Here is a 144,179-nt window from a genome sequence, read left to right as displayed (position 1 = left end):
CTGATACACATGGCAGACCTGAGCGTTGGAACTATACGTGGTGCTACAGACATCCTCTGGTAAGGCTGGTCTCTCGTTTGGAAGGACCATTTCCATTTGCAAAGTGTCCTGATTTGGAAATGAGCATTAGGATCTGAGGAGTCTCCAGAGCCCCAGGCTTGTGCCTGAAAGCAGACAGCTTGTGCCAGGCACTTTATTCTCTGATTGGTACAGAAATAGTGTGTGCTGTAAGCTCAAGTGCAGGCTGCTGTCTTTGGTAAAATGAATCCTTCTGCCTGTGTTTGCCAGAGAGCTACAAATATGTCTCTGATTTATCCCGAAAGGCTGCTAGAAAAGTACACCCACCAATGTCTGTAAAGTGATATGAAATTAAAGTGGCTGTGTTATTGCTAGAGTTTATATTGAACAGAAATACTCCTATTAAACTTGCTGATGTTTTCAGAAGATATATCTGAATTCTTAGTGTTTTCCCTATGTGACATATAGCCTACTGATTAGCCTTTTTCTCCTGTCTTCAAAGCATTCAACAGCCTGTCATGGCCTGTGTATGAAGTGCTGCAGCATCTGACACGCTACTGCAGTGCCACACTGGTGGCGAATGCTGAACCAAACTGTACACAGATAGAAATAGTGCTGGCTGCTAAATAGGAATTGCTAGATTTATTCCCATCATTCGGTCTCCTAAAGTTTAGACAGTTTGATCATACTAAAGAACACAAAAGTGACAGACGTATCGGTTCACTAATATTGGGTTACCAATCTTTGCCTTAAACCCCTATTAATGCTTCTTCCTTTGCCTGCTAATGCTAGGATAACAGATAGCAGCCAGACTTTCTGGCTCTACCCATGTGCAAAACTTCTAAACATTGGGCCATTTTTGTCTCCCACTGCACTTCACTATAAAACCACAAGGTTAACACGACCTTCTGGCCCATTCCATTTTGTGTCTTGTTTTGAGTCAAGCTTTGTTAGGGACAAAAATCTATGTTATATTCCATCTGATCAAAGTACTTCAGATGAAGAGATGCCATCTGTATTCATTTAGCGATATCTAAGACTATAGAGCATTACAGTGGTATTTTGTACATGGTATTGATTGGCTTCATTTGTAGCTATTATAGACACCGGACACTGTTCACTTTTAAACCTGAGCGTCAGATTTCCCATCTGCAGTCTCCAGGCGCTCTCTTCCCACCCCCCTGCTTCCACAGTAGTTTTCAAAGGCTCTGTTTGAGCAAGCTTCCTTTAAGATTATCAAAATAGTGTTGCATGTTATACATTGCAGTTATCTTCTCACAATTTCATGTATCGTTATATTGGTTAAGTGTCCCAACTCCCCCAGTGGACGAAAGGTGTTTAAATCTATAATTTTATTCACATCTCCCCTATGAGTCTGTTTGCACTTGGCTGCTATTATTAGTGGTAGCTGTACATTTCACATCCCTGTAGTTTTGTTATGGAGCAGATCTCAGTTAAGCACTGTATTTTCTGCTCTTGTTCATTTCCTGCTTGGGCAGCATGGTCACAGACCTGTCTACTAGCATCTTGGTATGAGTAGGTTCTCAAAGTCAGCCTGACAAACATTTAGATGAGTTTTGGCCATAGAAATATATGTCAAAGGTAAAGGGAAAGATAATAACTCCACACTTTACAGATGAACAGACTTGATACATGGGATATTTTCAACAGACATGGATTTTGCACTTGAGCATATCAGCTAAAAATGTAAACTGTTTTTCTGGTTAAGCCTGCAAAGATTAAGCCAAAAGGTTTTGGTAGGAATTGTTCAAAAGAAAAGGGTTATAAAATTAATTAAAAGTTAGCAATAGATTTTATTATTGCTGCTTCTTACCTTATAGCAGAACTTTCTGCAAGTGTTAATCAGAACCTGGTCCAGAGAAGTATCTAAGCACAAACTCAGGTTTAGATACATTAATTTCTCTTCCAAAAAACAGGCTGTCACCCACACCTAGAAAAAACAAGTGTTAGGTTTGTTAGGTCTTATTTAAATTTACAAAACATCAAAATAAGAAATTGAGCAGGAAGAATGGGAATGGGAGTGTCCATGTAATCACAGGCAGGATTTCTGTGACTGATGTTGGGAGTGAACAGGCAAAGGCTTGGAAGCTGCCACTGTGAGAGGTGTTTTACAAAATCAGGGGAAAACATAAACAATTCCCAATAGTAAAAGGAACAAGTGGATGTCCTCAAAGCACTTCAGAGCATTTAACAACCCTTCTCTTCCAAATCAGTGAAAAGCATAGCGGTTTCCACCCTGCTTTCTCTAGCTTTACTTTGGGGTAGCAGCTTCACCTTCCTCTTGTCATGCTCATGTGTCTGCACGCACATCACAGGGCTCTACAGCTGGGGTGTGGAGGCAGGGAATAAGGCAGGAAAGAGAGAGCAGTTCAGAAAACTCTGATAACAGTGCACTCACGTACTGATACGTGCAATAGTTTGGGGTTTTTTGAAGCAGCTGGAGTAAATGAAAACTTGCTGTGTGATGACAGCAGAAATGGAAGGTGTCAGTTCTCTTGGTGTCTTTGGCAAAAGCGAGAGGACAACCATGCTTATAAATCTGCTGCCTCTGAGGTGCTTACAGGCAGTCACTTCTGGAGCATCTATAGAAGACTCCATCCACAAATGAACAGTGGATGTTGTGCAGAAAGTCTGCTTCTAGCACTGGCTCCTTGTTGCCATTCATGGCTGTTTAAAAATCTGCTGGAGTATGAAGAAGAAATGGCCAGTTCCCCATTTTTATGGCTTGAGTGAACTTCAGGTTGAAACAGCTTAATTTTCAGTAAAAGATGAAAAATCAACTGAAAGATTTAGTGAAGATTTGATTTATTAATTATTAGGCATCTGGCCTGTAAAATGAAATTTAGTGAGGGCAGCAACCAGATGCTTCAACTGGGTGAGCTGTTTGGGTAAAAGCCGTATCTCCATAACAGAGAGCAGATTTTTGTTCTCACTGCTACTCTTTAAAGGCAGATGGATGGTAGGAGAGTGACTTTACAGTAATAAGTCATTGCTACCAGTATGAATTTGAATAACCTTTAACACAGTAACAAAAAAAAAACAAGCAACAGATCTCCAAATACCAATGAAAAGATTGATTTTTCCCATAGGTGAGCTGCATCATTCTGTAAAGAGCAAAAATACATAGGAGAGACTGGCAAGAGACTATTCTCTGCAAAAACACAAAATTTATTAACAAATGCCCAATGACCATCAAGCAACTATTTTGATACCAGTAATTTAAACAAGGCTCAAGTTTTTACAGTAATGTAAAGGTCTTCCTGGACAGATGAGACTCTGGACTTGAGCTTCAACTAAAAACAGCACTCAGCATGTTGCCTGACAGTAAAAGAATAAATCAGGTTACATACGATTTATTGAGGGGATTCAGTAGTGATATTTTGCAGGCAAATGTCTTTTGCATTCATACAAGCCACAGGCAACTGTGAAGCTAGCCTTTATTTCCACTTTCAGGTTTTTTTTCCTCTTTTGTCTTGAATAGAGAAGTCTACATTTCTATGCAATGATGTTTTGCACAAGGAGTAAAACTTCTAGCAAAAATTCTGGAGAAGCTGACAGTAAATTCTTAGGAGAAAAAATCCTTACATAACTATGAGCTTGCAAATGAGAGGCCATATTGGCAAATCAAGAACACAGAGAAAAGAACTTGTCCATCAGCTTAGGTATTTGTACCAAAGACCAGTTTCAGTTCAAAACACGTCATGTCTAGCATTTGGCTGTGAGAATTTTGTTTTCTGTCCATACAAAATCTGGCATGACAATTCCCATATGTAGGGGAGCACTGAAATAATGATATGATTACACACTACTTGGACTCATACTTCCTCTCTGTTGACCACCAGGAAAATAACACTCAAAAAAACATTAAGGAGAAATGGCTGGTTCATTCAGCAAAATGGAGGAACTGAACATGTTTGGGAAGTTATCTTTAAATAAAAATATAGACTCTAAGCGATCTCATAAATACCACTTGTTTGCTGAACTTTGCCTTATGGCAGTAGAAGTGCTCAATGTTATCATGAGAAAGATACCCTGGTTGACTCATCTATGATAAGCAAGACCTGGACACTAATATGGAGGAAGCGTAGGAACTAATACCTCAGTTCTGTAGGTGATACGGAAAAACAAAGTGTGTCAGCTCATCTATCAACTTCCAGAGTCTCAGGCTGTGTGTTAAAGGACTTTGTTACTTCGGACAGATGTGAAAGATAACATTATGACTTTTTTTTTTTTTTTTTTTTTTTTTTTAAACATGGAACTGTGAAGATGCAAATTAGGAAATAACTTGTGAACAGCTTTAAGTAAAAATAGTACAGGCATTATACGGGAAAGCTATCTGTGGAATGAGTTCCATGCACTCCTGAGTGGTGAGTACTCTGTGATAGCACAGAGTGCAATCTGTGGTTGGGAGCGATGCAATATTGCACTGTGCCAGTGAATTTTGGAGGACAAATGCGTTTGTTGGTCTCCAGTCTAAGGAGCAGATTTGCTCAGTACTTTACATTCCTTAAACCTCATATCTAAAGAAATGGTTAAGATCAAGAGTTTCTCATCAAGAAACTTTCCAGAGGCCTTTTAAAGTTATATCCATGACCTGTATGCTTCCATTGCAGTATCAGACTAGTTCAAATGTCAAGAAAGGGATGTTTGAAATGTGGAGTCATGTTCAAGACATCTCCAGACATGGATGGAATTAGTATTTGCAAGGCTTCAAACACTGGGAACTGGCCTTGGGAGTGTTTTCATTAGTGTATACAAAATGATTGACAAAATATCAAATAAATCATATGTAAATATGAATTAAGAAGATATATTGCATATTATGTGATTGTAATATAAAAGCACATGAAATAATTAGAACTGAAGAAAAAATTTCTGGAAATTATGTAGTTATGTTAAAATCTGGACAGCTAGTTAATATTCCATAATTCTGTCAATACCAGCTGAGGGTCTTGGCCCTGGAGTCAGACCCAAGTCTCCTGGTCTTCAGTGACAAAAAGTAATAGTCTTGTTTATAATGGATTTTACATGGGTCTTATGAGAGATGGAATTGGGTGGTAAGTGCTTCATCTATTGTGGCAGATATATTGTTATAGTAAGACATGATATTTCTGTTTCTGTGATGTGCGATATTATAATATGTGAGAGTAGATATTAAAGTGGCAGACAAATAGCAAGTCTTTGTCTCCCATAGTTCCTATGTGTTTCTATAAAACATTTGTGCACAGTGTGAGGAACAACACAGCACAGACTCTGAATATTTAAGAGCTTATCATCTCTTGGAACAGCAAAACCAACTGGGGAGGGTAGTTTTTGGCTTGAAGTACCTTGATTCTGAGTCTGATTCTCATCTTTGTCTAGTTCCCACAGTGAAGCTTCAGTGCTGTGATTATAATCACTCTATATTCAAATTAATCCCGAATTAGAGAGGAATTCTTTGTGGTGTGCCCAGAACTGAACAGCATGATTACATGCTTCATCATCCAGCCTGCAGGACAGTGGTGGATATTTAAAAATATGGGCAGTTAAAAAATGGAAATGCTCATATTTAACTCTGGGAAGACAATGGAGGTGAAGACTAAAAGTAGCCTCTCTGTTAAACAAGTTAGTTCAATGTTGTTGACCTACATGAAAATATGGTTGCACCTAGCAGTAGAAAAAAACCCCACAAAAAACAACCAACAAACAACCAAAAAAAAAAAGGCAGAAAGTCAACAGCATTCATCCACCATTTAATACCGTTTAGATAATGGAAAGAGGTCATCTGCTTTCACTTCATTGTTAGTTCTATGTCATCACTGAGGGATCTTTAAGAATTCAGCTGAGAGCCAGTTTTCCAACAAAATGAGAAATGAGAACAATTAAAAATGGAAGCAGATGATTGCTTAGATGTTAAATATCAAAAGGAAATTGAGAATCTCGCCTTTGATTAATAACAAATATTTTGGCCAGGAGCATGGTATTTAGACAGAAAGCCACTTCATCAATATTAGCTCAGTGCAACACTTTGGCAGAGACCTAATGAGTTATCAATTGTTATCCTCTGCAGACCTGGGGGAAAGGAAAAATTCCTCTCAGGATACAAGTTCATTTCTACATTGCCATGATATATGTCCTCTATTTCTGATCTGTTTTCCATCTTTTCATCTATTGACTGGTTAGAAATTGAGATGTGTGTAATAGGGTAAAACACAGCATTGAACTTCAGGCCTTTTCACCAGTTGCTTCAACAATTTGCATTCTGAGCCTGGTTCTTAAATACACTTTTTTGTAGTGACACATGTATATAAATGACCCTTAGCACTGGAGGGAAGGGGGTTACAAACAGCGCTCTTCAAAAATCTGGCCACATACTCATTATATTCACTGTACTTGGCATCATGTCACTTGTGATCTAGTGGGCTCCATTCAACTTCCATCCTAAGGCCTCTGCATAAAGAGTCACTATGATTGTTTTTAATGCTGTGGCAGGAACAGATGGCAAACATATTTTAAAGTGCTAAAAATATGTAAGGGCAGTAGAAATCTACATGGCAGACATCTATTAAGCTCCCGCAGCTGTGACCAATTATTTTTAAATAATACATAGATTATATGGAAGCCCAGTCCCTAGAAGGAAAGTCTCCTCTGAAATCAGTTGGTGTTTTGAATTTGCCTGGGCTACAGCAAAGGACAGGATAAACTTCCACTTGTAGTTTCCAGTTTGTCTCACTCATACTAATATAAAGAAACAAGCAAGTGTGGAGAGGGACAGCTGAACCCCGGCTCACTACGACATAGCAGTATGTAAAGGGCAGCCCCTGTAGATCACTGTCTGACGGACACTGTGTTTCATCATTCTGAATGGGCTCCTAACATGGGATTTTTATAGCCTTCGCAGATGTTTCAAGTTTCTGTCCATCTATCATGCTCTGTGAGTATGATTTATTTCAGAAGATGCCCTGTGGCTCAAGCAGCAATCTGTACGCGTAGCTGTCAGGCTGAAAAGGCTAACGCCCATCCGCTCTGTCACATGCTGTAATCTTACAAGTGCCAAGACAAGAACCTACAAAAAAAATACAGTATATTTCTTAATGAGTTGCTTGTCATGGGCTAATGACAAAGCCCAAGGAGGAGCCTGAAGGCCACAGTATGTTCCTTAGCTTTTGCTGAAGAGTTTTTTACTAGAAGCCTAATATATCTGGGAAGAGTAGCATCTTGCCAGTGAGAGAGAGGTTATTCTCCATGAAGAGGTGGTGTAGGGATGCTGCTCCTATTCACCCCAATGCAAATGATGGGTGGCTGGTGACTCATTTCTGAGTGGTGCTGGCACACAAATGAGCCTGACTGTCTCCCCATGCCTTTGGACCTCGGGGGTGCTGGCTCTTCTGCCCTTGTCATGGCATTGCTACCAGGGCAGCCATGTTGGTGAAAAACGCAGCCTGGAGCATGGGGCAGGTTGATCTACACACAGGACTATGGTGTAGGCAAGGTGCTTCCCATAGGGGCAGGCACTGTCTCTGAACACGAGCCCACAGTGTGTTCTGGCAGCCAAGAGGGCCAGCCGTGTCCGGGGTGCATCCAGCACAGCATTGCCAAGTGCTCGAAGGAGGTGATTGTCCCACTCTACTCTGCACTGGTGTGGCCTTGCCTGGAGCACTGTGTGCAGGTCTGGGCACCACGGTATAAAAAGGATATAAAGCTACTGGAGAGTGTCCAGAAGAGGGTTATGAAGTTGGTGAAGGGTTTGGAGGGGAAGCTGTATGAGGAGCAGCTAAAGTCACTTGGTTTGTTCAGCCTGAAGAACAGGAGACTGAGGAGAGACCTCATCACGGTTACAGCTTCCTCACAAGGGGAGGAGAGGTGGGCGCTGATCTCTTCTCTCTGGTGATCCATGTCAGAACCCGAGGGAATGGCAAGAAGATGTGCCAGGGAAGGTTTAGGTTGGGCATTAGGAAAAGATTCTTCACCCAGAGGGTGGTGGAGCACTGGAACAGGCTCCCCAGGGAGGTGTCATGGCCCCAAGCCTGACAGTGTTCAAGAAGAGAACAGACAATGCCCTCAGATACATGGTGTGAACTGTGGGGTTGTCCAATTCAGGGACAGGAGTTGGACTCAATGATCCTTGTGGGTCCCTTCCAACTCAGGACATTCTACGATTCTATGATTCTTTCATATATTAAACCTAATGAGCCAGGAGTACTCACTGCTCTGCTTACACAACCCAAAAAAGCCCTCCCAAAGCTGCATCACCATGACAGCACTGGCTCTTGGCTGTGCAGCTGGCAACACTGAGAGGAGCTCCTCTGGCTACGGCTTCCTACTGGCAGATCTGGGCACTCAGGTTGTTTAAGACCCTGAGTAGTGGCCTTACACAACTTGTCTGCTTCCAAAGCAGGATGGAGGGGTAACTGTCCTGACAGGTGGTGTACATCCCACTGGGAAACCTTGGTGAAGAAGATACACATCCATAAGTTTTCAGGGGCTAATTCTTGCATGTTGTGTTTGCTGCAGCCCACTCTGTGCTCTCAGAAAATCTGTGCTGGCAAAGGTTTTGCAAACGATTCCACAGGTGCCTTTGCTGGGATGTGTACAGCCACATGGGTCAGCCCCACGCTGCCTGAAGGCAATGACTTTCTCACAGCCAGGGATGCTGCTCAAAGCTCCTTGACCTGCTACACTGGTACCTTGCTTGGGGAAGTGGTGAAGGACATAGACTCCAGCTGTGACCCCCAGTTGTACTCAGGACACCGCTGCAGAGCACACAGTACCCTCTCCAGATGTGCTTTGGGGAGCTGAGTATGGAGTGTTCCAATGCAACCCCTTCCGTTTTTACGGGGCAAGATTGGATGTGTCTGTGTTAGTACTCTTAAAACCTGGGGTATCAAGAATCCTTTGGAATTCTGGCCTTTTTGGTCTTCAACCTCACATTCAGAGTTTCCTTCATGTTAGACACACTCAAGGGGAACCAACAGCCACTTTTAATTAATTTCCCCTGTAGGAAATTGAGTCAGGAAGAGGTTTTTTTTTCATGCAAGAAAGAAGACAGGATACAAAGAGAAGTCAGACTTCAAGGGGGAAATGATCTGAAAAGGGTGTGCCAGACTGGAGCTTCAAACTGCTGCTGCCTGTTGCTCACAGACACACACGCACATGTCGCAAGCTTGATTTAGTTTGGCTCAGCCTGTAGATCCCAACATGTACTTCAGGAACCCTCCCCAAACAAAAACATGCTTCTATCAAAGAGGAAAGCAGAACGCCTAGCCCAGGAAAAACTTTACAGCTATTAACATGTTATTTATAAGCAGCCTGAGCTAACAGCTAACATGTGGGCTTTGGCTCAGAGATGCTTGCTTGTCTCAGGGAAATAATAGTATGAGTTAGACCTCATCATTCTCCAATATCAGTGGGTAGGAGGCTTGCTGCACCTGGTGACACACTGGGTGATGATAGGCAGGACAGACAGACTGCTGGTGTACTGTGTGTGATGGCTGGAAGGTCAATGGTAGCTGAAGGGCTGTGACTTCTAGCAGGGAAACCTAGGCCATACTCAGAACCGCAGATCAGTGTAATAATATGATTAATAGGTATGCTGTACTAAGTCTTCAGTGGCTTGATCTAAAGATGAAAAAATAATGATAATAGAGATGCGCTTCTCTAGCTAAAGGCAAAATATAAAGAATTTATGTCACAGCTATTTCTAGCATAAGCTTTTCTTTTACCTTTAGGCTCTGTTCAGCAAACACTTGACATTAGTATTTAATTTTGCATAGATATATGGTTCCACTGAATTTGGAGAGGTATTTAAAATGAGCACATGAGTAAGACTTTGACTACATTAAAAATAATTTGCTCTACAGGTACACAAAATCACTGGACAGGCAGAGCTCCTTTTCTGCACATGCAGCTGTGGCTGAACAAACCATTTAGCCTAGAAATGCTAGTAGAGTGAAAACACCCCTAAGAGTCACACAAGCTCAACCACAAAAGTAATTGTTGCTGGCTGAAGTTTATCTAAGCTATGGGAAAAAATTTAGAGAGATATTCTGGTTCCTGTTGCCTACTAGTTGTCTCCTTTTGTTTGCAGGCTCAAAGGCAGCAAGACGGGGACATTATTCACTTGTGTTGCCTCCTCACTATGACCCTGGATATGGTGCTTCAGGGACACAGCACTGCCCCTTGCAGCTGTGACCCATAGAGCAAAGCAGTCTGACATCTACAGAAGTCTTGGCTATGGCTTTGCATACATAGAGCATAGCCCCTTCATTTCACTACAGAAAGAAAATAAGGTGTATGGACAATATTAACTATAAGGTCTTTACTGAAACTTCAGATAGGTACTTTCTGGGTTCAGGGTGTCTTTATCCCAGATTTTTAGAGTGGAAATTTCTGGGTCTGATTCTGATCTATGCAGTTCACAGAGTGAATTAGCTTTGTAGTTTTCTGCTATGTGCAGACACACTATGAGCAGACACACTATGAACCCATGTGGCTCCTTACATTTAGGGAGCTATCAAACCCTCATGTAGCATCTAAACACAAGCTGACAATGCTTTCAGTGCTGATAGGTTGTGTGCCATTTATTGATTAATTTAACCTAATGAAATGGTTTTTGCATCTTAGAAATTTCATAACTGAAGACAGATTGTGATATTGTGCCTTTTGCAGCTGCAACATTTAGCATTTATGTAGGGTTTTTTTGTTTGGTTGGTTTTGTTTTGTTTTGTTTTTTGCCAGTGAACCCATTGGGAACAGCATGTGGGTAGCATAGCCAAGACAGTGCTCAGAAACTTTAAACATGGCTGAAATCCAGACCCTGTTGAAGAAATGGCAGCACTCCCATTGACTTCAGCAGGATCGGGATTTCATGGTTGTTGTGTGAAAAAGTTTTCCCAACACCCAGTATCTGCAGATTTATTTTATGATACAGCTTGAAAACTGCATTAAAATACTAGGATCCTGTGATGCTTGGCTCAGATAAGGTGTTTAAAAATAGCTTTAAACTTAATTGAAGACAAGATGAATCTCTCTTGTCTCTTCATTCAGGGTCAAAAGGCATGAATTTCATTCACTAAATTATCAACACTTAAAATTTTTCCGCATGATTACACTATTACTAAGAGTCAGGACAGCAGAGATCCTCCCACTGCATTGACCTGTGAACTTTGTTAAATCTTTTGACAGGGGTCATTGTCTATAGCATGATAGTGAATGACTTTCCAAAACTGAGCCATTCTTTCAGTTGTAACATGAAGCTGGTGCTCTTTTCTAATGGCTTGAAAACGTTAATTTACATTGATGACATTTCTTGTCAATTTATGCACCAGTTGAATTTGCTGATTAGTCACAAATGTTGATGTGTTTCTTATGGACTGTTATTATTGTATCTTCACAAAAAACTTCAGATACTTCGAATACTTTCAGAATTAGAAATCACTTGTCTTCCATGTGTGAGTCTTTCATCACAAACTAATACTTAAAAGGAAGTGTTTACCAAGTGAATCCTCTGCAGGGTATTAAGTGGGAGGTTATCTAGGAAGAGCATGTTTATACCATTCCTCAGAACAGGTACACCACATTTCTAAATATTTTGTTATAGATTAGATCTGTTGTATATTATTTTTATGGAAATGTAATTAATTCTTTCAGGATTCCCACTGTTATGGTCTCCAAAGTTTTTAGTCTGAGCTGGTTAATTGTAATAAATGTTCTCATCTCCAAACTGTTTCCCCAGTCGCAGTTTCCTTCCTTTTGTGACATATATTTCAAATTTCCTGAATGCATTTTGCAACTCTGATGGCAAAGGACGTGACTACAAACATCAGGGAAACTGAATCTCTTTTGGACTCCAGAGTCTTTCTGTAAAATATGTGCCCGGCTACTGTCATCCATATCCACCTTCCTTAAAACAATTTTCAGTGATATGTACAGGTATAACACTGGTATTGATTAGGTGGCTGATATGCTGGGGCTGTTTCTTCCCACGATATTTCATAATAGTCTCGGTGGTCCCTTTAGTCAGTTGTATTTTGACTTGTACTCTGAAGATACCTGTGTACTTCAGCCACAAATATAAAACCAGTGTGACCTTAGCTTGCAACTTAGCCCTCCAATGATTTAAGTGTGTCTGCTTTTAGAGGCTGAGACTCCAAGGCAATCCTAGCAAACCAGATTTTAATTTCATATATATGGCTGAGAAACTGAGAAACTTTCTAGTTTTCCCAAGGTATGAAGGCTGTTCTAGAGTACAAACCACCCTCCTCAAACAAAATGATGGGTTACAGGCAGCCATGCTTTTGGGATACTTCAGCAGATGTTCATGCTGGTTACTTACCAAAGGATTCCTTGTGCATTTGTACCAAATCACTATGGTATCTTCCTTTGTCAATTCAGCTGTATAGGGCACTTAGCAGTATTGCTTTGTAGATGGCCTTATTGAAGTGGTAGATGATTGATATGTGTTATTGAAGACTTGTCTGTCTTACATTGTTATTGCTGACAGAAGTGATAACTGACAATTTTGCCAATAAATCACATCAGGGCAAACAGGTTGTGGCTCAAACTGCATGTGACATGCAAACAGTTTGCAACAACTTCTGTGTCAGAATATATTATGTGACTCAGACAAAATCAGCTTGGGAGGCCACCAACTTTTCTTCTGCCCTCCAGGTCTCCACATCATTGTGGAAAATTTTCTGCATGAGGGCTGAGGAGGTTGAAATTTTATTCCTGCTGGTGCATACAGAGGCCCAACATGACCAGTGGGTAGTGCTAGCAAGATGTTGCCAGATAACTAGTCTCACTGATGAGACTGCCATGGGACACAGCAGAGCCTCAGCTCAGCTGCATCGTGTGGTGGCAATGGGTGTCTCCTCCTGGCTCTCTGAAGTACAGGGCATGTGTTTCATGGCCCTCAAACATATGTGAATAGTTTTGATGATAGGGGAATTATTATTATTATTATTATTATTATTATTATTATTATTATTATTTTACCCTTAGGGGATTTAGAAACTAAGGAATTAAAGTTTCTGTTATAACAAGATAAACAAGAGGGCAAAACGTTGCTCAGATAACCTGTCACAGTAGATCGTGCATGTAAAGTATTCTGTAGATCCTAACCTTAGTAAATCTATAAATTAAAAGGTAGTGGTCCTATGTTCGCTGTATTTAGCAAATGCCAATAAATTTAAGCATGCACTGGGGTGGACATCTGGGCACCAGTATACAAATTCAGGTCAGTAAGTTTTTAAAATGGTCCATTCCACAGCTTGGGTACGTGCTCTCAGTTTCAGTGTATTTGCACATGAATAAACAATATTTTAATCAGAATGAGTTTACGGTCTGGTTTCTCTGGCTTTCAATCCTGACTACAGATAGACACCTAAGTGTAGGGGAGAGGCTCAAGTCTTTCATCAGCATTTGCTATACCCATTTGCGACTGCTGATCCTCCTGCAGATCCAGCTCAAGGTCCTTCAGCTGTGACTCAGAGTAGTGGAAAGGGATTGTTTTCTTTCCATAGAGACTTGTGCAAAAACACTGGAGAGCTCACAATGAAGAGTAATATAAGAGTCACTGGTGATACCAGCAGTTAGCTTACAGTGCAGTGTTAAGGGTGGTACAAGAAACTGCACCTGTACCATTCGCAAAGTGAAGGGAATGGTCAATTCATCATTATCTGGAGAACCAACAAGACTGTGGCTTAAGCATTTTGGTCCAAGACCAGGACTGGTGATTGAGCAATCAGAGATGAAGAGGATCTTGGCTGAAGGTGATGGAAATTACACCTACTAAGGAACAGATGCTCCACCAATCTGGGTTGAAAAATGTTTTCAAATGTTGATGGTTTTGGATGTGGGTAGTAAACATAAGGCCAAAATCAAAACTGATGACATCCAGACCAACCTGATGCTAGTTCTCTTTCTTTTCAACTTCCTCTGTTGTTTCTCAAGCTCTGTTTTGGACTTTTGGACTCACATAAATCTCCCAAATATGGTTTTCAGTTGAAAGTCTCTAGTTTCACTTGGAAAGCTCTGAAAAACTAAACATTTTTACATGGCTTCAGTGTGCAATAATAAGCCAGATCGACTTCTTTCAGAATTGAACATATTCTTTTCCAAATTTTCTTACAGACATCAATAACTTTTTTGCCAAGTTTCTTCTGAGAAGTAGATTAATATCCTTTCTCAGATTTAAATAAAGATAATGCTGACCACAAGGGAGAGGTTAATGGACAACTAGAATGGAGGAAGAGATGTGGAAATTCTTTTATTTGAGATTAGAAAAAGTCAGTGAATAGAACCATGTAGAAGGAGAATAATCTCTGTTTCTGAATATAGAAGGGACTGGAATATTCAATTACAGGTCCACTAAGAAGGACAGTAACTGAATATATTAAATGAGATAAATAGAAATGCACAAACATAAGTAAAAAAGGTCAATTTTTGTGTGATGTCAACAGTGTACAGACTTTGGAATGCATTTTAAAGAACTGCAGAAATGGGAAGCCAAATGGAAGGCGATTTAAATACAACATGAGTTTACAGGGAGATTAGTTGCCTAGATTACCTAGCAATTTCATTTTTAGACAAGATTAATGCAGTAGGTCTTATTTAGTTAGACTAATACAATGTTTATGCACAAAACTATGCAAATTGGAGGCAGCTGGCACTAGAACAAAAAAAAGTAAGTTGAGAAAACCTTGCTAGAGCTAAGCTGATTACTGACAGCCTTATTTAGGCCATAACCTTCCTCAAAGCATGATCTTAAAATGGTTGTCTAGATTTTTAATTAATTAAAACAGCCTAATTAACTTTGCTGATACTAAATTAAAGTTGCTTGTAACAAAACATTGTGAGTTCTTATCAAAACTGAAGGATGAGTGGAATAGCAATAAGAACTGTAGAAATAAAAATGAGATTAAATATAATAGTAAATATTATGTAGTCTTAGGGGTTTATGAAGCTGATTTCTCTACCAGACAGGTACTTACCCACTGAAAATAGAAGACAAGGAAGAAGATTTTTCTCCATTAGCTGATTAGAGAGTCACCTAAAAACAAGTGATATGATGGGCTAAGGAAAGGACAAATGTGACCTCAGGAAAGGTGTTTCTAAGCAGAAACAAGGAAGTTTTACAACATGTCTACAGAGTTGTTTTCATCTGGCTTATTGTGCACAGTTACTCCTGTTGCTCTGGATCATGTTCACAGAGGGGGTCATAATGGGAGAGGCATTTGGCTTATTTCCCATCATGAAACAAAGGTTGAAAGAGGACATGCCTCTTCTGAGCAAACACAGCCAAAGAGGGGCAGAGGAACAGCTGAAAAACAGCTTCAGTACAAGAAAAAATGGGTAAAAAACGACTGCCAGTAACTTCAACGTCAAAAAGGAGAACGTTTTTCAGGCCTGGAGGGGCGATGTCTTAGGGGCACCCTCCAATAGATGAGCTGCAGCCAAGAGTCTGATTCATTTCAGTGTAGAATTTCTTGCATCTATGATCTGTGTTATGGAATTTCCTTTAGCAGCAGGGATGAAACATTTTGATGCAGAATGTTTTTGTTTAGCATTCTCTTTCCACTAAAAGTATATGAATGACTGTCATTAGAGCATTATTTAGTTTTAATTGTTTAAAATCTTCTCATAATAACATGAACAAATTCTGATATTTTGAAAAAAAGAACTTCAGTACATACACAGCCATGTTCCATATCTCATTATAGTGCTCCAAAACAGGTGTTAGACCTCTCAAAGAAAAGGTCACACAAATTTATCAAAGAAGGACAGATGCTCATTTTGCTGATATGTATTTTCTCTTAGCCTCCTTCTCAGAGATATCTGAACTGCTTTGGTTCATTATTTTCCTTAAAATTTTCAGGCCTCTGATGACATCTGACACGGAAAATCTTGGCTTTAGGCACTGAAACCTGTTCAAGCTGTAAGGAAATAAAGTCTTGGAATAAGTGACATTAACCATAAGTGGTATCCCCAGCTCCTGCCTTCAATAAACTTATCTACATATTTGGATATAACTAATTATATAACATTTTTATAGACAAATACTTTATATAAAAAACCAATAATCCTTGCACAGTTTTCAAAGAAAGAGAAATACTCTGAATACATGAATATGTGTAGTGTTACTTATTTCTGACTTGAAAAGTTTTCTCATAATTTTAAACACTATAGCTCCTGAGAAGACTTTACAAAGGACTGAGAGTTTGCTGGATGATAGACAGTTAAAGGGCTTTTTTTTCTTTAGAAATAGCTATAGTTAAATAAGAAAACATAATTAGGTTTTACTTCTAAAAGAACAACTTAAAAAAAAAAGAAAAAGATGAGCGTTTTGGCTTGCTCAGGTATTTTTTTTCCAGATCAATTTATTAATTGATAATGTTTGGACTGTGACCAGGTATTTATGATAATGTTGCCAAATCATGGCATTTTATAAACTTTAGCATTCGTTGAGTCCTCATAAACAAGCAGAGAACATGTGAGAAAACCTGCTCTCAATTTCCCAGTAACTAAACTGGGAAAGTGAACTGGGAAAACTGAAATATAGAAAACAATCTTCCTCTAAAGTGTACAAATAGTGAAATCTTAATTTGAGAATATGCAGTTCTTAATGCATTATCTTCCTGTTCTAAAATTTATTCATGAAGCAGCAATGATACATGCCTCCTGGACAATTCTAGCTATGAATACTGGAATATATGGGTTAAGTTAACAGTCCAAAGGACAAAAAAGTAGGGCAGCGGTATCAGACCTTTACTCCTAATCATAATATTTTCAGGGTTCAGATTTTGCACTGAAATTCTTTATCTTAGAAGATATTTTGGACAATGCTCTAATGCTCACAATGAGCATTGTTCACGCTGAACTATTTGATCAGCTCTGTTGTTAAAATATGCAGTTTGACTTCAGAAATCCCAACATCACCACTCTGCCCTCTGTTTGGATGTCAATACTGATTTGTGTGAACTGTTTCCCTGGCGCTGTGCTGATCTATCCCACTGGAGGATTCATAATACAGTATTTCATCTCACAAAGTTGCCTCCACAGATAATGCAGCTTTGTTTTATATATATTTGAAAGGGAAGAGTGTTAGACATGATTGTTTTTTGGCTTGTGGATTGGGGATAGGTTTTTGTACACAGCCTATCACAGACACACATGTCCAGATTGTTAAGTGACCTCATTAATAATAATGATAATGCAAAAATAATCAGCTTTTGTAGTGATATATGCAGCTCATTTTGATGCCATGCAATAAGCAAAATGATTATCATAAACTCTTCCTCAATATAGGAAAAGACATTAGTGATTTTTTTCTATTCTTTATACATATTTAAATAATAATAATGAAAAAGGCTTCACACTATATTTAGCTGCTTCTTGTTATATGTTATTCTTTCAGCTGCAGATAGGCTTGAGCCGGGAGCAGGTTCTCATCCAAACAGATCAGCAGGGGCCAATTTGTGGCTCTTGAAGAGTGGTGCTCTCATGAAGAAGTTTTGCCTGGAACATGAGCAGTATAAAGTAATATTTCAAATAAATGCATTCAGGTTGTTGAAAGAGAGGAATCAAATGATTCTGAGGCTTGCTGCCATCCCAAGATCCTTAGCTGTGAACCCAGACCAGCTCCATACAACTTCTGAGGAACCATATTTGTTAGTTAAAAAATACAAGTCAGTATAACAGGAACTATCTCTCCTGATTTAGATTTTCTTTCTTTTGGGGTGGTGGGAGGAGGAGGTCAGATAGAAGAGAATTAAAATGCTATAATTGTCTGTTGTTTTAAAAACAAAATCACTGTAAATTTAGCTTTTGAAATTTCAGTTTATACAAAAAAGGTGAAATAAAAATTAAATGTTTATAAATTGTGCAGGAAACAGTTCAACTGAAATATTCTGAATTTTTGTGTAGATTATTGGTTAATTAAAAAATTTTGATTCAAAACAACAGAATTGCAAGTAAGAAAAGTTTAGGTCATCATGAATTATATAATTTACTATTTTTTGTAGCTTAGGTAGACTATAAGCATGTATCTAGCCATGAAATAGCACTGCCTGTGCTATAATGTTTTCTCCTCCCTCTGTTCCTCCTGGAATTTGTTTAGAGTAGCAATAATTATTCATTTTCCTTCCTGTTGAGAGGTGGAAATTAATGTGACAGAGCACAGTGGTGTTACTTGCAAAATAATTGTGTGCATGCAAATGAACAGAGGCTGCATTTTTTTTTTTTTTTAATCAGAAGCTTTATTTCAGCTTCCTGGACGCTCTGCTTAAAACAGTATCAATGAGATAATTTTATATAAAAGACACTGTGATCAAACCAGAACATCTGTTCACCTTATACCAGGCTGATTAAAAAGTTTTTGTTTTTTGTTTTTTGTTTTTTTTTTTCCTTAATGTCTTTTACAAACCAAACAATGAAAGAAAAACAAATTAGTCTGCAGCCAAGATGATGTTCATCTTGTCTCCAAACACCAGTTTATCTGCTTTGGAACCAATGACATTTTAAGGGCCATCTCCAAGAAGGTCTTGAAATAACAGAACCAAATTAAGTAAAATACACAAACTACTCTACAACATAGAAGAAAACTGTTAATGTTATGTGAGTATGGGGTCTGGGACATGCTGCCTAGATTTCAGATATACCAAAGTATTTAAACAAAGGTTGGTACACAATTCCTTTACTCCTTTATGTGTATATGTGCTCTTAATTAATGAAGCCAGATGAAGAAATAAATTAGCTAATAAGTTAAACAGGGAATTCTGTGGTGCTTCATTCAGTCTGCAACATTAAAAAAATATCTCTTTTTCTTGTCATGACTGTAATTAGAATCTTGGTTATGTACTTGCAAGGCATCTAGGAGGTTATTAGAGAGATCTTGTTTCTGCTAGTTCAAACATGGCAATGGTTAAGTCTTTTTACAAATGAAACAGAAGATTTATCAGCACAGCTGATGTGACAACAGTGGCAAGATTTTGTCACATGAGGTGACTGGCAACTGGGGAGAATCAGCTCACATCCCAATTTACAGCTTTTGTGTATGACTCTGAACAAATAATTTAATCCGTTTTGGTTCCCCCACTTGTGCTAGGAGTCAGTAAAACCTCTCATCACATTGTGTCTGTCCATCAGATCTACTGAGAATGTAGGTCCCTGTGTAGGAAGGGGATGAAGAGAACTGTCATGTCTGAGCCTCCAAATGAAGCCCCAATGCATGAGATTAGTGGGAGATTAATTTTTAAGGTCTCTATAAGAACAATCTGACAAATTCAGGTGAGCAATCATCACACATACAAACACTTTGCTGAAAATAGAGGGCTTGCATAGATTTACTTACTTTTATAGCTCAGTTGTCTATCTTCAAGCAGCTCAGGTGAGCAAGAATTTTTCATATAGATAAGCATCTGCCTCCCAGTCCCTCGTTTATCCCCTTACTGCACTAGTGCTACAAAGACAACATTTCCAACACATGTGAATGCCTCCTGTCAAATGAATCTTAAATACAATAATGATGCCCCTTATCTTAAAATGAAAGCTAATAATAAACAGCAGCAAGTATTTCAGGAGTGCATATTCCACATCACAACTTCATTTAAATGAAATCTTTAGGAGAAAGCACCACCAATCACACACACAAAAATGTACAGATTAAATTTATCTTTACTTGTGTCAAAAATAACAACTTAAAAGTTAACTAGGAAAAAGTATTCAGCTTTATTTGTTAAAAACAAAATAATTCTTAAGCATGATTAGAACATCAGTTCCTAACTTTCAGTAGAAATATCTCAAAGCAGCTATTTTATGAAAAGTTAATCAATTCCAAACTTTCATATGTGGCCTATCAAAATGTGTGTATAAACATCTTTATTCCAGAAATGAAGCTTCTATTTCCTATTATTATATCTGACAAGTTTTGGAAACACAGATCATGCATTCTCTCACATTTAATGTAAAACAATCACTGCTCTATTCTTCTGTCAGATTAATTTTTTCACTCCTAATAGTTCATGCACTTATGGGCTCTTCTGACAGCTATTTTTTGCAGCAGAGCTCCGGTCTCCTCTGACTGCTGACATTTATTAATCAATTGATCAATAAGTCATTTGAAACCCCCTTGGGAATGTTGAAATAGCCATTGTCCCTCCCAGATTGCAGAACTAAATGATTGTGTTGTTGTTTGCGTTGTAATGGGGAGTGTTATGGAGCTCTTGTTACAAACGGAGTACGAAATCTAAAGCACACTGGAGGGCTATCAGTCGCTTTCCTACTGATGCAGAAAAGATTATTTGTTCTTAAGAAACTGCATTTTCTTGCAAATACATCTCTATGATCTTAATTTATGCATATCAATAGCTCAAGAGACCTCAAAGGGTGTGAAACCTACATGTGAAAATCTAGGCACATATAGAAGTGTTTTTAAGACAAGTCCCAGAACAGTGTTATCTATTTATTCTATTTCTTCCTGTCCAACCTTTATATTACTTGCAAAAACCCACAAAAGGGCTGCTCAAGGAAAAGCAAGTTGGGCTTCTTTTTGCTTTGGATTTTTGGCAGGAGTTGTTAGTGAATATTAATTGTTTTAGCTCCACTGAGGTTGCTCATTCACCCCACAGTGAATATCTGGTCTTTATACTTTCTGAAGTACAATAAAAGTTCATTTTCCATTTAAGTAAAAACTCTATTCCCCCTACAGAGAAGACTTAGTTACTATTTTATTACAAGAAGCGGCAGATGCCAGATAAATCCATACTGTAAGGTTTGTAACATAGACAAGAGGGATATGTTTGTGATAGAAATTCCAAGAAAGACAGAAACATCACAGATTGCTGATCCAAAATGAAATTTAAGTGCTATTTGGAGTGGTGCTGTGTTATCACAGTATCACAGTATGTTTGGGATTGGAAGGGACCTCAAAAGATCATCTAGTCCAATCCCCCTGCTGGAGCAGGAATGCCTAGGTGAGGTCGCACAGGAACATGTCCAGGCGGGTTTTGAATGTCTCCAGAGAAGGAGACTCCACAACCCCCCTGGGCAGCCTGTTCCAGTGTTCTGTCACCCTCACTGAGAAGAAGTTTTTTCTCAAATTTAAGTGGAACCTCTTGTGTTCCAGCTTGATCCCATTACTCCTTGTCCTATCATTGTTTGTCACCGAGAAGAGCCTGGCTCCGTCCTCGTGGCACTCACCCTTTATATATTTATAAACATGAATAAGGTCACCCCTCAGTCTCCTCCAAACTAAAGAGACCCAGCTCCCTCAGCCTTTCTTCATAAGGGAGATGCTCCACTCCCTTAATCATCTTTGTTGCCCTACACTGGACCCTCTCCAGCAGTTCCCTGTCCTTCTGGAACTGAGGGACCCAGAACTGGACACAATATTCCAGATGTGGTCTCACTAGGGTGGAGTAGAGGGGGAGGAGAACCTCTCTCGATCTACTAACCACCCCCCTTGTAATACACCCCAGGATGCCATTGGCCTTCCTGGCCACAAGGGCACAGTGCTGGCTCATGGTCATCCTGTTGTCCATCAAGACCCCCAGGTCCCTTTCCCCTACGCTGCTCTCTAATATGTAATTTCCCAACCTATACTGGAACCTGGGGTTGTTCCTGCCCAGATGCAGGACTCTACACTTTCCCTTGTTAAATTTCATTAGGTTATTCCCCTCCCAACTCTCCAGCTTGTTACTCATGTTTCAAGACATAGTAGCGAAATGAAAATTATTTCTTCTTTTTTCTAACAACAAATGATGAGCTCTGCAACCAGACACAGAGCGGGAGCACAGCTCTATCTGGTTTGCTTCTCCTGAAGTCTGGTGTGGATCATTTATGAATGGAGCAGAAGCTCATTTGAGAGTCTCTGTCTTGTTCCTGGGGCGCCTCAGAAACTCATCATCTAAGTGGCATTGTGCCACTAAGTGCCACTCCAGACTCCATTGTCATAATGAGCAGGACACTTTAAATATGGCAGTAGCTGGAATATTGACAGATCAGAGAAGACTGATCTTCTGCTCAGTGGTAGCTTTTTGCTGTGTTTTTTTTTTTTTTTCTTTTTTTCTTCTCTCTTTTTTTTTTTTTTTTTTTTTTTAATGGGAATAGCGATAGAACTGCAGGAAATCAAAAGAAATATTATTTCTTTGCGTGATGTGTAGATGAAACTGGACCATGGCAAAAATGTGGTTAGGTAGACTGGAAGACTGGGCAGTGTGAATAGTCACATGTCCTTGGATGGCTAATCCCCAGGCAAGTCCCTCACATCTGTAAATAACATGTGCCACTGCTAGTAACTGAGGAATTGTGTGTCCTGGTGCAGCACAAACAGAAACTCTAAAACAAGGAGGAAATGAGCACTGAAAAAAAAACTAGGAAGAAAAACTAGTAGTAGGCACTCCTTAGGAGAGTTCTCTGGAGTTTCCCAATAGCAAAGTCTGCCTCAGGTGACACCACAAAAGATGTAACACCAAAAAAGATGTAAAACCACAAACTCCCTTTCAGTGGCAGAGAGGTCTCTAGAACCTGAGATATTAAATATTAGAGAAATTTCCTCTCTCTCATTCCTAAGATTTTAGACAGAAAGGTTGTGTACCAGGAACACTAGAGTTTTTTACCAAAAGGGTAAAAAAGCAGAAAGATCAGGGTGAAAGTTTCTTAACAGCCATAGACTCTGGCTGGGAAACATCCTTCCCAGGAACAGTGCAACTACAGAACTCAGTATTTCAGTCAAATATAAAATCAACCCCTACTGCCTGGATTCTCTTTAATTAAAAAAGAAAAAAAATGGGAGAGGTCATCTCAGTCAGGTAAAATCCCCCTTTTTTGTTGTTGGAGCTATTTGAAATGCTTTAAACATAAAGCACATGCAGGTCTGTAAGGGCTAAGACTCAGACTGCTGCTTTGCTTCCACTTGTTTCTATGTACTAATTAACAGTTGCCTCCTTCCAATAAAGTGCAGACAGCTGAGATGTCTGGCAATCACAATAGGAGAATCTCAGCCTGAAGAAGGATATTTCTGGGATTGCGCTGCCTCTGTTTACACTTGTCTTGTAAAAAACCCCAACAAATGAGCCCTTAAAAAATCAGATTGCAAGGACGCTCAGTGATTCTTCAGTTGGGTTAAGTACTACTTCCACTTGCATTAAAAGAATCTTGGCCAGAAAGAAAGATAATAAAAACAATTGAGAAGCCTAACGTCTGGACTTGTAGCAGAAATCATGTTAGTGTCCTCTGCTGACCTCTGCAAATCCATGTGTGCAAATTGACTGTATGTATTCTTTAAAATCAATAGCACTAGCTGATAATACAGAAATGTGAGACTAATGGATAAAGAATTAAAATGGCAAATCAAAGGGTTAAAATTCATATTAATATGGACAGCTAAGGCCAAGTCATCCTGCAGAAATGAGGGCAGCGGGTCACTTTGACAGTTTGTCCATAGTTAATGGAATTTTATTGACCCAACTGTGTGAAACCACAGTGAATATTGCATATCACTTTGTCATATGGAAAAGCCTGATTTATGGATTTCTGTTTCATCAGTTGAGTGAAAAATCTTTTTTTAATCCTCTTCTTTTTATTTTTTTACAGTTAAATGTGGCCTCTTCATAAATTCCTACCGCAAGCACTTCAGTGTATCTTCTGGTCTTAGAGACTTGGAGATCTTTCCAATTTTGAAGACACCCAGATCACAAGACTACCTCCATAGAACTTCACATAAATCAGTCCAGCAAGGAGCTGAGCCTGTGCAATACAAAATGTATCTCCAAACAATACAAATGTATCTCCATTGCTTCCATCCCACCCCACCAAGGTACTATTTGATTGCATTCAGTGATTTTTTTACACTTCAATCTGTTATTTTTCATGTATTAACACCCTTGTGCTTCACGATACACAAAAGACCAACCGTTTGTCTCTGCTGGTGAAATTTCGTTGTAAAAAGTAAGCAGGAACAGGTGATATATAGTAATTTTAATATAAATATCACAATAAATTTCCATAGTTAGGACATGGTGTTCCTAGTTTCACATGTTGCACAAATGTAACATAAGAGGAAAATCCTTTGGTGAAAGAACAGTAACAATAATAATTCAATACAGACTTTTTGACTTTCTACATAACTGGGATAAAGATTAACTTGTATTCTATATTTTTACAGATCAGTCTGAAGTGTAGGAACTCACAGTTTAACTCTACCAACTTGTGTGCAGATTCACTGAAAACAGTTGGAAATCTGGAATTTCTGATGTGATTTTCTTTTAAAATTTTCAGCTTTTAAACCAGCCAAACTGAGAAAATTGCATATCCATAATAATCTGTTGAACACCAACAGAACAAGTGAAGTCACTGAAATGTTCCATTTAAAGTTTATAGCCTATGAATTTAGTTTTAATTATTTTAAAACTCGTATTTTATGTTATTAATTTTGATATATTGTAATAGTGAAAGACAATTAAATGCTTCCACTTTTCCCCACTGAAAATTGCACTACATTCCTGAAAATAAGGTTAAATTAAAACAATTGTTTTTTGTAAAGACCTCTTCTGCTGAACAGTTTTGCCTCTCTTTATTTGGAAGTATTTATAAAATCTTCCAAATTCCCAGGTTTGGTCTACAAAGGCTAAATAAGTGTGTGGGTGCATGGAACAGAAGCAGTTTTTAATTTAGGAGAATTGGCCTCAGTAGGACAAGGCTCTGCTCACTTTGACAGCTGCAAACACTGGCAAACATTGGGGTAAACACGTTTAAATTACATAATTTCCAGACCACTGATTTTTTTGCAACTAACTCCAGGGCAGTTCCCTTGAAAGAAAAACTCAAGGACAGATTTGTGATGCAACATTATTATATCTATTAAAATATGCCAGAAACATTCTGCTCTGGCTCTGTATTAAACCTATTGTCCTAATATATGATTTGTGCAAGTCTTCTGCAACCTCCAATTGGACTGAATGGTAGCAGGCAGTAATAGCCTGGAGTAACAATAGATGCATTTTCTTTGAATATCACATGTTTGTTTATGGCTTTTTTCCTACCAGAAATTATCTGATTTTTTGGGGGGTGGTTTATTTCTCTTTCATTTTCTGGCCTGACACTGAGAACAAAACCAGTGACTCAGTGCAGAAGCCATTAATCTGCAGTACTGACAAGCTCATGAAGTGGCAAAGGAAGTTAAAGATTGTTATCAACCAAAGCATAAAGACAAATCCTGACATTTCTGCCTATTTTTTAAAACCTATGGTCAACACACATGCTCTCCTTGCTTCTTTCCCAATCTATGTCTCTTCAAAATGGAGGAAGCATCTGATTAGCAAAAGGGGATTATCTCAGGGCCAGCTTCTGGCAGTCTCACTTCTTTTGGAGGACATCTTCCTTTTGGGTAGTCCTACAAAAATAAGTCATGTTGATTGAAGAGGAAGCAATATCCTAATTGGGTAAAGGTGTTGTGCTGGTCAGGTATTTGTGAGGAATGCTTCTCAGCTAATTGTTTAGAATGGTCAATGTAGAAGAAATGTTGGTGGTCAGTGAAGTGGAAAATAGGATAGGAAAGGACAAAGGATTTTTAAGTTCAAAATTTAGGCAGCATAGAAAGATACATCCATGGATTGACAGCTGGCATTAATATTATTATTATTGCAATTGTACCATAAGATTATTCAAATTAAAAAAAGAAATATAACATAGAAACTTCTTCCAACACCACTGTGATCCTTACCCCATAAGGTGTTTGTAGACAAAATGTGAACTGTGAATATATTTGTCTTTGATTATCTGAACTTAACATCTCTTGAATTACAAGTGATATCTCTACTTGGAGAAGACATACGTGTTGACATGCAAATAAGGTAAATGAGCTTAAAGGGAGAAAACATTTTACATTTCCTAAAGTGGTTGAAACTACTCACTGTTTGAAATATGGAAAGAAAAAAAGGATTTTAGTTCACCAGTGGCATTCTCAGAACATGTAACTCTGCTTCCATGGTATCAGTTTGCCATGGAATTACTTGGCTTTTAAAAGCATGAATCAGCTGCATTCTCCTGATTGTAAAGAGGAGTAACTCGGAGGCTAATGCTGGTACTAGGCTTATCAACGAGCTTCCAGAAATGAGAAGGGATGTGGACCTCTTCATTCCTGTGCTGGACCAGTGAGTAATCTCCTCCTGGAAGAGACATATTAGGAGGCAGCAAGGCAGGAGCAAGAATCCAGGTCTCTGCTTGTCCTCTGTAGCTTCATATTCTGTGAGTGGAGTCAACATTAGCTCAAGCTGATGTAATATTAAGAGGTTTTACAAAGCAATTAATTCCCTAATATGTAGAGAAAACATCATTTTGTGACTCACCAGTACTTCTGTAAGTAGTGCTTGGCTATTGCAGAAACACTCATGAAATAACAAAAAAGAATTGTAAGAATTGCACCTCTTGCTTTCTAATAACTTGCTGTTAGACTGCTGGATGATTCTGTACTTCAGAGAGAGTGTAGCATGATGAACTTACATTGAGTGAGAAAACATTATGGGATTCCTTCAAGAAAGTAAGTTTTAGTCTCATGCTTCTGGTATTTTATGAAGTATTAGCTTAAACAGAGAAAGATTCAGCAGAAAATCAAGATGCATGATGCAGGGTCACAGAAGATATGTGTGCTAGTAGAAGAATACTGGAGTACTGAATTAAATGACACACTAATTTAAGTACTATATTCTTTTCTATCATCTCTGTTACTGGTGAAGATGAAAATACCAATGGCAATAGTGAGACAAGAGCTGCCCTTGTGGAGTCTTATGTTGTCTAATGTTTCTTGCCAAGAGGACATTTCCAGCCCCATTTTCAGATGGTAGAGCTTGTCAAAACTATCTGAATAATTCCCAAAGATGCATCATTTTCCTGTAAGTGTCATGACAGCTTTGTGATATATGCCTTCATTTTTGTACAATAGTCAAAAAGTGAAAAGTATTTTTTATTTCTTCTCAATGAGCAGGAGATTTTCAAAAGTCTTTGGTGTCTTAAAATTGCTCCAGTTAAATTCAAGAGGTTTTCTGGCTAGCTTAAATGGAAGAAAGAAGTTAGGGCCACATAGAGCACTTTGGAAAATCCTACACTTCTTTTTCATGCATTATTCAATCCCTTTATGTGCTTATGCAAGCTCAAAGGGTGCAGTACAAAATGCTCATATACACACCCTTGTCAAAGAGCACTTAACAGCTAACAACCCTCTGCCAAAAAAATCTGAACTATTGCTTAATTTAAGAACCATTCAATTTTGTCATATTTCCTTATGGTAATTTTTTACAAAAGTAAATCACTACTGACAAACACCCCGTTAACAATAGTATATTAATTGAATTAAGATGGAGAATAAAGGAGACATTACAGGCAGTTAAGTGTGAGAAAGCATGTTTGACACTGAATAATTAATTTTCATTCCAAGATAAAAATGTTGCCCATCGATTTACAACCCCTTCTGGCTATAAAGCCTTTTGGTGGAAACCTGATTCTTAATTATTGTCACAGGAATGCTAAGCTTGTCAAAAAGCTATTTCCATCCTGCTGATCAGCCTTAACTGCTTGGAGCAATTTTTGTGCCATACTTAACAGCTGCTTCATCGTTCGTTATCTTTTCAATTAAGTACTCTATTCTGGTATGGCTCGTCATCTCTAGTGAGGAAAGAAACACGCATGCAAACACACACGTGCTTACATACAAGCACACGCTCTCCTCAGCGTAAAATCTCAACAGCTGCCTGTCTCTGTTTTTCTTTATTATGAATCAAAGAAGGCTTCAAAGCACTACATCAGCATTTTCAGTTTTTATAGTTCTCTCTATGTCCCAATATATTTCTGTCTGCTAAATTCCTTCTGCTCCTTTCAGTGACAGAACTGAAAATAGACTGATTAGGCCATTAAAAAGAGTGAGCAGAAACATGCTTCTCCCCAAAACCATTCGACTGTTACATTTACTTTTCTCAGACTAAACATTTGTAAATTGTCCTTTCCCTAGTATAGATTTTGTTTTTCCTGTGTACCTATTTTATTTGGCAATTTTGTGAGACTGAGTGTTTTTTACCTGGATGAATTTAGTAGAAATTAAGGAGAGATGTCAGCTGTCACTTTCTCCTACAAAATGATAAGGGAAAACTAATGAGGAAATTGGTCTTCCTCATCTGATGGCCTTAATTGCCAGGATGACACTATCTCCTGTATTTTAGTTCTGCACATGGAAACGCACACAAGAAAATTTGCTGGTTCATTGGTTTACGGTGTAAATCAATTCAAACTTAATTTGAGATACTTCATTTAGACTTCTTGTTTGAACCAGTGATCTGCAGCAAATCTTGTTTGTGCAAAAGCAGAAACAGAAGTTAATAGATATAGAGTGCCAAATTATGTTGCCAGGCCAACCACTTAAACAAATTTTTTTACCTATGGATTTGAGTAGTAATCAAGGACATTTGTAGAGAGGTATCTTGACAAGGTATTTCAATATTATTTGCTGTCAAGTGAAAACATAATGTACCTTTGTGAATTTCCTAATTTGAGAGTTGGGTGCATGTGTGAAATAACTCTGCTATCCAAGTGCAGTTTGGAAGATTTTCAGGGGATACTTATTTATTGACAACAGAAACTGACATTCATGATGAGATATAAACAACTGTTCTTCATTGGAAACCTGATCTATCAATGAAGCAAATGCTTAGCTCTATTTGTGGAACTATTTGTTGGACTGGAATTTAAAATAATTTTTATGAAGAATTTCATACTGTACATGTACCTTCTGAGATTGCAATAGTGTCATCAGGTTTATTTGGGCAAGGCATGATGGTGGAATGAGACAGGAAAATTCAAGTGCTTTTAGTATATATAGTATGTATGACAGTCCTTCTTTACAGTTATAATGATGGTAGGCTAACCACAAAAGCGTTTGTGTTGTATTTTTAGGTTTTAAGATCTCCAGATAGAGAAAAGCATCCTTTTGAACCAGGCAGTTTAAAAACACATAGCTCCACAAGAACCTGAATGGTACTTCTAACAAAGTATGAACTCTTATTAATATTTACTTTAACGTCATCAGCCTGTATGCAGAAAGAAACACATTTCCTACAGCCCTTCTGGTGATTCACTGTACAGGGATAACAGCTGTTTCTAACGGTCCATAGTTTATCCACTACAAATCCAAACCAGACATATCTACATTATTTTCCTTCAGCTTATTTAACCTAAATAACTTAATTATAAATGTATTTGAAGAATCTGAATATACTTGAACATTAAAATGTCTATTACTGAATACTGAAAGGATAAAGAACTGAAATAAAATCAGTATATTTTTGATCACCTTTTTGCATCCATCACTGAGACAGAACATGTCTAAGACTAGCTGGTAGGATTCACTAGTGGAAAACTGGCATCAGAAGAAGACCACAGCTGTTTTGGATTGGCCTAGAGGTTCAGTGAGCCTAAAGCATTTGCAAGACTTCTTCAAGGTTATTTCGCAATCTGCACCAAGTCACGGGTCGAAGTGAGAGCTGCCGTGTGTGCTCAGCTGCCTTTGCACTGGATAGCAGCAGGAGGTCCCACTTCAAGCAGCTGGACAAGAGATGAACCTGGGCAGGTCTCAGCCCTGCCAGCAACTGCTGTTTCAGAGGAAAGAGATCACTCGCAGTGGTGGAGTGGAAAAAAAACACAAAAGCAACAGGCAGACGTACAAGATAAAAAGACCTAGAAGTGGAGAAGATACTCCATGCAGCCATTGTTTTGTTTTGTTTCATTTTGTTTTGTTTTTTTCATGGGCCATGATCTAAGATTTGGTTTGCTTTCGTTTGGCACTGGGGCCAGGCAAGTAATATGAGACTGTGGGAGCACCTCAGGGCTCTGCTTCATGATGCAGATTCAGATGGTGTCTTCTGTAGTTACAGACTAGATGAATTGAGCTGTGCTTGCCTCTTCTGCTTTTCCTGCCAAGGAGTTATTTTACAGGGACAAGCTTCACTGGGTGCTGGCCACCATGCTTGTAAGGAGTGAAATGGTCCAGGGACCACTCTCTGACCCTGGGACAAGCTAACTGGGTTCTGCTCTCTAACTCTGGGCATATTCTCTGTCCCACCTTGCCAGTTTGTTACTCCTCAGACACCTTTTTCCTTTTGCTAAATAGAAAACCTTTCTCCACTCTTTAGGATAACTGGCAAGAGGACTAAGCTCTTAGTTCTCTAGCCAGAAAAACCTTTTCCATTATGACTACTTTTTAAAATGATTTTAAATTAATCCCCAGTTCTGAAACTCATTGTTATGATCACCTATAGCACTGAGATCAACTTTCGGTTGGTCCATGACTACTTATTTTGGATTAGATTACAAGATGCACCACTTCTTTAAAGGCTTTAATGTTATTATCCTGCAAAAGATAATAAGTGGTATGTAAAGTTTTTACAGAACTTGAATATGTGGCTAAAAACATTCCTATTGATTTGGTCAAAGCTGAGTCTATTCCTATATTTGAGCCACAGAGGACTCTATCATCTAATGTATTTCTACACAACATGGGCTGCTATAAGAAAAAAAATAAAAAAGCAAAGAAGAAGAAAAAAGTTTTGTTTAGAGGGCTCATCTGACCTAAAGCATTTCTGTCATGCTTTGAAATGCTGAACCTGAGGCTCGTGTGCAGAGTCCAGCTGAGGATCTGGCCCAGCTTTTGGCAAGAGAGGGACATGGTAGAAAAAGCAGTGAATGAGAGTCTCCAGTTCTTGAGTGCCTCTGGTCAGACACTGCTGTCAGCTATTACAGATGTAATGTACTGAAATGCATGGATTTACTTGCTAGCCCCAGAGAAGGATAGGATAGATGCATTCAAACGTTGCTGTATATGGGCAAAATGCACAGTCCATACTATTAGTTGTGTGTGTAACCGCATAAATGTTTTCTGGGTATTTCTCCACAATGCACAGGAAAGTGCTATTATTCAGTAGTACTTTTCACTTAATATGAAAACAAAATACATTAAAAAAAATCTAGACTACAAATAATTTTGATTAAATGGAATAGGAAATAGCTCAAAATAAATTTCTTCTTGAGCAATGTCTCCTGACATATTACTTCACATCCACTAAAAAGTGAGATTAAGGCACGAAAAATATTTAGAGCATCAAGAAGTCAAGAAATTCAAAGATGAAGTCCTGCTGTATTGAAATAAGAGATAAGTTGCAATAATCTGTATGTTTGTAGTACATTAAGGGATTTATCTTTTCCTGAAATATTAGACAGGGAAATATGGAAGAAGGTGTTTCCTTGTACATCTCTTTCTCTCAACACATACACGTAAAAGATTTTGGAGCCAATGTATATATAGGGATAAAAGTAGAAGTGAGGAAGGTGTGGCTTGCCTTTATCAGGATTTACAAAAAGATAACAAATGAGAAGATCAGGTGACTCTTTGGAAAGTATCTATCAGAGTCATGCCAAATACGGGAGTTGCTAGGAAGAAGGGATTTTAACTGTGTAGGCATCTGCCAAGAGATTAATGTGTCAGGATGAACTGAATGTCTGCCAGGTTCTTGGAAAGCTTTTTGTCAATATTTTGATAAAGCAACCAGAGATGCATATCTAGGTTTGGAAGCAATGGCTAAAAGATTGCTGAGAAGGGAGAAACTATAAAATTATAAAGACTGTAAGTTGTGGTAAAGGAGTATAAAATAACAGCAAGAAACGAAAAAATATTTCTGAAAGGAAATGTCAATATTGCAGAGAATTGGAAGGCTGGTCTAAAGGAAAGAGTTATCAAAAACTGAAAAAGGTTTTCAGAAAAAAAATGCAAATTATCTCCTTGTGGAAGAGAGGTAGTGAATTTAGTGAGAGGATGCATGCATTAACGTGTTGATTATGAGATAAAAGTTGTGGGCAACATGGAGGGACATCCCTAAGAAAAACCTCTCATATGTGGGAGGAATAACAAAGCTGAAGGACAGTAACTTCTGAGACTTTTCCAGTAGATCTGTGAGAACACTTCTATCTGTAACCCTAAGTTTCTTTTCTTGCAGTGTTCTTTGTTTAGGGTCTGATCCTGCAAAAAAACCTTTGAAATAAAATCTTAAATTGTATAATAAGAAAATTTTTATCTGAAGATTGTGGCTTTTCCTCATAGGACTTCTTCATTTGACTGACCCAGGGCTGATATTGCCCTTGGGTCACATCACTTTCAGATCTGTCCTCAGGCCACTGTCTTTAGCTGACTTTCTCTAACACAAATACAGAACCACTTGGGTCTTTCCAAGCATTTGCTCCTTTTCTGCCTTTTAGAGTCCCAGCTGGGAAGATATTTTACAAGTTCAGCTCAGGCTGGGGTGCTGGAAATCTCTGTCAACAGCCATCCCGCTGCATCCTGCATCACCACCATTCAGGCAGCCTGGGTCAGAAAGGGTTGGAATTGCCATGGCAATTCTAGAGACTGAGACCTGCAGCACCCACACAGAGTTTTCTCAATGCATGGGACAACCAGGCACCACCACCAAGTCATTCCTTTCTTTCTGCTGGGAATATGAGGCAGTATATCTATAAAGTTTGCTAAAACTGAACATTAAAGTGTATGTGTGTCTTCCTCGAGGAGAGAATGTGGATGAGGCTGAAGCACTCATGAAGGGTTTTGTTCACATTATCTAATATGCTCCTGGAAGGTGCTTATCAACCGCAGTAAAGAAGAAAGTAGAATTGTTATTTCTTAGGATTTTATTATTTCCTTATTTTAACTTGTTATCAGAGCTCAGTTTGTCTCCAAATTTTTGCCTTGTCTCTCCCCTTCTGTTCTAATTGCTAAAACCTTTATGCTGCTGAGATCTTTCTTTAAAGAGCCGTTGTTTGATGTAATGTAACCTGAGGGCTCAGCCACTATGTTCAGTTATAAAGAATTTTTTTCAGCAAAGGTGCCAAGCCGTTGCTTCTTTTGGATTTCTCTCTTCCTTTATTTAATTGTAGGGCGAAGTACCATACTTGCAGAAATGGAAATAAAAGACCCTCAGTTGTAAGAGGCTTGATTATGTGTCTTTGTCTGCACTAGACAATGTGTCATCTACTAATACAAAGGCTGAATTTGCCTCAGTAAAAGGAATGTAATTTCTGGGATCTCAACTCAATTTACTGCTGTCTTTTGGCTCCCATCCAGGGAAGCATTAAGGAGTATGCTTAACTGTAAGTATGTGAACAAATGAGAAGTCCTATTGATTTGCTTATGGTTTGGGTTGTGCCTAAGTGCTGTGTTTGGTCAGTGCTTCACTACTTTTAAAAAGGGCAGTTTCTCCTTTCTGCTAGGCGTTAAACACAGCAGAGAAAATCCTCAGTACAAAGCAAATGTTCTCTGGCCAAGACAGCCTCATGGAGAGTTGGCAGCTGCTGAATTGGGCTGTCAGAAAGAACTACAGAGACAGAAAGGAGAAAATGATGAAAAAATATAATGAGGAGTGACGGGACATGAGGGAGAAAGTGAGGAGGGAGATGGAATCATGAACAGTCACCTACTACCTGACTCTGCTAATATACTCTGGCAGGTCTCGTCGCAGGGAGATTACGTAGCAGTGGTCACATAAATTCTGCGAGTCTCCTGTATGCAAGAGCAATAGAACGGCAGTATCATCCTTCGGAAGGGAATCAGCTGTTTATAAGGTCCACCTTACCTGAGAGCTGCCACAGGGCTGCAATTTGCTCTGCCAGACTTGCCTTAAGTACCTGGTGTTGGACAATTTACTTGTTTCCATTACAACTTTTGAAAAACCTGATAACAGGAGAGCTGGGGCAAAAGGCCCACAATAAGCTTAATTTAATAACTTGCACATATTTTGGGGGCCCTATAGGGAGCCTCCCATACCTGAAGGAGGTAAATGAGGCCTCTATACATGCAGTGAGGAACCATGCATACTGTCATCTACACAGGTCCTACGCACTCCAGCTCAGCTACACGGCCTCAGTGGCATGTACCACAAAGGGATATTAGCAGTTTCAAGAAGCTAAACTCAGACCACCCAAAACTGATGCAGAATATTTGTCAGTACTACAGACTAATTTAGATTGTCCCTCATGCATCCGAATTAGCTAAAGACTGGGTATATGGTGTTATTAAGAACTGTATGGAATAAGCTTTGGCTGTGATTGCCTTGAGCCTTTAGATAAATGAAATAGTGTGCAAAGCTGATAATCAAGATGCTAGTTCTGTTAAACCAGAATAAATAGAGTATAATAACTAAAAGGAGTAATTTTCATGGGCAAACCTCACAAGAAATTTCTTCTGAATGTCCTACTTCCCCCTCATTTTATAATCCAAACCCAAACAACTACTGCATTTTTCCATGAAAATGAAAATCTTGCTTTCTTCCCAGGCATTTATTTTAATATTATCCTTATATAAGATTATTAGTCCTTGACTCTAAAGTCTCTTCAAACATAATAAGCAGTTTAATTGTACACTCCCATTCTCTGCCTAGGTGACAATAATTTTTAGTATTTGAGAAGTGTATGGAAGTGCTAAATAACATGAGCACCCATGTTTCTGAGGGATACACAAACACATCTAGATGCAGATTCATTGTTTTTTAGTGATGGCACACACAAAAAAAACATGGGAGAAGAAACAGGGACATAAAAATATAAACTCAAAACACAAATAAATGTATTACTTTGCACAACTGCAAGTGGATAGAAGAGACAGGAATGGATTCTCTTAGTAATTTTGACTGAAAGGGTTTTGAAGATTTGGCTGAAGAAACTCAGTTGTAGGCATTCATTTGTAATGAATCTCAGAATATTGTTGAAATTTCAGAAAATGTGAAAAATGTTAATTTTGAGCCAATATTTTAAAAAGGTAAGTGGGAAATCTTGATCACTGATGGATATTTAGCTCAGCGTTAGTCTCAGGGAAAACAGTGAAAATGCTGATGTAAAATACAATCAATGAATGAAGGAAAGGAGTGTAATCAATGTTAGTCAACCCTGTTTTGTGGAAATAGGTCTTGAGAGATGTACTGTTTTGTCAAGTTTAAATGTGTTATGTGTGATCAACCTCTGTTAAGATTGGTATACTCTGACTTTTAAAGGCATTTCATTTAGTAAAACATGATGGTCTGATTAAAGACCGAATAGCCTATAGATATGATAACGTACAAACTGAATGGACTATGAACTAACAGGTCACAAAAAGTGTCACTTGAAAAAGAAGAATGACTAGATTGAATCTCTAAAGCTGGAAGAAAATTTTATTTGGTTTAACATTTTGTCAGGGTAAATATAGATATAGAATGATTGTTGAAAACATTTGTGGATTATGCAAAGTCTGACAAAATGGAAAATAAATTAACTAGGACAGAGAAATGTAGCCTGGTGGCTTACTCTGCATCACTTGATAAAATGACCCTTACAAAAGACCTTTAAACAAAATCAAAATAAAAACTAGGAACTGGAATGCAAGATACAGGACAGGAGATTGTGTCCTAGCAAGGCATGAATATTGAGATTAGAGGGTAAAGTTAATCTGAATCAAGAGGTAATATCCAAAGATGGTGAACAGGAGATGGGAGATGGCTTCCCTGTATGGTTTCAGTGAGACTAGTTCTGGTGGAATACCACATCTTGCTCCAAAATCTTCACTTTAAGCAAGATATATAAAAAAGGTGTGGGTTTTTTTTCTCTCTCTCTCTTTTTTTTTTTTTTTTTTTTTTAAAGTACCATAAAAATTATTCTAGGGGTGAAAAGTTTATGTCACAACAAAAAGCTTGGAAGATATTGTCAAAAATAAAATTCAGAAGTGATCTAATTGCAATTTCTGAGAAACTACATGAATTGATATTGTTGCTAAGTGACTTTCTTATTTGTTAACAAAAACAGAAGAGGAGAAATCTATAGAACTAAGGAATATTTTTAACAGCAAATTAAAATAAACCATGAAGCAAACTTATAACAGAAAGCAATGAACATGGCAAAAAGATGGAATCCCCAGCTCTGAGTAATCAGATTGAGGTCTGCCCTAAAATCCCAGTTCTTTAAATACATGCAACTCATTGGGTAACTAATTGCAAACTGGGTAACCAAATGAGAGCAATTGCATGGAATCAAGTGGCATGCAACATATGGTTCAAAATGTGTCCTTTTATTGGCTTTGACCTCTCCCATAAGTGTTAGTGTAATGGTACTATTGTACTTGAATATGACAGTAGATCTGTTTTTTTGTTTTTTTGTTTGTTTGTTTGTTTTTTTAATTTAGAAACATAATAAATATAGAATATAATTTAGAAATACATTAATTTCCATTTTCAGTGAAATTTTAAACATTCTGGGAATATTTGTGGAGAACCCTATTTCATTGTTTATGCTTAATATCAAATTTCTAACCTCTTCTGTAGGTTGATATTGATAATGTTGTTTATATTCATGTTATTTCATCTATAATTGGGAACTGAAGGTTATGTGTCTAAATTCTTTCAGGCTATACAGTTTCATGGTGAAATATTTTTTTTCAAACAACAGCTTCCTTTCAACAGTGTAATCTCTTAACCAAGGAGACAGACTCCTCTTAAATTAGGGCATCTGATTTTCAGGGTGAAGCTCCTGTTGTCTATAGAAGATATGGCAAGTGATCAGTACCTCTATAACTGGCCTGAAGATAGAGCTAATACGATCATTTGCCTTTCTTTGGTCTTTTAAATGGTATCTAAATGTGAGCACAGGCACCACAAACACAACCTCTGGGCTTGCAAATACTAGCAGTGTTTTAATGGCCAGATATTTTTCATTCTGAACAGCTATCTAACTTTAGTCTGAGGTCTGTTTGCCCAGCTGAAGATTGTGCTTTTTTATCAGAAGGATAAATCTTGTGTCAGTGTAATGGACTGTGTCAAATGTAGTCTGACACACACTAAGTAAGGAATAATACTCTCCAGGGCATGCCTCCAGCACCTGAGAAATAGGATATATTGTAGGAAACATGCCCTGAAGTATAGGATTTTAATCAAAGACAAAAGATAAATTTTCTGGACAAAATCAAAGGTGAATGAAATGGTTCAATGTTTTAAAAATCCTACTTTGGAATAAATGAAAACATCTTTCAGCCTTTTCAGTTCAGAGGGTTATTTGGTTGAGAATCAAGGTAACTTCACTTAAATCAGCAAGACTATGCCAGTTTTCATCAGATGATAATCTTGATTGTCTTTTTAATTGACTGAATTTGGTTTCACCTGTGAAAGGAGCCAAACTGGTAACTGAAAATTCATCTCCCTTTGGTCTTGATTTTTACATTACACTACATTAAGATAAAAAAATCTTCAATTAGTTCTAAAGCTCAACTCAATAATTCCGTTCTGCACGTCTCAGTCTAAGAGTTAGATTGCCCAAGGTTGGTTGCTCAAGATGACCAAAACCTGTGAGTTTTGAGAGAAGTGTAGCAAACTCTTCTCCACAGGACTAAGACACCTTGCCTTAACAACCTTCTCTTTCCTACTTGTTGGGTACCCGTATCTTAATTTTACTGAATGCCTTTGAAAAGTGTTGTCCCATGGATATTTCTCGAAAGGATTTAAATACCCACTTCTTAACTTTTTTTTTTTTTTCCCCCTATTTTTTTTACCTTTCTAAAATCAAAATAAAAATGTACAGTTCAACAGTTAGGGGTTGAGAATAAGTATTTAGGGCACAAAGTGTTAACTATACTTTAAGACTTAGGTGGGCACCTAATTCTGGAAGACTTTCATGAGATTTGGCACCTTACTCATCTAGGCTTCAATAAAAATCTTCAACCTAGGAAAAAAAAATAATGGTATGTTCAATTAGGAACCCACCAGCTAAAGGATGGGCTGAAATCACAGCTCATCTCACCTGTAGTTCTTCAAGATGCTGAAGGAATACCAGTTAAAGCTTTCAATGGCATTTGTTGCTAAATAACCTTTTTTCTACTATCCTGACATGCTGCCTTTGGTTAGTAATTTTGACTATAACCTTCTTCATAACATATAAACATCCTTTATTTCTGTAGAATCTTCTAAATAAAAATACTTATTTTACTGTATCAAATTCTTGCTTCATACATTGTAGCCATTTAAATTAAATCTACCAATAACTTTATTATACTTTCATTGGTGTTAATTTACGTGAGGGGTAGCTAGCTATAGCTATACAGCTATTAGAACAAATGAGCATCATGTGTCACAGGCTGTCCTCGGAGATGCTTTTGACAGTTCTGGGAATTGCAGTAGTAGGTGTGAAGCAGAATTCCCTCTCGGAGATACTGATTTGTTTGCTGTGAGGCCTTTAATATTGCTAAATGCAAAGTTCTCATAGCCACAAATAAACCTAATTTTCTACCTGTTGATATAGCAATACCTGTCCCTATGAAAATCATATTGTACAGGCCACCTCAGTCAGCCTTGCCCCATTCCTTTCACTTAAACTCCTCCATACAGTAGAGTGTAACCTCTCTTTGATGCTTTTTCAACACATTATCCTTCTTTCAGAGTAGTTTGTGGCCAAGATGTGTGTGTGTGAAGGGTTACTTTTAAGCATCTACCCTGAAAAACAACAGGCTGATTGTTGACATTCACAACTCTGAATGTTTGTGTCTGGCAGTGCCCTTATGTGTTGGTGATTTGACCAGTCAGTCTGGCTCTGAACTGACCCTAGGTTCAGAGCTTCTGCTTCCTGTTGGTCTGTTCTGGACAGAGGGTATCAACATACTCCTATGGAGGAGGAATGGGCTCATGTTTCCAGCCCAGGACCATGGACTAGGCCATAAGAGGGAGACCTGGAGACTTCAGGGCTGCTCCAGGCTGCCCACTGAGTTCCTGTCCCCATGCTACCACCATGGCACTGGGCACTTCTGGCTTGGTGGGAATCTGCGTAGTTCCAGTACCACACTGGTACAGTGGATGACGGAGACTAAAGGAGTGAGTATAAAAGCATCCTAAATCTTCTTCTTCTTTCTCCCCCCACAGATTTCTTTGCTTACCTTGAAACTGATTTACAAGTTTTATAGATCAGTAATTACCTGTATGAATCTAATAAGCTGCATCTTATTTCTCAGTGACCAATGCATACCTTACTTTAACATTTATTTTCAGTCCTCAAGGTGTGTCTAACAACATCAAAAAAATCTTTTATTTCTTTCCAGGTATTCTGTTTTACTAAATGAGGTGCAGAAACATCTATATTAGGTATATTGCCAGAACAAGAAAAATCAGGTATGAACATAATGAGGCCCTTTCCATGTAAGTCTTTCCTTGGATGATGTCACAGACTTTCCACGCTAAAGCTGCCTGATGTATTTAAAAAATTGTTACCCTAAATGACATCATGAAGAATTCAAAATGAGCTGTACGTATCATCTGCATTCAGGAAAATCTTTAGTGAAAATGGCCTACAGCTTTCTCTCTCTTCGAGCAGCACACTAACATGATCCAAAAGGAGTGTCTTAATTATGGTAATTATAGGATTTAAAATTAATTAAATAAAATATTGAGGCTATTCAAACTCAGATTTTTGAAGGATTATAGTGTTTGACAACACTATGAAAGGTTTAAGTGCATAGTTTAACTGCCAGAATTGGTTTGTGTTTTGCCCTCATTACTCAGCATGAAAAACATGTTTTAAGTGGAATCTGCAGCCCACTTTCAACTGTCAGTCCAAATATGTCTATTCGCAAGCTGAGAAATTAGCACAGCACATGATGATCTGGTGACACCCATCAAGTAAGAATAACTCGTTGATTTTAGCATAACTATTTTTACTCCATCTCATATCCAATTCATGGATTTCTGTAGTTAGCTTATAAAAACAAACAAACAAACAAACCAGAAAGGACCCCTGCTCTGAAGGGTGGACAGTGGATTAAAATGACTAAATCAGAGTAAAAGATAATACCTGGCTTTCAGACTCTGCCTTTCTGGCCATTGACCATGTTACAGTGGGCAGGAGGCCAGTATTTGCATTTCCTCACCTGTACCTCCAGGCAGCCTCCAGCCAGTATTATGGCATTGTATTTTCAGAGTTTCTGGTGTTTGCTAGGCAAAATCAGGGAAAAGAGAGAAAAGCAAAACTCTGTTTGTACTTGAGTAATTTCCCAGAACAGCTTCTTGTTCATGCAGAAAATAAGCCTCAGAGGTGGGTCATGTGCACCCAGAACTGAGGACAGGTTTATCTTTAATGTCACAGGTGTGCACTGGGCAGTCCAGGGAAATGTTCTCTCCTGATATTCCTATAAGGCAAAGCAGCTCTGTTCATGGCCTCATACAAACTGCGTTCTTCTGTCCTTCATGTTTCAGCCTCTCCCCTCTGCTCAGTCCTGCTCTTTCATGCCTGAGCTCTGACTCACTGTAAAATATGCACGTTCAGCTTGCAAAGGGAAAGTTTGACCTTGGTGGCACTGGTATCCCAATGCCTAAGGAGCTTTTCAATTATTCCTGCTACTCTGTGCTTTATTTCATTGAAGTGTATATGATGCCCAGATACGTCAGGAAACCAGTGATGAAGTCCATTGAGGTAAAAGGAACCTCACTGATACAAAACCCATGAATGTAAGACCAGAATTAAGACCTTAACTGTCAACAAATAGAACATTAGAATTATGTTTATCATAGATATCTTTGTGGTGAAGGAAGTTTTATTTCTTTGCAGTCTGTCACAATAGCCACACACAGAGAGAGGCTAGATCTGATGTATGATGACTACGTTTAAGGTTAGCCCATCTTTCCCAAGCAGAGTGCAAGAGGTTAATTTTTAGTGCCTACCTTCAGGTTACTTTGCAACAGAAATCTAAGTCTGTAAGGACAGCTCAGATTCAGAAGGGTGCCTTAAAATGCCTTGTGTCCACCCATCAAAGTCTCTTCTTTCAAGGTTTGAGTACTACAGCTTGGGTCCTGATGCTCCAGAAGTTCTAGACCTGCACTCAAGACCAGAGCGCTGTTGGATGCTGCATGGATACAAAAAGCAACATTTTAAATCCTCAGTAAAGCCTCTGATAACAATAATGTCCACATGAAAACCACTCCTGGGAACAAAATATATGTTAGCAGTGCGTGGCACTAGTTGCATAGGTGTGGCACATTGTGTACATACAAACTAAACACGCTTGGAAAAATGCAGATTATCATGAGAACAGTATGACATGACAACACAGAGAGACCCAAAGCATGGCATGGGCTAGAAAATAAGGAATGGAAGGAATCCTTGAAAGTTTTTACAGATTTTTAGCCAAGCATACCATCAAACCTTTTGAAAAATAAATAACTTCTAGAACAATTCAAGAGAATTATGAATTTCAGTAAGTTCTTCAAACTGAACACTCCATTAACACTTTTTTGTAGGTTGATGAACATTCTTGAAATCATTTGCCATGCTTATAATGCTGTGTTTATTTCCAGGAACGGAAGTGGCTCGTTAAGATATTATCTCAGCACTTTCCCAAAGAGAATTACACATGAGAAGAAAGAAAATAGAGGTTCTATCTATAACGGTCTTTGTCTGTAGTGTTCCCATAAGGCACCTGTGAGCATGAGCTAAAGTTTTTAGCACTATGTGTCTTGGTCCAACTGTGTCCACGCACTCTCTTGGTGGCATTTGTGTTCCCTTCCCTGCTCCTGAGGTTCTTAGGGTCACAGACTCTTGCTCTGATCCAGGGGCTGGTCAACATGGAGGTGATGTGAAGGATCAGGGAGCGTGATCATGGTGTGAGCTCACCCTTGGAGCTGCCACAAGTATCAGCAGGCATGGAAAAAATGGGAAATAATTTTCTCCAACCAGGAAAGGGCAGAAACTTCATTGTGCAGTAGTATGAAGTCATATGAGCATAGCTGCAGGTGAAACTCATGCCTCATGTCCTGAAACCCTTAACATTTACTACGTATATAAATAATAGAGGACCCTTTTTCTGGTAATCCTCATGCTCAATTGAATACTTTCCTGAAAGACTGCAACCAGGGATCCATTCTCCTGCTCTTTATTTTCACATCTATTCCATGCCAGGTACCATTTATAATCCGTCTGCTTCTCACCAGATCAGTAATTTTGTTTTCTTTTCTGGCAGACAAGCCCTCAGAAGCCTTGCCAAAAATATCCTAAGTCCCAAGTTATTTTTAAAAGGCAAAAAAGTGGAGAAAAATCAAAGTGAATCCAAGGTAAGTAGTTTGCATTCCTTTCTAATCTCAAATTCTGTAATAGCTCAATAGTAGGGTAAAAATCTTCAAAGCTAATGAGAGTTCAGAGCAGACATTTTCTATTTGAAAAGAAATAAAGGAAAGAAATTGTTTGAAATTTCTTCATTTCAGGGAAGACCAGAAGGCCAAGCTTCTTTACAAAATATCAAGGACAGTCCTTCATTGTATTGGCATCTGAAGGACAAAAGAGTGTATGAGCTTTTGTAACTGGTTTTGAAATACTAGTTTAGTTTATAAGTGGCCATGCTGAACTCAACCCCAACTGAATTGCTGCTAATGGGTGAAATGACAGTCTCTTCAGTTTGCAGTAGAGAGATGTCAACACTGCAGCTGGAACTAATCAAAAATTGTCATCATGACTGGAAGGAACTGAAACTTTTCTTGAACGTAGATAGCTAGGATGGAACGGACATGAAAACTAATTCATCCTCTCACACTTAATATCTCATTTCTCCAAGCAAATGAGAAGGAGGGCAGGAGTTCCATTTCACAGGACATTGGGCAATTTTGACATTTGTCTTCAAGTGGATTACAAACAGAACTTGAAAATGTCAACATTTTCAGTGTAAACAAAATAAATCATTTGTTCTCAATTGAAATGTTTCATTTTGACAAAATCTAAACATTCAAATTCTTTTTCACTCCTTTTCATTTATACAAGAAAATATTGGGATACAGTATCATTCATATGTTTCACCCCTATGATGAAAACCAGAACTATTTCCTTCCAAAGATATTGAAAAATGAACTTCCTCCCTCTTCCTGCCTTCAAATAAACCTCTGCTGAAGTTAATGACTTCAAGGGGTGTTTTAACTTAACCAAGTAGAATTCTCTGGTTAGAAAATGCCTCTATCAATATTTTCCAGACTGAAAATCACCTTTGAGTAACTTCAGCAGTGTTCCACAGGCAGGTATGTAAGAATGCCATTTATAGCACCATTTATGCTACTTTGAGACCTGTGGGTAGGTTGCCCCTTTGGTTTCCAGTTCTTATCAATGAATGGACAACTCAAAAACATTAAAGAATCCTTCCCCAAAGTCCAGTTGCAGTTCTGAGTCATAGATTTCTGAACCCACTCAAATAATTAATGTGGTTATTTATTTTAAATTTGATTTATCTTTAACATCCTTGGAATACTTTGGATAGGTTGCGTAGTCCTTAGATGCCACCTGCTTACCTTATACAAGCATAGATTATGTTACTGCCTTTTGGTGTTTCTTGTACTTGCTTTTAAAGATTTCTCCTTGGAAAAAATGAAACCTTTGGGAAATAATTAAAGCTGTTTTGCCCACACTGGAAAATAAAATAATTTTTATGAGTATTGAAAACATCCAATATTCAAATAAAAAAGGCAGACTATCTAAAACAAATTTATATGGGAAGAAATTTCAAAGGTACTCAGACTAACTAGGTTAGAAACCTGATTAAGCAGTGTGAAGTGGGCAGAAGGATTCTCCTATGAGTACCTGCTTAGTGTTTGCAAAATCAACATGATCACATTATTTCAGTGGTGTATCTGTTAGGGTTCATGTTGGGTTGTGTTGTGTTCTATCCGTGATGGTCTAAGGATATAATTAAGATAAGTTAGTTAAGGAAAAATCACACTCTCATTAGTCTAAGTGCTACTGTTGGGAAAAGGATGCTTGTTGAAACTGAAGATGAACCTTTGGGATTTGAAGGAGAAACAGTATATTTTTGACTTGTTTGGGTTTGATTTTTTTTTGTATTTGGTAAAGGAAAACAAGTCTCTCTTCCTACCCACCTACCTTACCAACATCTTTCATATGACTTTAAGTAAAACATGCATTTTTAAGATCTAAGTCTAACTGGTCGCATTTGCAGCTGTTACTCAGATGAAAATGAGAGCACATTTTGATTTAAGGAATAATTTGTGGTGGTGATCATTGTGAACTTTATATCACCATTGGTAACAAAAAATACAACCTCTGTTTGAAAGTCTATTTCAGAATAAAAAGTACATGAGGATTAATTTTTTTGTCTTCTGTCTAGTTCCTGTTCTGTGTTGTAGCTTGGGGACCACTGCAGAAAAATCACAAATGAAAGTTTGATTTTATCAGGAGAGTGGGAGATTTGCAATGTACCACCCTGAGGATAAAACTCCATCTCACTTAAAAGGGAATTAGATTTTTTCCTGAGACTTTTAAAAACTATTATTGCCTACTCAAACTTCCATTCAGGCAACAGTAAAAGAAAGTTAAATATTTTCTAGAGTCTTCAAATCTAAGTACTCCAGTGTCCCTTCTCTCAAGCTGCCTTTCAATGAATGGCATTTCTACCACTTTGTCAAGCACACCAATGCAGAGAGGGTCTGCAGACATGTAAAAATATTGTGCACTTGCCAGATGGCTCAATTTTGTTATTCTTAGGGACATAGTCCCTCTGTTTAAACTCTGGGGAGCCACTGACATGGAATAACACAGTTCATTTTGGTAACAACGTCAGAATTTGGTCTGGAATCTGCTCAGGGACTACACATGCAAATATCTTGGTAAGTCTGTGGGTTTTTTCTTTCAGTCTCACACCAGTTTTTTGTATCTCTTGCAACAACAAGCAAAAAGACAGAAATGTCAAAGAGCTCTCCATGAGTGGCTTGATGTGACTTTCATGGCCCCAAAGTCTCTTCTCCCTCCATGTGTAACTCATTAAATAAGACATTCAAAAGGAAAAGGAAAAGGAGCACTTACAAATGCCCTGAGCCTCAGTCTAGTTTTTCTCCTCTCTCTCATCTGCCTTTTCCAGAATGATTCCTGAGGGGAAAAAAGCACTTAAAATACACTCTTGGTCCTGACCCAAGTCCCGGTGCTTCCTCCTTCCTTCGATGATCAAGACAAAAAGCACTTAAATGGGCTCTTTGGGATGATTCATACATATCCTTTTTCTCATCTACCTTTATGCTCCAGGAGGTAAAGGTGCTTGAAAGGAACGGTTTTGTTGATACTCAGCTCAGTTTCCCCTCTTTCTGCCCTGCTCATGTTTTCATCTGATTGGGTTTTTCAAGTCTCCTCCTCCCTGACAAAATAAATCTCACAGCATATGATATCATGCTAAAGATCTTGAACTGAATGTTACCTTATGGCTTCCATTGCTCTAACGATTGCTGCATGGGGGAGATCCAGATTTTGCAATGACCCGGTAAAGTAGCTGGCATGTCATTTTTGTTTCCTCTTTATAGCAAAGATATATCAAGATAGTAAAAATGTTTAGACTTTTTGCTATGCACTGGACCGTTGGCCAGGAGAAAATTCAAATTTGAGAATAATATGAAGGCCAAGATTTTTTAAGTGCTCTGCTGTAGCAATGATGAAAGGTGAGGCAAACAGCACAACACAGAGACTGGTCACAGGACTCCGCAGCTCCCTTCAGTTGCTGAAGCAAAGGCATCTGCTGCTGCTGAAGTGCCTTCAGGTATTTTTCATCCCCTTCAGCTGCCCGTCCAACAGAGTCCAGGACTCCAGGCTGGCATCCCATCTGCTGGAACATCCCAGATACTCTTGGGGCATTTAGGGCCGTAAGACGTTTGGGCAACCTTACTGAGCTCTGAGCTGCTTCCAGCTGGCTGCGGAGCATCAAAGTCTTCATTGCAAAAGAGATCTTAGATAAATATGGCTGAGAAGGAAGAAGTAAGAAGAAGTCTTACTTTCTCTTGCTTATGGTTACATAAGAAAAAAAGGAAGAGGAAATTAGGAATACCCTGAGAAATAAAGATTTACAGTAAAATTGGATTGTCAGCTGTTGATGGTAGAATGAGGAAGAAAAGGTAGTATTTTCAGTCAGTTTTGTCCTTGTCATCATAGTATTTTTAAGCAAAACAATTTTTAAAAAATAATCTAACTCAATTTAATCAATAAATAGAAATGTTCCACATCACATTCACAGTCTTGTAAATCCCTGGTTTATTAGAGTTTTCACTGAAAACAGTGTTTTAGAACCAGCTGTAGCAAGGAGACAATGTCTGTGCCCATCAGCCTCACTGGAAGGACTGAGATCTGAAGGAAACTGTGTGTGAGAGAAACATATCCATGGAAGAAGGAGACTAGGCAACAGGGAAACGTGCTGTGGGAGTGAGACTTTAACAGCCATGAGCCCTTTCTCTCAGAGATGCGCAAAGCAGCACTGTCAGCAACACAGGACCAGGGTGGTTCAACGCCAAACTGTCCTTCCTTATGGCTTCGATTAAGGAATTAACATTGCTAGCTGGTTGGAAGGGTAGATTTTTATTTTCAGTATAGAGCAGCTCTAACAGAAGAACACAAGACAGCTTGCTAGAGCTCCAAGGAAAACTGCCGCCACAGTCACGTACTCCTGTTTTGTATGGGTCCCCAGAGCAATCTTTGGGACATATGTCCAGGTAAGATATGTGCACTGCTCTGCTTAACACAGCCACTGCATCCCAGATTTCTGTTACTACAACAGGCTGAACAAAACAGCTCCCATTGATTTTCATGGAGCCAGTTGGTGTCCTAAAGAGTATATCTAGCACAGCAGCTCTGGCTCTGTACCAGCGATGTGAATGTTAAGAATTATGCATATGTGAAGGAGGGTAGTTTGTCATATATTTCTGGAAAGTAGTTTAAAAACTTGGCTTTAATAATGGGCATGTTGACAGCAACTGGGCTTTGCTGGCCAAGTCCCTCAGATATCAACCACTCTAGCATCAGAACTATTTTGACGTCAAAACAAAACAGGCTATTTACTTTTTGAAGTTAAATTAAATCCAGAGAGTACGATGCTGTTAGAGAGCTGGAGTCCTAGGCCATTTCATCCAAATGAGCTGAGGAAGGTATAAGTTATGAACAACCCCATAAAATCCAGGGGCCAGGCTTTCATTCCTGTGGAAATCAAGAGAAATATCAGATAAAAAAATAGTGTATCAGGTCAGTGATGTTAGAGAAGAGCAGCACTAGAGAATTTACAGTGCAGAATATGTTTCAAACTCATTTCCTTTCCACTCCTCATCATTTCAAATGTTGGCAAATGAATTGTTGGCAAATAATTATTTCCTCAGATACTGGTGTAATAAAATATGATTATTTACAGTGATTTGAATCAGTTAAATAAGGCTGCTCCAAGTTTAGGTGGGGGGATTCTTCTGCCCTGTGTTGGGCTCAGAAAATTTCCATGCAGATTGCCAACAGATCCTGGGAAAAGAAAATACCCTGGAGAGGAAGAGCCATGGCAGAAGTTTTGCTGCTTCTGTTCCCTTTACCAGGCCATCTTCCTCCTCCTCACCTGATGTAGATATCATCCCTCCTGTTCCTATGTTGTTTGCTTGTTCCCAACCAAGCACTTTCCCCACTTGCTATGGTGACACTGTCCTAGGTCCCTTGCAATCTCCCGTATCGCAAAGGGTTGCCATGTTCCCTGACACGTGGACTTCTGCTGGACTGCCTGCCAGGGCCCTTGGCTTCTCTGGGGTCTGTTCTTACTGGAGAAACACGCTGGTTTTATACAAGGTGATTGCTGGGTAGCCTGATGATCTCACTTGGCCTGATCCTGGCATAAAGACAGTGAGTGTGCAGTGGCCAACCACATCAGCTGAGCATCACCCATTCCAGGGGCTCATGCAGAGGGAACCAGAGAGGCTCTGCACCCCAGATGGATCCAGGAATGTGCCATTTGTGCCATTGCTGCTCTACCCAGGCAGCGCAATGCCCCTCAGACACCTCTGGGGATCTACCTGTCATCCTTTCCACATGCAGAAATGTCTTCTCTGAACCTGCTCCCTTCTTGAGATAGGCAAAACTTCATCAGGAAGCTTTGAGACCCCATCTTGAACCAGCTCTGGAGGCCTTTCTCCTTGGCGGAGACTGAAGAGGGACCTCCACCTGCCAGCAAATGCCCTGGCCTTTCCTCACAAGTGGGCAGATACAACCAATGGAGATTTGTTATCCTGGGATTTGGAACTACCCTGAATTCTTCTATCTCTATTAGACCTTTCTCTAATACAGATAATTTGTGAAGTAGTGTATGCTAAGTACATATCAACTTAGACAATAGAAGCTGACTATTTCCTTAAAGGCTTAAATTTAAGAAAAAGAATTGTAATCTTTATGCCCTTCAGAAAGGATGAAATAAGCAATTTAACAATTAGTGTAAAAGAATCTTCTTGTCTCTTCTCTGAGCTCTACAGGGAGTCATAACTCCCAGTGTTAGGTTCATTTATGCAGAGCATGCTTGTGTTAGCTGGTACACAAAATAAAGGAGAAAAGTAGCTCAATTAGCAGGCAGACCAAACCCAGCTAGCCTGCTCTGTGCCACCCAAAATTCACATTGTAACAGCTGTTGGAAAAACCTTCTTCCACCTACAGCTGTCTAGGAGACATTACAGTCCCTTCTGCAAACTGCAGACCAGAACACAGTAATTTATGCTTTTTTGATCTCATGCTTGGCTTCTGTAGCACAAGCAAAGAGCTTTGGGGAAAGTACTGCTCAGCCAGACTAGGAAATTCCCTTGCTAGGTGGTTAACACACAAGAATTCATGACTTCAAGACTCTCTCCAGGCCAAAATATTGTCTCCATAGCAGTGTGCATAGGCACAGTGCGGGACATAACAGAACAGTTTCTTTCTCTCCTGCCTAAAATAAAGAAAGCTAATCAGCCTTGAAACCAAAAATACTTGCATACTTGGCCAAATGTATTGTAAAAGAGTCTTCCCAAAATCAAAAACAAACAAAAAAACCAACAAACAAAACACAAACAAACAAACGAAACCTCCCCCAAAATCCCAAACCTAGTATTAACCTTCTTTAATAGGTGTTTTTGGAAAGAAACACAAAGAACAAATGTGGGAAACTAAAGAAAATGCACTTACTCCACAGAAATGTTATAGGCTGCTTATGTACTATTTAGTGCCCAGTGTGAGAACCAAGTTTATTTATTTCATATAGTATCTGTATTGTTGTAATGGCCATTGTGGAGTCACTGAAAAATTACAGGTAAATGACGCGTTGCATGTTTTGAATTTGTGATAAAAGCCACCAGACTGAGGACTCAAAAGATGGGAACTCCACACCAGGGTTGCTACCAATGACCTCTAGCAGGGCTACTACTCTTCTCCTGTCTGCCCCATGTTGTCTCTGCAAAATGGGAAATCTTAGACTTGCTTTATGTTTCTGTCCTGGAGTGACCAGTCTTCCTTAGAATGACTAAATACTAATGGTATATGAAAACTTACAACTGAGTTATAGAACCCTGATTTTTTAAAAACACACACATGGCTGCTTGCAAGCACAGAAGATCTGGTGTAACCAGTTGTGGGTATAAAGGCTCTTGGATGATAAGTGATGCAAGAATAGGTCCTGTAGCTCTTTCATTAGTCCTTTCTTGTATTCTGTAAGGCTTCCAACAACCTTTACAGGTTGCATTTTTAAACTTTCACAGGGTTTCAACTTAAGGAAACCCAGTCTCATAGTCTTGTGATAAATAAATGCTTATTCTCTGTGTAAGTACAACAGAAAAATGCACATGCTAGTATTTTATAAACATGTCTTGAAAAGCTGTTTTGTAGGTTAGAGCAGAGAAGTTAAATTTTGCAGTTTTCAGTCCCAATTGCAAAATAACAAAAGATGATAGTCAAAGAAAACTCCTATTGTTTCACTGGGAAGCAATTATATTGGTGATGGCAGGTCTCAAGTGAGAGTGTAGTTCCTCAGTGAGCTATAATTACCTGCTATTTGCCAAAATTGCCATTAGAATAAGAACACTGTCATGATTGAAAACCCTATTACCTTGGATTTGGAGATTTGTAGAAACTGTTGTGTTTTTAAAGGGCTAACTCCACTATCAATACAGGTTTTAAACTGAAGGTAGATTGAAGCATCCCACAAGTTTTATATGATGTTGTACTATGATTACTTAAGATTTTGAATTGTTGGATTTTTTCATAAAGTCTTACTCATAATGGAATAATTTTTCTGACTGAATTGGACCCATATTGCACTGTTTTCTTTCTCTTCCAAGGGCCACATGCTTTCACACCGAGAACAAATTTCTCCCTTTACACGGGACAGATAATGAATAAAAATGAAGTGCTGGAGAAAGAAAAAGAAATGTGGCTATGGTTATACCATGTTTATGTTCACAGTGGACAGATGAAAGCAATAACACAAGGCTGTTATCTTAGTAATTATAAAACTAGAATTTGTACTGATTTAAAGGCTAATTTAATAAGAAATATAAGGGCAATGTGCTCTGGATAAGGTTTCAATGGAAGGATCAAAACCTGAGATTAACATTCAATTTATTGAAATTGCTTGAGAGGAGGCTTTTATTTTGCTAAATTTAGAAAAACTGTGGTTGATCTGAATACTTAAGCCACACTTATACCTGTGGTTCCTGAACACTCAGTTTGTGATTTGAATTCAGTTACCTGTGTGGCCATGGGTGAGGGAATTAATTTGTTATTTATACACTTAGAGGTGGAGAATGGTCATAGACTACACTAAATGGTCCTGAATATAAAATAAATATCATGTCCATAACCTGTTAGATTGTAGTGCAATGGCAACACAGGCAGTTAGGCAGGCAAGATAAAAATAGGTCTGAAGAGGTGAATGGTATTTTTCAAAAAGTACTAAAAACTTTTAGCAGCTGTTTAGCAGGTTTAGTAGAATGAAACAGGTAAACTGTATAAGAGAAGAAACATTTTTCCTCTTATGTGACTTCTAAGAAGACTTTTTTTTTTTTTTTTTTAAACTCAGGAAGCTATATAAAGTGATGAAAATGTAGCTTTCTGAGATGACCTTCTTATTTCTTAACTTACCAATCATGACAGAAAATTAACGCAGCAATCCTTGTTGTAAGAGTTGCCCTGGGGATGTCTAAAGGTTTGAAATTTAATGACAAGGCTGAGTATACACAAGACATGGAAAGTTGGGAAATGAGGGAGACGAGAGAAAAAGCCGCTGCAGAAATGATGATAATGTTGTGGATGGATTTGTGAAGGCTGATGCAGAGAGAACGAGAGGAGGAGGAGGCTGACACCATTGGAAAGAATACTTACGTACTGGGATCTCAGTGGATTCATACTGCTGCAATTCATTTAGAAAATAAACAATGCTTTTTGAAGTGTGGAAGGGGGGGCTTTTATAGTTACTGGCACAATTTTATGGGAATCATAGTGAAGTCTTCACTAGCAGAGATTTCCAAATCAAAACTAAATGCCTTTTTTAAAAATGCGGCATTTGTTCACTGAGGAGCTCCTGAGCACAGTGCATGGGTCAGTAGATGGGAGATGCCATGGTTTGTGTCATGGGAAAGACTGAACTGGATTATCACAGACTTTGCTTCTGGCCTTACATTTCCACTGGTGAATGTGAGAATCCTGCCAGATCCAGAATCTCAAGTTCTTTATTTGTGTATTCTTAGACCAAGCTAGTAAAAAGTGTTTGAAATAAATGAAAATATAAACTGAAAAGCTGAAAAATAAATCTTGAGAAGTCAAAATAAAATTCTTCTAGACTTTTGACTTTGGACTCCCTTCACAGTCATACTGGGGGAATAACATATGGACTACTATAAATCTCATCTTCTGTTAAAGTATATTAACACTGTCATCACCACTACCAGACAGTACTTTTGTCTCTAAAAATGCACATTAGCTGCAAGAAAGTACGTAATCAGTTGTGTACTGTGGATTTATATCTGTGTCACTGTGAAAACACAGTTTTGACCATATTTAGTTTTAAAACTACTGGACATAACAAGTGGAAGATCAAAACTCTGCCTTAATAATCTGCACTAAACCACTTCCTCAGCTCATCAGCTTCACCTCCTAATTATAGTAATTAATTGTTCATTAATAACACATTATGACTATATTAACTTTTTATGGTATTGCTTAGTATTCATATAATTAAAAATTGATAGCCTTATTCCTTATTTTATTAATTTAAGTTTAATTATATATTTGTTTTTTAATCATTTCTCAGTGCAGATATGAATAATGTTTCTTTAGGCTGTGGGCTCAGAAGGATTGAACTTTTTCCTGGGGTCCAGTAACCAAAATATTCCACTTTTTTCTGTTACAGGGACAAATAGCTTTTCTACAGCAGTTAGGTGAGATTATACTGTGGAATTTTTTTAGGGTATCATTGGACACATGGTAGGGTACTGATGTCTACAACAATGGGTCTTTTGTGAGTAGCACTGAGGGAACACAAAGAGTTTGAGTATTTCTTGCTTGAAACATTCACAGGGAAAGATTTTGAAAATTGGACTATTTTTATGCCAGTCTAGCAGAAGGCACAGAGGAAAAACAAAAGAAGTACTGAGCAGAAGACTCATATTTCCCTCCTGTAAAAAATAAAGCCTTGCTGTATAAGAAAGATCAGCAGTGAACATAATATTTTTAAGATGGTGTAGACCTGAAAAGGAAATTTGGTAATAGACTCGTGAACAAATGTTTGTGGGCATCCATATAGCACAAGTGAGATCCAAGAGAATGATACTATACAAAATAAGAACAGCACAGGTCATTTAGTTTCAAGATAGTAAGGATAATAAATAAAAGAATGTTTAGTTTTCATATGGGAAAACAGAAAAAAAGGGCCATTATTTTGTAAAAACATTGTAGTTTTCTCCTGCACGTTCGCTTTTGCACGCAGCCTGAGCTGTCACCTGCCAGATTCTGCCAGCTTGGCCCTATGAACCCACTGCGGTCTGTAAGAAAGACAGATGAATGCAGCATAACTCCAAAACATGTTTTATAGGAAAAAAAGACCTCCAAACCCCAAGCAAGTAACTTGCAAGGAAACTTGGTATATGTTGTCTCAACTGTCACTGGATGATACCTTTTCTGAACTGCATGCTGCCACTGGTGGCCACTATCAAGACCATCAACGACATGTTTTAGGGAGGCTCATAAAGGTCCAACAGAGGTGTGCCTCACTGTCCCCAAGGTAAAAGCTATTCTGGGAAGGACAAATTTCTATGCTTCTTTAGCTGTCAGTAAAACAGACTCCTACCTGAATACCTAGTTGGACAGTGAAGGAAACATCAAAAAAATATGGAGTAAAACAGTGGATGACAGTCCAAACAAAGGCTGCAAATGCAGACAAAAAGTATGTGTTAGGTGCACATAGCACATCTTAGGCATGTCTCCAAAGGGTGCTTTCATAGCTGTGGGGGCTGGAAAGCTTTGCAATGCTAAAAATCCAATGACCCAGAGAGCATCATCCCCAAAGTCCCACCCAGCAACTGTGATGTTGAAACAGAACTCTTGGCTTCAGCTGAGCTGGGCTGGGGAATTTTTCAGAAAGATACATACTCTGAATTTTAAGAACATCATAGGAGTAGCCATGATCAGAAAAAAGCTTTTATTTTAGACAAAAATGTTATTACAGTGAAGCCATGAATGTACTCTTTTCTTGTCTTTTTGCTTTTCTGTAAGATAATATCTTCCATATACCAAATACTGCCATAGAGATGAAATTAAATAGAATCATGAGGAAAAAGAATGAGGGATTTCCTGAACTAAGCAGAAACAGGTTAAAAGAATGCCAAATGTGTTTTTTCAGGAATTTTTCACTATGTTATACTGAGCACTGTCTACAAGTAATATCAAGTGAGCTATGTTCCTGGCAAATAATATACTGGACTCCAACCATGAGTTTGATAATTGCTGTACCTCTTGATGCTGAAACATCTTGGCTTTCCTTGAAAAGGAATATGGCTTTGTGCTGTGTAGAGAGAGACAGAGGTTTCTGAACTTGGAATATTAAAAGCTTGTCTGAGAGCCTCAGTCACTCCTGATTGTGTCCGTCTCCCACTTCTGCCCGGGGGAGAGTGGCAGATGGGAGAGACCAGGGAACAAACTGCCGGAAAATATCTTACCAGTGCCAGTGATGTAGAAAAGATGGGGGAACTGACTGATCACTGTAGTCGAAAGGGGCCAAGCAGAGTTCCTACAAGGTGGTGTAACTGTGGCATTATGCAACTGACATTTAATCTAGCAGTCCCAGGAGGACTGTATTCCTGTGGCTCATGGTGGATGGTTTGCTGTTTGAAGTGGTGAAGTGTTGCAAGGTGGTACTTGGGCAATACCAATATTTGGAAAACAAACAAACACCCCACCTTTGTTAGTTTAAAAAATAAGAGCTAAATTCCGTTGTCACTCTCTTAGGAAAAAATACTTGAAAGTAGTCAAATTTGAGTGGTATGAACAGGGCTAACCATAGAAATAAAACTGCAAACCAGCTTTTCAGAAGTCAGTAAAATTTTCAGAGTAAGTCTCCATTCAATGACTCTGTACATTATGTGTGGTGCAGCAGCATGGTGAGAGTCTATTAACCAGTGCTTAACTAATGCTAAATAACGATGACATTCCTAGGACTACATCATGAATTTATTATGATATGGGCTATTACAGAGAATACAAAATGAAACTGTAGTGAAGGGACATCTAAGCCTTTATTCTAATTTTTTTACATGCCTAAATATTTTTTTTTTCTGGAGATCAGCTTCTGCATGGCAGAACAATGTGTTGGCTGGCTGGAACTTTCTTAAAAGGACCCTTGAAAAACAGATGACAAGCAATTGTCCTCCAAGTGGGGATCTGCAGTGCACACACTTAGGTTTGAGTTTTAGAAACAAGCTGAGGGATTTTTTTTAGCTTCTGCTCAGAAATGACAGCTGCATGAAGAACAGCCCAGGCATTATGATGAGTTTATATAATATCTTGGAAATGCATGATCTCTATGATTGAATCATACAGGGAAATTTGCTTGTTTCCATTTTACAAACTAAAAAAACCTCACATCAGCTTAACGTAGGGCGTGATCCACATCCTGCAGAAGTCATTGTGCATCCTTTCTTTCTCTACAAGGAACTTTAGATTAGGCCAGTTGTACAGATGTGAGAGATGAGATCCAAGGGGCTAGCTTTGGGATTACAATGCCTGGAAGTAGGTGTCCAACTTTAGTTAGATTGTTAGGCAAGTAGGTTCCTTGAAGAGCAGGGCCTGGCCTGGGACCTTTTCACAGACTGGACTGACATGGCAGGTGCCAGCTCTGGGTATAAGCAGAAGATGTGTGTTTTCTGTTGTGACTTACTCTGGCATCACACAAAGGGAAGCCATGGGTAAGAAAGGACAAGAGAAGCAGCTGTTCTAAATTATGGGAGATTTCACAGCTTTGCTTCAATCAGAATCCAGAGTTGGGCCAGTCACGTAGAAGAAAAACTTGCATTTCACATTCCTTTGGAGTCCTCAGGTTCAGGCGTTTGTTCCATCACCAGCTCCTCACCAAGACAAGACTTGACCTTAGATTGGTTGTTCTTGGTGCTTTTGCTGGCACAGGAAGGAGAGCAAGACATGCAGCCCAGATGGAAACAGCAGCATGATCTGGGAATGGAAAGTGATGGCACAAGAGCCACCAGACAGGGCTGCAGACAGAATCATCACAGAATGCAAGAAATAGAAGAAATTTCTGAATCTGGATACATTCTTCTCCACTCTGTTCTGAGGAGTTCCCGAGTTGGTATGAGACTACCTGAGATTTCTTATGTAATCAATATTTTTTATTTAAGACAGAAACAGTCTCTTAGTATATTCAGCTTACCAGTTGTTTAAAAACCAAACAAAATTCCCAAACCAAAATCCAAACATTAGAGTCACAGTAAATTGAATGAACTGTCTTTTAGTCCATTTGTCTTCTCAGGTAATCAAAAGGACAAAAGTAGGAGAAATAGATAAGCTTAAAGACATCATGGTGTTTTCTTTGCTTTGCCCAAATTACAACTGTATAACAGCAACTGACAGAAAGAGATGAAAAGTCCCTGAAAGCAGAAGGAGCAAAACACTCTCCAGGATAATGCCACAGGTTGCTAACTGGAGAGGAGGAAAATATCAGTGCAACCAAACTTTAGATCTGCTGTAGGTGATACTTAAAAAGACAAAGGAAATCATTAAAATAAGAAACATATTTAATAACTAAAAAACAGATGTGGTCATTATCTTCAAAGACCATAATATTATTGGAAAAAGAGAAGAGGGAAGAATTTGAATTCAGAATTAATGTGTAAAAGACGATAGGTATGTTATTTGGGATGGACGAAGGAACGAAAGCAGTGAGTGGAGGGATGGAAATAAAAACAACATGAGTATCTATAAATATTTTTTTCTCAGTTCATCCATCATGGCTGTCAGTGATCAGCCAGCCTTGACAGCCAACAGAGTAGGCTCTGCTACAGGAAGAAGAGAAGCAAATCCTTTAGTTAAATACTGTTCTTGCTGCCGCTATAGCTACAGTCCCATTCATTTTAACTTGGAAATCATTAAGTCTTCTAGACAAGAATGAAAATATACTCCTGTGATCCAATTACTATGAATTTTCAGGTAATCAGCCTCATAAGAATATAAGTGGGAGCAGACCATAAAGCTGTCAAATGGTCTTTGAATTAGGTGCTATGAAACAAATGCACAACCGCCTTATTTGCCCTTTGAAGTTTGCTCTCTGAATACAGTCCTCCTTGGAGGAAAATGCACTAAATCCAGACTTGGAGTAATAGAAACACACAGGGATGTCACCAAGCAGTCTTTCATAGGAGAACACAGCAACTTCTTGTGTCCAAATAGCTGGGGAAAAAAGGTTCCTCGTTCATTGGACATCAGGTGCAGCTGCATTTCCTGCAAGAGCCTCACATTGGAAATGTGTGCAACAAATGGGAGAAGGACAATATGCAGTTGATAAGCAGATTCAGGTGCCTAGAACTTCTGAGTTAAACCTTTGGAAAATGCCAGTCTTGTCTAGCACCAGTAAACAGTATACGTTCATATCCTACTTGGTGATGTGTGTGTTATTCTACTGAATGGATCTGACTGGATGGGAAAATTACATTAATTTGCTTTTCATCAATACACAACACAGTCACGGAAACTATTTTTTTTCCAGCCCCTTAAAACATGAATTGGTGGTTGCTTAGGTAAATACAATGGCAGGAAGGGAAAGCTTGCAAAGTGCTGTGACATTTCCTGACTGTTTTATTAATACCAAGTTAAGCACGCTCTTAAGTGCTTCACAGAAGTGGGGTCAATGGCACTGACAATTTGCAACACTGAACCTTGTGGCAGTGATGCAGAAATGTTGAGGCACAAGGTTTTTTTTTCTCCCTTAAGCTGTGGACTGCTGCAGTGCTCTCCTCATGGCAGTCCTTCCTCCATCAGTGCTTCTGCTTGGTGGTAAGGATCACTGTTATGTAGGATGTGTTGTTTTCTGGATTACTTGCAAAACAGAGGTCGTGACCATGTCTGGTCATTAAGAATCCCCAGGCACTCTTTGCTAGCAGAGTGACGACTTTAATACCCTGGCCAAAGTCCAAGAAAAGATATAAATTCTACCGAGTCTACCTTAAAACCCCTTAGCGTTTCAGTTAGACTCTTTAGTCCTTGCTCCTTAGCCTCAGAATGAGATTTAAGATTGCTGCTACAAAATAGCTACACCAAAAATGTCTCCTCCATGACTTCAGCATTTGCAGAGCTTTCTGCATTAACAAACTGTATGTCTTGAAGGCATCATGGAATTAATTGATTAATTGGCTTATTACTGTATATTCATATTCTTCACCCTTCACACTTTCTGGAAGATGTTGAGTGATTTCCCCTTTCATTTCCAAGGGATTTATTAAAATACATTCAAGAATACACCACCAAGGAGAGGGAAGGAGGGAGGGAGGGAGAAGATCCTCCCCAGCTATAAGCTATTCTGACTGGTACCAATGTAGCATATAATTGAATGTTATTTCCATACATTCCAGCCAAATGTAGCCATCTATAAGAAATAAGACCATGTCTTAAGACTTTAGATTGTACTTGAATGTGAAAGAATTTATTTCTCATATATAGTTTTCAAACTGGGAGGAATATTATTGCTAAATTATATTTTAATAGCTAGTTTGTTGTTTCTGTTTCTGAAGCCATCATAAAGCATCCATAAAGTGGTATTTCTCTTGCATTTTACATGACTCCAGGGCTTGCTGTTCTCGCCTGTCAGGTCTTTTCAAATCACTTAACGTTTACTGGAACAATTCTACACTGCAAGATTTGCTGCTCATCCAGCGTGGTGTTTGTATCACAGCTGCTACACCATTGCCATCTCAATAAAAGGAAGCATTTCTCACCACTTCGTTAGTATATAGCAGCATGAAAATAATAATTTCCTTTGAAAATAAAATCCACAAACCTTTCAACTGGAAAAAATCAAGCAGGGAGTACTCTTGGTTTTATTTGGAAATGTTTGTGGTCATTAAGGTAAACTTACAACCCACAGTTAATTGAATAAAAATGTGACACAATTATCCTGGACTGTGATATTTTTGTACTTTTTTTTTTTTTTTTTTTTTTTTTTTCCTTCAAGAGCAGATTAGAATATTCAGACATATTGAATAATGAAAGAGTTGAGTATTAAGGACATATAATGGAAAGCTTTCAGTGTCATGCCTGGCAGGGCATTATTCAACTCATTATAAATAGTGAAGAATATATATAGAGAGAGTTCTTTACTGCCATTCAATCATAAAAGTAATTCTGGCTTATTGACATATTACTTGTTTGTTGTTCATAGTCCACAGACAATTTGCAGACACCAGAATATATGCACAAACAAGAGGAAAGACAATGTTTCACTCATGTCTTACAAAAGAATAGTTTTCAGGACAGTCACATTTTCAGGCTTTGTAGTAGAATGTGGTATTTTATTCATTAGCTTTTTCATTGGAGGATAATATATGTATAAACCTCATAAGCTGACGATTTCTTCTCACAGAGGGTAACATTTCTCTCCCAGATCCATTTCCCTTAATTTGTTGAAGCAGATTAAGACTCTTTTCTTCTTCCCTTAATTCTAATAATGAATAACTTGCTTTAGTATCATGGATTAGGGAGAAGATATAGTGCCTATATCCTAAATATTATGGCATTGAATTCTTTGCGATGTGTTTTTTACGGGATTTGCAGAATTCCATTTACTTGCCTAGAGATCTATTGAGGGAAACCACTTAAAACCATCATCCTGGAAGCACTTGAAAGCCATATTCCTCCCTAATACTTTCCACTGCAGCTCCTGGGATGTAACATAGTAAGGAAGGTGTTCAGTAAAATGTGTGCTAATGTCACAACTCAGAAGTAAAATGTATGCAAGGAACCTCTGGCTGAGTTTCCCTTCTCAATCTAGTTATGTTCACCTCACTGTATATTTAATTTGAAGTGTAGATCTAATTAAAAGTTAATACATCATTAAAATGATTTGTAGTAAGTATATTCAACTCCATGTGAGCATGATCTGCTCATTATCAAGTCTAGACTATAACTAGGATCCTTCACAATGAAGAAAATCATTACTCATAACAACTATCTTTCTGGTGACATTCATTCCATACATAAATGTGATCTAAATGTTTGACCTTTTCAACAATTTTAACATTTATGGGGACTTGCTGCTGAATAATTTTTTTCTTGGATGGTATCTGTTGTTAAGAGGAGTATTCCTTTAAATGGGTTCGACTGTGTTTTTTCAAGAGAAGAAAATAAGCCTTCTACAGAATTAATGAAGCTGGCTTTTTAGCCTAGGGTAAAAAGCTGGCTAATGAAGTCATTCATAGTGACAGCCCATGATCTGAATTGTATGAATTATTGCTTATTAATGGGATTAATTGCTTCTCATGCTATAATACAAAATTTATGCACTTGTCCAAAATCTAGGTCTACAATCTGAAACAGAAAAAGGAAAGAAAGGCTGTATTAATTATATGTCATGTCCACATCTCTGACTGTACACACTATAATACAGAATGAATGTAGGTAATTCTATTAGGAAATGACATGAATTGAAAACTACAAAACATGAATAAAAAAGGTAATGTTAAGTTCCACTCGGCTGAGGCAGTATATCAGATCATATTGCTTTGCTAAGGGCTTCAACTATCTTTATACTCTCTTTCAATATGTAATAAAAAGACAACTTATTTCTCTACACATAACATAATTCTATACTAAGAATATACAGTGCATCTCAGGAGTAGTTAGAAAAACATAGTATTCAAGACCACAGAAAAACAAAATAAAATTAAAATAATACTCAATTTAGACATTTTAATTTCTTAAACCTGTTTTCTTTGTATTATTGTTATTATTTGCTATTTGTATCGCACATGTGCAACGAAGACTTTATCCAGAACTAGAAGCCTGACTGCACTGTGCTTTGACCAGACATAGCAGGAAAATGGGCTCTTATGCCCAGAATTTCTTATGTGATGAAATGAGAAGGAAGAATGAGGAAGAGATCAGAGTTTTGATCATTTAGATATGTCATGTCAGCTGCATCTGTTCTACCTGATTCAGTGTGTATCAAAGATATTTATATTCACATGACCCTACTTGCCATGCCATCTGGGAGCCAGGTTTAATATATTTGAGGACCTAATACTAAATCAGATCAAACCTATCTCTCCTAGTGATCAGGAAAGTCACAATCAGCTACAATAGCTAAGCACTTTGAAAACTGGGAAATCTTTTCAAACTCAATCAAACTTAGCTCTCTCATGTCCTGGCTTGGTGCTGATTTTGTTTTATGCAGAACACCCCTACAAACCAAGGCACTGCTGCCAAAAAAGAATATCTATTCTTTTGCTAAAGGGAACCTTACAGTAGCAGCTGTGTTGAGATCCTGATTGCACATAGGAATATCTAGCTTGTCGAGATCTTCCTTCTATTTTTGCATGGCTGCTGGAACCATTTACATTACTTAGTAGTTTGTGTATTCTTTAATTCCACTCTTATGGTATGCTATTTCAAGAGCACACCAGTAGTGTCTATGGTAATGATATTTTTCTAGATATGGTCCTGAGGTCTTCTTAATTAAAATTACTTTTGGGCTTGCACCACTACAACCCAGCTTCAAAAGTAATCCCACAGAGATCATAACTTTCTTACCTTTTTTTTACTGCTTCTTTCCATCACTGTCTCAGAAGGCAGTAGGTGGTCCTGGTCACAGAGATCCCAAAGAAAGCAGACAACAGTGGCCATCACCTTACAGCCTCCCCAATACACATCTTAGGTCAGAATAGATCAGTTGTGACATTATTGTTTATGAGAGTTTTTCTTCGGTTGATTGGTTTTGTTTTTTAATTACCAATATTGAAGGTTCATTTTGTTTGGTACTGTACAAATAAAGCAAATGAGACACCTTAATTTTCAATGTGTTTTCTGCATAACTACAAAAGACACACAAAATCAGATCAAGAACCATGACATACAAGAGTGATGGTCTACATGCATCATAGCAGTATTACACTTGTGTTTAAAGGGGGAATTTTTTCTTACTCTTCATTTTATATTTGCTATTTATAGTGTATGTCCCAAGAAAGATGGCAAACAGGAAGAATAGATATGACTATTTAACAGCATAGGCAAAAAATAAAGTGCTTGAAGGCAAAAGTGGTGTGCAGTTCAGAGATCAATTAACATAGAAAGAGGGCATCTGAGTAAGACTGAAGAGCAGAAACAATAAATGTAGGTACAAATAACAGCAATAGAAAAATAGTAGATTCCCTTCTTGGATGGGTGTTGATCTGTGCAGATAAAAAAACTACCTTTTTTTTTTTTTTTTTTTTACATATGGTACTGTCTTCTTGTTTAGGAAGACTCTATTAGTTTCTTGGAAATATTCCTGCAGCACATGTTGGGAGCCAATGAGGGGAACAACCTTTGTGTAGCACAGGAGCCACAGCCCTTCTCAATAGCAATGGACATGCAGGATTATGCCTTCATCACTCAGTTTTTCAGATTAAAATACATCAGTAGAGTTCTGGAAGTAACTTCTTTCCCCTTAAAATTTTGGAAATACTATATACAGGGTAAAGAAGGTTTTTATAATGTTGAATTTATGGAAGAACTTTGATTTTGTTTTCTGGTGCATCAAAGACCTATCTTTTTCTTCCTTTTTCATTCTTAAAGTAGTTAGGTAACTGAGAAAGCAACTGAAATGTAGGGCTATATTTTTTAATATATATAAAGTTATGTGTATCTGACATTTATACGTATGGAGCTCTATCTATTAGATATCTAGATATATCTGTTAGATGTATCTATCTTATATATATCTATCTAATAGAAATATTAGATATTTCTTAGTAGTATCTGCTGTTTCTGTTCAGGTTCTTGTGCCTGTTTCCAAACATTCATTTCCCTGTGTCGCTAATGAGACTGGCTGAAGTCCATGAAAGGGCACCCCTGAACCCCTTATTTAAGTTCATTTCTGTTAGCTACTTCTCCCTTTTTTATATTCTTGCTGCTGTTCTGGTTGTGTGGGGGACTATGAGACACACCACCGAAGCCAATGCATTTCCTCAACAGCCAGCAGTTGTCACTGAGAGAGGATTGTGCTAACTGGGGTGCCTCACTGAAGCACAGAGCATGGCTCTAGAGCATTGTAGCTTTGCTCTATAGCTTACAGGTGAATAAATATTTATGGCAAATACCTTATAAGGGTGGTAAAGAAATCATTAGAGAAGAGGGAGAGGTAAAAAAGTGTCATAGTCATTGATTGTAATTAATAATATAATTGATTCTGCACCAAAGATATTTAGTTCATTTTTCACACTCTATTTGCAACTCCTGCTTCTCCTGCTTCTCTTGTTGCTGGGTATCAAGCACTAGGAAAAAAATACACTCTAGGGATTAGGTATGTTTTATATATCAGAATATACATGCCTTTTAAATCATACAATTTGACATAATAAAAGGCTTCATACAGTTAATAAATACATTTCAGTTTTATTAGTCAAAAAGAATTCGTTTCAAAGGTTGGGCCACTGTGAAAATACTGGTTGGCTGCAGCTGCCACTATTTCTATTAATTTTTTTTTTTTTTTTTTTTGATAACACAGAGTTTTCTTTGTCTGGACAGATGTGGCTGCATAAAACACCACTGTGACACAGCCTGGTGCTGCAGGCTGTTTGGGTATGAAAGATGAAGTAAATGCAGGTAAACCTAAAAAACAGATGTCTTCCAACAAACTGGCTTAGACTCTTATCAAAAGAGTAATTTTGATCAACTTTCTTGGCTGTAAAAACTGCACCCCAAAAAGCTTCACCTTGCAACCGGCCAGCCAGGTACAACACACAAGCAAACTGTGCTGAGGGAAAATGTTTGGAATGGCTCACTGGCAAGAGTAGAAAAGTGCTTTTGTGTAGTGTCCGTTAGGAATCAGAATTGAGCTAGGCCTGAAACTGCCAGAACTAGCCACGGACGTTGCCACAGCCTTGTGCATCCTCATGGGAGGTCTTGGCTGCCCATCATCTCAATGCCAGTGCAGCCCCTTTTCCACGTGTGACACAGAATCTGCCTTCATGCCAGATATTTTCTAGCCACTTTGAACTTAAATTTAGATATTCAAGACTTTCTCTTTGAAGAGCAATTGTAAAGAAAAAGAAATTCAGAATATTCACATATTCTCATCATTCTGGCTTGGGTACCTAAGAGACTTCTCAAAACAGTCTTCCAATTATCCTTTGATTAAGGAGTCAAATCCCTCAATCAGCAAAATGAGAGGAACTCCCAGCATAAGGTATTAATGCTGTGCTCATTCCCACCAGCTGAAGATCCAACCACCCTCATGTGAGCATCAGGTAGGTGCCAGACATCCAGCTCGCATCTGCCACTTTTGCACGTGCTAGTGATTGCACGTGGAAAAGTTTCCACTTTTTTATGGCAAGCTTCTGGGGGTTTGTGCTTAAAGTTTAATTCACTTTGAAAAGAAGCTAGAAAACGTAACTCCAATACAGCTTCCTTTAAGACATCAGGCTGAGTTACTTAGTTTGGTAGAACAATCTGTAACAATGCCATTATTAAAGTTTCATAAAAATGTGTTCCTTTAAACACAGGCTTATATTTGGCTTCCAGAGAGCAATTATAGTAACTATAATGTGACTCTTGTGGTAAAAAGTGACATGCACAATGCAGTGAGGCTTTTGAATTTTTAAATCAGTAAGAGCAGCCACTGAGAATATACTTCAAATTTCACTATCAAGGCATACAGAGACATGTGCTGAGAACAAGTTACACTCTAGTTCGTGTTTCACTTGGAGGTTTGAATTTTGTACTGACTCCTAAGCTTTAGTCTGCAAAGAGGCTGCCTCTGGCTTCAAATATGGCAACAGTTCACAGGCTGTGCCATTTTCTTTAACTTTCTTTATGTCACTGCAGAAAAAGTTAGCACATGGTAAAATACAGTCCTTCCTTAAACAGGAATCTAATATAATTTACTTTTTAAGATGTTGATTAAACAACAAGGAGAAAAAAATTCTGTAAATAAAATGTTAACTGAATTTGCTTTACCCAATACATTTTCCATGTTTTGCTAAAATTAATGCTAAACTCATATGATAATGAGAGTAAATAATATTAAAGAATGAAGACTGAAAACAGAAACAAATTTCTCTATTCATTTTTTTCCAGTCTATTAGGAAACATAAAAAAAAAAATTACTCTTTCCAACAATTCAACAACACAGCTGAAATTTCAGGTATGAGATAAATGAAAGTTGAAAAAAAGCTTTGTGAACTAAGTCCAAGGACCAAATTAATACATGGAAAAAGCCCCATGATATTCAACAAAATTATCCAAATAGTTAAAGAAGCAACTTTTGTCACATACTTCCATTATTATAAATTATTCACTCAGCAGTATATTTTCAAAGAATTCTGGAAACAAATACAGTAGCTTTGAAAACCTATTTATCTTGATTGTGGGCCAGTGGATAGCTTCATAACTTTGGGTTTTGCCAGGATATTTAGAATGGCCTCCAAAATTTTAATTTGCTTTTTCTGAGGGGTGGGTCTAGGGATTCAAGGAAAACTATTGTATTAATGGAAAAAATCCAGTTATAAAGATATTATGCCCAAAACTATAAATACAACCATAGGAAGTAGGGTATTTATTCCTTAGGAGAACTGGGTTCAATTTCTGACTCTGTGGCAATTAACAAGATGGAATTAGTTAAGGCATGTAGGGTGACTTTCAAGAATATGAGAAATAGGTTGTCCAGATCTCACTGGTCGCCAACATTCAGATATGTAGGAATTACAGCTCCTGTCACATTTATGCAAGTTGGGAAAGTCAATGGCGAACTCTCAAGCCTAAGCTACAGCTAGAAGTCAGAAAATATGGTTGGGTCTTGGACACCATGCCTGGCTTTGCCTTCAGAGCTCTCCCTGGCAGCTTCCCAAGTCTTGGCACCAGCACCTTGTTTTGGGAGTCTGGGCTACCTGAAAATGCATGTGGTGTCTGTGGTATCAGAGTGTTTTGCTGTAAATCAAAATAGTCTGGGCAGGTGGGTCAATTTTACTATGTCTTTTGTGGCTATTTTGTGATGGGACACTGTTTGAGGTCTTACTCTTCCATTTTGGCTCCATTCAGGCTTCTCCAGCCTGCAAGACCATCTGGAAACAAAACTGCTCCGGGCCAGCAGCTCAAGTACTCTGGAGAAGCAAAGACTGGGCTGGCTGGTGTCATAAATCATAGGAAATGGCAGCACCTCTTTCAGCTCTGGCCAGCTCTTGAGAAGCTGCCTGATCAGCCAGCTCTGTGGTTCACAGCATCTCTGAGCTCACCCAGCAACCCAGAAAAACTCTTTGAAGTTTTCAATACGATTTAGAGTAGGAAACTTAAAAATGGAAATACTTTATTCACAAGAAAAGCTCCCCTCTAATCATTACTGAGCATAAGGAGGTCTTTTAGAAGCCCTTCTGCTTCTTATGGTGCAAAACAATTGAATTGTCTTAGAAAAACTCTATCTTCCATCAATTAAAAAATATGAATAATGACCCTTCAGAAAATGTTATTCTTCATTTCTCTCTCAAAACTTTATCCGTAAGTATTGTACTTTCTCGCCTTTCTAGTGAGGCAAATTCTCTTTTTTCTCTTTTTTTTTTTTTTTTTTTCTCCTAAATGTATTAAAAATAATTAAATAGTGGAGTCTTTGAGACCAAAATAAGTGTCTTCTATGCTTCAATGGGAACTATGTTGCTCTAATTATTTATTTAAAAGTAATAGCATTATTTATGACAAAGTGATTTTTAACCAGATCCTTGTGGTACAAAGACAAATCTTAGCAGTTCTGACCAGCAATCAAGCAGACTGTCAGCTTCCAGCAAATACGTATCTGCACATCACCTGCCTCATATTTTGTCCATGCTTACAGACACATGACCAAAACAAAAAAAACAACAAAACAAACAAAGAAACAAACATGAAAACAACAACAAAACCAACCCACAAAACAACACCAAAAAAACTACAAAAGAACATCATCTTAGTCTACAGTTCTTATTTAAGAATTTGATTTCAACTAATCTGGTTGCAGGCCACCTGGCAGGTATCAACCTGGGCTCATTCATTCCAGACCCCTTAAGCCTTCTTTTCAGCAGGAGCCTTTCGAAGCTGCAAATTGGCTTGAATTAATTTGGGCAGGAAGCTTGTGCTGAGGAAGAGCTGCTCCTCCCTGGGTTCTTTAGAATAAGTTGTCTCTGTCATCTAATAAAGCAAAGTTGTTTAGAGCTCATGAAATGAATAATAACCACCAGAAAGTTCTTCCCTTTCTCCCCGTCCCCTGCCAAGACAGAGAATCAATACAAATGCAGTTGATAGGGTAGCATTATGTGTTTTTTCAAATAAATTAAATCTGTCTTGAAGCTCATGATCTACCATCAACATTTTTGTATTTGTAACTTCCAACAAAATAGGCCAATAGAAACAAATTTATTTGAATCAGAGAATATATATTTGGTTAAATTATTCAATGTCCTACTTATACTGGGGTTTTATGGAGAGTGAATGAAGCATAAGGTGATTTTTGCATCTAGGCACATCCTTTGTCTTATATCACTGCATATCATGCTCAAGGATTTTTACAATTTTTGTCATAATCAGTACCCTGTGCTGTTTTTTTTAGATACCCATTTATGAAGAGGTACCATTCTTTCCACACTTAAATCTTCATTCAACTCTGATTAAAAATGTCATAAACACTTGGGCTGGAAGACTGACAATTATTTTTAAAGCTAGAGGGAAAAGAGTCTGCTTCCGTACAAGTGAGGAATATATGCCAAATGTTTTCCTAAGGTACAATAATTTCCCTGGCTTTGTTTGTCTGTCTGATGTATTTTTGGTTTTGCCAGCCTCTTATTTAGATAAATCAGCTCCAGAACATACATGGTACCAGGGCTGCATGCAGCTGGGTTGTGGATAAGGAAAAAGTATGACCCATTCCTCCTCAGTTGGGTATCTGATAAATCTTTCCTGCTGTGCAAGTAAGAAGTGATCTGGATGATTTTTCTTGGAAATTGTTTTGACCTCAGTTCTTTTTCCGAACACTAATTCCCATGGAAAATGTATGTGTGGTTCTACTTACACTGAAGCTTGTGAGATGAAGGATAACATCAGCAGAATTTTCAAGATGGTCCATAGCTCAGACCATATTGAAACCCTCACGTGCCTGTTTTGAGTTTTGTTGGGGAAAAAACACAGCAGTAATATCAAATTTTAGACTAGGTTTCCAAAGAACATGACATGGGACACCAGGAGAAATCACCTGAGAATGTCCTTCCTCGGCAACTCTCTCATTCTTGTTTCCTGATAACTCTGAGCAGTCCCTAGTGGAGCCCCTAGAGCTGTGAGCATGAGGACTGCTACTTCCTTCATGTCATAAGTGGCCAGTGTCCTGATGCTCCATTGGTTGGTCCTGATTTGCAGTCCTCTTCTTGATTGTAAGATTTCTTATTACTAATCAGAAGAGGAAAATGTCTGTTGTGAGAACCCTGGGACTCTGCAGTTTATATAATTTGTTCTGAACAAGGAATGCCCTGCTGCCTGCACCAAATAATTTTGAGTGGTTGTGCCAGAACATCTTTCTGTAGCAGATATACTGCTGATGGGGCAAATTTAGACCAGTTATTACATATCAGACCATCAATATTGATTGACTTGTTAATGAAACAGTTTCACATTCTATTTTCGGGAATGTGATTTTCAAATACAGATTTATTTAGTATGTCTCATGACTGTTTTCTATTAAGTATAACTAAGTTATTTTATAGTTTAAAAACATTTGATGCATGAGTCAATCTAAACAGAATATAGCTACTATACCTTAATATTTCTGTGGTACATATTTCTGTGCAAATTGTAGCAGACTCTCGAGATAAAGTTTGCCTATCTGGTGCATCAAGCAAACTCAGTCTCAGGTTAGAATGTAGATCCTCCAGAGACGCACATCAGTTTATCTTCACTGAAATCAAAGGGACTTGCAAATTTATACTTAGACAGGAAGAAGACCCAGGAAATCTTAATGAAAATTAGGCCAGTTTATTCTCAATTTTTGCATAGTGCTTGGAGATTTATATGTCCCCTAAACTCCTCTTTACCTGATTTCATTTTAAAGGAGCAAGAAATAAAATCACTGCTGGAATAAACCTGTCTATTCATCCTTGCATGATTAGACTTGCTTTTGACAATACCCTCCATGTGTCCCCAAGATAAAGACCTATTAAGCTAGATACAGAGGGGAGACAGGCAGTGCTTCATGGTAAAGAGGAGAGGAGAAAAAACAGGAACATAGATATGATTTACACAGAATCACACAGGAGGTTACCAACAAAAATGAGTTCAGAAATCCATCTTGTAGCTGCCAGCTCGATACCTAGGTCAAGGTCCTTCTAAGTCGGTAATGACTTAAAATATCATCAAGTTAAAGAAGAATCTCACAAATATTACAGGAGCTTCTCATAAGAAGTATATTAAATTATAACAAGGAAGGCATTAGCCTTCAGGTGACTGTGTGAAGTGGCACTTCATTGATTCTGTGTTTTGAAACTGGTGCTACCTTGAGACTCTTTCTGAGACTTGTGCTGATGCAAAAGAGGGTTATAAAGAGTAGGATGGATGGATGCACATACTGTGAAGCACCCAATTGACTTTCCCTTTCCCGCAGCAATTGTCAGTTTTAGACTTCTCAGTTTTTCTGCTGTCCTAACACTGCAATAGAGAAAATGCGTAGACATTCAGGCTATAGTGTTATCTAATGAGAACTATAGAGAGACTAAGTAGATTCACACTGAACTTTTGGGATATCACTGATGATTGCTTCGATGGGGTGTATCAGTCACACTGTGGGCAAAGAAGCATTAAAATAGCTCTTCACGATTAAACAAATAATTTTCTGTCACTTCAGTGTGTTTTTAGTCAACACACAGATTTAGATGGGTTGTTCGCTTCTTGAATTTTCCCATTAGCATTCTCCCCAAACACTTGGTTCTCGCTCAGTCAACACTGCCACTGACAGCAGTGCCAGGTAGGGCTGCAGGGCAAGGACCAATAGCTAAGATCTTAGTACAAGACAAATTCATTAGACAAAATAAATAATTTAGGCACATTTGAAAAGCAAATGAATGTAGAGGTGTTCCCTTATGATTATTGCTCACATAGATTTTTCTTTAAGAGGAAAAACATAAATTAATAAAGGCCAGAATGTCTTTAATGACAATATTAGCGGCTGCCCTGTGGCTATTAAGACATGCACTCATTGTAAACTGTATTGATTTTTCCATTGGATAAAATTCTCTGGTTAATTTGTTATTTGCAGCTATAATCCAGACTGGCTGTGTTGGTCATTATTGTTATAAAATGTGGTCAGAAAGTTTTTCAAAGAAGCTCTGACCACATATTTTCAAAAAGATCCCTAATGTCAGAGGGAGTCAGATGCAATCTACTCATGCAACAGTCACTGCTTTTGTGAAGGTGATGATACTATTGATTAATGGAATGAGTTACAGGCTCTATAAAAGAGTATACAAATTCTGTGAATCATACTACATGTATTCACCAGAAAATTAATGGCCTAACTTTTCAAAACTTATTGTGTCTTTGGATGCCACCATTACCACCACTTTCTGTAGAAAGACTCTAAATGGTAACTTAAAGATTGCTTATTGAGAAAATTCCAAACCTTAACAGTTTAGAATACTTTTATGATGGGCATGGCACATGAATTTATGGGATTTTCAGAGCACTGAGAGACCATTTCAGAGATTGGTAGCAGCTGCTGAATTCCTATCAAAGATCTGTGTGAACCAAACTTCTATAGATTTGTGACTTTCAGTCAGTGGCTTTCCTCTATGTTTCATTAATAAGAAGTAAACCAAAAATTACTTTTTACACGTCCCACAATCATACTTTTCAGCTAGCTAAATCTGCTTTGTTGTGTACTGAATCTTATTTGAAAGCTCTGTCTTCATATAAGGCATATAAGGCATATAACAACAGCCTGGGAATCTTGACATTTCCCTGGTCATCCTCAGGCTTCCCTCTCTTTTGCAAGATGAGGAATGTGATTGTGACATTCCTATAAAAGAGGCTTCTCCCTGAACTAGTTCTCTTAGAACTACTAGTTTTTTGCCTCATGGACTGTGAGAATTTACTGCATTTACAAATGAAATGTCTGACCCAGTGAACATTCACATGAGTAGTTTCACAGAGTTCAGCCAAAATCCTCATACATGAAAATAAGGGGTTTGACCTTCCATAAGAGGAGAGCTTCGGTCTTGGCAGTTTGCTGCTTGATTCAGGAGGAAATGGTCAGTTAAGATTGACGAGGTTTGTTCTGTCTATTTGTGGTCTTGTTTTTTATTTCAAAGAGCCTATGAAGGAAGATATATTTTTAAAAATTTAGAGGTCATATGTGGATGACTAGAAAAACTGTTCTAGGATATGAAAAAATTAAGAGAAGCTAATAAATGTGGATGTAAAAAGCCTTTTCTGTTTTCTCCATAGCCAGCAGATACTGTACAGGAACACGTTTTCTTATCCTTTTTTGAGTTAGAACATTACAATTTATAATGATTGCTCTAAAATGACCCTAAAATATTGTGTTCAACACCTTTGCCTTTTGTGTGTCACCATCTGCTACCTACCATAAAGAATCTGACATGTAGTTTCTGTTTCACCCATCCCATTTCAAGGACAGACTAGATCACATCTAAAGCTTTCTGCCAGTTTGATATTCTCAGATTATCTGAGGTCTTCAACCCCTTTTCTTCATTGTTGAAGCAGGAAAGAAGTCAAAGTCCAGAGCCATGGGAAAGAATTTGCCCCTAAGTGGACTCTGTGCATGTGCAATAACCTGTTTCTTGAAACAATATTTTTCCAATGAGTATTTCACTGCATACCTAATCTTAAAACACAGTGGAAGTATGTTGTACCCTTTGGGCACCAAGTAGTGTCCTATGGGACCCGAGACACATGTCACAATGCAGTGACTTATTCTCTCACACAGAAATGCCAAAGATGACTGAGATACCATTAAATGCATTACACTACAGTAAAATATAGAGCTTTCAGCAACCATTCAGTAATGGAGGTGGCATGTTCTGTTTACAAGAGTTATGTTTTCATATGAATTATGTAAGGGAGGGCAGAACACATCGTCATGTCTTCAGAGAAATTCAAAGATGCTTCACTAGGAATATGGGATTCCTGTTGATCTCTGCAACTTAATAATGCTTTTCTTACTCCCCTTTTTGGTCCTTGAAATGCTGAGAACCCCCAAGGCAGGATCGAGCATTTCAGCTTTTCTGGGGGCAAGCTCCCAGCAGTTTCTGTCTCCAGCCATACCTTTCAAGAATATAGCCTGGCATTGCCTAATTCTAGCTATTCCTGCTTAGGAGAAAAGCAATGGTGGGTGGCTTGGCCTGGGGCCAGGGCATCAAGTGAAACAGTGACTAGTGTCTTTGCACAAGCTATTCTCTGCAACCATGCTCCAACAAACCCTGCCCAAAAGACACTAGTGAAGACCAAGTGTAGTGGCAGAAGGATACTGCCTTGTGGCTCCAGTACCTGCTTTCTTACTGCCTTCTTGGATCACTCGGTCACGTGGTTAGATTTTTACATGTATTTAAATATCTTCTATTTTAGATGCCCTACTGTTTTTGAAAATTTAACCATTAAATCAAGATTCCTTAATCTAAGAGTTGTTGGAAGTGTAGATACATGATGTTTTGGTAGGCATGCAAATTCTACATCAAGAGAGTTTTACATGTACAAAAGAGGAAGAGGTGCAGTGTCTTTTGATGGCAGATCTTGCCTACCAGAGGAAAAAATTAGAATGAATGTTTAAAGGTAGTCAGGAAAGGATGCTTAAGAGTTTGCTGAACAGAGATGTCTTTTTTGATAAATTCTTCATGTCGAACGCCAACCAGCTTAAAAAAGGAAAGAGTGCTGTAATTGTGATATCCTGTTCAGGTTACACTACCCTCAGGGAAACTGCTACTAATGACTGAATTAAGTAACGAGAAATTGTTTTACGTGTTACAGAATTTAAATCAGCCCCCTGCCCCAATTTCCTTGTCTGCTTATTTTTGCACCAGTGTGAACAAAGAAGCCATTTGCCAATGCTTTGTTAACCTGTTACTCTCACTAAGCATTTACGTGTAATGCTGTGGAAGGCAGAGTTGTATTTATTACAGCTGGGAGCAATGTCTCCTTGTATCAGATACTCTGCAATCATTGTGTAGAAAAGTGTAAAACAAGTGCCTTCAGAACCTATGATAGCAGTTTTAGGCATTATAACCACTTCTTCCTAAGCTTGTCTACAAGATTTGTGCCGTGGCACTGTGGGAACAGATATGAAGAGATAAATTCAGTGATGCAGCTTCTTATTTAACTTCATACTTTTAGAACACCTTGAAAATGTGATCAGTGGTGCATACTTTATATCACAGGTTTTTTGTTGTTTCCCTTAAGTATCTTCTGGGTACATCTCTTGAGCAGATGAATGACATGGGGGCAAGTTTTTCCTTTGGGGAAAATATTATTTTGGGATTATATGATTATCCTTTAATGTTAAAGTTGTTTTATCTTCATGACTGTTTATAAGTGTATGATGCTATTACCTAAACTATAAAAACAGACTGTGCAAAAATACTAGCTCTTTTATGTGTAAGATACTGCAGTTTTGTTGGAAAGGGCTTGAGCTGAATTAGCATCCCTATTTTTAACAGGATTATGTGACAGATAGGGTAGATATAGATAAAGCTACACAATGCTTCTTCAGTCTCTCTTTAACAAACAGAAAGACAGATCCTTTTCAGCTCATAATTGCAGGCACATTTCATTCTATTTTGAAAGAATGCAAGAAATAATTTCTTGATTTTTATCTGCTTTTAATTAAGCTTCTTCAACAAAGAAAGCATTTGTTACATTTTTCAAATCAAACAACAAAAAATGCTCTTCATTCAGATACAGACTTGCCTCAATTGGGAACATCAAAACTAAAGTGATTTTTAGTCATCTCTGCCTCTGATAATGGTAACAGAGTATTTACTGTTATGAGTTTGGCAAATTTTGTTTGGCAATTTTATAGGCAAAGTGATATATATTAGTGTTCTTCCTCAAAGCTATTACACGTATATGGAAATATATGGAAATATTGCCTCTGTGTGAGTATACAGATGGATGTGTGTAGATGTGCTCCTATGCATTCATCATGGCTCTGAATTTATTATTTGGCCCACATACAAGGAAAAATCCCTAATGGTACTCTACTTGCTACCCCCTCACCTATCTAAAGGCTTATTTGGAAATGAGAAGCTCTAACTGCTCATTTACTCTTCAGCCATCACAACTTCTTCTGCAATTCCCTGCTCAGAGGTGTACTTGAATCCTTCTGTGGACTCAGGGACACCAGTCTCATCATCTACTCTGTGTCTTCATGACACAGAAAAATATCAACATCCCACAGAGAAAAATACCAAAAATGCCACATTATCTATTAGAAATTGGAAAACGGAGAAAGTGTTAAAATAAAATCTTGGCCCCCATTGAAATCAACTGTGAGTTCCATGTTGGCTTCCCATTGGCTAGAATTTCAGCCAGGGTTTGCATAGTTTCATTTCTTTCAAAAGCAGAACATCAGAATGAAATATATTTAAAGAAATTATACTTCAATAAGATATTTCCCCATGCCTATGAATGTAGGCATTTCTTTTACCAGAAGATGAAGGATGCAAGCTCATAAATTGCTACACAGGTAATTTTCTCAGCACACCCAAAAACTGAAATCTAGTACTTTGAGAGAATTTAGTGTTCATTTTACTGAAAGACTCCTTCTGGGAAAGACAAAACTTCATACATAAAATCCCCTCTTTGTTCTTACAGATTGGTTGGATTTTCCTTCCAAATCTAGAATTTTGGGGAGCTTGGTAGACTTGAATGTTTCTCTGCCTAGACTGCTTGATGGTATCATTTTCATGGAAAAAAATATGTTTTTTGAAGAAGAGACATTTCACTTCTAGACTAATGTGTGAAAACACATTTTTGAAGCTACAGGAGTATTGTAAATTATTATTTGTATATTGGTTATATGTACAGTTTATTCGTATTATTCTCATGTAAACAAAACAGTTTTAAAAGGTACATCTTATGTACTTAGTCTAGAAAGAGAGATGTGTTGTTCCAATGCAAATCTGAATTTCAAATAGTGAGGTTTAAATCATTACAAAAATCTAGGTGGACTATGAGGCACCAGCTTTGCAACTGAATGATGACACTGTGCATCAGCTGAGCCCATGTGAAAATCTGTGTACATGCGTACAGCAAGTGCAAGACAAAGGACATTGCCCTTTATCTACTTTTAGTGGTTTAAAAAATTGTTGCTCTTCTGCTACTAATTTCTGTCCTTCAGCTGGAGATTACTGTCCCTCAGCTGTGATTTGGTATTTCAATGTAAAGTAAAACTAGTTATGTTATACCATCAAGTTTGGCTTATTTAAATTTAAACATTCTACTAAAAGAAGACTCTGTTTTTTTCTGGTACTGATTTAATGAGAGCAGTCTAAGGCTGAGGCTAAAAGGGGACTAAATTATTGCAGAGTATTGCCCTTAGGCTTCTGAACACTCTGTGATCTGGACTAAAACTCACTTATTCTGGATTAGAGCATCTACACATGCACACCAGAGAGCTTTCTTGGGACAATCTATTCCACTTGAGTTACTCCAGTTAATTACTTTCTACTGATGAGTCTTGAAAGTGAGTTCTGCCTTCAGCATTGAAACATTCTCAGAAATATGATGAATTTTCTTGAAACAACATTACAAGGAATTGCACTTTAGAAGAAACAGTCGGGATTGTGAAGCATTACTTTGTGTTTTGAAAACCTTCCTTCTCTTGGCTGTTGGCATAATAACCAACACTAGAATTATGCTTATTTGCAGCAGAGAAGGATTTGATCCCATGCTTGCTGTTACAGATGTTTGTCTGAAAAAAGAACCATGCTGCTCACAGTGACGTACGTGCTTTTTTCCCATAAGAAATGCTATTGAACTCATGAGGACTTGCCTGAGTAAAATGCACATGCAAATTGTTTGCTGATTTGGGGCCAAAGCATGCAAATGCTAATTGAGTATTGCCCTGTGCACAATTTACTCCGTTCGAAGATGCAAAGGTATGTATGTTCTGGTGACGTAATGGACCATATGCTTCATCCCTCTCTGAGCCTTCGCCTCATCACTGGGGAGTCTCATTAAGTTAGTACAGGGCAGCAATGACATTAGCAAAACAACAGCTTGATCCAATCTGAGTATGTTTCTTTGCTCATATGGCTTCTGGCTGTGAACCTCAAGAGTTAATGAAAATTGGCAAAAATGAATGTGTCCCACTAAAGGCAGCTCATGGCACTAAACAATTATGCAAGAATTTTTCATTGGAAGCGATGAAGGATGATGACATTGCTCTTAATATTTGACCTTCCCAGTTTCAACTGCTCAATACCTCTTACTGTACACAGAAATTGCCAAAATCCCACCTAATGAACTGAAAAATGATACATGACAGATCTGATGGCTAACTGCCGCTAGAAGAAGAAAGACTGCTGCAGAACAAAAAATTCCTGATCTCGCTCCTATTTTTCTATTTTTTTTTCCACTTATACTGAGTGTTTAAATATACATAATATGAAGGCACAGATAATTAAATACTTCATTTAAAGCAAGCTGAGGTCAGGCAAAGTTCTGTTGTTTTTTGTTTTTTGTTTTTTTTCTTTTTGGCTCAAATCTGCAGTACGTTCACAAAGCTATCGGGTACTCATAGGATTCCTTTTTTTTTTTTTCATTCTGGGAAAGCTGTTTTGGTCTTGTTCCAAGAGGCACTGTTTCATTTCCCTTTATTCATGGGAGATTTACACCCAACTAACTCTTTTGACTTCAAGGAAAGGGAATAGTTCCTGAATTAAACTGGAATAAGAATATTCCTAAAAATAACATGACCATGACAGCAGACCACTGTACCATTGAGTCAATGTGTAATAATCACAGTGTTCATAAATCATGTGATGGGCTCTTTTCTCTCCTGTATTATTTAAGTTTCATCTTAAAAGGGCACAACTTAAACAGCTCTAATTGCTCTAGGAGTGGCAAATCATTTTCATCAGCTCCAGTCGCGTTTCAGTCAGACAAAACTCATGTCTCACCTTTGATAAGAAACAGTGAAGGTGAACAAATGAAACTTTAAACTTGAATTTCCTATGCATCTCCACAGCCTCACGTTGCAGAGACCTTGAAATCTCTCCCTTCAAATACTGTCAATCTGAAAGAATATGTTGCCAAAGGAATGAAATTGAAGAGTACTATGAAGTTGTTTCTGTAATATAACCCTCCTGTCGTAACCAGTGTGATGAAGTAGGAACTTGACTTAAACTCGGCGAAATTTGTGCCTTCTCTAAGGGACCTGCATAAGTAGCATCAGGTTAGGTTCAGCAAATAAATTATATGTACATAGCCCTGGGAAGGAGCCTTAGTTTCTCTGTTCTTCATCACTTGTGTTTTTAAACAGATTTATTATGACTTTTTCCCTCCTCTACTTTCCTACTTCCTTGCCATATGACATTTTGGAGAGGGTTTTTGTCACATTTTTTATTGAAAAAAATACAGATATTATACCTTCTCCTACCACTATATGGTAAATCTTGATTAGCTTAATGGAATTTATATAAGGGAGTGAAAATACTGTGTGTTTCTTTGGGGTAAGGGTAGTCATATATTTTATTCTACAGCAGCTGAAGTTGAAGACTTGAGCAACTAGGACCACAGAGTATGTCATATTCAGCAGTCTAAGTATGGTATGCCATCAAAAGTGTACATCCACCCCTTTTCCCCATCAGGTTGGCAATTTTGGGGGCACCTGGTTAAATTTCTTCATTCTCTCCTGAGAAAGAAGAAGAAATAGCAAAGAAAGTAATGATTTTAAGAGATTATAGATAAGCAAAAAAATTTGGTCTCAACCCTGACTTGAATAGGCAAATTTTCAGGTATACAGAACAAAAAAACACAGCTTCACAAGACTGACTTTTTTTAGTGTTGTTAAGCTGCATCCATATAGCCTTTGGATTCCTACACAAGAAAAGAAAATGTTTTCAAGTTACATACTGGTTGAGTAAAATTAAGACATGAGATTAACTCTCTTCATGACTTTACAATCTTTTAGGTTTTCTTTAAGAATGTATGTGATTGAGGCTTAAGATGTTTGAACTGCTATAACGTATGTAGGGAGGACCTGAGAAGGTTTCAAAGGCCGAAATTAAGTAGGTTACTTCAAATTTCTGTAGATAAAAGATCAGGAGGGCTTAAAGTTCAGGCACTGACATACAGCTAAAGGCAATCATGTGGTATTTGTGGACTTGAATTTGGGCAAAATGAGTTGAAATCCATAAACAAAACAATATTTAGTCAAATCTTTAAAAGTTTATAGCTCAGTATATGCATTATAACTCAAAAGTCTTAGTTATTTGTGGGCCAGTCTATGCTGAGTGAGCACAGCAGGTGAGCGTCACACAAACTTTTTTAGTAGATTTTTCAGTTTCTGTGGTTCTAATTTTACTGTGATTAAATCATAAGACAGCCACTTTGAAAATACCTGGATGTTTCATGTGGGGTTTTCAGAGTGAAGCTGATGGTTCTACCAGCAAACAGCACAAAAAAGCACCATGAAGAAAAAAAAAAACAACACCAATGCAGACAAAAAAGGGCTTTAAAGTCTAGAGATGTGTCTTGTGCAGCATGCACACATGCGCACACACACACATGCTTGCACTAAATTTTGGCTGGTTTGAGAGGGAAATCTGCTTTCAAATTGATTAAGAGGGCATGCCTAATTAGAAACATTTATCACATATACACTCACAATTGCTCTTTTGTTTTCGCTCTGCATTTGAAATTGTATAAATCACAGGAAAATAAGTATCTCATATCCAAAATGTCCATCTCTTTGTTCTTTTTTATTTGATTGCAGTCAGATGAAAAGCACTGCTTTGAAATAGAGGCAATGGCCAGAGGCCCACTGATTGCCTGTAAACAGAAACAAAAAAGGGGCACTGGTAACATTTAGAATGGTTTATCAGTGATCAAAGCACAGGAGGTGCTGTCTAGACAGCCTAGGTGTGGACTAGCAAATGGCTTTCATTAAGGTTCCTCTACTCTGGTGCCATTGTTTCAGCTCTGCTCTTCTTCAGACCAATCTGTGATTGATTTCCAGAGAGGTGCCCAAGTGCCTGTGGCAATAGGATAAAGCTTACAGGACTTTGCTTGTTCTGACAAGGCAGGGTAGCTGCCTATCACATTAGCGCAAAATGACACTTTCATTTACTTCCACAGTGCTTTGAAAGAAATACTTTCAGCTATAACAATTGCTCTTTGCAGTTTGAGCTCTGGAGTCAACTTCTTGTATTCCAGAGAGTAAAAGCTTGTGAAATAATTTTCGAAGTATCCTATAGCTAAAAAAGGTCATATTCTGACCTTTCTGACAGCACTGTACATTTCTTGCATAGTCATGGCTTTTTCTTTAAGGTCGTATTTTATTTATAATATTGCTGAAGTTGTTTTTTAGGATTGGGAAGAAGAGCTTCTCTTTTTACCCATTTGAATTTGCATTACCCATTGAATTATGCATCACATGTGTGCTGTGCCTGTCTGTAAGGATGCTTGGCACTTGGGAACTCGTGTACTAAATCATGGGACTCAGATTATTCAAACAGTCTCACTACAACCCCTAATGTGAAAATGTAGGACTAAGTTAACTTAGAAAACGACCTCATGTTCAGCTGGTGCAAATTACCAAATGACTATAAACTACCAAATTACCAATGTGCAAGAGCTGCAGATGTGGTCCATGTTTTCTTAGTCACTCCACTTAGTGCTTGCTTTGTTTTGTAGGTGACCCGATTCCACTGCTCAGCTGTAGGTGCCCTTAGATAAATTCATAGCAAGGACAGCAGAGAGATGTGGGAGTCCTGACTGTGTTGATGTTTCCCATCCTATGTCTTCAGGGTGATTTTTCTGTCTTGCAAATCCACAAGTTCCACCCGTGCCGTGGACCTCTCAAGAGTGACAATATAAGACAGGTTAATAGAAGCTAATAGAAGAAATATATGAACCTCTAAGGCTCAAATCAGTGCTCCATCCCCAGTACTGAGATGCCAGGAGACCTTAAGACCTCTACACCAGAATGAGGGCCAGTGAGTCGGTGTGCTTGGGCAGGGAGCTCTGAGCAGGATCACTCCCTCTGAGGCTTCCATGGGCTCCTCACATTACTTTGAAGAAGTCAGAAAGTGTTGAGCAGCAGAAATCCAAAATGCAGGAGCAGGTGGTGCAATCATCCTGATTTTTTAAGGCTTCTTGAGGGGGATATTGGAAAACACAATTTGGAGAAACCAGCCAGGTGGTAGCAGGGGTCAGAGGACATTGAAGAGAAATGGACTATAGCTTGAGTAAGATACAAAAGGGCTTCACCAGGTCCAGATGTTGGCTCAACCAAGCCAGGGTGAAATAAAAAAGAACTGCTTTCAACATGGTGATTTTGCTAAGAGATCTGTATCTACGCAATATTAAGGGAAGAGCAACACAGTGTTAAAGGCAAAAACAAAGTCTGTGTGCCATGTGTGTGCCTGTCATAGCTCCTAAAAAGCTAAGCTATAAACCAAAGGACTCATACCATGGGCCCTGGGAACAGTGTATTTTAAGTTCTAGGCTCATAACTAACCCAGGCGGGATGTAGAGCTGGTGTCCAGGTGTCAGACAGTGGTCTGACAGCAAGCTCAGGGAGGCTGTGCTCTCCTTGGATCCTAGAGACTTCAAGGACTCATTGGATTCAGTAGATGTAGTCACTGATACTATTTCGGTCAATAATAAGTGCAGTTCAATTGAAGGATATTGCCTAATGACTTCTTCCCCTATCATTTCAACCTATTTTTAATTTATATTTTTTCCTACAAAAGATAAGCACAGGGTTGAAAAGGAAAATATTTTGCAAATATCTGGGTTCTGCTTGCCATTTTCATGATTGCTTGTGTTTACTCATACTGAATGTGTGGGTCATTTGCACTTAGGCTATAAATATGTGCACCCAAACATAATGTTTACAAACCTCAAGCCATTGCCAAGTTTTGCAGAGGCCTACGTTACTGAAATTTCAGAATATATTATTGCTATTATGTCTCTGGTAAATGTTTGATATTATGATTGGCATTGTTGAAGGTTGAGGTTAAATAAAAGGTTAAGCCAAAAATTTTGCAATCCTAACAAAATAGCACAAACTGAGAAGACTGTTAAAGTTTCTAAAATTGTGTTGCTCTCTTCACTCCCACTCATTCTATTCATTTCCAATTTGGAACCATCAAAAGAAATTTTTTAGGTGATAGTTGAAAAAGCAAGTGCTGAAGACTGTGGGGTGTAGAAAAGTTAATAACATTTTTTTACAAGTCTGTGTCCAGGTCAATGATACAGAGGAAGGAAAACTTATACTGAAGAAAATCTCCACATTATTTTCTTGTAAATTTAGTTATCAGAAATGGTAATTTCTTCGGTCTGCCTTACTGGTTTCCTCAGCAATTCAGTGGTGAAGTGAGTGTAAGCTGAGCTGGGAAACTCTTCCAACCAAATGAAATATTCAGAATTTACACATTCACAAATTAGTAGCTTCATGCATCATTTCCTCACCATCATGAATGAAATGAGGGTGCTACCACAAAAGCAGTCAGTGAGTTAATTCGTAAAAGGTTTTCACTGTCCCAGTGAAAAGTGTAGAGATAACTTTCTTAGAAAAGATGTTTCTAACTTTCTTAGAACAGAGGTTTCTAACATTCTTAGAAGTTATTTCTACACTCTAGTTTTTGGAAAAAAAAAAAAGTGTATGTAAATAGTGCTTTGTATTGAGAGAAGAAAGTGTTTTTCCAATGAATTACACTTTTGAATGATAAAATTGTATGAATACTCCTCAAAAGACATATTTTAACATTTTGGTTGCAGTTACCATTCCCTATCACCAGTATTGTGCCTTGTTTAGATTTAGACTGTTTATATGTTTCTAAGTGTTCCTGTGCTCAAGTCAACTTTACCATGATTTAGAGAGATCTCATTGAAGCCATAGCTTTGTACTTACTACAGTAGATCGTGCCTGCCTATAGTGACCTTTTCAAACATTTCAGACACAGTTTTTTAACAAACACATCCTAATGAGATGCCATAGATCTTATCCAGTCAGCTTCTCTGAGACCACAGTTAGCCAGGCATTTGCTCGGAAATGTCCAACGATGTTTTGCAACAGCAGATTACGTGCCTAAAGCTGAGATTTGTCCCATGATGTAAGTTCTGAGTGAAGAGCTCTTCATGCTGTCGCCAAGATCTGGCTTTGCAGCATATCTGGTGTGGGTTACCACTGACTTTTGGACAGGTCTTTGACAGCATTCAACTGTCCCCTTCCTACTTCTGTGAGCAGCATGGTGGTTACCACTTTAGCAGACCTGGCCCATTTCTGAGCTGTAGTCTTATTCAGATCAATCTCTGCCTCTCTTCTCTTCTCTTCTCTTCTCTTCTCTTCTCTTCTCTTCTCTTCTCTTCTCTTCTCTTCTCTTCTCTTCTCTTCTCTTCTCTTCTCTTCTCTTCTCTTCTCTTCTCTTCTTCTCTTCTCTTCTCTTCTCTTCTTCTCTCTCTTCTCTTCTCTTCTCTTCTCTTCTCTTCTCTTCTCTTCTCTTCTCTTCTCTTCTCTTCTCTTCTCTTCTCTTCTCTTCTCTTCTCTTCTCTTCTCTTCTCTTCTCTTCTCTTCTCTTCTCTTCTCTTCTCTTCTCTTCTCTTCTCTTCTCTTCTCTCTCTCCTCTCCTCTCCTCTCCTCTCCTCTCCTCTCCTCTCCTCTCCTCTCCTCTCCTCTCCTCTCCTCTCCTCTCCTCTCCTCTCCTCTCCTCTCCTCTCCTCTCCTCTCCTCTCCTCTCCTCTCCTCTCCTCTCCTTTTCTTCGCTTCGCTTCGCTTCGCCTTGCCCTCTTCTTTCTCCGCTTCGCTTCGCCTCGCCTCGCCTCGCCTCTCCTTCCTTTCTCTTCTCTTTCTGTCTCTTGTCCTTTGCTTCTTAAGGCCAGAATAAAATACTAAGATACTCCACCACTCACCATTCTCCAGATTACTTAAGGTACACTCCCCTCCTTCCCTCTGTCTGGCTTGTTACCCTTCAGGCTGAACTGCCTCATACTGTGTGTGGACCCTAAGCAAATTTAAAACTTAAATAACCTTATTAATCTCAACCCTTGCTCTAGCATCTGGGTGTTTTATAAGACCTGTAATGAGCTGTGCAGGGTCTCAGCCACTGTGAGACTCCTTTTGCTGTTTGCAGCTCTCCCAGTCAGCTGGGAAAGGATGATTTAATCATTTAAGAAATGCTAAGTGAAAAGGTGTGCCATTTTTTCACTTCTGTGCTCACTTCTCAGTGTCACAATTGAAAGGGCAGTTCCTCGCCCAAAGGCAATACTTATTTTTTTAATACAAAGTAGCACTTCCAAGTGTATGTTTTTCCTGAGTATCCCCTCTGCTTTCTGACTGTCGGGAATTTTTCTTTTAGAAAAACAATGTCACATTGAATCAGAAAGGTCCATTTGAATGTAGTCTCCAGCCTCACCCAGTTCCTCTTTCTCTTGGCTTCTTTCTCAGAAAATAAGTCTTTCCATCTTATGTGAGATTTATTTCTCTATTACTCTGTGGAGTGAAACTTTCCTTTACAGTTTTAACAAAACAATGTCACTCTCATTCTTTGCATTCCAGAACTTTGGATTAGTTGATTTAACAGTGATTAATTGTGTTAAATGCTACCAAGTACTGATCTTCACATAAAAAAAGCCAAATGCTGTATGATGTGAACAAGTGAAAAAGGTATAATTTCACAAATCTTATTAAACAAACTCAGATATGTTTAGGGTTATTAATAAAAATAACACACTACATATTTTATAATACCGGTTATTCACTGCTTGTTGACTGCTATTAATATAGTAAAGCTTTATTCCAACCACCTTTTTCTGTAAAATAAGTGTCAGCGATTGTGAAACAAATACTCTTATTCTGATATAAGTCAGATCCTTCAGTGATATAAAGGAGACAATTAACATTAGCAAAGGATCTGACTCTTCTTAATTAGGATTCACTTAAAATTCACCTGGAAAACTCTTTAATAATCCCCTTCTTCCTAACAAAGCTGCATGTTGTGGAATTTTAATGGCTCCATTATGTTAACAGAACACAATGTGATTATAGCGATGATGGGAATTTGGCTGTACTGCACAAAGAACATCTGGTTTAAAAAAAATATGCAAATTTCTTCATATATGTGTTAATCTGTCAAGTCCAAAGGATGCCAGAGTTTAGTGAGACCAAACACTGAAGTGCAGCAATCAAATAAAAGTGATTTGCAGCAACTTAGGTTTACATTATATGGATTTATTCATTAATGTTTACCTTGAATGTTGTTGAAAAAGACACTGTAGGCTATATGCTATATGCTAATGATATATACAAGCACCTCAGTAATGGAGACCTTGATGTTCATTCTGATGTTACTTACACTGGGCTAATCCTTATGTCATGTAATAGGTGAAAGTCAGTGCAATGTAATCAGAATCAATGCAGCTATACTGATTTAATCTTGTCTCACACACAAATTGATTGATTTCAATGGTGTTGAACCTCTTCATCAAAACAAGGAGTTTGAAGTCAACCTCCATATTACTGATTCCTTTATTAGGGGAACCATTCTTTTCATATGTCATTATAGTTCTTTCCACTCTCCAAAACTTCCTGAAACATCAGTCATACTATTTTTATGTGGCTCTAAATCAGGAAAGAGTTATTTGTCACAAATTTGGTGGACTTCTTCTACAGCTCCCTAAAATGCAGGCTAAAGCCCCATTTTTGGTATGGATTTATAAAGTGAAGTGTCTTCTCACAAAATGCTGAGCTATCAGTGGTGACTATTATGGCCACTGTCTGTCTTCTTTCTTACCACCTCTTATTTTGTGATGGGCATATTAGTTTACAGAGAGTGTTGGAAAGTAACTTCCTTTCAAAAAGGACATTTTGATGGGAAATGATGTCGTAGCTGCCAGAAAACCAAGTAACATCTTTCTGAGCTTTTTTAGTCCTGAAGTAGGTGGGCCACTTCTTATTTTCTTTGTGGGAAGTCTTGCCTATTGGGACCCTGCAGGTGATATCCTTGGTTTGTGTAATTTGCAGAAAAGGACAAGAGCCAAAACTATATCAAGACGTTCTGGGGCAGAGAACGGCATTATTTAATTGTTTGAGGTTATCACTAGGAATTGAGAAACATCTCAGGTCCCAAGTTTCCTGTTTGGTCATACATGTATCAACATTTCTAGTTTGAGTGTCTCAAATTAGGTGTCTTCATGAGGTACCTGTTTTTTCAGTAGCTGTTGAATATCTAGTTTTTCTCTAGGTTACGTTATATTGAAAGATGCTGCTTGCTTTTAAAGACTGTGAGGTAAGGCTGGTTCTGAAAAAAAAAAAAAAACAAAAAACAACTCAGTAGAAAATATTAATTTCCACAGCTAATTCAGAAAAAAAATTATTGTGCCAGGCCTGAACTATATTTCAAATGGATTTCTCAGATCCCCTAAGAGAACAGAAAGAGGTCAGCCTTCTTTACACTGTCCATGCTAACATGTAAGCATGTGGTTATATTACATCCTATGAAGAGTCATTAGATCTTTCAGAAAACCCTGTGAGTCAGTCAAAATATCTCCAGATGGGAAGTGCAGCTCTGTCTAGCCTACAGCACCATGCTGTGATTTAAAACCATGATGAAGCCCCTTGTGAGTGGGAGCCTATACACTTAGTTTAGCCTACGTACTTAATTTTCAGGATGTTTGCAGTCCCAATGAAATTAAGTTTTCAAAGTCTGAGCTTGTCTTCATTTTTATTTAATGGTTATCAGCTGGCTTCTTTAGGCACTTGACATGATTTACATTATCAGGACTTAGTTCAATAAAATATTTCCGAAAGTTTTCTGTAAACAGAGTTTATTAAAAGAACTAAAATTTGTTCTACTGACAGATGCACATAAGGTTGAAAGATTAGCACAAGGTTGCTTCAGAAGTGTAAATTGGCATGAAACCATTCATATAATGTGTGCATTGTTTGTATAGTGGTCTAGAATGTTTTTAGCAGTTCTCCTTAGTGAGGTTGAACTGGCTCTTTTTTTTCAAAGGTGCAAAAGTGCTGTCTTTGGTGGATTTATGCCAGGAAAGAGAAACAGTCAACAAAGTCTGTAATGCTAACTTTAGTAACAATTTAAACTGTACATTTTTCTGATAATAACCATGAATTTGTTGTCTTTAAATGTAGACAAATGTTAAGTATTAAAGCATCTTCTGATATGGGAAAATGAGTACGTTATGATTTATGTTTCCTTCATTCCTATCACCTTAAATAAGAAAAATGTTAGATCTCAATTGCCAAATAGCTGTATCTGGTATTTGTTAGATTATGATTAACAATAACCATTGACAGCTAGCACCTCAGAGCAAGCCAGCTCTTCTCATTATACAGCTGATAATCCAGACAAGATTTAATCAAACAATGAAAATATACAAAGTTTATCTTAGCTACTGTGCAGGTCTTCACAGACTGAGGCTTGTTTCTACAGATGCGCAATCAAACATAAGAAACGTTTCAGGTGACCTGCAAAAAACAGGTGCAAACCTGGCTTTAATGGGCATCTGTACTTTGGCTGGAAATAGCCTCATAAAGGGCTCCTTTGTCTGTTCATGTTTTTTTTATTCTTTTCTGCCAAGGGTGGGAATAATTTGTGCAGATGGAAAGGGCGATGGAAGTATTGTTTCTAAGGCTATGTTTCTTAGTGGGATCTCTTTCTGAGCCACTTGTAGAGTGGTTTCTGCAACCCCCACTAAGAGCACCCTGCCAGCACCCCCTTACTCTTCTCCTTATCCTTTGGTATTTTGGCTGACACCTGCAATGTATTAATCAGTCAGAGTCTGGCCTGCAACATAATGTGCAAGAAAGCAACTTACATTCTATTGAGTGATCATAATGTCTCACTGCACTAAATACGCTCATTAAAAACAGGCAAACCCATTAAGCTGATGTAAAGTAAGAGCTGTTCCAAATACTTAAAACTAGAATTGCAGCCAAAATTCCCTCAAAATTGAAAATGTTTAAGCTATATTCTGTATTTAGTGCACACGAACACATGTATGAATGCGAATATTTTCATACACAAGGAAATATGTATGTAGTTTGGAAACACAGCTTGTGCTTCCAAGTTGCAAAGGCCTCGGAGGTGTTGTTATCACAGGGTAAACTGTTCTGTGATATTTCTGGTCCTATAGGAGCACCGACCTAAGAAATTAGTATTTTTACATGTTGGCTTTGTGACAGCAGAAGTAGGACCACTACTAGTGGAGTGAGTCTTTGAATTAGTCTTAGGAGTAGTTGCTAAAGGACATAAATATCTATGAAAAGAGCAAATGCCCTGGGCAAATATTCCACTGCCCACAATAGACTTACAACGATGGAAAAGAGCAAATTATAACCCCATTTTATGATCTCTGAGTGTAGATACATTTCTGCTGGTTTTACTCCAAATTCCAGAGTGCTCCTTCATTGAGCTTCTCATCATGACAGCTGGGTCCTCCTGCAGCAAGAGAAGCTGCACAGGAAAGGTCTTATCCAAAGCCTGATCAAAGCATCTAAGGGAATCACTGTGAAAAATTCTTACTTTAATGGTCAGTAGGAGGCAACACTAATCTATAGAAGCGTCACAGGAGATCTGCATTTAAATATAGAGCCACACCTCATAAATGCTAACAGCTTATATATTCACTTAATATAACATTTCTGAACAACTCCTGAGGAAACTTCTGTGACCCTTGTTAAGAGACATAGCAGTCCCCAGCTGAAGAATTACAGAAATATGTTCCTATGGACATATATAATCAGAAATAGTCTGTAAAATAAATTGCAAAGAGATTTGAGGACCAAGGACATGCAATAGTAAATCACCTGTGAATATATAGAAGTATTAGTGACATGCAAGTTGAAAATCCCCAAGCAGCTCTAGAGTATTGTCATTAAGTGCACACAGGCTTAGCCAGGGTTATTACTGGGCAACAAACCTTATTTGTGCACTGCAATTGCAAATAGGATGTCCCACGGGAACTTGTGCACCAAACTGGGGGGGGGATAATGCTGGTTAACTCTCTCGAAGTTCAAGATTTCAAGTTTTAGAGATGCTTAGGAGCATCCAGCCTTGGCAAGAGGAGTAGAGGGCTTGTTTGTCCTCCAGCTTTAGTGCTTACTTACTCTTTCTTTGGCTGTATCATAGAGTTCAGCTCTGAGTGAGCTTTCTGTCTGCCACCAGCTCTGCCCAATAAAACAGCAGTGGGGATTTTAAAGGGATAATTAATAGGAAAAAGTCATTCTGATTAAAGCAATATCAGTCTTTACCATTTTACAAAGAAAACAACAACTCATCAGTTATGGCTTTATTAGAAATATGGGTTAAAGTTATATTTTGTTTTCCAAAAAAGAGCTACCTACTGTTGTTAGGCTGAGGAAAAAACAGGCAAGAAGGCTAAATGGGTAACTGGTGACTGTAGTATGATGAGGCCAGAACTTTCTCTGACTTATAAATAGCCCAGCCAAAGTCTGGGATGAAGTGTGCTGGGGTCACACAAAGTATTCATGACATATGTCAGAATTGCACAATCTCATAATTATAATCCTTACTTTCACTCTTTCATTTATTAACTGCAGTATTTCTTGTGCCAAGTCGGTAGTCAAACTGCACATTCTCTGGGAAGAAAATGTGCTGTCTTTGTATTCAACAAGGTGCCTGTAACACTTTTGGGAAACACAGTTTTTACAGTATAGTTCTATACATGGCCGTAGTATTCATCTCCCAAAGAGCTTTTCTGACACATCAGTTACACTCTATGTTATTCTTCTCACTCTCCTCTCCTCTCCTCTCCTCTCCTCTCCTCTCCTCTCCTCTCCTCTCCTCTCCTCTCCTCTCCTCTCCTCTCCTCTCCTCTCCTCTCCTCTCCTCTCCTCTCCTCTCCTCTCCTCTCCTCTCCTCTCCTCTCCTCTCCTCTCCTCTCCTCTCCTCTCTTCCCTTCCCCTCCCTTCCCCTCCCCTCTCCTCCCTTATCCTCTCCTCCCCCTCTCCCTCTCCCCTCGCTCTCCTCTCCCTCTGCTCTCCATTTGTTTGTTTTTCCTATGCAAAAAGAGAAGAGCATAATACCAGATGTATCAAACTGCTGGGTTTACAATCTGCTTAGCAACACAAGCAGCCTCCCTGACAATGATCCCAGTGAGAGGAAACATTTCACAATAAAGTCATTAGCCACGATTGGTCTGAAGTTCCAGATGCATGTCTCTAAAAGTTGACCTCTTCTTTTTGCCTACCTGATTTTACATGAACACTCTTGAGATTTCTGTGCTGCTAAATACACATGTACCATTTCTATTGGCACATGTATATTTGGAATTATATTCCTATCATTGGTGCTTGCAAAAGCATTCCTGAACCCTTTGGAGAACATGTGGAGCTCATTTCCATTTCTTAAAGCTGGAGGAAAAGTATCTATTTTTTGAAAACAGACATGTCCTTGTGAAACTTTTTGGTTTCCCTCATAGTGTTTTAGAGAGAAAAAAAACCCAACCATACAGCCTTTCCCACTTCCCAACTCTATCAACTTTACATATCTGGCAGAAGACATGTTCCTCAAAATGTCTTCCATATGATGCATTTGAGCTAATCTCATTCTGAATATCCAATTAATCTGAATCATATCTACTGAAATCTTTAAGGACCTGATTACATTAGAGAAATGTGTAGCTATCTAATATTACATCACTGATCTGATGATACCAAAAGTTGATCCATGTCGGTAAGTAGCTGTGAATTAGAGGCATATGCACAACAAAATATTTAATTTACAGACTATGCATTTATGTCCACACAGCTAATGTATGTATACTATGAAGGTGCCATAACTTAAATATTCTGTCTCCTTGAATCTGTGAATATTGTAGTATGTGATTTTAGGGAAATATGACTGAAAAAAACTTGTAAGCCATTAAAGCAATACAGCAGATGCCCATTTTAGTAGGGTCACAGTGTGTTTCCATCACTTCCAAATAAAATTGAGATTTACAGTAGAAGACCTAAATGTATAAGTGATACTGTGCTTCAGGAAGAGAGCAGTAGAGATAAAGGACCATGTCCAAATCTTGGGACACAGAAACAGCAAGAAACTATATTATTTAAGGATGCCAATGTGATGAGAATTATGCAGAATTAGCTCTCCTCGGCATGAATAAGTCATGGTGAATTTTTCAATAAGCAATGGCTTTTTAGAAAACAAAATCCCAGGAGGACTGCATCTCACTTTCTTCCCCCAACAGCCCAAGAAAATATAACATAAAATGAGACCAGACTATAAGTGTTCTTTGAGATTTTGTTGAAAGATAAGAGGAGAAGTAACTAATTTTAAATCTTTCAAAACTAATGACAAGCATGAATCCATTTTAGGAATGAGATAGTTTTAATATAATAAGCATTTTAGCTATATTTAGAATTTATGACAGTTTTCTAAACAAAGCTGCCAAGTAAGAATAAAATTTTACTTGGCAAATTTGAGCTATGTTTTGTTTCAAAACATGTGGTGTAGAAATTTTGGAAACTCATTTCATGATGCTTGAATTCTCCCCTTAACTTTCCTTTACCATTGTGTCAGCTTAGAGGTACACAGTATATTTTGCCTGAATCTACCAGCTCTTTGCCACAAACCCATACACCCAACATTCTGCTTCTTGTCAGATTTGCTGTGCCATTCTTGTCTCCCGCCTTTGTAAAAAAATCTTTAGTTGGTAAGAAGTACCATAAATCTCTTTCTGCCTTTTGTCTTTCATTTGGCTTCTTTGTTACCTTTCTTTCTGTATTGTTTTATGTCTATTTTTCCCTAACCTGCTGCAATTTGCCATTATCTAACCTTTTCTGCCTCCCACCTTGGATTCCCAAAATCTGATTCCCCTAACAGATGGCTTGTTAGAAAAGTGACAGAAGAAATGTCATTACTTTCTTTAAAGAAACTAGGCCAAATATCAAAGTGGAATGACTTCAAACTCTAATATATTTATAGTTTTACTTCATTTAGAGTGAAATTCTTTCCTCTGGAAAAATCCTGAAGAAACTCCTATGTACTCTCATGTAATTCCTTTAAATTCAATGATGCATAGAGTTACCAATGTCTTTAAGGAGATCAGGGAATATTTTCTTAATGGGGAAGAAATGTACCCCAATTTAGTCTTTATATTATATCTTGCAGTACTCAGGGGATGGCTACTAGTTATTTACATTTTCTAACATCACTGCCTACTGTTAATACTAGTTTTATTTTCATGCTTCAAATCAACATATAGTCGAGATCTTTGTGCTTTATGTTGTAATATGCTGTAAACTAATTTTGCCACATTCTATAAACATCCACTTTACAGAGGTCAGAAAAACTAAACTGCTAGAAATCTCCTTTTATTTTCTACCATCTGTGAAACTATGACATATGTGGATTATCAGAAGTAATACATATTGAAATATTCTTTATAAATCTGAGTCAGTTTTTCGGGTTTTCTTCTATACACAGTATGTTAAAAAGATTGAGTTAAAATTATTTTATCTGAGAAAGAGATGTTAGCTCTGGTCCTGGTATTAGAAATATGGACTTTTTTAATAAGTAAGATTTCATTGTTGTTGAGTTTTATCTAATTGGCATCTAAGTGGCTTGGCAACCACTAGACTCCATCTCTGGTGGTATCCTGATATGATGTGGAGCCTTCACAGAAGGTCCTTTGTGACCTCTAAGTACCAGTGGTTGGTGATGGTGTCCAGAGAACACCAAGTTAAGTTTTAGGAGTAACCATTTACAGTCCAGATATCTTTAGTTGCCAGATGGTTTGTTGGGAAGTTGTTTTGAAAAACAGAACTGCTGCTTAACCATCTTTTATTTTTGTTATAATTGCTTATAAAATATTATAAAATAACTCTGTGACTTTTTCTCTCAAGTGCTTAAATCTAGTTTTGCTCCCTTAGAAATTAACCTAAAGGTCAACTTCTTCTGGCCTCCCACAAATTATAGGGGTTTTTTTTTGTGCAGGGTACAGTGTCCTGATCTGGCAACGCATCACTGCATTGCCCTGCTGTTTGTCATGCCCAGGTGTTGGTTGTCTCTTGTCTTTCACTTCAATTGCAAATTATTCTGGGCAAGGACCAGATGCTTGTTCTTAGCTCACTGCCCAATACAGTGCAGTGGCAGAAGACTGGTAAAAGCAATTCTGATGTGTGTTTATGTGCAAATATCCAGTTTGGACAGTTTTTGTTCTTGATAAACATGTTTCTGGAGTTATTATTTATCCTTGTGTTTGTACATGCTTTGTAGAGCTGGAACATGACACTGATGACATGGCTAAGCTTGCTATAAACATCTACAATGTTACAGTGAGGAAAAGGAACTGTTTGGTTAAAATGAACATCTTCATTACAAATTTAATTGAAAATATATATATAAATATGTCATTTATCAATCTATAAGCTATTCAGAGAAGGGAAATGTACTTAACATTTTTAGTCACTTTTAAAGAACAGATTTGTATAATCATGAAATCCTTGTACCATACTGAATTTGGCCGCAAAGTTCTCAATTTCAGTGATATAATCATTTCACTATATGTTTTTGTCCTTCTTACTGTAATGAAATAATTTTTTAATTGTTAAATAATGAAAGCACAAAACAAAAGAAACTAAACTGTATATTATATTTCTGCAAAGAAAAGCAACCAGAGCTGTTTAACCAAACTGGCCTTTACGTTATATTGGGAAAATAATGAAGTCCAAAGTGAAGGCCTCCATTAGAAATACTTGTGTGTGTGTGTGTGTGTGTGTGTGTAAGCATTTGCAGCCGCATCCAAAGACAAAGCCTCATCTGATTCTGCAGAGGCTGCGGGGTTTTTCTCTATTTAAAGGTGAAGCTCCCAGCAAAGAAAGCTTAAGGGTTGAAGCTGCACATTTGAGGTTCCTCGTTGTTGTATGGGAACATACCAAAGCATAAACACCAATTATTCCTTGATGGTCCTGATTTAGCCTTTTCTATTTATGCATTTTGTTTTGCTTTTGCTTAGCAAAGTCCCTGGCTTTTCAATTTTCTCCATGTGAGAAGCAAGGGAGATTTTACATAGCTAGTGTTTATTAGCGAGCTAATTGACTAGTTCCCCTCCCCAATCCTTAAGTGTTCTCACATTGTAGACAATCACTCTGTGTCTATTTTGTCCACTTTGTAAATCACTTTCCCAACTTTCGCTGATGAAGTCAATAGGTTGTAAGACCACCATGACTGCCTCTGCCGAGAGCTCGGCATTAGGAGAGCGCTGCGTGTTTCAGCCTCGATAGCCTGGAGTAACTATTAGTTCTAATTGTTGAATGGTTGAACGCTTTGAAGGACAAACGTATGTCCTCAGGCTGTGGCCCTGATGAATGCAAGGGTTTCTTTCACTTGTCATTAGTAATTGAGGGTAAATTAATATTTACTAAGCAGAGTTTCACAGAAGAGGGAATGCATGAGAAATCTAAGGAAAAAAATGCCAAAGGAGAAAATGTTGGTTCCTTTAACACTTTGAACTCAGTTGACAGCAATTAAAAAACAGCTAGTGGAAACATGGGATAAGCTTAATCATTTTATTATTTTTTCTCCCTTTTCATACTGATCATTTTCTCTCTCTTGGTTTATAAGGATTATGAATGTTCCAGATGCATAGCGTACTTAATTAATGGGTGGTATCCTGCTAGCTGGAACTGTAGGATTGCTGATTTCTACAAAATAGATTTTATTCGCAACATGTAAAAATCCATCATGTCTGTATGTTTGTTTACAGAGGAGCTACATAGACACCTACTCCTACATAGCATTCTGTTTATTTAATAAATCTGAAAATGATACACACATATGGCTTGTTGGACCAAACTGTGGCCATTAAACATGAGAAGTTCTTGTCATATGATATGTATAGCCATACACATTCATACTTTTGTTTGATGTTCCCTTAAAGCATCATTAAAGCCCTGAAGTGATCCATATGTAGACCGAATATTTAATGTTGATTAAATTAAATATGGAGTAGGTACTACTCAGTGCAAGTCTTCCTAGTCAGCTCCGTAAGAGGATTTGTTTTTCAGTGTTCAGCTATCCAGTAACTTCAAATGGATATACAGAACTAAAACTGGCAGAGTGTCTAACCCAACAGACATAAAGCAGCGTGTAAAACAGCAAAGTGGTGTCTTTGAATGGGATCAAATCCTAGATTATTCAGTTGACTTGAACTCTTGACTCTACTACCAAGCCTCTGCTGTTCAGCTTTGCTGACTGAGCTGGAACAGTCACCCATTGAGGGAGCACATGTGTTTGCAGGAACAGTCTTCTGCTGGTGGAATGACCTCTCCTCTAGCCAGACACCAGCTTGGACACTTTCTTTTGCTAGGGCTGGCTGCATCACACCAGGAGCTGGACTGAAAAGTGGTAACAGTGGATTTTCCGTGTTCAGACACAGCTCTTTCAGAAAAGTTTCACAGCACAGACCTGGTGTAAAGCAAGGTGGGCTACACTCATTAAGAGAGGAAAGGAAACTTTGTGTAACCAGTACTTTTCCCCAGTCCTTGCAATCTGAGGAGCCAATATGCCCCTGTGCTGGGGGCTATACACTCCTTTATCCTAACTGAAGTGTCAAAGACAGGGAGACAGTCTGGCACCTGCCAATCCATGCATTTAAACGTCTTTATGGTTGCATCTTAATATCCCTGGACAAACCATAGATTCATAGAATCACTTCAGTTGGAAGAGACCCTCAGGATCAGGAGAAGAAGTTAGGATTGCAGCTTTATAGAAGTGAAAGATGCTTTTGGATGAAAGAAATATAACCTGACCAGTTAAACCAGATTTAAGGCTGTTATTGCTGAGAAAGCCACATGAAACATCCTTACTGGAACTTAAAAGCCCCAAATCAGATGTCATTATACAGCACATACATTTTATTAGTCTCTCTAAAGTTCCTTGGAAGAAAGTAATACTACTTTTTTTGGCATATATATATTTGAGAAGAAAACTCTTGTACAAAGCTGGCATGGCATTGACTTTTCAATGTGGAAACAGCAAAACCCACTGGTAAGACTGTGTGAAATCTCAGCTTAATCTTCATTAGTCATACAAATCTGTTCCTCATTTCTAGACATTTCTGCTTTTAAGTAAAATGCTTTCACAGGTAGCCCTGCTAGAACTCCACTTCCAAACCTGTGCAATCATGAAATATTTGTCTTTGTTCCTGAAATATATGACTCCTTGTGGAAGATAATCCCTAGGTTTCTCTAGACTAGAAAGAAAAATACAAAACTACCCTCTAAAGTCCCAATGGAAACTCATTAGACACCAATATGTCCTGCTTTTTAACAAAAAAATGTTATATGGGAAGCAGTGAAATTTGCACCTGGGCTGCTGCCTGCTCCCATTTTGCCCTGCCCACAGTGCTCCAAGCTGCCTTCTCCACCCATCACAAGGTCACATCTGATTCCCAGTATGGTATATGTCTTTCTGTTCACAACAACTGATCTGTTTTCTATCTTCTGATGTTGTAAATCTTTTTCTTTAAAAGGGGAAATATTTCCAAGGGCTTAATTAATTTAGTACAACAAGAAATTTGTCCAAAACAAGGGGGGAGTGGGGGGAAAACCCAAACCAACAAAAACCCTTCACGATAACTCCTGACACTGTGCTATACAATTTCAAAGAAAGCATGTCTTACTAGGGGCTTTAAGAGCTCAACTTCCCATTAACACCACTAATAAAAATGTAATTAGAAATGTAGTTTCATTTTCTCCCTCCAGCAGAGCATTACTGCATTCCTCCATTCCTCCCCTGCCCAGGCTCAGCATTTTGAAGGTTGTAGTTAACAGCCAGCAAGATGTGTCCTTTTGGCGGAACTTACCACTTTATGAAAGATGTGGTCAAGATCCCGAGGAACTGTATTGATACCAGATGTAGTCTTGTCACTAAGTCTTAAATGAAGACTCTCATGAATCTTAAGTTTCCATTTTCTTTCTCTGCTCTGTTAGAAGGAAAAGAATCTAAGTGAATTACTGTTGATGTCTCTAGCTGAAGCAGTTTTTATTTGAAAATAGACGTCATAATGGGAAAATGTTATACAAGAAACTATGTTGAAACACATTTTTACTAAATTAGGCAGCTGAAGTTGTCACGTCTTAATTAAATGAATGCTTGCATAAATATGTTTGTATCTGTAGTCAGAATTGGTAGTCCTCAAAGTCAACGCTGTGTTGCCAGTTTGGTTTCTAGACAATAAAGGCAATGGCTTTTTAACATTAGTGCTGTACGTGTTGCAAAACAAAACAGAAACAATTCTCATTGGTGAAGGATTTCAATAAACTTTAATAATATCCACATGTACAATAAATATTTCTGGGCCCCCAAGCACTTATATTTCCTTTTGAACTTGTGAACAAAAATTGATTCAAGGTGACAAATTTGTAATCCATTATGATGGATGGAGCTGCCTTTTAAAAAAAGATAATGGTGTATCATTTATATTTTCTCTATGAGTAGATGTGGAAAAAAAATATCTAAAAGGAAGCCAGCTCTATTGAAATAAAGTAAATAGAGTCAACTGTAATATTAGTTTTTATTGAAGCCAGTACCACTTAATTAGGAGTTCAAAAAAGGCAAATGATACAAATATTAGTTTGGTTACCACAACTGTCCTTGTAGCCACTTGGACTAAACCAATATATTAATTACATATCTAACTTTAATTAAGTAAATGATGGTATTTGAATTAAATTTTCAAGCTGGAAAAACAAGTGTTGTGAGATTAAACAGAAACATGTGTGAATATTTCCAAACGTATTTGCAAAGTACAGCTTTGTTATTAAAAGCTCAGATGCTATAGTTTTGCAATACATAACATAAAACAACTGTTACACGCGTGGTACAACAGCAAAAGTCAATTTCTTAATGGTATTTAATGTATTTAGATATTTATTCCCCATCGCCTTGTAGTTTTATTGGACTCTCTTCCATTAAAATTCAAAACATCATATTAACAGATTCTGAAGGCAGAGAAGGTTGTACTCAGAGCTCATGGTCAGGGTGCACATAACATGATGCTGAAAGCCTTGCAAGGGAAAACAAGACATACTGAAGATATCCACAGGGTGACAGGGGAATAATAACTTTCAGGCTACTTTTCCTTTTTATCCTGCAATGACAATGAGCGTGTGCCATGTTGGAGTAAAGAGAGGCAGAGTCTGGCCACAGGTTTGAGAGAAGGCAGGTTCTGCCGCATACTTATTTGTTTATAAATGAATAATAGCGAATCTGTGCTAAGGTGACTAGAATGGATGCTTGTCAACACAGCATACTTTTGCTCAAAGAAGAGAGGAGGCTTTATGGGAAAAGTCACATGAATTAAAAGGTGTCTGCCAGGTAAATGCCACTGGCTTTCCACACTGATTTGCTCTATGTGAAGAGCAGACACAACAGAGAGGGCTTTTCCTTTATCTGCGTTCCATAATGTAATATCCAAAATAAAAAGATCAAATAACTGTAGACTGTGTTTTTAACTAAATTATGAGAGGTGCCACACAGTGGTGATCTGCAGGAAATGTCTACTTTCTCCATTCTGCAAGGCGTTTACAGGCCTTTTGTGAAATACAAGAGAAAGATGTAAAACCAGCGATTATGTATAGCTAATAAGAGCTAAGAAAAGCATAGCAAAAGTATGCAATAAGTAGTCAGTGATATAAACCATTACAATGAGCCCTTCTTATATATTTGAAGCCAGATGCTGTTCCAAATTACATCACTGTAAATCCAGAATAGTTCCACTGAAGCCAATGAATCTACTCCAGATGAGAGAAGAATTTTGTCTGCAATCTATTCACTTCAGATCAGTTCATATCCATATGTCCACAGTTTACTGTAGCATTTTTTTAAATAAAGAAAATACCTGAAATGATCCAGTGATCTCCAGCAAAATGTTTGACCAAAAAAGCAAGCTTCTCTAACAGGTGAGTTTCTGCCTGCCATGTTATTATGAGTTTATTGACTAAAATCAACAGACTAAGTTCATGTTGAAGGGGGAAGAATAGTAAACCATCTCTTACTTCTAATTTCACATATGTAGTGGCTTGAAACCAGAATCCAGAATGAGCTACTTAAAAGGCTTGTCGAAGTACAGCAGAAATTAGAGAAGTTTTTGGCATGTCACAGTCCTCTGCCTTGCATGTGCAGTGTGTTCAGATCTACAAAGCAAGTACAACTGTAGCAGATATCCTCTTTAAGTGCATGTACATGAATGATGGGGAATGGAAGGACTTTGTAGATGCTAGGGCTCCCTTCCACATCACTTCTGTGGCACAGCAGAAATTAATCATAACAGAAGAATGCAGACTTTATTTCCTCTGAAGAAAATAGTAAGAAATAGGGTACAGATTACAGAAGATAGATTATTTTTCAACTATATCTGCAGCATAATGGATGGTGAGGAGTGTCAGGTTCTGTGTACGTTAACAAAATTAATTTCCCCCTGATTTGCTCATAGATAGACACCACAATACAGACAGTAACTTGCTTTGCATTGACCCAGCAGATGAGACAGTTTAGCAGGAGCAGAGAGGGATTTAGTATTTAGATTAGGCACCTTTTTCTCCTGCATGATAGATTAATAGTCAGATGTCTCCAAAGGGCTATGGAGTTGCCAACAGAAAGCAAAAATTGTGAGGGTGTTTCCCATCTCTTCCTTGAGGAGGTCAGACTTCTGATTCAAGACTGTAATCATCTAGCTTTTATCCACTCAAAACATCAGCTAACTTTGTGAATATAGCTAACTGAGCAAGAATCACCATTTCTAAGACCCACTCAGTTCAGTAAAAAGTTGCTTTTTGCCTAAAAATGCAGGTATTTGAATGCAGGTGTTTGAATATCTGCCTGGGAAATGTAAAACTTGGGTAAGATTTCTTATGTCTCCAGAGGTAATTTGAATTCACAGGGGCAACCAGCCATGCCAACCCTGTTCAGCCTCCCACCCCTGTTTAACCATTGGGCTTGAAGACCTCTACCACTTTCATGGTTGGTGTTTTTCCTCCTTGCTCTTGAAGGTACACCACCCTGTAGCCAAGGATCGGCCCTCACCAAACCAGGAGAAGAGCAAGTGGAAAGGAGTCTGTTTCTGCAATACAATGACAGTGACCTAATGTGGATGAGGAATACCAGATCTTTTGTCCTGTATGCCCTTGGTCTTTAGTTGGTTGATGTTTTCTCAGCTGCTCTGCAATTCTGGCTACATTTTAGAGCTGCACAACGTGAATGGGAATATTCCTGGGAGCAGAGCCCAATTCCATCTTTCCAGCTGAGCACCAAAACCATGAGGCTGTGCAGTCCAATTCCCTTTAGTTTGCCCTCCTGCTGATGCTTTGACTTTTAGACACCAGAGGAAACAATGGTTTGACTTCAGCAGGAGGGCTAACAGTCCGTATTCTGCTGCCCAACCCAGCTGAGAGCCTGAGAGTTTGCCTCTTTCTGTCAAAAAGTGGGCTTGGATTTCCTCAGGGTGAGAAGGTTCTTGATCCTTAATTAGTCATTCCATGGATTAGAGCTCTTTGGCAAAGGTGAACTTTTCTAGAGAGGTTTCTGAGGGAATGTGTCCATAGTTGCTGCCTTTGGTGTTGATCTGAGTACTGACGGTGTGTGAACTTGCTCAGAATATGCCAAACCTTGGATCCTTTCCAGGACATAGGTTCTTATACAACAAGGTCTTATGCCATAAGTTCTAGGCCATGAAATTCTAAGCAACTCCCTGTCTCAGGTCTCCAGGGACCTGCCTACACAGACTGAAACGTGTTTTCACACAAGTTCCCAGGCCTGAGCAGCTGAGGTACTTGCCAGTCTAATATGGAAGTGCTCAGCAAAGGGAAGCATTTGTAGGACTTAAGGACTATTAAAGACTCTGAGTTCAGTTGACCTCTGAGGACATGCATGGCACAGAAATGGTGCTGTAGTAGTCTCCAGGCTGTGCATTTAGGTGCACTCCTGACTTGCAAGGTGCAGGTGCAGACCCCAAGTACTTTTGGCTGACATATCACCTAAGCAACCACCAACCCCCTCCTGCTCCCTGGTTTCCATGGGGAGAAAACCAATAACTACAGACCAGATGGAAGTGTTGGTGCACTTGCATAGTTAAATGTCAAAGAAGACATACTCCAATTCCAGCTGACTTCTGAGCATCTAAACAGGAGTTAAAGAGACTTACTGTGTCCACTTCCCTAGTGGTATTAAGTAGAGATTGTTCCTCTGATCTCCTTGATGATTGTCTAAGATGAATTTTCTATGAGAGATTCATCTTTATTATAGTACACTAATACTAGATGGAATTAATAGAACATTATGCACAACTGCAAATATTATCTTAATCATGGGCTATTACTTTCCATTGTTTTGCAGTTCGAAGGGCTCACAGTCAGCTTATCTCCCTGTGGAGCGGAGAGAATTCCCTTTGGTTTGAGGGGAGTTGCATGTAACATATGCAGGACAAGAGAACCTTCACATATTTTTAAAGTGACCCAACAAATGCTGAACAGAGGTTTCAGTTTTACACTGAAAATTAACTGAATCATGAAGTTGTTCAATAAAGAAGAAGACAACGCTTCTAAAACTGTGATAAAGACTTTTCTAGTGGTTCTATTCTTAAACTGAAAATTATAAGATTCATAAAACTCACACATGAAACACAGATTATGCAGTTCTCTGCTTTGTTCTACAAAGTTGTGCTGTTGAATGTCATCTTTTGGCAACACATGTAACAACAGCTTACAGGGGTAGAAAATAATGTTGAATACTGCTGTTGAAATGCAATTTACTCTTGGCATTTACTCCAGCTGGATTCTGCTGGAGCCCTGCAACATTGCCACTGAGCAACACCTCTGTGTGTCGATTTTCATCCATGTTTTACATGCTGTAAAATTCAGCTTCAAATGGATCCTCTTCTCTGCCACAACGGTGATTTTTTTTTCCTGCTGCATTGCTAACTAGAGGGGACAAAAATAAGGTAAGTGAAACTACCTCCTTAAAACTCTCTAAATGTCTTTTTAGAATAAATATGAGGAATGAACATAATGCATGAGTCTTAAGCCACATAGAGCCTGATGTAACTACCAGTGACAGCTGAAACGCATATGCTCTACTATATCATGCTATTAAATAGTAGAAGAAAGTTCCAAATTTTTAAGAGTTATAAAAGTCAGAGAAGCCAGAAAGTCCTTCAGGGGAGAACTTCTAAATATTTAAGACTATATTAGAAATCAGAATAGTGAAGGAGAAAGCAGAGAAAGGAGCACAGAACATTTTCACAGTGCATTGAAAATTCTCTTTCTGTTTTGGGATATTTTTATCTTTCTTTTTAACAGTATTTTCTATCCATAACGTATCTAGGATAGTGTTCGTTTGGCTAAATATTTCATTGCACATATACTTCAAAGGTATCTTTCCCTATGTATTACCTGCATGTTGAAAAAAAACAACCATTGACTTTGTGGCTGGAGGAAAGGGTGAAAAAATGCAGGTTAAAAATATTTTTCTGAAGCACACTGAGGCCATGCATTTTAAGTAACATTTCAAATTTCAGAGCAAAAACTGTTTTATTTTCTTCAACAGCTTTGTGCAGAACACCCACATATAAGTAAACCTTAAACTAAATCTTTATTGGCTTGAAGTTGACAGCATAGCTCTCCAACCAGTGTGGTCACAATAAAGTATCTGATAGTGAAATAAGGTTTTTTAGCTGACTCTCAGCCATTTTTGTTTCTGTATGTTTTAACTCTTGTAGCTGAAAGATGTCCGTGATGCTTATGTTAAGTACAATTTAAAGACAAACACACTCATTTTCTTCATTAAAGATCATGGAACCACTTTTGTTTGTTTGTTTGTTTTTGTCTAGAGGAAATATGTATAGATAAAGTCACCTGGATGAAAATCTTGGCTTTGGGTGTGATTGATTAGCAGTATAAGTGATGTGCACAGCTATGTGCATCCATTTCATATGCTTTGAGTTTTAGCCATTGTGCCTGTTGACTGTGAGTGCTCATTTTCTCACTTTTTCTGAATGTATGTAAATTGTTAAAAGATCAACTGAAAAATTGTGCCCAGTAATATGCACAATATATCCTCAGTTAGTATGATCAGTCAAAATTTTGGAGATCAAGAGACAACAGTTTTCTGTGGTTGGTCTATTTGAACATATCTGAGCTGTTCAATCACAGGATATTACTGTTATTTCAGGGATGGTCATTTCAGGTGGGGTTTGCTGGCTGCCCTCCAGAAGGACACATGTCCTAGATAACACCAAGCATCAAATGATCTTATAGGTGCATGTGCTTGGTAAATCCTGCACTTAAGCATCTCTAAATCATTTCTGGTTTGGACTAAGACACCCATGTGGAATATGGAGGCATATGGTGATTTGGAAATCATGTATCATCCCTTGATATGGTGTCTTAGCTGGTCCACAGACGCCTACTCAAAATGACCCCTCTTTCCAACCTGTTGGAAAGTGACTGAGAAGTTGATTTTGTCTTCTTGTATGCATATATGGCTACTGCATGAAGCATTCAATAGGATATGATAGAACAGACTATATCAGTTAGAAAGGACCTGCAATGATCGTCTAGTCCAACTGCCTGATCAATTCAATACTTATCAGGTTAAATCATGTTGCTAAGACCATTGTCCAAGTGCCTTTTAAACACTGACAGGCTTGGGCCATTGACCACCTCTCTAGGAAGCCTATTCCAGTGTCTGACCACCCTTTTGGTAAAGAAATGCTTCCTAACGTCCAGTCTAAACCTCGCCTGGCACAGCTTTGGACCGTTCCCAGGCATCTTGTCACTGGATACCAGGGAGAAGAGCTCAGCACGTCCCCCTCCACTTCCCCTCCCCAGGAAGCTGTAGAGAGCAATGAGAATGTCCTCAAGATGATCAGAGGTTTCCTGGTGTTTCACCTAGAGAAACATGCTAGTGCAAAGAATCTGCCACAATCTTTCTCTTACTAAGGATATCCAAAATGCACTGTATTGTATTGTATTTTGGAACTTTTCAATAAAAGGATTTCAAGTAAGAGAATATAAACAGAGTGTATCATGAGATGATAACACCAAAGGGAAGAGCTGTGAACAGACTGGAAGGGAATTTATGTATGTGACATTGTCTGCTCATATCTGGTGCATATTGTAATCATCATTTTTTGAATTATTCTTTTCCTTTCTACTCGACAGGCCTATCCATTATGAAAATTGTTATTGTTTCAATGAGAATACAAGTTGTTCTGAATTTTGGGAAGCAGATTATAGCTATTGTTGCCAATTTCTAAAATGCCTGTTGGGCACAAATATTTTATTCAGTAAATAAAGAGTTTAAAACAACAATTGTTATTTGTTAGAGTAAACATATTTTAATCCCTTCTTTTTTGCTTCTTCAGTGCAGAGCCTCTCAGTCAGCATTTTCTATTTCTAGCTGTTCTTGCTGGAAATACTACCAGTATTTGCAGGCTGAAAATGGGTTAGGAGCTGGGGTATGAAAACAAGAGATGCCAAAAGTTAGTGATAAAGGAATAGTTCATCTTGAACTATTATTAATTTTGTCATCTGTAAAGAACAAAAGTGGTATTTCTAAGAGACAAAACCACTAGTACTGAAAATAAAGGCCAAACTCTTTAAAGTAGGAATGGGAGTAACTATCTCCTGTGCAGATCAGGAATACTGGGTTGTCAGTAGTAGTAACTACTGAAGACAGCACTGGTAGCAGTATCACCTGTCTTAGCCTAGATTATCAGTATCATATGAACCCAGGTCTTGATATTGGTGGGAACTAAGTACCATAATATCTTCTGAGTATTCAGTACAAAGGGATTTCCACTCAATTGCGCAAGCCCTCTGGGCAGAGCTCTTGCCATGATCTGGGGACGTTCCTTACATAGGAAGTGTGACTTGCCAGACCTTTAAAGATTTTTATTTATAAAGACAGCAAAACATTTCTTCTTTGGAGTCATTCGAGGGATTCTCTTTTTCCCTTTCCTTTTTCCCTTTCTTCTTCCCCTTTCCCCTTTCCCCTTTCCCCTTTCCCTTCCCTTCCCCTCTTCTCTTCTCTTCTCTTCTCTTCTCTTCTCTTCTCTTCTCTTCTCTTCTCTTCTCTTCTCTTCTCTTCTCTTCTCTTCTCTTCTCTTCTCTTCTCTTCTCTTCTCTTCTCTTCTCTTCTCCTCTTCTCTTCTCCTCTTCTCTTCTCTTCTCCTCTTCTCTTCCTCTTCTCTTCTCTTCTCTTCTCTTCTCTTCTCTTCTCTTCTCTTCTCTTCTCTTCTCTTCTCTTCTCTTCTCTTCTCTTCTCTTCTCTTCTCTTCTCTTCTCTTCTCTTCTCTTCTCTTCTCTTCTCTTCTCTTCTTTCTCTTCTCTCCTCTCCTCTCCTCTCCTCTCCTCTCCTCTCCTCTCCTCTCCTCTCCTCTCCTCTCCTCTCCTCTCCTCTCCTCTCCTCTCCTCTCCTCTCCTCTCCTCTCCTCTCCTCTCCTCTCTATCCATTTGCCCTCATGTTTCTTTCCTCCTACAAATGGGGATAGCAAAATAGCTGTCCTTAGTGTCAACTTAAATGGATCTTGGGAACACAAAATGAATTTCTGGCCTCTCATTGGAAATCTTCTAAGAGTAGGACAGAGCAAAAATCTGTTTGTGGAAGAACACCATTTCCAAAGCAGTGTGCCTATGCATGAATATAATTATTTTATAATACTATATTTGTAGCTCGTGTTCAGAGCAGCATTTTAAAGAATAAGACTACCACTTTTAATGGACTTCTTTTTACGTAGAACACATCATCTCAGATATCTCTATATGTATATGGATCCCGTTTTTCTACCCATTTACACTCAGTAGCACTTTGCTTCATAAATGTTTCCTTTATCTGGTTAAAGAACTGTTAGTACAGTGAAATAGTTTGTCAAGAGTAGAGGTAACATCATCCAACATGTATAACCAGTGCTCCAACCACAGTATTTCCTTGTAAGTGTATACTACAATTAGACTGGCATTTTTGGTTTTATCTTTTGTGGGTGGGAGTGGGAGGTTGGTTGTTTAAGCAGTGATTTTCATATGCTATATTTTCAATGCAAATGTTTTCCAAGATATAGTTTAAATATTTTGTCTTGTGCTGAATATATATTAAATATCTTTTACTTCAAACTATCTTATTAGTTACCAGTTAAGTATGCTGACAACAAAAAAATCATACAGGTCTTGTCATTAAGCTACTTTTAGACAAAAATGTGAAAATGAATGTTTTTATCAATTTCTTTAAAACAAAGGCGTTAACAGTATTTCTATCTCAACACGTTTGCTTTCATGCACTTTGAAGTCAGAAAACTGTAACTATTTAAAACTGAAGCATCATAAATCACATTAGGTAAAATATTTTTCATACAGAAAAGGCTGCTTAATTTTTTTTATATCAACTGGATTAAAACAACCAAGCAGGGATTTAAAAAGTCCATGGCATGACAATTCTATCTGCAGCTTTTCTACTCCTGAAAACGTGACATATGTACTTCATAAGTTGCATTTAATTCCAGTGTACAATACCCCTCTTTAAGCTTCTCACAGATTGCAGTGAAGCAGGAACTGGAATAGAATATGTCAGGAAAATATCAGGGGAAATACATTTCTCTGTTGTTATTGGTATCAGCTGTTGGCAGTGTAAAATCCTCAGGGGATGATGTACCCTCAAGGTCTCATTCTGTATTATTATCCACAACATACAGGTACATTAGTTACACTGTCTTTCTTCAACACACACCGTGTGGTATTCGAATACCAATTAGCATTCTACATTAAGCAGAAAGCATCCTGGGGCTGCCTATATTTAATTATTTTAGTGTACCATTCTGTCTGATTATATGTCTAGCTGTTCAATTTACCTTGTGACATATTCTGTACAAAATGGTTAGTGAAGGTGATCTTCAAATTAAACGCCATCCCTGTGGGTAATAACACCGTAACGTGAATGACAAGAGCACATATCATAATCTCCTACCTGACCCTACTCTTTTAACAAGCATGCTTCTGAATACTCACACTTTCCTTATGTCATTTCTATATTTCTCTGCTCATTTCTCCTCATTGAGTTCTTGTTCATTTGGAAGTCTTCTGGTTTTACTTTTCCTTCTTTTAAAACTCAAATTGTGTGTAGTAATAGAGCCTTTTACCAGTGCACCTTCTCCATTACCTCTCTCAGGACAGATACATTAAGATCAGTTTAGTACTTCTGAAGCTCCATCACAGGCTTCAGCTTCAGCATGACCAGAGTCATTACAGATATACCAGGTTACAGTGTCCTCTGGTTTTGCCCTTGTGCTGGGGGTGTAGCACGTGTGACACACTGCCTGTGTATCAGAGCTACTGCGCAGATGGATGCATAGAGAAAAGAACACCGAGAAAGCAAATGAGAAAAGATTTATTGAAGAAAACCTCAGAGAGGATGAATTTGGCTCCTCTTGCTTAGAAGAAAGAAATGAAACACTTAATTAGAGATGATCTCCACATTAGCCTAAAAAATCCATTTCCCTAAAGGAGTTTTGCACATAGGTTAAAAGAATTCTGAACAGCTGGCTGGGGAAAATGCCAGTGCTCAGCAGCACCTTTGGAAGGTGGTCATTAAGAGCACATCTCCATTGACATTTGACTTACTGAGCCTATTCTCAGATGTTGTGCAGCTTTAGTTCAAGCACCAGCATCACCAATCTGTGTCTTGGTTGGGGATGAAAGGGACTACAGAGTATGGGTCCATGTTGACCTCCTCTGAGCTACCCAGCCTCACCTCCGGGGCCCCAAATAAGCTTTTCCATTGGAACGTTTCTCCAGTTCATCCAAATCTGTGGGGGCATTATAATTTCAACAAATCTCAGTTCCTTTTCTCCACCATCCCAACTCCAGCTGTGTTCTTCCTTCTTTGGCAATCTGGTTATGGAGCTCAAGACCCAGAGGGCCGAGTTTCGAAAGTCTGGCAAACAGGAGGATCAGTAGGTACATCCTGTATTCCTTGGGCAATGCAATCAGAAGTGTCACCATGTAGATCCCATATTTCTGGAGGAATTCCTGGTGCCTGGAGAAAAACTTTTGGTTCCACAATGAAACACTTCTTCTGAGGGGGAAAATTTTTATTTTTAAACACAATGTTATAGAATTCCAATAATAGAAATTCCATAGAATAGAATTCCATAATAGAAATAAGGTTTTTACTTCTTCCCTCTGCTCCACCCCTGAGTTTGAGGTTGTTTCAAACTCTTAAACATGTTGGTAGAGGTAAAATTGCCTGCCCAGCCTAACCTCAAAAAGGACACACCTAAATCTCAATACTGGGCTTTTGTGACTGATTTGATGTTTATACCAATTCCATCACTGGAGGTGACATGAAAGCTCCCATATGTCTCAGTGAGGCAGAAGTGGGGCATGCAACAATTTTGCACCATTGAATAGATGGACTGAGAAAGTGAGCTCTGGCAGACTGAGAATTAGGCGAGGATGCTGCTTTTCTTCTGTCAAAACCAAAGCAGACAAGAAACAAATGTCATAGGAATAATACCTAAGTGGCATAAAGTTCTATCCTAAACATAGATACCTTATGGTTAAAGGGAAGATAATGACATTATACTGTTAGTCAGCACTGTACAAAAAGAATGAAGCGCTGAAAGGTGTCCACAGACTAATTCTGCCAGAGTAATTTGTGTTTTCTGTTTCTTATAAAAGCAAAATTCTTATTATTTAAAAAATGGTAATATCATCTAAACTTCATTTTCTCCCAAATTTTCCCATGTTGTTTTATTAACTTTTAATTTTTATTATTATTTCATAAAAGTGCATTTTTAGTGGTAATTAAAAAAATCCTAAAAGGTCTTTGGATGAAGGTTTTGGCTAAAATATGGAGTAAAGATAATGAAAAAATAAAATCCCACAAAACAAACTGGATTCACTTTAATTTTTGTGAAAAATAAATTATTTCAGCTCTTGTCCCCCAATATTTTCCACACTTGGGGCTCTTTTAACAAAGAAAATAGTCAGCCTTGTATCAGTTCTTCATTTAACTAGGATTAAACAATTCCCATAGACTTCCGTGTACTGTCTTCTTTTTTATAGTCAGGTAGAAAAATAGGGATACAGTAATATAAATAGCTATAGGAAATACAATATAGCTACAAATGCTTGTTGTTCAACTATTGACATACAAAAGCTGGTCCAGCTGGTGGCAGGTACTCGTTCTACCCTCAGCTTTGCCTCAGCATGAACCTTCAGGCAGTGTTTCTCACTAAACCTGGAGGATTACTAAAAAATTAGGTTGCATTGTACAGTCTCTGCCCTTAATTTATTAACAGTTTTCTTTCTTCCCATTCTGTTCCTTTGCCTGCGGTCTGTCTATATTTTTTTTTCTATTTCTGAGCCGTTGTCTGCATGTTCATCCCAGAAATGCAAGCTCAATAATATTTTAGTTGAACATAAAAAACAAACATAGCTTCAGTAGACTTGAAACTGGGACCCTGTGTCCCCAGCTGCATGAGCTGTACTAGAACTGAGAGCTGGAAAAGAAGTAATTCAGCAAAGACATCTGAGCTTTGAGCAACACAAAATGTCCTTTTTACCTTTTTGACTCTCTAAGATTTTCTGTCACCTCAGTGCTTTCCCCAGCTTGCCAGGGAATTTATATTTTACAGGTTTTCCCACAGAACTATTTACTGAGTAATGTCTTCACTGAGGACATTTAACTTTAAGTCATAAATGGAGACTTGTTGTTTTTATTATTCTGTAAAAGCATTTTGTCCACTTTGTTTAGCATCATGAGCCTTTGCCTAAAGTGAATTCCACTAGCACTACAACCAAAATATCACAGCCAACAACTCACATTATACGTGAGCCTTGAATAAGGCTGTGGACTAAGCCATGCAAAGAATCAGAGTGATGTTCTTCCCTCGGTTGCTTGCCAGCATTATTTAAAGGCGGTGCCAGAGCATTTTTCACTTAAACCCTATAAATATAGCTCTTTGAACATGTTCTGTTGTTGATTTGAAATTTAAACATTTCATTTAGCTTCCCATTAAAACAAAATCTCAAAGGCTCCTCTGAAATGTAACATGCTCTGAGGCAGCTTTCCATTGTGAGGGAGAGAGCTAAAAGAGAAGATATTTTTTTTCTAAATTAAGATTTGGAAATTATTTTAAATGGCATTGTTTACTGTAGTGAATAAGTAAGAGCACTAATAGGATGGCTCTGCATTCAGTATACTCTAACAACTTCTGCTCTAAGCGCTTTTTTTTCCAAATCAGTGAAATGAAGGACAGGATTGCTACTAATTGAGAAATGAGTAGTACCATGCACTAAGAGCCTGTGCCAGAGCCTGCTGAAGCTGCTGGAAAGCTCTACACCAGCAGCGATGGCATAAGAGATGTGTATCCACTGGATCATTGTGGAAATATATCTGGAGAAAAGCACAGAAATTTGCTGGGAAGGTTCTCGAAGGGGATGAAGGTCTGTTCGTTTCCAAATACCACATGAGAAGCCAGGGCAGTAAGGGAATTTAGATCAAGGCCATGAGGCAGAACAAAGATCTCTGCCAGGTTTGACTTTCTCCTGTGGTGCAGTCTCATTGCCTATTCCAGAGTGCTCTCCTTCTTCCTCATAAAATAGAAATAAGCCACACTGAACACTTTGAGTTGCTTTTGTAGTTAAACAGTTCCAAATCCTGCACCTCTTCCCCTTCAAAACAGACACATCACAATGTGAAACCCCCCAACCTTAAAGAGTAGACAGGATTTTCTTAAAAATAGTGGTCTCCTTTTCAAAATGGGTGTTCAAATGCAGCTGCTATTATTTGCCTAATTTCCCTATTCCCAAAACAATTTATATATGCATCTCGTGTGCCAAGATACAGTAAATGAACAACTGCTTATGCTTTAATTAGTACAAAGAAAATTAAAAACCTACATGCTGCATTTTGTTTCAAATTATATCATGAACAGAGACCATGTCCTTCTGAATTGAGAGTCCTTCTGCCAACTCAAACCCAGTTCCTAGGATATTTGAAGTTGTGGTGATAAAAGCTCAAGCAAGAAATTGTGTTTGAAAATTCCTATATGAAATAAAATAACATGAGACTGTTTAACTCATTGAATAAGACTCTTTTTTCTTTAGTAAGTAGCTTGCTAGCACATATTGGTGAATTATGAAGCCATGTATATCTATGTTTTATGTTGAAAATAATCAGGATATTTCTCCTACAAGTAGAGTCTGATTTTCAGAGTTACAATGCTTCCAGAATGAATTTGTTAAGACAAATTCAATTAAATTTGAGACATCTAAAAAACCTCTATGTCAGGTACCGTTTCTCACACAAATGATTCTTCCATCCATCATTCAGAAACAGTTCCTGGAATGACAAAAAAATCCTTATAGTTTTTTCCTAATTATAGAATTCTATGGAAAGTATTTTACACAGCCCTGTTAGGCAGCTTCATCCTGGAAAAATACTAGAAAGACATTTGACAACATTTCCCACAGAGCTGGGTCAGAAAAATGAAAATGACCACAGTAACAGTAGCTGAAGGGGAGAAGGACAGCTCACCTATCCCAAAGTGAATGTAAAGCATTTATTTCAAAGCAGAAGGGCCCAACTTGGTTTGAAATTCAGCTTAGATTCAAGAACTCCTACACCTAACTGTTCCTATACATAGCTGTAAAAATAAACATAACTATATCCCATTTGTAATTAGGTACAATGAGTTCAGGAGCTCTTGGCAATTGTCAAGTCTTGTGGTTGGACCATTGGCACGGATGTACCTGCTCAAGGTTCTGAGAAGCTGAGCTCAGCCTGCACAGTTAGACCCAATGCTAAAAGTTGCTTCGCCCTGTTTAATTTAGAGGCCAAAGTATTTTATACTCTGATTAAAGCAGGAATGAGAAGGAGGAGAAGAGGAGAAGGCAGTAGATACCTCTTGTGTTTTGCAGTCTTTTCTTCTAATATAGACTAGGTTGCTGGTTTTAGGAACATGAAGGTCTTGAGAATCACTGCTTTGCATACATATTACTTAATAAATTGCTCAGATGGAATGAATGCATACAAATGTTTACAAATATGAATGCGCACCTGGTATATAAGACTAAATGTATTTAATCCCAAATATTTTGGAGTCCTCTGTGGCTGTCATTAGCAGTGACATTTCTATTCATGCAAAACATGATGTAATTATCCAGTCAAATCTAACCTGCTCACCCTCATGTACAGTTTTCTTCTGCCAAAGAGCTAAAAACTAAATGATAGCTCCCCTATGTTGCAGAGCTGGAAACACACACTGTTTTTAAATAGCTAGCTATCGCAGCCCTGGTGAAGTCAACACTTCAAATTAACAGAGCACATGACTTGCCGCCTTGAATATAAGTATCCATCGGAGGAAGTCCTCATTTAAGAACAAGCCATGGGCTGAGAAATCCCCTGGGCACAGGGTCGCCTGCGTGACTCCCTGGCAGGGTCACAGGCAGGAGACGGCGGTGGCGGTGCAGAGCCGTGGGCGCACCTTCCCCACTCCCCCCAGCAGCTGTCATGGGAATGATCAGCTGCCTATTTCACGCATGCATGCACTTCCCTGCCTCGCAGCGCACAGCCGTAATGCGCTCTGCTCACAGGGAAAAATTTATATCCCTAGTTTGGCACAGAAGGGCAGTACCCCCTTGCCGGGTAACCCCTGCAACCGCCAGGCAATCGAGTAATTTTCCCTGCTTTGTTGAGGGCAGTGGGGAGGGAAGGACAAAATCTGTGCCATCAGTAGCAAATTTATTGCAGGATGAATTAAGAAGCTCAACCAGCCCCCCGGGATTACCATGTTCACATGAGCGTCAACAAACCAGGGTCCACCAGGCTCCCTAGTCATCCCAAGCAGTGGAGAAAAGCATATTGCTCATGAGCTACTTCCTGAGAGCAGCGAAAAGTCTCCTATTCCTCTTCTTTTCTTTTCTTTTTTTTTCTAATTTTTCCCCCATGACCTCCTTAGCAGTAATTCATGCCATATAAAGAGGAGGGGGCCTCCTGGGGGTAGTGTGTTTTCTGCAGCAACCTTATGAGACTGAGCTGTTAAGAGGATGCAGTGTGTGAGGAGGCCTCCGATAATGAATTACAACTGAGAAAAAATGGTTTGAGTGGGAACTTACTTGGAAAGCAGCGAAAGGGGGGTATTCCTTTCCTCCATGAACGGAGATGTCCTGGGGGCGTATGAAACTTTGAAAAATAATCCCTCTTCATAAAGCAATGCTGCCTAACTCAAATCGAAAACAGATATAGGTGTACAGTAACACAGATCTACCCTCCAAAGGACATGGCCTGAATGCAAAAAATGGAGATCAAAGAAGTCAGCTGGGCATCTCCAGTGGCAGGCGCGCACCCTGCCAGGTATGTGCTGTCATGAAGTGTGCTGGATGGTGACCATACCTCATGAGTTAAGGCCCATAAACTATCTTTAGTGTAGGAAATTGAGCAGAACATGTTTAAACTGCAAATCCAGATGATATTTATGCTACTACAAGCTCTTTTTGCACAGTCAAACTCCTTTTTTTTTTTTTTTTTTTTTTTTTTTAAGCAGCATAATCTTCTTGATCTTCTAAGTATTAGAAAAATATGGCCAGGTATGTACCTTGGATTTATTGGATGGTAGGACTTTGACCTTTCCAAGGATGGGTAATCATTTGATTTATCACCCCATATTCACCATTTTATTTAAATTTCATCAACAGGAACAGTCTCTATGTCCAATAGAAAACCTTCTCTTTCCAGATATAGTTTTAAAACCAAACAAACCTTCCTGGGCCCTGTTCACATATTTTAGTTGACTTCAGGGGAACACTAATAGTTTTCCTTACTGGACAGCTGCCTTTCATGTCATTCTGTAGCTTCAGAAATCTGTGAGGAAAAAAAAGGCAAAAATCCTATCAGTCCTAAACTTTGTCCTCACACTTCATTTCCATAACAGTGTACATAGCATTGATACAAACCGCTTTTCCAGGAAAAATGAGAGTTACAGGTGTGTATGTTACATGACAGTTGTTAAAGTTGTGAACTAAATACAGCCGTAAATCCAAAGTTTAAAAAATATTGTGTTCTCTTTTTCAGGGTGAAGCGCATAAACAGTTTAGTGCCTGACTATTTCTGCAGATACTTTTCTTAATGATTGGAGTCTCATCTCTGCAGATTACAGTGATCTTCAAGAGCTCTGAATTAGCAAAACAGCATACTCTTCCACTAAAAGGGCTCAAATCTTGTGAGAAAGGAAAAATTGTGATCTTGGCTTCACTCGATTTTTTTCTGTTAGTCCAGAGCTGGAAGAACAAGCAGAACAGTAATCTCAGAGCCCAGAGAAACATGTGGTTTCTGTCTACCACGATAAGTGACAGACCACTCATGGCCTGTTCTTATCACCTTTGAAATTTGAAGGCTTTGACTTTGTTTCAAATGAATATCTGTTTTTTTGTAAGAGGGTTTTTCTTTTATTCCCCCCACTCAGTTGCACAAAAGTAGTTGGCAAATCCTGTTACTACAGCAAGGCGATATGGAACCACATGTTTTGGGGTCTGATCCTGGAGCCAGGGAATTAGCCAGGTGCTTGAAGTTATCATTTCTGTAATAGGCACAGCTGACACTTATGATTTTGAGAAAACCTCAGAGCTGTTGACTTTTTTTCTCAGAAACCAAGTAGAGTTTTGTTTATGGGGCACTAGGAAGCTCTGGCCAGGCAGAGGTTTCCTCTGGCCCCCAGTTCTACGGACCGGTTCCAGAACCAGAGCAGGACTTTCTCAAAGAGATCAGTGGCCACAGTTATAAATGGCCAGGCCACTCTTAGTGATTGCCTAGTTCAGACCCCTTTGGTCTGCAAAATCTGGCAGATAACTGCATGCAGTCTGGCAAGCCAGTCTGCTCCAACTTTCTCCTGGATGGCTACAACACAGAAAACAGCAAGAAAAGAAGTTTCTGGAGATCAAATCTTGCCACTTGTTTCTTGGTGCTTTCAGCGTTGTTCTGTTCTGATTCAGGAAAAGCAAATCAAGCAAACCCCCCAAAACCTCCCGAGACATTTCAGTGAGGGAGAATGCTTCAGCATCCACAGGCTGCCTCTCATCACAAGGTGATCTTTAGGCAGATAAATAAGAGACAGACGGTGGCTGTTACTTAACTCGATTCCTGACTTTTGGCCTCTTCTGCAATGGGGCACAGACATTAGCACTGCAGAATATTTCCATTCTTATTCCTGGTCTTTAAGAAATCATAGGTTCTCTTGAAGAAGTAATTGCTTCCATGGAAAATCCCCATATGCAGACCAATTGCCTGATATTGCACAGAAAAACTTCAAATATGTACAACCTATATTCACCCTTTATTCAGCAAACACACTGGAAAATACTGATACAAATATTAATGATTACACTTTGAAGACTGTTCAGCAGGAAAAAAAAATTGTATCTTATAATTTAACTTTTTTCAAAACGAGTTTTACCAAAGTTTGGAGATATATATCTATTATATTTTATTTAGAAAGGTCCTTACCTGGCCCTAACATTGAACAACCTCACCTGCCTGCATTCATCCATGGAAGTGTTGACTACATTTATACAGACTTTTGAATTCTGGTAACATACCTAAACAAGATATTTTTAGTGGTCCCCAACCTTAAGTCTAGATCTGCAGATTTTGGGTCCTATGAGTTGATGCCAGGCTGTAAAATTTAATCCAGGGCTTGGAGTCTATAGTATTAGAAAAGTAACTTACAAAATTTGCACCTGGAATTACAATCATATTTTGAAGGTCATCTATCTCTCCCTCATTTCTAACATTTTGAAGAAAAAGGAGGTTCTAGCATACAATGTAATTTGGGCAGATTTGACCCCAGGTGACCTTTCCCAGATATTGTTAAAGAGCAAATGGGGCAGGAAGGTGGAAACGGTTTGTTGCACAAAATGGTGACTCTGTGCTAAGCTTCATAGATTGGAAGGAGCATTTTGAAAGTCCAGGCAAAAATGTGACAAGAAGCCAGTTTAAATACAAGCACATAGGTGTGATATGTTCTGAGGGCCAGGTGTGACTTGGGAGCCTGGCAGTTTTGTGCACATTGTAACTTTGACATTGTGGATGAAGAGAGACAGGCTAACAAAGATTACTGATAATAAAGTCATGAAAAGGTATGGCTCACAGTATTATTGCTCCTATGAGACACGGCGAACAAATGCACTGTGAAGGGTTACTTGTGTAAAAGGCAAGTGCGTTATTTGTGGCATAGCCATGAGCAGTTTACAAATGCACTTATTTTGTCTTGGTCCATCTTTACTTGTAAGCATTTACCTTGTAATAACCATCTCTGAATAAGGCTTCATCCTCCTGCTTTTGTGTATGAGGAAGAGGGTAAAAGACAGAGAATAATAACCAGCTTTCTCCTCCTCTTCCACAATTGTTTGCTGCTGTTATAATTTACTGTTAAAGAGGCACTAAGCACAAGTACAACCTTAAGGATCATGAAGAAAAATATTATTGTGTGAAAATCTACATGGCAGGCATACATTTTTTAAACCCAGATCTGTGGCTTATAACCAGGCAAAGTGGTACTGACATGAGTAGGGCTCCACAGACAGAAAACCAGTGCAAATTCAGCTGTAAAAATCCTCATTTTCTTTGCTGGTAATAGAAAAATGATGTACTACTTTGCTATTTCCCTGAAAAAAGACGCTGAAAGGGTAAGGGCATGAGAAGTTGAAGGTATGTCTGACAGGAACGTCTGTTTCTCGTAGGTATATTTCCCATGAAAAGCATTATAAAAAAAATTGCAGTATCTATGCATGTGTGTAGTCTGTGTGGTTTTGCTTTCCCTTCTGCAAGCCCTCCTCCCTCTTGTCTGTGTTCAAAGAGGCCCTTACAGCAAGGGAGGGCTTTGTCTTCCTTAGCCATTGATTTGGAAAAGTTGGGTGTCAAATCCAAGACAGCTACTTAGGCTCTCTCTGTAGGCAGTAGACCATAAATAAATGCATAGAAGACGCTGGAGGAATTGTCCTCTGCAGGTGATTTTGCTGACTCCAGAGGGAGCTTAGATAACCTGCAAGAGGAGGAATGTACGTAGTAGTCAGTCAAAAACAGGGAGCTCAAAGTCTTCTCAGAGAGGCTCAGCTGGTATTCTGGTTATATGTACAAATAACTGAGCACATATGGAGGGCTAGAGGAGCTTTTCTCTGCAAACCTCTGTGCAAAGACTTTAGCTTCGAAAAATAAATAAAAATTGCTATGAATATATTAAAATCTTTGACCATAATATATCTCATTTTTCATATCTGCAGAGAAGAGAAAAACAACCCTCAAACCTAGAAGTGTAATTTAATGAAAAGCTATTAATATTTAAAGTTTGGGATATGAGAAAATACCACTCATATAAATAAAAACTGCAGTGATTTTAATACAGTACATAGACCAAAATCTAGGATGTATTCATTGGAGTTAGGCTAAGCACATACAGCTCTACCATTGCTTATACTTTCGAGTGCTTTTTGCACATTTATTAAGCATTTATAAATCAATACATCATTAAATATATTTATTTTACTAAATATGCATTATCCATATGCAAACAGTTGATTGGACATGATGACCAGCTGGAGAAAATGAGTTCCAGAATATTACAGTTCAGTGCATTACTAAAAGGACCATTTTAAGGAAAAAACACAGAGTTACAAAACACTGAGACAATCCTCCTTCATCCCGGTCCGTGAGACCCCTGGGGATGCCACAGTGTGACCACAGGCAGCAGGATTATAGATGTGCAGCACTTGGTCACTTGGGCTGGGTCATTCATGCATCCCTGGGCAAACAGCTCCTGGGTGTGCAGAGGAGAGCTCAAAGATCTGCTCTCAGGGCTGTAGGTTGGAGCTGCTCTGTTAATTGCAGCGTACACAGAATCGGAGCCCAGGATTTGCCATGGAAGGCAGGCTTTAGTTTTTGACGTGTGTGCACCAAGAAGAAAAAAACGCAACAACCTAGCGCACTCAATGTATCTCTGCATATCAAGCTCTTTTTTTGCAAACTGCTTTTTCATGCTTCAGAAGTTCCTGTTCTTTATCAATTCCATTCAATTTTACATGATCTTAAATTCTTCTTTGGCCATCTTCTAGTTTTTATAATGCAAAGCAATGTTTGGTGACTACATGTTTCACATCACTAAGTATATTTCATTTGACACTTCTTTTTCTCTGCAGATCCTTACATGCCTTAACATGTTGCTCTCTCCCTCCTGGTGTTCTTCTCTGTCTGCTTAATGCTCTAATGCTCTTTTCTGCTCCTTCCTGGAGCTTCCTTAATTGACGCATTCAGTTATTTGTTGCATTAAAAAAAAAGAAAAAGAGAGCTTTGACTTACCAGTTTACAGCACTTCCATTCTCTCGTGTTATGTCTTATTGTCCATTGCTTTCTTTGCTCAAATATAATCACAGTGAAATTAAAACATGTCTCTTTATCAAACACTAATATGGTTTCCTTAAGCATGGCTTTTCTGAGGGTTCACCATCAACTTCAAAGGATTTCTTAATAAGGACAGAAACAACATCTGTCTGGGTTCAGTTCCTGTCATGTTGGAAAAAGATGTGATCAGTGTTGGATTCATGAAGCAATATTTGCTTTTAGCTTAAAGATGTGTTTAGATTTGAACATCTTTCTCTTCAGCCCATGAATAGCGGGCAGCAAATACCACTGTGACTTGAGTTATTTGGAAGAGCTCTGAATTTTGGCAATGCTTAGGAAATAAGGACTTGATCATGAGTTGACTCTTCAAGTCCTAAAAATAATCAGCATTATTGATAATAAACTTTAATCTTAAAAAAAAAAAAAAGGCAGTGGTTTCCTCAAGCATCTGGAGGATGGCTCTCCCAGACAGATTGCAGCAGGGAGGCAGCAGCTGGAAACTCGAGGTTGAGGCTTTCAACCTGAGTCTGGGATGGAGCAAAGCAGTGGAAGTTTGCTCTAAGATGTGAATTAGCTCCTGGGCCACAGGCCTGGCAGGAATACCTAGACAGGATTGCCCACACCTGGCGAGGACTGTGCAGGCATGTGTCCCCAGCCTCAAAGAGGAGCGCTGTGGGGATGGGGGAAGAGGATGAGACAGGGGAACAAATATGGTGCCACGGCAATCTCAGCTGTTTCATTTCTCTCATCTGGGTTAAGAGAGGGAAGCTAAAAAACCCACAAAAACCAAACAAGTCTGCCCTGCTTCTCCTGAGCCGATATGCTGCTCAGTGGTCTGTTGTGGGTGGGCTGCCCGATGCAGATGGGATGCAGAAGACACGTCTTCCACTCTGGTTAACTCTACATCACAAGATGCAATTGATAAATCTGTGTCCCAGGGGAAGGCTGCGAAGGCCACAAACAGAAAGGCTTGGGCAGAGCAGGCATGTGGGCACTGCTTCTCTCCAGTAGATCCCCAGATCTGCAACACTGACTTGAGCCAACACCAAGCCCAGGTTTCCCTCTCTAGCTGTCCCCAGCGAGCTGTAAAGCTGGATTGCACGCCTGCATGCACACACTGCCCCACGCATGGGTAGACCTCAGCATGGGGGCACTTGTCTATGTGGGGTACTGAGAATGCCCTCTAAAGCCCTGTGAGCTGAGAGGCTGTGGTTGCTGTGTGGAGGACAACACTGTGATAGCACGAGTGTTTCCTGGGTGGGTTTGGTAGCCTTACCATCTGTGCTTTTTCCTCCTATCCTGTTGTTTATCATTGTATTTTCTTTAATCTGATCCTCATCTTTCTTTTTGATGGTGCTGCAGAGCCATCAGGCCCAGGCTGCTGCCAATGAGTGTACCCAGCCCATCCCGAGGGATCACACACGGGGAAAATTCCCAAATGCCTGCTGTGGCTGCCCCAGTTGTTTGCAGAAATCCTCTGCAAATCCCAAGCATGTCTTGAAAAAAACAGAAAGAAATTTTAAGCTACAAGTTTTACCCCTCAGTTCTAAGCTACCTTATTTAATTGTACCCATGCATCTGTATACGATCTCTCTGGCCAAAAATCCCTCATGGGTCAGTTTTCTTTGCTTGGTGTTCAAGGCACTCAAATATCTCTGTCTTAGTTATTAGACAGGGCATAAGTACGTCATCCTGGTTGTTTTTTAAGATATTTTTCTGATTGTAGACCACTGTGATTTAAGCAGCTTTTGTTAATAACTTGTGAATACTGTATTATTTTTATTATAACATGAAATAGAAATACACCATCCTGTCCATATGTACCAATATTGGGAGACCTTCAGTTAAATTTGCTTGTCTGTTGGGACTACACTCCTCAATAGGAAAGACATGTTACTGTGAGTTTGTGGTGTTTAAGGAGGAAATGAATTCCATTCGCACACTTAATTTTAAAGGTAAGAATATGGAAGCTGTGCTCATTTCTCAATAGTGACATTTTATCCAGGTACTTCAGTGGCAGAAAAGATTTCTCTGGAATATGTTTGTATGAACTGGCATGGATTTTTCTTTAAATATTAGTAGCCTGTGTTTAAAAACATACACCTGGACTCCTTCAGCATGAAATCTTCCTCTAGAAAAAATAGAAGATATTTTTTACATGCTTAGGTTAGATTTTTAATATCATTTCTAGGTTTCTCCAGCATTAACATCAACCACATGTCATTTATGTAGTCCATTTTAATTTTAATTTCGTGTCTGCATATCAAATGTATAATGTACAGCTGGACTCAGCACAATATTTTCTACGAAGCTATTATCCAATAAGAAATACATCTGGCTCTGGTGTAATAGAGCTTTCCCAAAGGCAGAGAAATTGCTGTGATAATTAAACTTGAGAGCCAGAGAAGGATGGGATTCCTGCTGGAGTATTAGACCTTGAATGAGGACTGGGATCCCAGCAAGACGGTTTTTTATGGCTAACAATCTATTGTATATTACTAAAATACTTAAGAAAAGGTGTGGCCAATTATTTGCAGCTGTCACTTGGTGACTCAGTCCAGGTATTAGACAGTCTCTTACACACTGGCTTAAGGATATGTCATATTTTTGCTTACAGTCAACTGAGTCCTGAACAGATGATTGTGCTGAGCTGTCTGCCCTAGCGCTTCCATACAAAAGGCTTTTAAATTAAAGTAAAAATTCATTTTAACAGCAAGGTTATGTTTTCCCTTGAGGTTTCTAACACTGTTCACTCTCATTGCTGAGGATGTTTCTGCCTTCACGGTAAAAGCTTTTCTTTTTGTTATTCTCACAGTCCTTGTTAGGTTGAATAAGTCAAGGTGCTAGAGCCTTCGTGTCGCCGAAGTGTCCGTTCCCACAGCCTTTGTGCCTGGCTGTGTAAGGCAGGAGGAGAGCTGTGTGTCAGAGGGGGACACAGGTAAAATGAGAGAGAAATTAATAGGAAAAACAAGTGGTTTATTTGTCTGCAACTTCTTTGTTGTCACTTACGGCTTCCTCTTATTCAGTGGATGGTTTGCTTCTTAAAGCAATGAAGACTTCTCTGGAAAAACTAAAATACCTGCTTGATTTTATTCACTAATTTAGTATGTAAGAAATGCTAATTTCTTCTCTCAAACACCAGCAGACAGATAGCAGAAAAAATATAGTAGACTGTGGACTCCCACTGAAACTGACCTAGAGTCACCCCTGGCTTTATTGTTTTTCTTTCATAATTAGCTTTTGCTCAGCTTTGTCATTTTCATAAGCCTTGATATTCTTCAATTAACAAAACAGAACAAGAACAACAAGAGCTTAGGCAGCTCATGAGGTCACTTCTTGCAGGGGCTGGATTATGGCACCAAAAGAAGCCTGAAAAGCATGTATTGATCCAGTCTGACAGTTCCTGCCACATTAAGCCTCACCACAGCTGTGATATAAAGGCGCTTAGAGCTGTTATCATAAATACCATCCACTATCTTTAAAGATCATCAAAATTGCTTCACATTGTATAAGAGTTATTGTCATATAATTTGTTCAATGCATTTTAACAGCATAAATTGGTTTAGCATTTTAATACTAGCTTAAAGGTCAAATGCAGATAATTTAAACTAACATTTATCCTATGAAAGTTATCATATAATCTCAATTTACTGAATGTGTGGAATGAAAAACAGTAATCTTTATTATTTCCTTCATTTATCCAAAAGCTAAATATATCCAATATAATTTGTTTTTAAGCCAAAGAATATATTTGTGATTATTTCTGTGAATGCATGTAATATTTGGGATATGATTTTAAAAGAAAAAAAGAAATTTCTTGTATTTCTTTCTGTAAGAAGAGGATAATAAGAGAGGCATATTAATAACTGGGAATGGAAAAACACAGCTACAGCTTTTACAATGATCTGAAGATAAGGAGCAAATATGTCTATGGATCTCTCAACCACAGCTGGGTCTCTGTCCATCCATAGTCCTGCTGGGCACAGAAAACTTCCTTCCAACTGGTGGCTTATTGAACCAATAAAACATAAAAGGCAAATGCCTGTTTGAGAAAGGAAAAAAAAAAGATGGTTGTATGGGTGGAAGGCAGTATAGTCAATAACATCAGCAAAGACAAGTGAGCAAAGTCTTGTAAAAAATCATTTTTCAAGTGGGTCTCCTAGAGTTTTGTTGCTATAAGCAAGAGGTACAAGACATGGGTACACCCTCTAATAAAATGTTCTCTCAACAGAGGTGAAACAGCTCTCAGGCCTCAGAGGAAACTTCTAGTTCCACCCTGAATGTGGCTGTGGGAGATCCAGTGGCCTGCTGGTCACACTGTTCTGTTGGGATGGGGCAGACCAAGACCACATGTGCTGAGACTGATCTGAAGCACAGTCAAACTTCACAGCTGAGCTGCCAGAAGTTTTTCTTAAAAATATGGTTTATTTCATATTATATTAACAGCACCTCTCCTATGAAGATGAGCTGAGAGAGTATGGGTTGTTCAGCCTGGAGAAGGCTTCAGGGGAAGCCTTCCAGCCTTCAGCCTTCCAGCACCTAAAGAGGACCTAAAGAAAGCTGGAGAGGGACTTTTTACAAGGCCATGTAGTGATAGGACAAGAGGTAATGGTTTTAAACTGAAAGAGGGTAAGATTTATATTAGATGTAAGGAAGAAATTCTTCGCCATGAGGGTGGTGAGGCACTGGAACAGGCTGCCTGGAGAAACTGTGGATGCTCCATCCCTGGCAGTGTTCAAGGGCAGCCTGCATGGGGATTTGAGCAACCTGGGCTAGTGGAAGGTGTAACTAGATGATCTTTAAGGTCCCTTCCAACCCAAACCATTCTATGATTCTATCATTCTGGGGCCTTTTCTTATTCTTATAGTAGTTCTGTTAGTGTGAATAAGTGTTTGGCACAGCAGGGACTGGAGTAGAGGTTTCCAGCATCATAATGGAATTCTCTAGCCATTGGATTACAGAGATCGTTTCTCAAATGAGTTGGTCATCTGTTACACATACCCATGCTTTTTACTTCATGCTTTAGGCAGAAGAGGGCAGAACAGTGAGGTGAACTCATGTTTGTTACCTCTCATACGACTTTGAAGCAAATAGAAAATTTCTCGGATAGCTCTGGCTGCATTTTCTTTAATTGCAGCTTCTAGAGCCAAGATATCTGCTCAGTGCTTGTTTATATCTGCAGTGCCAGGACTAACAGCCAGCAAATTTGTGCTGGCTCTTGATCTGGTATCCCCACTGCCACCCCCTGGCTTGTGGTACCCTTCTGTCCATCTCATCCTCACTAGGAGGGGATGTGGAGACTGCCCCAGTTCCCAGAACTTTCTTTCTAGGGTTGTCACCACCTAGCTCCTGCCCTCTCGCTCCTTGTTGGGAGTCAAGAAGCATGTGCACAAGTATTGAGAGCACTAACACCTATTTATGGTGAGCTGGGGGAAAGTCCAAAACCGGATCCTTAGAAAAGAGTAAGAGAACAGAAAGCCCGCAGTGATGATCCCCTGAATACTCACTGAGACTCCAAAGGTTTGCAGCTCATCACCTTTCTCAGCCAGGGGCGTTCACCAGGCAAAGGACAAGGGTAAGGACATGACTGCGGGGCATGGGCTGGTGGAGCTAGTGCCAATGCATAGCAAACCCCCTTGGAAAGCACCTTTACTTCTTGTTTTGTCTGGTTAGCCTCAATTTCTCTCTATCTGCATGGAGATTTTTGTTTACTTTCTAATCTGTTTTGTTCACTGTGTTAACATTTTAATCTGGTGAGATAACTCTTAGTCTGTCTTCACTCTTCCATGCTTTTTCGAACCTGACATTTATGAGCATTTCTAAAAATCGTCTCAATGTACATATTAGATAGCTTAATAAGTATTATAAAGGAGGATCTTTGTCTGCATTACTGGGAAATTTGTTGGTTATGATATTGTGACATGAGAGACTGAGCACATGAATCACTTATAGTAAAAAAGTTTACCTATTTTTCTATTAATGAACAGTCCAGAATGCATGTTAGTTATGTCAAATAATTACATAATTGGAAATCACCAGAATTCTGCAGGGGAGAGGATTAGAAGGCATGGAATAAGATGCCAAGCTCTAGTTTCCTTTTCATCTGTGTGAGCTCCTGTAAGAAGTTCATGAGTCTTAATACAGTTAATCTGTTTCATTGAGGACTATAAGACCTCTGCCTTTGGAATCGAAAATCAACCTTGTAAATAGCAGATACTGAGAACAATTTGAAGGGGTTTCTGTGTTAGCAAATATCTCTTTTATTTAGAAAGACTACTGGTCTAGATGAGTTGCTATCATTGTATTGCTATTACTGCAGTGTTAATCACAAAAGGAACTTGTCTTACATGAAATCTCTTAGGAGATTCACTTTGCTCTGGTAGGATGTTGTCATATTATTTGCATTTCTAAACATGAAAAAATCAGAAGCAATGACACACCAAAGAGATGGATTCACCCATGCCCTCTCTTCCTCCTGCTCAATGGATGTTCTTAATTAAAGGAGACTCAGTCCGCTGAACTCACACAAACACCAAATGCTACTCACACAGACCTTAAAATTTCAGTCAGGACCTCACTACTAAATTGATCCCAGAATCACTGGATGGTTGAGGCTGGAATGGACGTCTGCAGGTCATCTGGTCCAACCCCCCCTACCCAAGCAGGAAAATAATCTAAGCAATCAAATCATTGTTTCAAAATTTGGAAATCTTACAAAAGTCAGCTACGCTAGTTACTCTTAGAAACCAGGTGAAAATAGCCCATATGCAATCAGAGATTTAAGAAAAGAAGTTAAAAACTTAACTTCTTTCCTTATAATACCTATTGTCGTAACAACAGATGAACGTTTTCCATGTTTTTGCATCCCACATGCCTTAGAAATATGTGTGCGTACACACAAATACAGTAATTCCCTGAGACAGAACCCAGCTTTGACCATCCACATACATTCTTACCTACGCCACATATGTTCAGCTGTCATGTCACCTATGGCACAGCCCGACATGCAGGGATGAGAGATAGAAGGAGAATGCTTTGAAGCTACTCTGTCAATGTTTGAGAATGAAAGATTATCCAACTGTTCTCAATAGCACAGCCAGCTGCAATGTATTCTCACTTAGAAGCTCTTGAAAGCAAAGGGGTCTGTTCATCTGGAAAGGTGAAATATCCCATCATTTTAGTCTCTTATTTAGGGGACATTGAGACTGTGATTGATACAAAAAGAGTCCTCAATGAGAGATCCCAGATGATCTTTGTGGTCCCTGATTTTTCTTTTTTTCCCCCCCACCTTTGTTGACCAAAGAATGTAGGTGTTTCATAACTGAAGACATCTACACAAGTTATTCATGTTTCATGAGTATAGCAAGTGTACCATGGTTTGGCAGGAAATGTGATATTTGGTTAACAATTTGTACTTAATTGTTTTATTGCATTTATCTTATAAACTTTTCATAAGAAACAGGTAGAAATTTTGCTAATCTGATATGGATCTTATCTCTAGCCTTTTAGGAATAAAAGGAACAGACCAGACTGGGCTGTTTACCCAAGAAAAAATTATTGCAAAGGAAAGTGAATGTCATTTAGGATACTGTCTCCTCTGTAAAAAGATTACAGCAATATGACTAATTTTTTTCTCTCTCTAAGGTTTCAGTTGAGGAAGAAGTCTTTTACAGTATGTGTCCATGATTAAAAGACACATTTTTAATACAGAAAATGGAGGAGACCCAGAGTGATAGATCCCTCACATAGAAACGTCTCCAGACTCATCACTCCTCCGTCCTCCTATGGTGCTCTTTCAAGCTCTTCCCCAGCATTTCTTATGCTGCTTCCTTGAGATATTTCCATTTTTCATCTTCCCCTGCCTTTGCTCTCTTCACGTCCTCCCTCAAACTCTTTTCATCTGTCCAACTCTCTGACTCAAGAACTTATATCAAATAAATGATAAAACATAACAAAAAATTATACAAAAGAGCAGATGATGACTGCAAGCACAGAGTGAATGTGATGTGTGTGTTACAAATTGGTGACCTCCGGAAACTATTTCTTGTAATCCTATTCCGGTCATGCTTGTTTCTGTCCTGGATGTTAAATCATGACTAGTGCATATGGGGGGAGGGATTTTAATTACTCTTTTTAGTCTTTCAGATCCTTTTATTGTGGCTCACATTTACAATGATGATAATGTATCATTGCTCTTTCTGACACAAATGTCCCATTCTGACAAGTGTCTCTTCACAGAGCAATAGCATAAGCCTGAGGCCCTGTAAGTCAGCTTTGCAGGGAAGGAGAAACTGGTGACACAATGTCTGGCTATATTCTAAGTATAAATTGTTTTGTTTACATATATAAACCAGGCTTGGTAGTAGAAGTGGTAAAACAGCACTTTGGGCGATTATTTCTTTAAGGAATATTTACTTAACACCCGTGTTTGGTTGACAGAGAATAATTATCTCAATTATAAATATTTAATCAAAGAAGAAAGGACATAACAAACACCAGAGTCCTCTACCTTTTTCCAGGCCCTTATTCTAAAAAGGCAACCTTATGTGTCTTCTCAGATTGAAAATTTGCACACGTGCTAGGAACTTGAAAAGCTAAATGTAAAAGTAGCACCTAGAAACACTTGCCATAATAGTATTTTCTTCTTTAGCCAATATTCCAGGATATTTCTTGCTTGTCATTACTTCAAACTATTGGACTTTGACCCTCCTTTGAAGTCTTCAGCATATGCTGAAAATTAAGCAAGTTCTTAAGTGTTTAGAGGATTGGTTTCATTTAGAAATAGTCAGTACATTCAACTTCCAGAGCTAATTCTAAACTTCTGTCTTCAACAAACTGTGTCTCTAGATGACATTAAAAGTGCACTCATGCTGGAATGCCCTGACTTCTTACAGTCAGTTATATCCTCTGTTTTTACTGAGATTCTACCCAAAGTGGCTTATGATTTAAACACATGGTTGTGCAAAGCCATGGCACAAAAGGTGGTGTCACCTTTAGCTGCTAGCTGCTAAGCTTTTAGATGAGCACGGAGACCAGCATACGAAGCAAATTACAGCTTTGGTCTGTTAATAAATGCATCTAATTAGCCAAGAACTAATATATGTGAATTAAAACTGATTTCTTAGAAGTAACTGCTAAGAATCAAGATTTGTGATTAGAATTCTTGGCTCTTACACAATGTCGTGAAGATTGGGATCATTTAGCAACTCATTGTTTCAGAGTTTCTTTGGCAGAGTGATAATAGTTGTTTTTCTGTAACCCCTAAAGCCTTCAGCCCTGGAAGATCTCACATCAGGTTTTTGCAGGAGAGTTTCTTTACCTACGGAGACAGATGGAGAAACCACTTCTTTGCTCTAATGGGTTTCTGCTGAGCTGAGATCCTGCTTATTTACAGAAATAACTCAGGGTATGGGGTAGAGGAGAAAGCAGCAAAAAGTCTGCCCTGATTACGTACATAAATTTGCTCAGAGATGAGCAGAAAGGATGGGTGATGGCTTCCCAGATAAATATTTTTACCTTCTCTATTGTCCCCTTTAACATCAGTTCCATCCCCAATTGCTAGGGGAAACCCGTGGGCAAGGCTGCTTGAAGGTAAAAGGACCCAAGATAGCTGGTTAGTGTTCAGGGACTGCTTCTACCAGGCTCAAGATCAGAGCATCCCAACATGTAGGAAGTCAAAGAAGCTGAGTCAGGAGACCTGCGTGGTTAAACAGGGAACTGCTGGGTAAGCTCAAGTGGAAGAGGAGGGTTTATAGGTCATGGAAGGAGGGGCTGGCCATTTGGGAAGAATATAAGGTTGTTGTCAGAAGATGTAGGGACACAACTAGGAAAGCTAAGGCCTCCTTAGAATTAAACCTGGCAAGAGGGGTCAAAGACAACAGAAAGAGCTTTTTCAAATACGTGGCAGATAAAACTAACACCAGTAGGCCCACTGATGAACGGGGTGGGTGCCCTGGTGACAGAGGATACAGAGAAGGCAGTTACTGAATGCCTTCTTTGTGTCTGTCTACTCTGCTGGAGGCTGTCCTGAGGAGCCCCATACCCCTGAGGCCCCAGAGGAAGTCAAGACAATGGAGGAGTTTGCCTTGGTTGATGAGGACTGGGTTAGGGAGCAATTAGGCAATCTGGACATCCATAAATCCATGGGTCCAGATGGGATGTACCCACGGGTGCTGAAGGAGCTGGCTGAGGTCATTGCTAGACCACTCTCCATCATCTTTGCCAAGTCTTGGGAAATGGGAGAGGTGCCTGAGGACTTGAGGAAAGCAAATGTCACTCCAGTCTTCAAAAAGGTCAAGAAGGAGGATGCGGGTAACTATAGACCAGTCAGCCTCACCTCCATCCCTGGGAAAGTAATGGAATGACTTATCCTTGGTGCCATCTCAAGGCACATCAAGGATAAGAGGGTCATTAGGGGCAGTCAGCATGGCTTCACCAAGGGAAAGTCGTGCTTGACCAACCTCATAGACATTTATGAGGACATAACCAGGTGGATAGATGATGGCAGAGTGGTGGATGTGGTCTACCTTGATTTCAGTGAAGCATTTGACAGTCTCTCACAGCATCCTTACAGCTAAACTGAGAAAGTGTGGTCTGGACGATCAGGTAGTGAGGTGGGCTGCGAACTGGCTGAAGAAAAGAAGCCAGGGAGTTGTGGTGGAGTCTAGCTGGAGGCCTGTATCTAGTGGAGTGCCTCAAGGGTCAGTACTGGAACCGGTATTATTCAATATATTCAGCAATTATTTGGATGAGGGATTAGAGTGCGCTATCAGCAAGTTTCCTGATGACATCAAGCTGGAAGGAGTGGCTGACACACCAGAAGGTTGTGCTGCCATACAGAGGCCTGGACAGGCTGGAGAGTTGGGCGGGGCAAAATTTAATGAAATATAACAAGGGGAAGTGTAGAGTCTTGCATCTGGGTAGGAACAACCTCAGGTTCCAGTATAAGTTGGGGAATGACCTGTTAGAGACCAGCATAGGGGAAAGGGACCTGGGGGTCCTGGTGGACAGCAGGATAACCATGAGCCGGCACTGTGCCCTTGTGGCCAGGAAGGCCAATGGCATCCCGGGGTGTATTAGAAGGGGGGTGGTTAGTAGGTCGAGAGAGGTTCTCCTTTCCCTCTACTCTGCCCTGGTGAGACCATATCTGGAATATTGTGTCCAGTCCTGGGCCCCTCAGTTCCAGAAGGACAGGGAACTGCTGGAGACAGTCCAGTGCAGGAGTGGATGATGGAGTGGAACATCCCCCTTATGAGGAAAGGCTGAGGGAGCTGGGGCTCTTTATCTTGGAGAAGAGGAGACTGAGGGGTGACCTTATTAATGTTTACAACTATATAAAGGGTGAGAGTCACAAGGATGGAGCCAGGCTCTTCTCGGTGACAACCAAAGGTAGGACAAGGGGTAATGGGTTCAAACTGGAACACAAGAGGATCCACTTAAATTTGAGAAGAAATTTCTTCTCGGTGAGAGTAACAGAACACTGGAACAGGCTGCTCAGGGGGATTGTGGAGTTGTGGACTAGATGATCTTTTGAGGTCCCTTCCAATCCCTAACATTCTGTGATTCTGTGGCTCTGTAATCTCTGTGGTATAGAAGATGGATGAAGCCTAAATGAAGGGACTTCAGCCAAAGTGGAAGAAGACAACTGGAGGATTCCTCATTCCTTGCACTCAGGAATTTTTTCTGTACAAGAATACAATTAGAAATGGAAGACCTAAACTACAAGCTGCAGACTTTCTTGTGTAGTGTGATGCATCCATGCCCCCTTTGGAAGAACACAATAGTCATATAGAGAACTTCCATTTGCCTTTGGTGGTTGAACAGTTTAGTTTTATGGGACTTGTTGCGAAGTCTGAAGTCTGTCCAGGTATCGGTTGCCTTCCACACAGTATAAACACATGGATCATAGCACTCAAATCCTGGTTTATCCCATTTTAAAGCAGTCTGTTTTCCTCCATGAATTCACATGCCAGCTGAAGAAGACTGTCATAAATAGTGATTTGCACATCCACATGCCAAGGTGTCCTAAGCAGAATACCATTATATTGGAAACAATACAATGATTGCAAAATCCTTAGATCTTTTCCTAACATTGAGACTGCAATGGGATTGCTGTAATGACTGAAGTCAGGCATTGCTTAGTTATATTCATGATCATCTCTCAGAATAGATAAGCCATTTGTTAGTTACCATAAAAAAAACACACTGCATTTTTTTAGAAATTTCATGCTCTTTTGCTGTGTAATAGAGTTTGAAGAAAGAAAAAAACATAACAAAAGTTTTTAAGTCAGCCTGAAGCCACAAATTACTCTTCTGGGTATAGATAAGAAATATCTGCTTTTGGAGACAACATGTTCAGAGGAGCAAAGTGAATGGTGTCACACCTGGACACCTTCTATTTCTTGTCCCCTTATAAAACTGACCATATTGGCACCTGTCCAGAGCCATGCTTAACACATGCCTGAATTCACAACAGGTTACCCGCTGCAGCTCTGCATCTCCTCCATTTGCACAGGTTACAGCAAAAGCATCACAAGGCACAAGGGCTGTTCCAGAACCAGCCATTTCATGAGTTGTTTCATTCTTACTTCAGCAAGTTGATTACTTCAAATGAAACATTTAAGATGAGTATTGCGAATTGCCTTAGTTTCCTTAAATAATGCATACTACTCAAAATATAGCAAACCTGTTGTTGAGGTTATAATAGCTTTCTATTAAGATTCATATTTATTCAGTTACTGGGTAAGTTTTCCTATGTAAAGTATAGGTCGTCTCCTTTAGTCTGGGAAATCAGCAACAAATTTCCCTGCTGAGCTCACTGTGCTCTAGAGGTCTGTTAATGACTTCTGCTGAAGGCTGTGAAATGAAAAATGTCTTAGACAATAAAATCTCCTTTCGTTCTATTTACATTGGTGGCATGTTTTATTTCAGCACTGCAATACCCCAGCTAGGTTTCATTTCAACCGGGTTAGCGATGGATTCAGTTTTAGTTTTTGACCAAATCAGAAAAAAATGGTATTCATGTCAGAATCAGAATGGCTTTTGTTTGCACACAAAGCAACAATGAACTGTGGTCCAATGAAAATGAATTATGAACCAAGTAAATCTGTTTCGTTCCACCTAAGCCCTAATTGGATTTTCTTTTTCATTTTAGGTCTGTTTGAAAGCCAAAAGAAAGCCACTTGAATTAAAAAATAATCTTTAGAAACTAAGAACAAAATATTTGTTAATTTTTAAGTTAATGCTTCTGTACTTTCTAGTTGTTTCATCACTCTTATTTCCTCAACTTTAATGAGTTTCACTGTTTAGCCATTTTAGTATTTTTATTGTTAATTTTGTTTGGATATGTCACTCAAAAAATCGATTTCTGGGACTATATTACTTGCTAACAACCATCTTGTCAGCTCTCAGTAGGGAATGACATGTAAAAAGTGGAAAAAACACTCTGAAAAAGATAGATTTTGTATAAGTAGCAGGAATAACTCAAACATGTTTTTGTGAACTGGGCACTCTATCTTGTGAGTAGTAGGTGAATGGTAATTTTATTAAATAACCTAAAACCTAAAATCAAGGAGGAAATTAGGTGGTTTAGAAGGCCTTCCACCTTTGACAGTACAGCCAAGTACTAGGACCTGACAGGTACGATAAAGAGCTTAGATGTTCTTCTGATATTGTTCTTAGCCATAAGCCCCCAGGCTTTGTTCTACATGCTTAGTTAAACTGTTTTTATCTTACATAAATCCTGGTAAGCTACTTTAAGACCCATCAGACTACCTCAATTGCCATTTAAGTGTTTTTTTCTGCACTAACTGCTTCTTGTTAAATAGTTTGACGTTTATGTGTCTAGACTTGGGTTGTTTTGATATTGATTTTGTACAGAATGATAATGGAGCATAGTGGCAATTTTACTTTCGCTGTCATACCTAGTAGCAATATATCTCTTTGAACTTCTTATGTTGAGAGCAAAATCTACACGTGTAGGTCTAAATTTAGTTGATTCTTCAAAGCTAGGATTGTGTTTCGCTTATTTTTATGCCACAACTAATATTTCCTTACTTACAGTGTTGAGGATCTTTATTTTGAGGGAAATCTGTCAAAACGTGGAGCTTCCAGCTCAGTGTCTGCACAAGAAAAATTATTGTGGTGTTGTCAGTTAGATCTCTTCCTCTCTCCCTCCCTTCTTAATGACCACACTGTGGGTATGGAAAGCTGCTTTATGTAGATGCTTAAAGTATACATAATAAACCAATCACTTTTAAGATAGTTACTGCTATCTGTTAAATAAGATGAACTTCAGGTTGCTTCTTCTACTTCTCCCCCCCCCATATCTTTTGTTGTTTGCCTACTTCATATCAAAATACTGGAAGAAGTCTCATTTGTCTGACCATGATTTAAATAGTTACATAATATACATCTCAGATGAATATTTTTAGGCAGAAATTAATTTTATGTCACCAATTTTCAGAAAAAAAATATGATCTAGGAAATTTTCTATTAAGAGATACACAGGGAAACTCAACCATCAACATTCTAGGACCAAAATAGCTTTACTCTTGAGGCATTCACATTGAATATTGTACTAATTTTGTATGCCAGAATCTTCAGAGCCAAGCTGATGACAGTGTTGACCTTCAAAACTGCCCAGGTATCCACCTCACCATTTGCTTCAAGCCTTTGATAATGCAAGGATCTGGAAGTCAACTTTTATGACCATGAAGAAAGAGATTTCACATGGAAACAACTGAGTTAGACTTTTTCATGCCTTATCTTGCTCTGCCTCTTGTATAGGTCCTTCTGTCTTCTGTCCTCCTCCTCTTCCTTCGCCACGCCACTGATGACTGGGGCAGTGGATGGCAGCTTATCTTCTCACCTACAAATGAGACCCCTGATGTCCTCAGTTGCTTCCTTTTCCAAGGTGCCAGTAAGTAGAAGAGAGCCATTTTGAAAAGGGCATTTCTGGTTTAACCCAATATACCATGAACAAGTCAGCATATAAATCCACTAATATTAAATATGTAAGTTGAAAAAATGTAAAATAATATTTTCATATCATTTCCTGAAAGTGAAGAAAATGTCATATAATCTGCCTTTTTCTGTGTACCTCCATTTGTATTAACTAGGAGACACCTCTGTCCAAGATTCTCATTGTTCTTTTTTGGCATTTGTGTGTTTAGAGGTTTTTATCCTAAGGAAATGAAAACACCAGCTGATGGATGAGGTCTGGCCAAGCTTGCTGCAGTGTTTTAGGACACTTCACATCCCTGGGTTTGAGGTTGCTGTCTCACAGTATGATGGGCAGGAGGGAAACGGCCTCTTGAAGCTGCTGTCTGAGAGGACTTCAACAGAAGTTGCCAAACTTCTGAGAAGTTGCCAAACTTGAGAAATTGAGTGATCTTTAGTTCAAAAGTACTGAGTGCTGTTCAGCCGTGCATTTACCCTCAGAATATGGTTAAATACTGCAAACACCGTGTTTTATCAGTATGAAAATATAAGAATCATCAGGGCATTTTTATATTTATTCAAGAAATGGACAGTAAGCCTTCGTCAAACATTCCTCCTCCACCCCCATGATATTATCAGTCTTAGTAGAAGGTGTCGAATTTGGAAATTATGTGTTCATAACTGAAAATAAAATCTCATAGGTATTTATCTCATTTGACAATGGAAATGCATAGCTTGTAGTCTGTTTTAGCTAAAGCTATCCTAAAAAAGGAAATAAAACCCTTTAAGCCCATGGAATAAGCCCAACATTTCCACATCTATTTGTGCATATTAATGTGCCATTTTTACTGAAACCTGCAATACATATAGAGGTACCTTTATATTCACCGTAGTGATGTAAATGACTTTTCCAATAACCTTCATGGCTACTGAGAATTTAGTTTCCCACTAACTCTAACATGATCTTAGGACTTAAGTACCCTTCAATTATTTATTACTTTCCTTCTCTCAAATATTTCGTGTAGATTGACAGCAAGTTCACTAGGCGTTTTTACATACTTGTACGCCAGACTGAGGGCTTGACCATTTAAAATAGGAACAAAATTTCCAAGGAAATACATCTGTTTCAGATGTTCCGGTGACTACTTCAGGTTCCTATAATCCTTGTGTAAACTTGATGGTTTTGACTTCTAACTGTAATTTCTTTTACAGAGGGAAATGAGCATTGCCTCTAGCTTTGGCCCAGCAAATATTGTCTTTGTCTATCAATTCTGATCCTCTGGTTTCTTCTTAGATAAAAATTTAATGCTTATAAACTTCATTACTCTTTATAAGTTCAAAATCACAGGTCTTTCTTATGATGAACATGACAGAGCAATACAGGTAGCAAACAGATAGAGAAATGTTTCTCCGAGTCACATTTGAGGGCCATATTGAGACACCAAGGCTAAAAAAAGAGTTGGTATCAAGTAAATCTTCTAAAATTTCACTCTACATAGTAGGAAATACCTCCTTTTGATACAGTTATTTAACTTTGCACAGGTCTATACATGTTCAAAACTTTTTTCATTTAGCAACCAACAGGTGTGTCCACTTGTTCTGAGGTCCCCAGGACCATGATGAAATCCAGCCTGTCTCCAGTGGAAGGCAGACCCCCCATGCATCCACACTTTCCTGGTTCCTGCCTTTTCTGAGTTTTCCATAAACTTGTTCATGAAAAACCTTCTGTATATTGCACACCTTAGAATGATAACTTATAATGCACACTAAATATCATGTTTTTCTCTAAATTATGTGTCTAATTAAGCTAATTGTCCAGGTTTGTACTATACTCAGCAAAGAGAGACAGGAGCTTCTAGAGGGCTATTTTACTCAGCTGAAATTAAGTGACTGAATTACTCTCTATAAATGATTGTTTCACATGGCTACCAAGAAAATTTGGACAACTGATTTAGAATAAATTCCTACCAACAAAAAATTAGCTGAAAAGAATTTCTTTCTCAGTTAAAACATATGACACTTGGTATTTCGGCAGTCCGAGCTCTCTGGAGTGCATTCAACTTGCCTAAATTTAGCTGTTCACTGTAAATTCACATTACAGACAGTTAGCTGAAACAGGAATTTCAAGGATTTTGTTCTCCTACTTTAAACAGTCATATTTAATCTCATCAAACAGTTTCAAAAGTTAATCCACTGTTCCCAGTATGATTTCATTTAATACTTTGCCAATAAGAGAAAAAAATTCACCTACAACTGATCAATCTGCCTTATGTGATCAGAGATTACCCACTTAAATATTAATGTCAGTGTGATTTGATGCTCTTCTCTTTCAGGCATTTGTCTGGAGCATGTCTGTCAGTGGAGATGGGACATCTTCCACATGTATGATGAGCAAATGTCAATGTTCCTCAATGTTTCTTCAACCTCTCTGGGTAACATTGCATGGTTATGTCAGCAAAGGACAAAGCCTGAATCTTAAAAAACAAGTGAGTAGCAGACTACAATAAATGGGATCTAGTCCTTTAGTAATGTAATTAAACATCTTTGAATCAGAATGAGGTCATGGGCAACAGAAGCCCGTGTTTGTTTAGAGTCTAACACATAGATATCTTTACTGCATGGATAACGGTCTGTTACTGAGGAGTAGTAGATGAGTAAGGTTTATCATTGTCCCTAATTCTGGGTAAAAATTTAGAACGGTTGCTGGTTGTAATAATTATGATATTTTATACAGTTTTGTGACTAATTTGACCTCAAACTGTTTTAGCTTTGGTAGTTTTGTTTTCATTGCATTATGTGTTTTTTTCTATTTAGTTGCTTAATGTAGTTAACAAAATAGATACAAATGGAAACCTGCATGGACCAGATGTTTCTCTCCTAGACTGCAAAGACCGCAGGGTACATTACAGACAACTTAATAAGCGTAATAACACAGTGGTGGTCCACAAAACCTACTCATTTTAGTTCTCATAAAGTCTCATTAAAAGACCTAGTCCCATAGGCTTCTTGGAAAAGCTCAGCCTTGTAGTTCTAGTCCATAAAATTTCTGAAATATTTTTGGACTTTGGAAGCTGTTTTGTAAACATGTGAAATCAGATGAATACAGATACTAGAACAGAGTAATAATTTAAAATGAGTGAGGCTGCCACTTCGGTGGCTGAAAATACAGCTGTATCACAACCTGTGGGCTTGCTGCAACACCTAAAGGCCTCTTATACTTTTCTGTGTAGGAACTGACACGGTATTCAAGCAGCCACACATTGCCAACTGCTTTTATAGAGCTTCCAATATAGAACTGTGATGAATGTGGTAGCATAGAAGACCAGACCAGCGAAGAATGACACTTTCTAACAGCACATGTGGTTGTCATGTGGAGAATTGTGGGTTCTCAGGGTCTGTGACTATCCTGGTGTTGGGACACCTTGTAGGTCCTTGGACTGCCAACTTCCACACAACCAGCACTTTATGTGAACATCAGCACACCCAAGGGTCATGGACTATCCCTGCCTTAGAGGTGTCTGTCTACCATTTGCCCACAGAACAATGGGAGGAGCTTGGGAGTTTGCAGGTGCTATAGCCCAGGATCAGCTGAGGTCTTGAATAGAGCTGCAACTGGAAGCAAATTTGGAGGGGCAACAACAGCTTCATGGCAAGAGGCACTAGAGGGTGGGACTCTGGGCAGAGGAAGATGGAAAAGAAGGCGGGCAGAAGCCACAGATATCAGCTCAGGGGTACATCAGAAAAAGACAAAGGATATTAATATGAGGTTGTGAAATAAAAAAGGAAAGTACAGAGGAAGGTAGAAATTTGGAAAGAGGATGCAGACAGATATACAAAAAAAAATGTGGAGGGGAACATATATAACAGAGAAGACCAAGAAAAAAATTGTATTATTCAAGTCATTGCTAGCTAGAGTGAGTAAAGACTATGGCACCAGGGCCTTGCCCAGAATGTGTTGAGTGTGGTTTAAGAATAGCTATTCATCTTCAAAGAAGAATTTGGATTCTAGCTGTCTTTGATGTCTGAGTGATCATTCACTGTCTAAGTGAGTCTCAGTAACGTGCCACGGAGATTTTATAACCCAAGAATTGGACAACCATTCCTGCTTTTTAATGTGATAGCAATAAACAAGTATGAAGTGTGGGAACAATTAAATAATAATAAAAAGGAGATGAAGAATATGTTACATGTTCCCTTCTCCCATAGAAAAAAAAAAATCTCTTTGGCGGAAACTAGACTTGTTCCAGCAGACTGCAATGATAAATAGGAATGGGTGTAGTTAAAATAAAAATAGCTATAAGAATAGCAGTTCTGCTTCTTTGTAGTCCAGTTGGAAAACACTAATTTGAAAACTGGACACATGACAATGGCAAAACACACTAACTTGATAACTTGCAGGCTCTACAGGTGGACTGACTATGGAGTTATGAGACACAATAAAAATAATGGTTGGACAGATATTGAGTCCATAAAATGATGGCAGTCATGCACACAGTATAATATGGTACAGATGTATGTGTATCACTCTGAATAGTTTGCACTCTGTTTCAACAGTAAAAATGTGTGATGTTTCCAGTACCCGCCATCAGCCATATAAGAAAATAAGTTATCCAGCTGTTTTCAATACAAAACACCATCCTAAAATCAATTGATATTTCATACTCTTTGTATTCTTCTTTCCTGCACATGCAGGAAGTATTAATGGTGACATGATTGTACGTTACTATAGTTTAACAAAATGATCAGGAAGACAAGCTATGTTAGCAACATTATTCAGACATTTAATAGCATTTATCCTTTTAACTTCATTATAGTGCAATGCCCCAAGGCCCAACACGAGTTATTTTTAACATGACTTCAGAGAGAAAGGACTAACTTCTCATATGGACATGCGCTGGCCTCTTTATGGAGATATATTACCAAGGCTTCAGGGTACAAAAATAAGGGGCTGCCAGTTCTGTCTCCCCTCTGCCCTCACTCTTCCTTGCAGCCACTCCATGTGGTCAGTACTCTCTGGTTTCTCCCTAAGGTCAGAAACAAAAGTCCCTGGCCCTGAGGCATTCACAGCTGTTACCACTCTCCAGATGTCAGCACTCTCCTGTTCCTTGTCGCTCCTTCCTTCAAAAAAAACCCCCATATGTATTTAAATTTGCATCTTTTCCCATTTTCCTCTTCAGAACACAGTACAAACCACCTCAAGAAACTGAGAGAGTGTGTGTGCACGCACATGTGTGTGTGCAAGTGTATGTGTATATGCAAGAACAGGAACTTTTTTCCCAGTGAGTATCCCCCCTCCCCACCCTAAAAGGAAGAAGAAGAGATGAAGAGAAGGAAGGAGAGACCTTGTCTCCTCTTAGACACAGCAGAGACACTGGATACCATCAGATGCTGGTGATCCCATTAGTGCCACATGGTACAGTGTCCCATGTTACCCCACCTTCCCAAATAACCAGCCCCACCATCACTGTTCCCCGCCTTGATGGGAGCAAAGTTTCCAGACAGCACAGTCGCTGCTCTGGAGCAAGGCATTAATAATATTTAATCATGTTTATAGATCTGATTGCATACTGCCTTTATCTATCTTTGTTTCTCTTCTTCTCCTTACCTATTTAACTTCCGATGTTTTTTTCCTTCTGCCTCTTCTACATTTCTTCATCAGCCTTCGAGTTTTCAAACCTTCAGTCCTCAGTCCCTATTCTCCTGTTTTCCTTTGCTCAACTATTCTGTTGCCCCAACCATATTTTTGCTTTCATCTCCCCCTTCAATTCTTCTCTATAAGTCCATTCTTAATGTTTATTTATTTGGTGTTGAGGTTGGGTGGTGACATTTCTGTAACCACAACTACCAGCCCAAGGAGTTACTCTTTTGCTCTTAAATCCTTTCCTACCTCTTAACTTCTTTTTCTCTTGAAACACAAATTTCAGTACTGATACATTTACACATTTTCACTTCTTGGATGAGATAAAGGAGATAAGCTTATCTGTTCTCAAAAGAGCCACTTGTTGTTTTCTCCTTTGTCTCTATGAGGAAATTCACTTTTAAATTTCACTTCCTTAATTTCTGTAATACAAAGGACAAAGAGTGAAGCCCATCTCAGTACTGCTATTCATGGATACTTTTCCTGCTTGTTTTTTCCTTCAGGGATTTGTACTGGGTTATCCACCATTCGTGCAAAGAACTCAGCAGTTTCCATGGTGGTGAAACACTGTACATATTGCTCACAGACCTGTGTTCTCCCATTCTACTGTGATTCTCCTGTATGTACTTCTCAGCTATTTCCCACAAGGCACTTGGCTGAATTTGTAATTTTCATAATTTCTCTCAAGGCATCCATATTGTTTTTGGTTTTGTCCATCTTTTTATATGGTTCTTCCACAGGCTTGACCAGTCCCATATCCACTATGCCACTTTACATTTAAGTGTCTTTCTCCTAACATCTAGGTTAGCATTAGATGCAATTACTGCTGGTCTTATACTGCTGGTCTTATACTGCTGTTATCTGGCCTCATTCCTTCCTACTTCAATGTGTTCAATGTACTTCAAGTAAAACAGTTTTTGTGTCTATTGCTTTGCTCAGGCCGTCCTCAACTCTTGTCCAACCTCCAACCTGTTAAGGTCTTTCCCCCTCTTATTAAACATAAAAGGTTGTGTTAGATTTTTTTTTATTTTTTTTTTTTTAAGAATTTCACTCTTTTGAAAGCCTATGTCAATCCTCTTCTACAAAAAAGTAAAATCCTGAACACTTCACTGTCCCTTTAATCCTGTAACACACAGTCAACTGGCAAGTGCACCAATCAATTTATATTTTCAACATACACTTCCTTATTCTTCCATTTCTGCACGATTATTTGCAATAAATATTACCCTTGACACTGTAAGCTATTTACCTTATACATTCATGCTAAGTTCCTGTTTCAGCTGTTTGGAGACACACACATACCTTCCAGCTCATCTCAATGCAATAATAACCCAGCTTTTATTATAATAAAGCCACAACATTATTTCAAAAATCACTGTGCTGAACTGATGAGCCAGGGAAGGAAGAAATCTCCAGAAGTGCAGGATGTCAACCTTTCCCATAAACTAGGACTGCCCTTTCTCAGGTTGCTCCACTGGCTCCAGCGCTGGCAGGGTTGCTGAGGGATGGCAACACTTTTTCAAGCAGACAAACCTTCAGTGAGTTCTGTACTAGGTGGCTAGTCTGATAGAGAGCAGGATACATGTATGAAGCTCTAACACTCTTTGTCTTCCACTTTTTTTCCCTTTAGCTATTGTGAGTAATGACTTCTGTCTTCTCCCCAGCTCTTATTAAAACCTGAACACTTTAATTTCTTTGACGTAGTCTCCTTGGTTTGGATTCATTACACATAATTCTGGCCATGTAAAAATATGTATTAATTATTAATTAAAATGATGTATAATGTAGAAAAATGTTTTTACACAAGAGTGAACGTTACAAAAATATTTAAAAATTCAAACAGTTAATTTTGACTATTCAAAAAATACAAACATTATCCCTCAAATTCTACTTGCTACACAACATTGTCTCATGTTATTATCAAGAAATCACTTTAAAAGAAAAAATGTAACTGTGTAAGAACAGAGGCTTCACACAGGATCATGCAGCTGATTTACATGGAACAGTAAATGACAGCGGCAAGCAATATAGTGGGAATAATATGCCGAGTTGGCAGAATTTTAATAGTAAGTGTCCAAAAAGAGAAGGTTGGTTTTTTTGCCCCTCTTTTTATCTTCTGTTTTAACTGTGTGGTCTTGACCCTGGCAGCCTCATTTTGGTAAGAGCATTGCAGCATCTTGTCCTGGGGCTTCCATTGCACATTTGTTCCCAGCTGAGACAGGCTGTTGTAGGAGCTCCTTGCATACCTTTCCCATTTCCCTCCCAGCTGAATCAGACAAGCCAATACATTGCCCACACTGAGGAGCAGGCCAATGACAAAGCACGATGGGCTGCTGAAGGAAGAGGAAGGCAAGGAGGACCCTGCTGTACAGAACCACAGGAAAAGGTGCTGCAAAGGCCATGGGAGACCACCACATCACTGTGGTGCAGAATGATGCCACGGAAATGAGAGGATGAAATGTAACTCATAAATGGGAAATAGCAGATGTTCTTCCTCAAGGGCATAAGCAGAACTATAATTACAGATAGCAACAACATCTTATCAAGCAGAAGAGCATTTGCTATGCAGCTGAGAGCACCACAAATAAATTGACAAGTATTATTTGCCTTTGCATAAAGTAAGTAAAGGAAAACAACACAGAGGCAATCCTAGACACAAAGAAATGGGCATGTGGCAGACAGAAAAGGCTAAGAACACAAAAGGAGAGCATATCTTCTTTTAACGAGGATACATGATGTCCAATAGCATATCAGTAGCAAAATTGTACATGGTGTACTTTAAACAGAAGAAATCTTCATAAACACTTCAACAGACCCCAGCAAATTAGTCATAGACTACATAAATCACATTGTATTTGAAAGTAACTACCAGGTCACAGACATGTCAGTGTAGTCCCACTGCATTCAGTGGAAACATGCCTGTACAAAAGGTTACTTGGATGTATTTTTAAAGGATTAATCCCCAAAACTACAGTAAACCACAGTGTTAATATATTCAAGTACCTACCTCTGTCTCAGCTAAACAGGCAAAAAAAGCTCCATGATAAAGTAACCTGATGTGAAGCTTCATAGTTTAATTTTCATCATTCTTTGAACACATGGTTTTCACAATGAAACTCAAAAGGTACTCTTCAACTGGGATTCACTGTATCTATAAACATTTGAAAACAATTTATTTAATTTTTTATCAGAATCTCTTTTTGGTATCAAAATATTTATATGAGACTGAAAAGGTACAATTCAGAGTGAAGCTGTCCTCACCTCTTTAGCCTCACTTCAGCTTTGGTGTAACTACATCAGAGGTGGGTTCAAGCCCAAGGATGCTCAAGGCAGTCCCTGCAAGCTCCATTGTTGGGAAGATGTGTAACCACCCTTCCCTACTTTAAAACTTATTCAGTAGAAGAAACTGAATTATTTTATGAATTATTATCTACAGAACTGTTTAGCAAGTTCCAGTCAGTAACAAGGATGATAGCCTACCAAAAACAATGGACATCTGTGTCACGGAAGGTATTATCTGAAATTAGTACAGTTACATGGGTAAAACTGTCTGGCCTGAAGAGCTCTCTTCCTGATATTAGTATTGGAAAAAACAAGATGTACCTTAACTTTCAGAGCTACCTTTGTTCTCAAGATAAGCATTATATTTTACTTGCAAACCAAGAAAACTTGACATGGAACCATAGAGGTCAGAGCAAAAAAATGTTTTAAAATCTAATTCTAGTGGGAAAACTGATGATGTTTCTACAAAAGGCATCAACTAGCCCAACAGATCTGCTTCTTCAGTGCATTTAGAGTCATATCTGCAATCTTCCATAGGAAATGCTTGCTTTGTTTATGTTTTCTTCTTTGTTGCATTGCAGGCTCAGCATAACGATGGAAGAGGAAACTTGGCTATTTCACCCATCTTGCAAGGCACAAGTCAATGCTGAGCTGACAGGGTGGCCAGATGACAAATGGGGACAAGGACCCTGAGTCTCCTCAGCTGCTGCTGCTCCAAGAAAGCAATGCTGTTGGTGAGGGAGAGGAAGTCACAATGGCTGGGGCTGGAGAAGCTTGAGGACATTGAACTCATGTGAAGTCCCAAGGACTGAATACTTGTGGCAGTGATGCCACATGCTCTGTGTGTGTGTGTGAGCACTACGGGTCACCCCAGTGTGATCAGGACACTCAACATTTGGGTGCAATGTCTCAGCTGGAGTAGACATCAACACATGCTCAGAAAAACTTTGCAGGTGTATAAAACAGACAGTGACCAAGTAGACAGATAAACCTTGTAGTGAAATGATGGACATGTCAACAAAAAACAATATACATATTTCTAGGCAAATGTAAATTCTTTAAATACCATAAACATGTAAGTCCATTATGCTCCTTTACAGTTACACTTGGGAATAGACTTTTCTGACTATAAGGTACAAGAACAGGTAATAACACTGTGGTTAGCTGAGTTGTGTGTGTGCATTAGACAAATGTCCTTAAGAACTGATGAAGGCCACTACTGTGCTCTGTTAACCTTCATCTACAAAAACATCCCTTAACAGCCCAAGGAGAAAACCAAACCTGGAGCTGTTGTTTACATTTCACTTCCCTGTCTATCTACCCTATTTTGATATGCAATTGACAAGTGCAACCCCCACCCCTCAAAAAATATCCATACAGACAAAAGAAAAATCTCTAGTTCCATAAAGTATTAAATCGGCAAAGATTATCAAAACAATATCCTAAGGGGGAGAGAAATTTTCACTGGCATTCTGTCAGCTGTCAATCATACATTTCTATTATCCTTGCCTGGCCTCTATAATTTGCCCTCTATGTGGGTTAGGAGAGAAACTTCACTGTTTTTCCTTTGGTTTTTGGTTTATTTATGAAATGGAAATTTTGCTATCAGCATCCATGTGACGATCCATATGCACCTGAAATGCAGCAGCACACAATGAAGTAGGACAGAAAAGCAAACAAAGCATCCACAAACTAGAATAATTCTCAGATACAAACACACTCAAAAAGTTCAAAAACATCCTATACTCCGTGGTTACCCATTGTTCTTCTTCAGAAACCTCTATCCACTGTTTTTTAAACACACTTTAAAAATGCCCAATTTGTGTCTTCCAGATCAAATATTCAGAGGCAAGTAGGTCTCCCTTTGCAAGCTAGTTTTGCAGTGGAAAAAAAGGAAAAAACTTAAGAAATGCCCACCTTTGCTTGGAGAGATTGGCTTTTGAGATGTTAAATGATCTTTGGAAGCAAAGTAACTAGAAAATATTTTAGAATTATGAAGGAGTATGTGAATGACCCAATTAGTTAAGCTTGTTTTTTGTGTGAATGGCAGTTTTGGACAATGTGACTTTCACAGTATCAAGACACAAAGGATCTTCAATTGGGACTATTATCCCAAAGTATACTGGAAATTGATTTATTCTCTGGCTTTAATGAAACCCTAAAGTTGCTGACTATTTTCTATTCATAAAGGGAAAATATATAAGAAAGCTTTTGCACAGGTCTAGATTGCAGAGCAAAAATAATGTGGAAACATACTGTAAAAATCTGTTCATAATATCTTTGCTGCATTTTAGCCAAAAGGCTCTGCCAAGATTACCACTTCTTTGTTTTTAAAAAGTGTTTTAAAATAAAATAGATATGTAAATTGTGGATTATTTCTTGGGAAATTATCTTTTTAAAAGCAGAGTTGGCAAGTTAAATTGCCTCTAGAGCCTTTGCATCCTATGTTTCGTTGTTGTTAAAAAGAATTTAGTAGTTTAATTCTGGTCTCCAGTTGTCAACATCACAAACTCATCACACAGTCGCAAAGTACTGCAGTCTGTGGTTAAAAGGAGCACAGAAGTGAAAGTTCAGAGGTGTTATTATTGTAGGTCACAACTGACATGGTAGGTACCGGGGCAGAATTACACACACAAGAGATTGCCTAACATCTGCTCACATTTTGTGTTCCTCAAGTTTGTGTTACCGGTTTTGGTCTTTAATGAGCCCTGAAGTCACCCATTAAAAGGGCAAAATGTAGCTTAGGAAAGCTAAAACCAAGAGGGCTTTCCTTATTCTACAATGAATAGAAGTGCTCTAATTTCCTACATTATAATGACTCACTACACGTTCTTCTGATGACCACCTCAGTGCTTCTGAGGTCTCCAAGTTGTTGGTGTCCACCACTCTTCTGTTGGTCCTAGTCTCACCTTTTCTGCTGTGCTGGATGGGAAGGGGTCTTCCCTTTCTCCCTCAGTCTGTTTCTCCTTTCCTTCTGCAAATTTCCTTCTTCAAGTTCCACCCCATTAATCTGCTTTATCTGCCTATTTCGGTGTTTGGCTTTCCTATCCCTCAGTGCCCATGGAGAACACCTACAGATTTTCTCCACTTCACATATCTATTTGTCTAATCAGGTGCTTCCATATTCT

This window comes from Streptopelia decaocto (genome assembly GCF_964273445.1).
Source record: "Streptopelia decaocto genome assembly, chromosome: 4".
Taxonomy (NCBI): Eukaryota; Metazoa; Chordata; class Aves; order Columbiformes; family Columbidae; genus Streptopelia; species Streptopelia decaocto.
This window is presented reverse-complemented; position numbering follows the sequence as displayed.